Below are 142,697 nucleotides of genomic sequence, written 5' to 3'. Positions count from 1 at the left end.
ATATATACATATGTATATACATATATGTTTGTGGATTAACTTAACACAAGTTTTCTGTGTTTGTGTTGTTGTCAGGCTTCCGCCGCTGAGGATGCAGTGAGGGACATCGCATTCACTGTCATAAGGATTTACATGATCCAAAGAGATTGGGAGCCAGAGGACGTGGGACTTGATCAACTGCATTAAAGTCCTGAACAACGTAGATGGTGTCATCATGGCGTTCATCATGCTTTGGGCTAATTTGTGCCCTTAATCTAAGCTTTCCAGACAACTTCAAGTACATCTTTGAGCTTCTCCAGAAGGTCATAATGAATTTGGATGGGCACAAGCTGAATTCTAAGATACAGGAGCTGAAAATCAAGATGTTTGCACAAGAGGTGAACACCAAGTGACAAAGCCAAAGAATCTTATCAGATCTTTTGGATGTTTTCTACTTTCATCTTCCGCCCAGTCAACGACAATCCATGACCTCATGGATGTTTTCCTGGTTCTGACATTTTGAAAAAATTTACTAAGCTGCACAGAGGCAAGCCAGAGACTGTAAATTACGGAACTTTTACATGTCACTGCAAGCTTGGTTAAGTGTTTACGCACAGAAAGTTTTGCCCAATTCACCTCCACATCCCAACTCGAGTGTGATTACTCTCCAACGTCAACTTGCACGTCCATTTTCCTCGTCTGATTGAATGACTCTCTACTCGAGTTGAAATGGACCCTAACACGGTTCAATACGCTGTAACTTCCATTGACTATGAGTATCCTTGTTATTTATAATCTATAAGTTTTAGTTTGTGGATGTTTTGTGATTTTACTGTTGTAGCCCAAAAGTGGTCCAAGTTGCCTGTTTCTGCACATGATAACACATCATCGGCTATTCTTCAGTGTAAAGGAGTCCTTTTGTACTACCATCTGTACTGGTAGGAAAGAAAACAGCTGTATTTGGAGAGCAGTGCATATCCTCCACCCTCATGGCGTCTTTGTTTGTGGCACCAAGGGATTTGGGATAGCTTGGTATTTATTTTTCACCAGTTGTGGAGCTGTTACAAGACTACTGTTTTAATATTTAAAAACGATGAAAGATGCACTGTATAGATCCTTTTTGAATTTTTGTGCTATCCTTTTCTGATCAGTGTTTTTGTAAAAAAAAACAAATTATATTTAAAAAATTAAATGCAGGCTCTAGAATCATGGCTGGTCAGATTTGTACCATATTTAATGTATTTAAGCATTTTCAATAAAAAACACTTGAACTAGGTTTTGTCTCGTGTCTTAATTGGGGGTCAAATGAAAAAAAGTTTTTTACCTGATTAATTAATTTCCAATGAATTGTACTATATTGAGTTGGACTAACACAAATCTATTTTTAGTCCTCTCTCCTCTGCTTCCCATTGCAACTTGCGCAATCTTGGGATTTTCTTTGATCGCTCCATGTCATTTGACCAACATGTTAAGCAGCTGTCCAGGTCATGTTTCTTCCATCTAAGAAATATCAGTAAACTAAGATCTGTATTATCAACACCTGAATTAGAAATGATCATACACACATTCATCTCTTCACGCATTGACTACTGCAACTCACTTTTCACATCACTCAGTGTATCTGCTTTTAACCGTCTGCAGGTCATCCAAAACGCTGCCGCCAGATTACTCACCAGGACAAACCGACGGTCTCACATCACCCCCGTACTCCGATCTCTCCACTGGCTCCCTGTAGCATCTCGGATACACTTTAAAATTCTCACCATCACTTACAGAGCACTTCGCGGTCAGGCTCCGGCTTATGTAGCTGATCTACTTCGCCCCTATTCACCCGCCCGCACTCTCAGGTCAAACGCTCTAGGTCTTCTGTCAGTCCCACGCACACGATTTAAGAGCCGTGGTGACCGAGCCTTTGAGGCAGTGGCCCCGAGGCTCTGGAATGCTCTGCCTGCAACTCTGCGCCTCGCAGATACTGTGGATACTTTTAAAAGCCAGCTAAAACCCTACCTTTTTAGGCTGGCGTTTGTGTAAAAGTAAACTCATGTCCTAGACCTGCTCTTAAAATATGTTTTACATTTTTATTTTTATTTTATTTTTATTTTATTCTTTAACATTTTTTATTCACTCTGTGTAAATAATTTATTGACCCTAGGGTCACATTGTGTTTTTTATGCTTTTAAATGTCTGCTCTGTTAAGCACTTTGTGATAGTACTGTCTGTGAAAAGCGCTATATAAATAAAATTCATTCATTCATTCAATTTCATTTCATGAATGGTATTTTTTTATTTAGGTTGTATTTGATAAAATTTAGTCGGACTAACTCAATTTAATTATATTGCATGGATGTTTTTAGTTTAAGTTAGGTTTAACTATATTTCCTCGGTGGAAAACCTGCCCACTATTTAATTGAGTTCATCCAATGAATTCTTTTTTTGAGTGCACTTCTACAGACTCTGAGTGACTCTGTATAACTGTGCCTCTTCTCTGCGCAGAGAATAAATACTTCATTCATGAAATCAATTCAATGAATGTGGACTAAACCGGATCACCCGGAGAAAATCCTCACGTTACCTTCACCCACACGACACTGTGTGGGTGAATGTGGACTAAACCGGATCACCCGGAGAAAATCCTCACGTTACCTTCACCCACACGACACTGTGTGGGTGAATGTGGACTAAACCGGATCACCCGGAGAAAATCCTCACGTTACCTTCACCCACACGACACTGTGTGGGTGAAGGTAATGACAATAGTCATATAATAGGTATGACAATACAAATGGTTTCTTCTTTCTTCTTTTCTTTTCTTCATTGAATGTGAAAATTCAGAGACTTCCACATTCAATGAATGTGGACGAAACGATACCTTCACCTACCCAACAGTACCGCACCTGCAGAACTTACAGATGGATCGGCCCACAGAGGAGAAGAAGGTCTTCGTTGTAGGTGCTAAGTGATGTTTTACAGACAAGACGATGTAGGCGTCAAGTGCTGGGTCCTCTTTCTTCAAAAGGAACAGCACCATGCATTTACTGCCCATCTTCTTATGCAGGCCCTTGTAAATGGTCTTCTCGAGGCCCTTGTAAGTTTCTGGAGTGACCTCAAAGTCGACACTCTCGACTTCGGGCCATATCCTTTCTAACAGAGGCTGAACGATGGCCTCGTATTCCTCGGAGGTAAAGCCCATCTTAAGTTTTGCGAATGCCCGTAAAACCAGCTTCTCCAGGAAAATCTTAAATATTTCCCTCTTATCTTCCTGCACAGGAATCGCTGAAGGAGCTCTGTTCTGCTGGTCGACGTCCGGGAACGGTGTTGGTGCAGGTGTTACTGTTGGTGTTGGTGCAGGTGTGACTGTTGGTGTTGGAGTTGGTGTTGGTGCAGGTGTTACTGTTGGTGATAGGGTCAGTGACTCGCCTTTTAAAACTTGTCTCATCATTTTAGCGAGCATGTCAGCCTGAGTGTCCTGCCACCACTCAAACAGTCCAAGGAAGTTCCAAATTTTGTCCCATATCTCATCATACAAGGCAACATATTTAGAGGGGTTGTCAGACTCACTCACAATAGGTAGTCGTGGGTTGTACCCGGGTTCTGTCAAGTGCTTGAGGAGGAATTTACTCAGCTGATATGTGATCAGCATGCGTTCATCCCTTGAAAAACTCCTGGACATGGGAAACACAGAAAGCTCCTGTCCAGCCTGTCCTTCTTTATCATCCAATATCATACTGGATGATATGATTTTCTCTATGTTGCATAGCAAAACAGAGCCGTAATGAACTTTGGAACCTAGATGGAATTTGGTCTTCAGTCGTTCCATCATGCGACTCAGCCACATTTTGGCAAAGCGCTTTGCAATAAAGCTCCTGAGTTTGCTGCATGCATTTTTCTTGGCCGACTCGCTCTTCTGTTCGTCATCTGTCTCCTCCGATTCTTGGAGTTCGTGAAAAAGGTCTTCATCAACCTTTATTTCCATAAAGCTGTCAAGTTGCAACCTCTCAAAATCAGATTGTGACAATTCCTCCAAGAAAGGGTCAATGATCTTATCCACCTCCCTTTTGATTGTTTCCTGAAAAGAATCATCACTGTCTAAAGATTCATTTGGAGACTTCTCAAATGGCAATTCCAGGTTCAGGTCAGTTATCACGAGGTCTTTGGCCAAACCTCCTTTCTGCCTTGGCGGTCGAGATGGGAAGATCCTTTTCTTCTCCGCTGAGAATATTTTTGTCATTTGTAAGGCGTGACAAACCATCGTGTTGAGTGTCCAGCAGGAAGTGAGGTGCACTGGGACACAAGAAAAAAAAGGGTTGGCGAGGATGGACTTGACAGTGAGTAAAAGCTCTTCATTGAACAGTTCTAATAACTGTTCTGAGCTTTCACAGTGCACTTGCCCTGTGATGCCCAGAACCGTTTTAAAAACCTGGATGACTGTGTCACACAGAGCGGTCTCGACTTCATCTTCAGGGTTTGACATATTGTGGAACACAATGGCTTTGGACAAGGCTGCTATAATGTCCAAAAGCAGTTCTGCCATCAGAACATTGGTGGTGTTATCGGATTTCAACAGTGCCCACTGTTTTGGTGTCAACCTAATAAAGAAGGACTCAATCAGTGGCTGAATTATCAATCGGAAATCCGGTGTTGAAAACATGCTTGTGCTTGTTGCTTTATCATTTGATGTGATGCCATCACAGGACGCAATATTTGGCTCAATTGTCCAGTCGTAATCCATTGTTGAAGACATGGTGCTTGCTGTTTTATCAGAGCTGAGGTTCATCAAAGTCTGCTAGTTTAAAACTGACAAGAAGTTTGCTTCAGCAAATATACTACCCTCCTACCCCACAATGCCATGATGTCACAAATTCTGGAACACACATGACGTCATCAAATTCTGGAACACACATGACGTCAAACAAGTTCCGCAGCCAGCAACCGTTGCTAGGCAACCGATTGGCTACAGCTGACGTACTACGATCAAAAGCGATTGTCTTGCGTTGAAAATGATCAGGGTCCGAATTTGTTTTTTGCGGGTAACAGGTAACCCGGAAGTAATACTATTTCAAAATAAAATGACCGTATGCAAGAAATTCTTATTCTGTGATGCAATGCAAGTACATACCAGAGTAACATTAGAAGAAAAATGAATGAATGAATATAAATAAATAAACCTGGGCCGATGGGAGTGGGAGTTAGTTGACTACATGCAGTTTAATATTATTGTATCCATGTACACAGCAAGAATCAACTTTTTGATTAACCGGTGCATTGTTTGTTTGATGTTCACAGAAAATGTTGCTGTTGGCACTGATGTTTGTGTTCCCACTGTGTTGTGCTGCTGATTTAGTGAACGCAGAGTGTAGCCTGTCAGGACACGCAAAGTACGTTTTCACCCTTTCGACCACTAGATGGCAGCATAAGTGTACTTAAACCATCGATTCAGTCATATTGAGCTGTGCCTTTGTTAATTATCTAGGTTACAGATGTATTTAATGCTGATTATTTCAGCTGATATTTGATGTTTGTGGTTAATTTACACGAGTTGTACACATCATGTATTTACTTGTTATATTTGTGTCATTTAAGAACCAAACACTCCGACGTGGAAGAGTGAGCATGTGTTGATTCAGATGACATGTATGAAACACCAGCCTTTGTAAGATCAAGGCAGAAATGGTTAGAGCAAGGTGAGCAGACATTTCTTGAAACTAGAAAAGTCACAAGCCAAATCAAATTATATCCTGCAGTTGAATATTGAAGGGACTGTTACTGATAATAGAGATATTTCAAAGTTTTGTGATAAATATGATTCTATTTTATACAAAACTAAGTTCAATGGGGATGCCTTGACAGCTTTTCTAAATATTTGGACAGTGTAAACTCAATTAGCCAGAAGAGTTAGTGTGATTCACCAATCACTTTAGAAGTTAAAGTTGCCATAAATCATCTAAAAAAAGACTTAAGTCCCTACATTATCAATATCATGGCCCAGCTTTTTACCAGACCAACATTTAATTTAATTTAGAGAGACAATTAATACAATTTAAAATGTGTATTTATAGCTTTCAATGCAAAATGATCAGGTGTGTCGTGGTCAGTTATTCCCTGAGATAATTAGTGTGAGGTGAAAGTATCTTTCCATTCAGCTCACGCAAATATTCAAAATCAGAGTTGATCACCTGCACACTTTAACATCATTTTGTCCACACCTGCAATTTACTCTGTACAAACAGGCTATTTTTATTTTATTCTTTATTAATTAAAGACAATTTTGTGCATGAAGGCAAAAACATATGTGTTCCTAAATACACTTTTGCTTAAATACATAAATTACAAATTGTATGAAATCAGACCAAATAAAAAAAACAAAAAAACGTTCAATTCACACTCAGTCAAGCGAAAACCTGACTATTATTGGTCCATATTCTGTTTTCTAGTCTTCTTTGACTGAATAAACACTGCTCACCCACCAACACACAAAACTACATCTGAAAAGTCCCAAACATTTTATTTCCGTCGTGTCATTTCACCTTAATAATTATACTAAAATCACCAGGCATTTCTTCAACTTTATTTAATGCAGCCTTTTTCAATATACAAGTATCAATAAGCATGATTAAAAGATCACAATGGCTTTATTATGTCTGTGTTAAAGAATTTCCCATATCCTATTATATTAAAATATTTCATATATAGAGTCCGTATTTAAACAGAGGTTTAATAATAAAAAGTGACTTCCCATACAAGGCAATTATAGAATTCAATCAGATCGGGAGTCTCATAAATTATTAGAACATCGGAAACAGAAACGCTGAAATGAACCAAGAGAACAGCGCCGTCGTCACAGAGGTGCTGTGAATGACCAGAGAGAGAAAATAAAGATGACAAAGAGCTTCTGAAGGACAGCTCAGACCAATGACAAACGACTTCCCGCTGCAGAGTCCACACATTCAACGCAGCAAACACCGTCGACAGACGCTTGACACACACAATTATAATGACAGAAATTTGTAAAACGTAAGCACACGTTCCGTCCTTCGGGTACGATATGAAGAGTGTTGTTAGAGCTCAGGCGTCCTGCGAACAAATAGTCCCGGCGACGCTCTATAACAGTCTTTAAGTGCAGGCATACCAACCTTCCCCATGAACCTAGTCTGACGCATACACACGCTTCAAAGACGACCGTGCCTTTTGAACAAAAACACTTCAGTTTGCCTGGACTGTATCTGAACGATACCTTCGTAAGACAGCATTGTTCTATGAGAATAAACACTGATTCATTCAATCATTGACATACATAATCACCCCATCATCATCATAATCATCTTGGATTCGCTCTCCGTCCTCGCACTGTCCGTCGCATCGGTTTGATTTGTGTGACGATAAGAGTTCACGACGGTTCAGCATTTTCTTCAGAGCGATGGTGAGAGACCACAGCTGGAGATGGAGCAAGAGGCATGCTCCTCTGAGAGTCTGACTCGCACTGCTTTCACACAAACACCAAATACATGCACACACACACACACACACACACAAACGAGCGTCCTTGCTTCAGCGCTTCCTCGTCTCCACAGTCCCACTGAAGATTATTTGGAGATTTGCTGTTGGAGGTGGAGCAGGAACTCATAGTATGAAAGGGCCGACTCTGTTCGGTCCTCGATCATGTTCTGCATAAAGGTCGGTTTCAGCTGGCTCTCGTCCCTGGGAGGGTCAAAGGGCAAAGAGAGAGAAGTCGTCAGCTGAAGTTCTTTCATTTCAAAGTGCAGACGAAGGGCATTCAGGCATCGTTTTTTATTTTGAAAATGTAGAAGATCTTCGAATTTTCCCACGAACCTTCATTTTTGTAACTTTGTCGTTTTGTTTTGTTCCAGCAGATCGTCCACCAGGCTCCAGACTATTTTATCACCACTGTCCCAAAAATCATTTAAAGCGCTACGACATCAAGTGTAAAATATTAAATTCTAAATGTTATGCTGACAGCTAGTGTCATAATTCACTCTCTCATATCCATTTGGTTTTGCTGTAAAAACATCTCCCTCAACCAACTATATTCATCTATCAGGACTATCAGCCATCTGGGTTCCGACGGGTTGACTCAGTGGACCAGAAGGTGAGCGTGAGATGACAGTGGAGTACCTGCCAAAGTTAAAGTGTACCAGCAGCTGTCGGCTAGTTTAAATTTCCCCAGCACTCTTTACTCTCTTATACGGGATGTTGCCCACCTGATGACATGCAGGGAGGGGAAGAACGGCCTCTGATCCCTCAGCCACCCGATGAAGGCTCTGGTTCTCTGCGACTCGGCGGTGTCCAGCTCTGGGAGCAGATACTATGAGGAGAGAGAGAGCGGAGGAGGATGCAGTGAGTGAAACTGTAGTTGTACGGTTTGTACCGATGCGAGCGTCCTCAAGACAACTTGGTTGGGAAATCTCCTACCAGGTTGTCGGGCACGGCAGTGTAGCTGGGAACTCCTAAGACTTGTGTGAGGAAGTTGGGGTGGCAGTTCCGTCCGATCCACAGATACATCACCTTTGGGAACATGAAAGACATTTATTAAATGTATGCATGTTATTTATGCACTCTTCTCCAGTGTTGCAGAAAGGTTTATGTCATAGTTAATGTCACGGTCTATCAGTATGGCCAAGGCTTCGTCACAGAGCTTCCACTCTGCACCGACATACAGACACAGGTGCATCTTGACCTTTTCTGAACAAGACGCTGTTATTACCATTCCATCCACAGACTAAAACCCAAAGAGAAGCTTTATCCAAAAGCATCTTTGACAAAAGTAATGAGAGAGAATGTAGCGAATCATCAAAGCCCCCCCCCCCCCCGAGTGACATTCTAAGTTGGATCTTTCCTCAGGATTCAGCCAGGTTTGACACATCAGCCTTGTATTTCTGTAAGCCTGTTACGTTTGCCAAGTTAAAACCCCCCCGGCTTAAAGCTTCTCACCGTTCCAGCATCCATGAGGAACGCTGCCTCCCTGCCGAGCTTCTCCACAGACAGCTGCAGCACTCTGGGCTGAGGGATGGTCCGCTCGTTGATGTTCAAAGCTCCCTGAGGAGGCAGGAAACGGGAGAAAAGAGACGATCGCTCAGTGACAAGGTGACACAGCAAGTACCAGTGGAAAATATTGGGATGACTGGGGTTGTTTTTCTAGCAGTGGGCTTAATATGAACAAACACCTAGCATTAGGCTGTTAAGGACTAAATGCCGGTCCTTAAATCTTTCAGACGTAATTTTTATCCTCCTCACCTCATCGGTGAGATCGTCGACGCGGTACAGAGCAGGGTGGATCATGAGCATGGAGTAGACCAGTGGCTGGTACTTCAGCTGACACATGGCAAACAACCGGTCATCCAGCCTGGTGCTGGTGCCCGTCCTGAAGGCTTTCTGCAGGGGTGCACATGGAGACGCGTGAAACTGGATCAGTAAAGGCTCGACGGAGCAGGAAAGCAAACAGAGAAGACTTCTCCTCCGAGTCTAAAACACATTAAGGTTTATTGTCAGCAGTTGTAAGTGTGTAGCGTCTGTCCGACCTGTTTGAGCAGCGCGAGGATGAAGAGGGGGAAGAGTCTGAGGCAGGCCGGGGCCAGCAGGCCGGGCTGCTGGATGGTCAACACAGACTGCCGGAACGACGTCAGCGAGTCGATGGCAGCGTTGGTCATCGCATCTCTGGCGTCGCCCATACTGGCCGTCGCCGAGCGGTCCACAGCTGGAGGGGGAGAGGGAGAGAGAGCGAGAGAGACAGACATTAGAAAACGTCTCCAAATGAGTCGCCAGTGACTCCTTGTGATCGCCTCTCAATTCATCTGTTGTTTTTAAATCTGTGTGATGCAGCAAAGCACCTCCTGTGCATAGACTCCCAGAAAAATAATAGAAGAAGAAATCAACACTATACAGCCTGTGTCTATTCCTTGGCGTGTTCCAATCAAACCAAATTGGCCAAACACTCGTGACGCATCTCTCTGTGGACTTGTCAACATTTCAGTTGAGTGCAGGATTTAAAAATCTGACTTTGGCAGATACAAGCAGTGGTAACAAACCTAATTGCGTCGAGGTGAGACTTAGAAACATCATTTCAGTGGCGTCTCAATCCATTTAATGGGAGGAGGAGGTCAGGAGGAGTTCACAAAGAAGAATACTGCTTTGTGTACAAACTTGTAAAGTTGCTAAAGTGGGATTCTTTAAAAGTAAGAAGGCACAAACATGTGCCATATTTCTTCATCTGACTGCTCAGTCACCGCAGCTGTCGCCACTCGTCGCCATCTGTCAGTGTTAATAAGAGTGAAGCGGATGAAAACCTGCAATGATTAAAGTATCGAGCAAATCAAAAGTCTATCGACTGAAACAATGAGGAATCATTTCGTCGTGATGCTCTTTAGACAAATCCAAGTTTATTCATATTATACACACAAAAAAATTATCACAGGCATCAAGACAAAAACTTACAAATCTGCATGTTCTACTTTATCTTTTCAGTCCTGCTTGAAGTTACTCTGCGCAGGGAATAAATCAGCTGTAACGTGTTGTAAAATAAATTGTTGTTCAACAAACTGAGGTCCAACAGACAACGTAGTGTGATGTAGAAACTTGAAACCTCCAGTAGAAGACATCTTGTGAACTGTGTTTGCGTATTCATAGATTCTAGACTTTTGAATTAGGGAGAAGGGGAAGATGCAATTTTCAGAATTTGTACATGTCCTAAATGTTTGGAGGTGGATCTTCTAAAGAGGTGTTAGATCGTTTAGTACATACCCATGCAAGCCAGCAGTCCAGTGATAGCCTGAACATCAGCTCCAGCAAAGATGTCCGACAGGGAATTGACCACGGGGAGACACAAGGTGTGGACACGGATCCTCCTCTCTCCTGTAAGACAAAACAAATGTTATTTAAACAAAGAATTCTCACAATGGCTTTGAAAAGAATCAACGTGTGTGTACCTTTGCTGGACGTATAAAGCAGCGCGGCCTGGAAAGAGACGACTTGCATGTCGTCCAGGTTTTCCTCGATGGACATCTGAACCGCAAAGCCAGCGTCTGGGTTCACGTTGGGGAGGGACAACAGATCTGTGGAGCGCACAAAGAAGTTCCCGTGGAACGTGTGGATGGACAGACCTGCAGAGAGACAGAGACAAAGATTAATCAAGCTGGACAGATGGCGCACACACCTTTGTCAACGTTTTTAAATGTTGTTCTTATTAACTATGAACACAAAAAATGAGCCTCAACAACAAGAAAAATGTTGACTGTAAATCAAACTTTAATAAGGGACCGCTCACCCCAGAAATCTAAAATCTATGGTTGAAAGAAAACACAAGAACCGTTTCTCACAACAAGGTCTGTGGATTAACTTGAGTAACCGGGTCATGACTTCTGGAAAGAGACTTTTCAAAAACGAATAAAAGCTAAAAGTGCCTCTCCAGGTCAAAGCTCGAGCTCAAGCTGCAGCTCTGGTTCCAAACGGACCTTTGGTGCAGCGTATCCTCATGACGGCCTCGAAGCCGATCTTCCTGGTTAAGTATCTCTTGAGATCCTTCTGGAAGCACTCCACCTGAGCGGGGTTATGCTGGTGGTGGTAGGAGGGGTAGTAGTAAACGCTCCCTGCCGAGTATCTGGATATGCAGCCTGGAAGAGAGACACAAGAGGGAGAAGATGCCGATCGTCTTATTATTAACAACATGATATTAAAATGCACACACACACACACACACACACACACACACACACACACACACACACACACACACACACACACACACACACACACACACACACACACACACACACACACACACACACACACACACACACACACACAATTATGAAAAACTTGTTTCTGTATCCAGCCTTTGCCGAGGACGTATTTATGCGGTTTTCACCCCGTTTTGTTGCTTTAAAAGCATTTCCCCCTGTTTAATAAGCACACAACATAAAAAAAAAACCCTCATGGCAAATCCAGAATTAGCAATATCAGCTCGCAGTATTCTGTATTGAGCACTAGACGTGTAAAGATAAAAAGTGCCAATAATCCCTTCCTTACCAAGCGATGCCAGGTCGCAGTACTGGGAGCTGAGCAGGAACAGGTCAACCGCCACCTGCTGGCCGGAGCAGTCCAGAGCCAGCTTCTTGTAGAAGTCAGTCGCTGGGGATAAGTGCTGGACGTCCTGAAGGGGAAACAACATAAAATGATCGTTGAAGAGTCAGAAAGACAGATTTGTTCTGAATGCGAGCTTTAAGATTCCACTCTGAAGTAAAAAAAACATTCTTGAGCCGTTCTCTTGCTAATCGGGGACCAACAACACATCACACTGACACGCTACTACTATAATGACCATTGTCAACATTTGTTGTTCTGCTTCATGAATATCCTACTGCGTTATCACCTCCTTTTAAATATCATAATACAGCTCTTTAATCCATCTGTACGATGTCCGACACGCAACTCTCACCTTGGCATTGGCCCGTTGGTTGGGGTCTTCTCTGGACTGCAGCGTCCCCACACCGAGGTTAGGCAGCTGGGTCTGAAAGACGGACATGCGCCCTCCGGTGGGCAACAGCAGCTTGTAGGCTGCCTGCAGAGCTGAACCCAGGGCAGACTGAGTCTCCATGGTCTCCTCGAATAACGTTGGCAGGCTCTTCAGCAGATCCTGCACAAGCTGAAAGACAAACATAGGGAGTGAGTTTCACTTTTGAGACACACGTTATTGATCATATTTCATCTTTTTCTTTCATCGACAAGGAGGCCAGAACCCAGAGTGCGTGGCCACTGTGCAGTAGTTATGAATGTTAAGTCTTACACAAATAAATAAAACACACGACTAAGCTTAAACAAGGTTTTGTAGCTGTAATCAAGGTACATTTTCTTACTTCTTTGCATTCATTGAGGTTTACTAGAAGGCTGTCTGGTGTTGGTAAAAAGATATCTGAGGAACACAAAAGTTTTATTATTTAAACCTGCATAATACAGTCACACTGATATCATGCTAGTGATCACAAGTGCAGCTAAGAGGAGACAATATTTGTGGAGCAGTTAAACGGACATCAATGATTAAAAAGCTCAGAAAATAATCTTGATGATTTTTCTCAAATATCTAACATTTGCTATAATATTTATTAGGAAGTTTGCACACATCGCGTGTCCCGTTGCTGCAGTAATGAGCGTGGGGTCTCACCTTCGATGTCGGACACGATGAGCATCTGAGGCTGAGAAAGTCCCTCCTGGAGGTTGTAGAAGTGGATGGTGCTGTCGAAGGTGACGAAGCCCACCTTTGTCCGAGAGTCTCCAGGAAGCCTGAGACACAGACGCACACTTACAAATGCTGTGCCGCCTTCACCAACATCTCTAATAACTGGAAAATCAAATGCTATACATACGCATCGATGTTGTCCAGCAGTGACTGGCAGAACACACTCAGGTAGCCCGTCTCCACTGCATTGTGGGATACGTCAAGGATGAAGAGGTAAACGGCAGGCTGTGGTGGCCTCAGCTGGGTAAATCAGGACGGACACATGCAGGGAAGGTCAGTAAAGACCCACCATCACAATCAAGATTTCGGTACCCTGCACACGTTACTTGGTGAGTAATTGTCTGATTTAGTTTGTATCCTGGTTAGGGACTAGAATCTAATTGGATGAATAATGAGTCTGCAGGTAAACGTTCAGATCCTGAACGAGACCAATGTCAACGAAGCCGTTGAAACCTACCATGTATTCTGAGGGAGCGATGAACTCGATGGTGGCGTTCTGGACCTCGGGTCTTTTATGTGGCTCTCCGTACGATCTGCTGACTGGGTTGTACATAAACTCCTCCGGAACTACACACAGAGACACGACATCTAGTGAGCTTATATTCTTAAACAGTGTCCTTTTTAATCATAAAAGGAAAGTAAAGGGGGTGAATCATGACTAAAACTATTTACATTTAATGTTCAACAGTCTGAAAGGTGGAAATGTGTATTAGAGCGGCACATGTATGCAAACTGAAATTAAAAAGTATACCTTTATATAATCACCAATACATCCTGATCGTATCTCTTGCATCACCTCTCGACCCCTTTCTTACCGTCATTGACCCGATGGCAAAGGTTGCACTTCCACCTCCTCTGGTCCAGGAAAGAGACGAACGGGTTGATGTAGGTTCTGCATGAGCGACACCTGACGATGGTGCTGGATGTCACCACAGGAAGCTGCTGCAAGGAAATCCAGGGAATAAAAAGCAAACGGTGTGAGAAGTGCCTCCGGGGCAAGTTAAACTCATTTTCCTAAAACGGGCATTTCAATATCGACTTTCTTGTTGCCGTTCACATTCTGCAACGTCTGTGTCCTCAATTAACACAGAAAGAAACATGAATTCATTCAAACAGAGGCACATTTACAGGGTTCCCACGTTTTTGGTCAAACGTAATTGAGAATGCATTTTAGTTTTGGGGGAACGTAATTTTTAGGAGACAGGACTGCACCATTAGACCACCATTACATTTTTCCTCTCGCGCACCCCCTAGAGACAGCTCGCGCGGGGCGCACCCCACTTTGGGAATCCCTGCTCTACAACATGGGATCATCCATTTCTATCTACAGTAAAAGCTGTTCACATGTAAAGGGTTTTTATAAACTCATCTTAATTATGTGCTCAATTGTTTCATTTTATTACTATTTTACACATCATCCAATACAATTTTCCAGGACAACTGTTTCAATTTCCATGTAAGTGTTAACTTTTGCTCAGTTTCCATGACTTTTCCAAACCTGGAAAATGAAAAAATAAATTCCATGTTTTCCATGTACCGTGGGAACCCTGATTTAGTCAAATCCTATTCTGAAGAAAAGAAGATTGTCAGTGTTTAGTCAGTAAATGTCTTCCTTATCTTATGAAAATATAAGGAACACATGTGAGGGTAAGGCTGGAGATGATTTTTAAACTTATTTGGCAAAGAGCACAAACTCATTTCTCCTGGCACCACCTTCCTTCACATGCATGCAATAGAATACAGATTAACACGTCGATGTGCTGCCTGGTATTTAAATGGTTAAAGCAGTGATGATCACCATCACATCTTAAATGGTTTGAGTGCCTTGTGCAAAGACGTCACTGTCTGTGAAGGGAAAAGAGGTACATTACCAAGTTCTCTATTAGAGGACTGATGGTGGATTTTAAAAGGCTGATATTACAAAGTGTTTGGCGCAGGAAGAAGCACATTCATCTTCAGAAACCCATCAAGAGCCGATAGTGTTGAGCTGTATATTCAACAGATAACTTTTGGGGGAGAATTAACTGAAAACGGGTCAGATATGACATGAATAGTACGTGTGCCATTACATGAGGTCTTTAAAAGTCGTTTAGCGCATCACATGCACACGGGTAATTATTTACGTTGAGGTAAATGCACTGACTGATGTGTGCGCACAATGAATATTGAAGTGAAGTGTTACCGAGAGGTCTTTGAAGGGGTGCAGCAGCAAGCCCAGCGGCATCTTGGCTTTATTGAGCAGCGACTGAGTCTGAGGGATGCTGGTCAGCGTACTACGAAAAACCCTGAAGAGACAGAAACAGTCACACAAGAGTTCATGGTACTTGAAGTGCATCTTTCCACAAAATAATTATATTTCAAAAACACATAACATCACAGTAATATCAGTTTAAAAAGGATAATAACTGAAGTGAAAGAGAATAAATATCAACGCGTGCGGTCAACAGTCGTCCGAGGCTTACTCTGGGTTGCAGTTGATCTTCTGCAGGTCCTGTTGGAGGCAGGGTGTCGGGGCGGGGATGGGGATCGGTGGCAGCAGGTTCCTCTCCTGCAGCAGGTTGACCACCCTCAGGGCCTCCGGGGTGCTGGACTGGAGGCTCATGGCTGCCAGGGACGGGCTCAGTTGGGCTGGCCCTGGGCCACCAAGTGGCTGAGAGAAGGGAGAAGAACAAGCTATTCAGTTAATCTATTTATCCAAATCCTACGACAAATCTGTTAGCTAGATATATAGAGATAGAGATATATATACACACACACACACACACACACACACACACGCGCTGATATTCACTGCCTCCAAATCTGAGCCCTTTAAAAGCCAAAGCAGAACAAAGATTTAGTATTTTATCCAACATTTTCTGTCTCGTCATTGCGCAGTTAAAGCACAACCGAAATAAAATTAGATATTAACAAATTGTTCACCGTTATGGGATGACACGGTTGTGCAACATAGAAACAATCAGTCCGATATATCAGCAAAACCACGTGTTTGCAGCATCCCTAAAGTCATTTGCTGGCATACATTTTTAAAAAGTGCGATACAAGTATATCACTGTATGAAGAATCTGTGATACTGTTAATTTAACTGCTCCTCCCTTTGTCAGCTTTGCTTCTACGAATGCTCAGACGTTGTATACATCGATGACAGCGTGACGTTTCCATATAGCATGAACAGACAGAAGGGTTATCATTCCACAGCCATTAAGAATGAGCAAACAAACAGTGAAATGCTCCAACAGTAGTCAGTCAGCACACGGCTGGGACTCACCTGCTGGTATGGCTGAGGTGCTTGAGTGTAAGGCTGCGTGGCGGCCTGGATCGCAGGGTGCATGGCCGGAGCCGGGGTGGTCTGGTACCCCGGAGGGAGGGGGGGGTAGTGGCCCAGGTGCCGACCAGGTGGTCCGGGCTGATGTGGGCCAGCTGTGGAGGAGAAGGGAACAGAAATGAGTTCAGTTTGAGGACCGTTTGTGTGTAGCAGCTATGAAACCATCTAAAGCTAGACTGTACGTGTGACAAGAACCTAAAATGTGGTATAAAATGGCCTTACCCATTTTGTTGTCAACATGATTATAGCGGTTTGGTGCTTGTGGGCCATTACCAGCCACAGTCCCTGTTTAAAAACAAACACAGATGTGATGCGAATAATTCCAGTGACACTTTCCGCTATTTCTATCCCAGGCTGCTGACCACAGGCGATGGATATGGAATAAGAAGATATGATCTACGGTAAGATATTCACATGAGACGGACACAAAAGAGCACTGAAGCCAAAACAACAATATGGGTTGATATCAGACTCACCAGAAACCTGCAGACAAAACCCCGGACGAAAACCGCGAGGAGGACGCTGCCGATGATCCGGAAGATTCTGAAGGGATCAAACTCCTCGGACTCGGACGCGCCGTCCTCGGTCGGCTTCTCGTTGGCCAGCTGACCCCGCAGTTTCATGGCATCGTCAAAACGGGACAGGTACTTCTGGAGGCCTCGGCGCGGGGAGCCGCCGAGGTCGTCCGGCGCCCGCTCCCCTCTCGGCCTCTGTCGGATCCCCCCGGTGTCGTCTTCCAGGGAGCCTCCCGGCGGCTCGCTGCAGCCCAGCAGCGGTGAGCCCCTCCTCTCTGGCGTGGCACCGTGGGAGCGGCTGCCGAGGCCCGAGGCCTCTGGCGGAAAGGGAGACGGCCTCTGGGAGGATGAGGACGACGACCACGGCTCCGTCCGGTCGAGATCGAGGTGGAAGTGGGGTTCTGCTGGACGCAGGAGCGCCCCGGCTGAGGGTGCAGGACAACAGCAGATTCAACGAGAGCTGAAAGTCCATTCATTGTTAAATATTGATTGGTTACATTGAGAACTTGAATGTTATCTGTAGCCATTTGTTCTTTCTTATTTTTATTGATCTTTTATTTAAAAAAAAAATAAGTCAGCTGATGGTGTAACCAAATTGTTTGTTTTGTGGTCTTATTCTTACCAGATCTGATCATATTCTACCCAGATCTGATCATATTCTACCCAGATCTGATCATATTCTACCCAGATCTGATCATATTCTACCCAGATCTGATCATATTCTACCCAGATCTGATCATATTCTACCCAGACGTAGAGATGCGTGTTTTTCACTGGACGGGAAGGTGAAAATTGTAAACTGAAAAGTAACTGCAGCTGTCAGACAAACGTAGTGGAGTAAAAAAGAAAAGTAGCATCAAATATTTGACTCTGATGTGTAGTAGAGTGTGTATAAATGTAAAGCTGCATAAAAATAGAATAAAATCAAGTAAAGTAGCCCTGAATATGGACCATTGGTTGCGTTACGTTACACCAGTGTTCATTCTCAACATGAATACTGAAATGTGCACGATGGTAATGTGCTGACTAGTAGCTCAAAACAACAACAGCAGTAAGACGAGGCGTGTGACAGTCACGACCACGTGTCTCAAGCAGAAGAAAAATACTCTTTTTGAACATCGATGCGGTGTGGAACAGGGATCGGCCATGACGTCATACCGTTGTTTTCAGATTCGTTTTTGGTGAAGCCCACGATCCTGTTCATCCTGTCCTCTGAGTTCATGAGCAGCTTCCTCCTCCGGATCTCTGCCCTCCTCTGCGCCGCCGACAGAGCGCCAGACTCTGCGGACTCCATGTTTGAAATACAATAAACTAGCAATCAACTACAAAGTACATTCACTGAACAAGATAAGAGATTCAACGGCAACAACATAAACCGCAACCCCCTGACCAGGATCACCGAATTACACGGAATGAGTGCGAGCGTTGTTTGAGGACAGAGGACGCACAGTGATGACGTCGCCAACATATCTATAAAAAAAGAAGAAAAAAAACCTCGACGCTGACTTGCAGGAAACATGATGGGTCTTAAGGGCCTTTCTCATTATTATGCGTTCTTGTCTGTATTGACAATATATATACATATATAATACGAAAATAATGATGTGGCCTGCTGTACATGTGTTTGGGATCGTGTTATAAAACGTGTTAAAGGGAACGATCTACGTGGATAACCTGTGGATACGTATAGTAGGTCGAAGTAATCAGCATACTTTTAGGAGAAAGGAAGTTGATTGACTGACTTGTACGAAGGAAATGGATCAATAAAACACGTATTGCTTTTCATCTACGAGCGGCGTCGGTGTGAGATATGTGCAAAAGACAAGAAACACGCGTCAACTAAAGGTTTACTTACAGCTAAAGATTTGGACGCTACATGTGTTAAATGCCATTTCCTACTTGTGTTAAATAAACGTAGTTGAACTGTTATGGAAGTCATCACAATATATAGCACTACATATAAAAAGCAGATAAACAAGTTGAATACAAGTTTGACAACACAGTATATTATTATCATTGTTAGTATATGTTACCATATGTATTGATTGTTTTATAGGCTACGTTACATAGGCTACTACTTACCACATGTACAGCAGGCCACATCATTATTTTCGTTATGTTATTGCCATCACACTACTACTATACAGCTATGTTAATAAATGCACGTTAGAAGAGTGCTCTTTCAGCAACAATTAAGCCATCTGAGGCTACAAAATGGACCGATTGCTTGCAGCGTGATTCAGTTCCGAGAAAGAAAAGAAAATTACGTTCAATATAGGATCACAAAATATTAAAAACGTGGCAGGAAATTGCTGATATTATGAATGTATAACACGTTAATCTCATCACTGCACTCTATTATTAAACAGCCTCCAGTGGACCTTGCTTCAGTTACCATAGTAACACAATCAGTGATACATTTTCAAAATAGTAACACTTCTGACAGTCTGCATCCACCTACAGCTCCAGAGATCAATCTTAGCGGTCACAAGACAGTTAACATGACAGCAACGAAGAAAGGAGAACACATTCATCTTGTTTTTGCTCTTGTCTTGTGAGATTCGGAATTGTTTGAATATTCTAGAGTCAAACTTTCTATATCTCAATGCCAATACAACTGAATAAATTGAATTTGGACCACAGTATTTGACCAACATTATATCTTCTCATCTTGGCCTTTAACTTCTTCTGTTTCACCAGTCAATTCAGGATTTAAGTGTGACAATTAAATCAATGACTCAGGTAAATTAGGCTTAGTGTTTGAAAAGAATGAACCAAACATCTCTCTATATTTTTCAATTGTCATTATTTATTGCTTCATGAACTACACATGCTCACTTTTCTATTACATACAAATAACAAGTAAATACATGATGTATACAACTTGGTTGCAAATTAACCATCAACATCAAATATCTGTCACCCTGCGTCACGCTCTGTCACTCTGCGTCACGCTCCGTCACGCTCCGTGGTTGTTGTCAGGCTTCCGCCGCTGAGGATGCAGTGAGGGACATCGCATTCACTGTCATAAGGATTTACATGATCCAAAGAGATTGGGAGCCAGAGGACGTGGGACTTGATCAACTGCATTAAAGTCCTGAACAACGTAGATGGTGTCATCATGGCGTTCATCATGCTTTGGGCTAATTTGTGCCCTTAATCTAAGCTTTCCAGACAACTTCAAGTACATCTTTGAGCTTCTCCAGAAGGTCATAATGAATTTGGATGGGCACAAGCTGAATTCTAAGATACAGGAGCTGAAAATCAAGATGTTTGCACAAGAGGTGAACACCAAGTGACAAAGCCAAAGAATCTTATCAGATCTTTTGGATGTTTTCTACTTTCATCTTCCGCCCAGTCAACGACAATCCATGACCTCATGGATGTTTTCCTGGTTCTGACATTTTGAAAAAATTGACTAAGCTGCACAGAGGCAAGCCAGAGACTGTAAATTACGTAACTTTTACATGTCACTGCAAGCTTGGTTAAGTGTTTACGCACAGAAAGTTTTGCCCAATTCACCTCCACATCCCAACTCGAGTGTGATTACTCTCCAACGTCAACTTGCACGTCCATTTTCCTCGTCTGATTGAATGACTCTCTACTCGAGTTGAAATGGACCCTAACACGGTTCAATACGCTGTAACTTCCATTGACTATGAGTATCCTTGTTATTTATAATCTATAAATTTTAGTTTGTGGATGTTTTGTGATTTTACTGTTGTAGCCCAAAAGTGGTCCAAGTTGCCTGTTTCTGCACATGATAACACATCATCGGCTATTCTTCAGTGTAAAGGAGTCCTTTTGTACTACCATCTGTACTGGTAGGAAAGAAAACAGCTGTATTTGGAGAGCAGTGCATATCCTCCACCCTCATGGCGTCTTTGTTTGTGGCACCAAGGGATTTGGGATAGCTTGGTATTTATTTTTCACCAGTTGTGGAGCTGTTACAAGACTACTGTTTTAATATTTAAAAACTATGAAAGATGCACTGTATAGATCCTTTTAGAATTTTTTTGCTATCCTTTTCTGATCAGTGTTTTTGTAAAAAAAAACAAATTATATTTAAAAAATGAAACGCAGGCTCTAGAATCATGGCTGGTCAGATTTGTACCATATTTAATGTATTTAAGCATTTTCAATAAAAAACACTTGAACTAGGTTTTGTCTCGTGTCTTAATTGGAGGTCAAATGAAAAAAAGTTTTTTACCTGATTAATTAATTTCCAATGAATTGTACTATATTGAGTTGGACTAACACAAATCAATTTTTAGTCCTCTCTCCTCTGCTTCCCATTGCAACTTGCGCAATCTTGGGATTTCCTTTGATCGCTCCATGTCATTTGACCAACATGTTAAGCAGCTGTCCAGGTCATGTTTCTTCCATCTAAGAAATATCAGTAAACTAAGATCTGTATTATCAACACCTGAATTAGAAATGATCATACACACATTCATCTCTTCACGCATTGACTACTGCAACTCACTTTTCACATCACTCAGTGTATCTGCTCTTAACCGTCTGCAGGTCATCCAAAATGCTGCCGTCTCCGCTCGCTCCCTGTAGCATCTCGGATACACTTTAAAATTCTCACCATCACTTACAGAGCACTTCACGGTCAGGCTCCGGCTTATGTAGCTGATCTACTTCGCCCCTATTCACCCGCCCGCACTCTCAGGTCAAACGCTCTAGGTCTTCTGTCAGTCCCACGCACACGATTTAAGAGCCGTGGTGACCGAGCCTTTGAGGCAGTGGCCCCGAGGCTCTGGAATGCTCTGCCTGCAACTCTGCGCCTCGCAGATACTGTGGATACTTTTAAAAGCCAGCTAAAAACCCACCTGTTTAGGCTGGCGTTTGTGTAAAAGTAAACTCATGTCCTAGACCTGCTCTTAAAATATGTTTTACATTTTTATTTTTATTTTATTTTTATTTTATTCTTTAACATTTTTTATTCACTCTGTGTATGTAATTTATTGCCCCTAGGGTCACATTGTGTTTTTTATGCTTTTAAATGTCTGCTCTGTTAAGCACTTTGTGATAGTACTGTCTGTGAAAAGCGCTATATAAATAAAATTCATTCATTCATTCAATTTCATTTCATGAATGGTATTTTTTTATTTAGGTTGTATTTGATAAAATTGAGTCGGACTAACTCAATTTAATTATATTGCATGGATGTTTTTAGTTTAAGTTAGGTTTAACTATATTTCCTCGGTGGAAAACCTGCCCACTATTTAATTGAGTTCATCCAATGAATTCTTTTTTTGAGTGCACTTCTACAGACTCTGAGTGACTCTGTATAACTGTGCCTCTTCTCTGCGCAGAGAATAAATACTTCATTCATGAAATCAATTCAATGAATGTGGACTAAACCGGATCACCCGGAGAAAATCCTCACGTTACCTTCACCCACACGACACTGTGTGGGTGAATGTGGACTAAACCGGATCACCCGGAGAAAATCCTCACGTTACCTTCACCCACACGACACTGTGTGGGTGAAGGTAATGACAATAGTCATATAATAGGTATGACAATACAAATGGTTTCTTCTTTCTTCTTTTCTTTTCTTCATTGAATGTGAAAATTCAGAGACTTCCACATTCAATGAATGTGGACGAAACGATACCTTCACCTACCCAACAGTACCTGCAGAACTTACAGATGGATCGGCCCACAGAGGAGAAGAAGGTCTTCGTTGTAGGTGTTAAGTGATGTTTTACAGACAAGACGATGTAGGCGTCAAGTGCTGGGTCCTCTTTCTTCAAAAGGAACAGCACCATGCATTTACTGCCCATCTTCTTCTGCAGGCCCTTGTAAATGGTCTTCTCGAGGCCCTTGTAAGTTTCTGGAGTGACCTCAAAGTCGACACTCTCGACTTCGGGCCATATCCTTTCTAACAGAGGCTGAACGATGGCCTCGTATTCCTCGGAGGTAAAGCCCATCTTAAGTTTTGCGAATGCCCGTAAAACCAGCTTCTCCAGGAAAATCTTAAATATTTCCCTCTTATCTTCCTGCACAGGAATCGCTGAAGGAGCTCTGTTCTGCTGGTCGACGTCCGGGAACGGTGTTGGTGCAGGTGTTACTGTTGGTGTTGGTGTTGGTGCAGGTGTGACTGTTGGTGTTGGTGCAGGTGTGACTGTTGGTGTTGGAGTTGGTGTTGGTGCAGGTGTTACTGTTGGTGTTGGAGTTGGTGTTGGTGCAGGTGTTACTGTTGGTGATAGGGTCAGTGACTCGCCTTTTAAAACATGTCTCATCATTTTAGCGAGCATGTCAGCCTGAGTGTCCTGCCACCACTCAAACAGTCCAAGGAAGTTCCAAATTTTGTCCCATATATCATCATACAAGGCAACATATTTAGAGGGGTTGTCAGACTCACTCACAATAGGTAGTCGTGGGTTGTACCCGGGTTCTGTCAAGTGCTTGAGGAGGAATTTACTCAGCTGATATGTGATCAGCATGCGTTCATCCCTTGAAATACTCCTGGACATGGGAAACACAGAAAGCTCCTGTCCAGCCTGTCCTTCTTTATCATCCAATATCATACTGGATGATATGATTTTCTCTATGTTGCATAGCAAAACAGAGCCGTGATCAACTTTGGAACCTAGATGGAATTTGGTCTTCAGTCGTTCCATCATGCGACTCAGCCACATTTTGGCAAAGCGCTTTGCAATAAAGCTCCTGAGTTTGCTGCATGCATTTTTCTTGGCCGACTCGCTCTTCTGTTCGTCATCTGTCTCCTCCGATTCTTGGAGTTCGTGAAAAAGGTCTTCATCAACCTTTATTTCCATAAAGCTGTCAAGTTGCAACCTCTCAAAATCAGATTGTGACAATTCCTCCAAGAAAGGGTCAATGATCTTATCCACCTCCCTTTTGATTGTTTCCTGAAAAGAATCATCACTGTCTAAAGATTCATTTGGAGACTTCTCAAATGGCAATTCCAGGTTCAGGTCAGTTATCACGAGGTCTTTGGCCAAACCTCCTTTCTGCCTTGGCGGTCGAGATGGGAAGATCCTTTTCTTCTCCGCTGAGAATATTTTTGTCATTTGTAAGGCGTGACAAACCATCGTGTTGAGTGTCCAGCAGGAAGTGAGGTGCACTGGGACACAAGAAAAAAAAGGGTTGGCGAGGATGGACTTAACAGTGAGTAAAAGCTCTTCATTGAACAGTTCTAATAACTGTTCTGAGCTTTCACAGTGCACTTGCCCTGTGATGCCCAGAACCGTTTTAAAAACCTGGATGACTGTGTCACACAGAGCGGTCTCGACTTCATCTTCAGGGTTTGACATATTGTGGAACACAATGGCTTTGGACAAGGCTGCTATAATGTCCAAAAGCAGTTCTGCCATCAGAACATTGGTGGTGTTATCGGATTTCAACAGTGCCCACTGTTTTGGTGTCAACCTAATAAAGAAGGACTCAATCAGTGGCTGAATTATCAATCGGAAATCCGGTGTTGAAAACATGCTTGTGCTTGTTGCTTTATCATTTGATGTGATGCCATCACAGGACGCAATATTTGGCTCAATTGTCCAGTCGTAATCCATTGTTGAAGACATGGTGCTTGCTGTTTTATCAGAGCTGAGGTTCATCAAAGTCTGCTAGTTTAAAACTGACAAGAAGTTTGCTTCAGCAAATATACTACCCTCCTACCCCACAATGCCATGATGTCACAAATTCTGGAACACACATGACGTCATCAAATTCTGGCACACACATGACGTCATCAAATTCTGGAACACACATGATGTCAAACAAGTTCCGCAGCCAGCAACCGTTGCTAGGCAACCGATTGGCTACAGCTGACGTACTACGATCAAAAGCGATTGTCTTGCGTTGAAAATGATCAGGGTCCGAATTTGTTTTTTTGCGGGTAACAGGTAACCCGGAAGTAATACTATTTCAAAATAAAATGACCGTATGCAAGAAATTCTTATTCTGTGATGCAATGCAAGTACATACCAGAGTAACATTAGAAGAAAAATGAATGAATGAATATAAATAAATAAACCTGGGCCGATGGGAGTGGGAGTTAGTTGACTACATGCAGTTTAATATTATTGGATCCATGTACACAGCAAGAATCAACTTTTTGATTAACCGGTGCATTGTTTGTTTGATGTTCACAGAAAATGTTGCTGTTGGCACTGATATTTGTGTTCCCACTGTGTTGTGCTGCTGATTTAGTGAACGCAGAGTGTAGCCTGTCAGGACACGCAAAGTAAGTTTTCACCCTTTCGACCACTAGATGGCAGCATAAGTGTACTTAAACCATCGATTCAGTCATATTGACCTGTGCCTTTGTTAATTATCTAGGTTACAGATGTATTTAATGCTGATTATTTCAGCTGATATTTGATGTTTGTGGTTAATTTACACGAGTTGTACACATCATGTATTTACTTGTTATATTTGTGTCATTTAAGAACCAAACACTCCGACGTGGAAGAGTGAGCATGTGTTGATTCAGATGACATGTATGAAACACCAGCCTTTGTAAGATCAAGGCAGAAATGGTTAGAGCAAGGTGAGCAGACATTTCTTGAAACTAGAAAAGTCACAAGCCAAATCAAATTATATCCTGCAGTTGAATATTGAAGGGACTGTTACTGATAATAGAGATATTTCAAAGTTTTGTGATAAATATGATTCTATTTTATACAAAACTAAGTTCAATGGGGATGCCTTGACAGCTTTTTCTAAATATTTGGACAGTGTAAACTCAATTAGCCAGAAGAGTTAGTGTGATTCACCAATCACTTTAGAAGTTAAAGTTGCCATAAATCATCTAAAAAAAGACTTAAGTCCCTACATTATCAATATCATGGCCCAGCTTTTTACCAGACCAACATTTAATTTAATTTAGAGAGACAATTAATACAATTTAAAATGTGTATTTATAGCTTTCAATGCAAAATGATCAGGTGTGTCGTGGTCAGTTATTCCCTGAGATAATTAGTGTGAGGTGAAAGTATCTTTCCATTCAGCTCACTCAAATATTCAAAATCAGAGTTGATCACCTGCACACTTTAACATCATTTTGTCCACACCTGCAATTTACTCTGTACAAACAGGCTATTTTTATTTAATTCTTTATTAATTAAAGACAATTTTGTGCATGAAGGCAAAAACATATGTGTTCCTAAATACACTTTTGCTTAAATACATAAATTACAAATTGTATGAAATCAGACCAAATAAAAAAAACAAAAAACCGTTCAATTCACACTCAGTCAAGAGAAAACCTGACTATTATTGGTCCATATTCTGTTTTCTAGTCTTCTTTGACTGAATAAACACTGCTCACCCACCAACACACAAAACTACATCTGAAAAGTCCCAAACATTTTATTTCCGTCGTGTCATTTCACCTTAATAATTATACTAAAATCACCAGGCATTTCTTCAACTTTATTTAATGCAGCCTTTTTCAATATACAAGTATCAATAAGCATGATTAAAAGATCACAATGGCTTTATTATGTCTGTGTTAAAGAATTTCCCATATCCTATTATATTAAAATATTTCATATATAGAGTCCGTATTTAAACAGAGGTTTAATAATAAAAAGTGACTTCCCATACAAGGCAATTATAGAATTCAATCAGATCGGGAGTCTCATAAATTATTAGAACATCGGAAACAGAAACGCTGAAATGAACCAAGAGAACAGCGCCGTCGTCACAGAGGTGCTGTGAATGACCAGAGAGAGAAAATAAAGATGGCAAAGAGCTTCTGAAGGACAGCTCAGACCAATGACAAACGACTTCCCGCTGCAGAGTCCACACATTCAACGCAGCAAACACCGTCGACAGATGCTTGACACACACAATTATAATGACAGAAATTTGTAAAACGTAAGCACACGTTCCGTCCTTCGGGTACGATATGAAGTGTTGTTAGAGCTCAGGCGTCCTGCGAACAAATAGTCCCGGCGACGCTCTATAACAGTCTTTAAGTGCAGGCATACCAACCTTCCCCATGAACCTAGTCTGACGCATACACACGCATTCAAAGACGACCGTGCCTTTTGAACAAAAACACTTCAGTTTGCCTGGACTGTATCTGAACGATACCTTCGTAAGACAGCATTGTTCTATGAGAATAAACACTGATTCATTCAATCATTGACATACATAATCACCCCATCATCATCATAATCATCTTGGATTCGCTCTCCGTCCTCGCACTGTCCGTCGCATCGGTTTGATTTGTGTGACGATAAGAGTTCACGACGGTTCAGCATTTTCTTCAGAGCGATGGTGAGAGACCACAGCTGGAGATGGAGCAAGAGGCATGCTCCTCTGAGAGTCTGACTCGCACTGCTTTCACACAAACACCAAATACATGCACACACACACACACACACACACACACAAACGAGCGTCCTTGCTTCAGCGCTTCCTCGTCTCCACAGTCCCACTGAAGATTATTTGGAGATTTGCTGTTGGAGGTGGAGCAGGAACTCATAGTATGAAAGGGCCGACTCTGTTCGGTCCTCGATCATGTTCTGCATAAAGGTCGGTTTCAGCTGGCTCTCGTCCCTGGGAGGGTCAAAGGGCAAAGAGAGAGAAGTCGTCAGCTGAAGTTCTTTCATTTCAAAGTGCAGACGAAGGGCATTCAGGCATCGTTTTTTATTTTGAAAATGTAGAAGATCTTCGAATTTTCCCACGAACCTTCATTTTTGTAACTTTGTCGTTTTGTTTTGTTCCAGCAGATCGTCCACCAGGCTCCAGACTATTTTATCACCACTGTCCCAAAAATCATTTAAAGCGCTACGACATCAAGTGTAAAATATTAAATTCTAAATGTTATGCTGACAGCTAGTGTCATAATTCACTCTCTCATATCCATTTGGTTTTGCTGTAAAAACATCTCCCTCAAACAACTATATTCATCTATCAGGACTATCAGCCATCTGGGTTCCGACGGGTTGACTCAGTGGAACAGAAGGTGAGCGTGAGATGACAGTGGAGTACCTGCCAAAGTTAAAGTGTACCAGCAGCTGTCGGCTAGTTTAAATTTCCCCAGCACTCTTTACTCTCTTATACGGGATGTTGCCCACCTGATGACATGCAGGGAGGGGAAGAACGGCCTCTGATCCCTCAGCCACCCGATGAAGGCTCTGGTTCTCTGCGACTCGGCGGTGTCCAGCTCTGGGAGCAGATACTATGAGGAGAGAGAGAGCGGAGGAGGATGCAGTGAGTGAAACTGTAGTTGTACGGTTTGTACCGATGCGACCGTCCTCAAGACAACTTGGTTGGGAAATCTCCTACCAGGTTGTCGGGCACGGCAGTGTAGCTGGGAACTCCTAAGACTTGTGTGAGGAAGTTGGGGTGGCAGTTCCGTCCGATCCACAGATACATCACCTTTGGGAACATGAAAGACATTTATTAAATGTATGCATGTTATTTATGCACTCTTCTCCAGTGTTGCAGAAAGGTTTATGTCATAGTTAATGTCACGGTCTATCAGTATGGCCAAGGCTTCGTCACAGAGCTTCCACTCTGCACCGACATACAGACACAGGTGCATCTTGACCTTTTCTGAACAAGACGCTGTTATTACCATTCCATCCACAGACTAAAACCCAAAGAGAAGCTTTATCCAAAAGCATCTTTGACAAAAGTAATGAGAGAGAATGTAGCGAATCATCAAAGCCCCCCCCCCCCCCCGAGTGACATTCTAAGTTGGATCTTTCCTCAGGATTCAGCCAGGTTTGACACATCAGCCTTGTATTTCTGTAAGCCTGTTACGTTTGCCAAGTTAAAACCCCCCCGGCTTAAAGCTTCTCACCGTTCCAGCATCCATGAGGAACGCTGCCTCCCTGCCGAGCTTCTCCACAGACAGCTGCAGCACTCTGGGCTGAGGGATGGTCCGCTCGTTGATGTTCAAAGCTCCCTGAGGAGGCAGGAAACGGGAGAAAAGAGACGATCGCTCAGTGACAAGGTGACACAGCAAGTACCAGTGGAAAATATTGGGATGACTGGGTTGTTTTTCTAGCAGTGGGCTTAATATGAACAAACACCTAGCATTAGGCTGTTAAGGACTAAATGCCGGTCCTTAAATCTTTCAGACGTAATTTTTATCCTCCTCACCTCATCGGTGAGATCGTCGACGCGGTACAGAGCAGGGTGGATCATGAGCATGGAGTAGACCAGTGGCTGGTACTTCAGCTGACACATGGCAAACAACCGGTCATCCAGCCTGGTGCTGGTGCCCGTCCTGAAGGCTTTCTGCAGGGGTGCACATGGAGACGCGTGAAACTGGATCAGTAAAGGCTCGACGGAGCAGGAAAGCAAACAGAGAAGACTTCTCCTCCGAGTCTAAAACACATTAAGGTTTATTGTCAGCAGTTGTAAGTGTGTAGCGTCTGTCCGACCTGTTTGAGCAGCGCGAGGATGAAGAGGGGGAAGAGTCTGAGGCAGGCCGGGGCCAGCAGGCCGGGCTGCTGGATGGTCAACACAGACTGCCGGAACGACGTCAGCGAGTCGATGGCAGCGTTGGTCATCGCATCTCTGGCGTCGCCCATACTGGCCGTCGCCGAGCGGTCCACAGCTGGAGGGGGAGAGGGAGAGAGAGCGAGAGAGACAGACATTAGAAAACGTCTCCAAATGAGTCGCCAGTGACTCCTTGTGATCGCCTCTCAATTCATCTGTTGTTTTTAAATCTGTGTGATGCAGCAAAGCACCTCCTGTGCATAGACTCCCAGAAAAATAATAGAAGAAGAAATCAACACTATACAGCCTGTGTCTATTCCTTGGCGTGTTCCAATCAAACCAAGTTGGCCAAACACTCGTGACGCATCTCTCTGTGGACTTGTCAACATTTCAGTTGAGTGCAGGATTTAAAAATCTGACTTTGGCAGATACAAGCAGTGGTAACAAACCTAATTGCGTCGAGGTGAGACTTAGAAACATCATTTCAGTGGCGTCTCAATCCATTTAATGGGAGGAGGAGGTCAGGAGGAGTTCACAAAGAAGAATACTGCTTTGTGTACAAACTTGTAAAGTTGCTAAAGTGGGATTCTTTAAAAGTAAGAAGGCACAAACATGTGCCATATTTCTTCATCTGACTGCTCAGTCACCGCAGCTGTCGCCACTCGTCGCCATCTGTCAGTGTTAATAAGAGTGAAGCGGATGAAAACCTGCAATGATTAAAGTATCGAGCAAATCAAAAGTCTATCGACTGAAACAATGAGGAATCATTTCGTCGTGATGCTCTTTAGACAAATCCAAGTTTATTCATATTATACACACAAAAAAATTATCACAGGCATCAAGACAAAAACTTACAAATCTGCATGTTCTACTTTATCTTTTCAGTCCTGCTTGAAGTTACTCTGCGCAGGGAATAAATCAGCTGTAACGTGTTGTAAAATAAATTGTTGTTCAACAAACTGAGGTCCAACAGACAACGTAGTGTGATGTAGAAACTTGAAACCTCCAGTAGAAGACATCTTGTGAACTGTGTTTGCGTATTCATAGATTCTAGACTTTTGAATTAGGGAGAAGGGGAAGATGCAATTTTCAGAATTTGTACATGTCCTAAATGTTTGGAGGTGGATCTTCTAAAGAGGTGTTAGATCGTTTAGTACATACCCATGCAAGCCAGCAGTCCAGTGATAGCCTGAACATCAGCTCCAGCAAAGATGTCCGACAGGGAATTGACCACGGGGAGACACAAGGTGTGGACACGGATCCTCCTCTCTCCTGTAAGACAAAACAAATGTTATTTAAACAAAGAATTCTCACAATGGCTTTGAAAAGAATCAACGTGTGTGTACCTTTGCTGGACGTATAAAGCAGCGCGGCCTGGAAAGAGACGACTTGCATGTCGTCCAGGTTTTCCTCGATGGACATCTGAACCGCAAAGCCAGCGTCTGGGTTCACGTTGGGGAGGGACAACAGATCTGTGGAGCGCACAAAGAAGTTCCCGTGGAACGTGTGGATGGACAGACCTGCAGAGAGACAGAGACAAAGATTAATCAAGCTGGACAGATGGCGCACACACCTTTGTCAACGTTTTTAAATGTTGTTCTTATTAACTATGAACACAAAAAAATGAGCCTCAACAACAAGAAAAATGTTGACTGTAAATCAAACTTTAATAAGGGACCGCTCACCCCAGAAATCTAAAATCTATGGTTGAAAGAAAACACAAGAACCGTTTCTCACAACAAGGTCTGTGGATTAACTTGAGTAACCGGGTCATGACTTCTGGAAAGAGACTTTTCAAATGTATTTCAGAAACGAATAAAAGCTAAAAGTGCCTCTCCAGGTCAAAGCTCGAGCTCAAGCTGCAGCTCTGGTTCCAAACGGACCTTTGGTGCAGCGTATCCTCATGACGGCCTCGAAGCCGATCTTCCTGGTTAAGTATCTCTTGAGATCCTTCTGGAAGCACTCCACCTGAGCGGGGTTATGCTGGTGGTGGTAGGAGGGGTAGTAGTAAACGCTCCCTGCCGAGTATCTGGATATGCAGCCTGGAAGAGAGACACAAGAGGGAGAAGATGCCGATCGTCTTATTATTAACAACATGATATTAAAAAATACACACACACACACACACACACACACCGGTAGTCGTCTGCAAATGCTATTATGAAAAACTTGTTTCTGTATCCAGCCTTTGCCGAGGACGTATTTATGCGTTTTTCACCCCGTTTTGTTGCTTTAAAAGCATTTCCCCCTGTTTAATAAGCACACAACATAAAAAAAAAACCCTCATGGCAAATCCAGAATTAGCAATATCAGCTCGCAGTATTCTGTATTGAGCACTAGACGTGTAAAGATAAAAAGTGCCAATAATCCCTTCCTTACCGAGCGATGCCAGGTCGCAGTACTGGGAGCTGAGCAGGAACAGGTCAACCGCCACCTGCTGGCCGGAGCAGTCCAGAGCCAGCTTCTTGTAGAAGTCAGTCGCTGGGGATAAGTGCTGGACGTCCTGAAGGGGAAACAACATAAAATGATCGTTGAAGAGTCAGAAAGACAGATTTGTTCTGAATGCGAGCTTTAAGATTCCACTCTGAAGTAAAAAAAACATTCTTGAGCCGTTCTCTTGCTAATCGGGGACCAACAACACATCACACTGACACGCTACTACTACAATGACCATTGTCAACGTTTGTTGTTCTGCTTCATGAATATCCTACTGCGTTATCACCTCCTTTTAAATATCATAATACAGCTCTTTAATCCATCTGTACGATGTCCGACACGCAACTCTCACCTTGGCATTGGCCCGTTGGTTGGGGTCTTCTCTGGACTGCAGCGTCCCCACACCGAGGTTAGGCAGCTGGGTCTGAAAGACGGACATGCGCCCTCCGGTGGGCAACAGCAGCTTGTAGGCTGCCTGCAGAGCTGAACCCAGGGCAGACTGAGTCTCCATGGTCTCCTCGAATAACGTTGGCAGGCTCTTCAGCAGATCCTGCACAAGCTGAAAGACAAACATAGGGAGTGAGTTTCACTTTTGAGACACACGTTATTGATCATATTTCATCTTTTTCTTCCATCGACAAGGAGGCCAGAACCCAGAGTGCGTGGCCACTGTGCAGTAGTTATGAATGTTAAGTCTTACACAAATAAATAAAACACACGACTTAAGCTTAAACAAGGTTTTGTAGCTGTAATCAAGGTACATTTTCTTACTTCTTTGCATTCATTGAGGTTTACTAGAAGGCTGTCTGGTGTTGGTAAAAAGATATCTGAGGAACACAAAAGTTTTATTATTTAAACCTGCATAATACAGTCACACTGATATCATGCTAGTGATCACAAGTGCAGCTAAGAGGAGACAATATTTGTGGAGCAGTTAAACGGACATCAATGATTAAAAAGCTCAGAAAATAATCTTGATGATTTTTCTCAAATATCTAACATTTGCTTTTATATTTATTAGGAAGTTTGCACACATCGCGTGTCCCGTTGCTGCAGTAATGAGCGTGGGGTCTCACCTTCGATGTCGGACACGATGAGCATCTGAGGCTGAGAAAGTCCCTCCTGGAGGTTGTAGAAGTGGATGGTGCTGTCGAAGGTGACGAAGCCCACCTTTGTCCGAGAGTCTCCAGGAAGCCTGAGACACAGACGCACACTTACAAATGCTGTGCCGCCTTCACCAACATCTCTAATAACTGGAAAATCAAATGCTATACATACGCATCGATGTTGTCCAGCAGTGACTGGCAGAACACACTCAGGTAGCCCGTCTCCACTGCATTGTGGGATACGTCAAGGATGAAGAGGTAAACGGCAGGCTGTGGTGGCCTCAGCTGGGTAAATCAGGACGGACACATGCAGGGAAGGTCAGTAAAGACCCACCATCACAATCACGATTTCGGTACCCTGCACACGTTACTTGGTGAGTAATTGTCTGATTTAGTTTGTATCCTGGTTAGGGACTAGAATCTAATTGGATGAATAATGAGTCTGCAGGTAAACGTTCAGATCCTGAAAGAGACCAATGTCAACGAAGCCGTTGAAACCTACCATGTATTCTGAGGGAGCGATGAACTCGATGGTGGCGTTCTGGACCTCGGGTCTTTTATGTGGCTCTCCGTACGATCTGCTGACTGGGTTGTACATAAACTCCTCCGGAACTACACACAGAGACACGACATCTAGTGAGCTTATATTCTTAAACAGTGTCCTTTTTAATCATAAAAGGAAAGTAAAGGGGGTGAATCATGACTAAAACTATTTACATTTAATGTTCAACAGTCTGAAAGGTGGAAATGTGTATTAGAGCGGCACATGTATGCAAACTGAAATTAAAAAGTATACCTTTATATAATCACCAATACATCCTGATCGTATCTCTTGCATCACCTCTCGACCCTTTTCTTACCGTCATTGACCCGATGGCAAAGGTTGCACTTCCACCTCCTCTGGTCCAGGAAAGAGACGAACGGGTTGATGTAGGTTCTGCATGAGCGACACCTGACGATGGTGCTGGATGTCACCACAGGAAGCTGCTGCAAGGAAATCCAGGGAATAAAAAGCAAACGGTGTGAGAAGTGCCTCCGGGGCAAGTTAAACTCATTTTCCTAAAACGGGCATTTCAATATCGACTTTCTTGTTGCCGTTCACATTCTGCAACGTCTGTGTCCTCAATTAACACAGAAAGAAACATGAATTCATTCAAACAGAGGCACATTTACAGGGTTCCCACGTTTTTGGTCAAACGTAATTGAGAATGCATTTTAGTTTTGGGTGAACGTCATTTTTAGGAGACAGGACTGCACCATTAGACCACCATTACATTTTTCCTCTCGCGCACCCCCTAGAGACAGCTCGCGCACCCCTGGGGGCGCACCCCACTTTGGGAATCCCTGCTCTACAACATGGGATCATCCATTTCTATCTACAGTAAAAGCTGTTCACATGTAAAGGGTTTTTATAAACTCATCTTAATTATGTGCTCAATTGTTTCATTTTATTACTATTTTACACATCATCCAATACAATTTTCCAGGACAACTGTTTCAATTTCCATGTAAGTGTTAACTTTTGCTCAGTTTCCATGACTTTTCCAAACCTGGAAAATGAAAAAATAAATTCCATGTTTTCCATGTACCGTGGGAACCCTGATTTAGTCAAATCCTATTCTGAAGAAAAGAAGATTGTCAGTGTTTAGTCAGTAAATGTCTTCCTTATCTTATGAAAATATAAGGAACACATGTGAGGGTAAGGCTGGAGATGATTTTTAAACTTATTTGGCAAAGAGCACAAACTCATTTCTCCTGGCACCACCTTCCTTCACATGCATGCAATACAATACAGATTAACACGTCGATGTGCTGCCTGGTATTTAAATGGTTAAAGCAGTGATGATCACCATCACATCTTAAATGGTTTGAGTGCTTTGTGCAAAGACGTCACTGTCTGTGAAGGGAAAAGAGGTACATTACCAAGTTCTCTATTAGAGGACTGATGGTGGATTTTAAAAGGCTGATATTACAAAGTGTTTGGCGCAGGAAGAAGCACATTCATCTTCAGAAACCCATCAAGAGCCGATAGTGTTGAGCTGTATATTCAACAGATAACTTTTGGGGGAGAATTAACTGAAAACGGGTCAGATATGACATGAATAGTACGTGTGCCATTACATGAGGTCTTTAAAAGTCGTTTAGCGCATCACATGCACACGGGTAATTATTTACGTTGAGGTAAATGCACTGACTGATGTGTGCGCACAATGAATATTGAAGTGAAGTGTTACCGAGAGGTCTTTGAAGGGGTGCAGCAGCAAGCCCAGCGGCATCTTGGCTTTATTGAGCAGCGACTGAGTCTGAGGGATGCTGGTCAGCGTACTACGAAAAACCCTGAAGAGACAGAAACAATCACACATGAGTTCATGGTACTTCAAGTGCATCTTTCCACAAAATAATTATATTTCAAAAAACACATAACATCACAGTAATATCAGTTTAAAAAGGATAATAACTGAAGTGAAAGAGAATAAATATCAACGCGTGCGGTCAACAGTCGTCCGAGGCTTACTCTGGGTTGCAGTTGATCTTCTGCAGGTCCTGTTGGAGGCAGGGTGTCGGGGCGGGGATGGGGATCGGTGGCAGCAGGTTCCTCTCCTGCAGCAGGTTGACCACCCTCAGGGCCTCCGGGGTGCTGGACTGGAGGCTCATGGCTGCCAGGGACGGGCTCAGTTGGGCTGGCCCTGGGCCACCAAGTGGCTGAGAGAAGGGAGAAGAACAAGCTATTCAGTTAATCTATTTATCCAAATCCTACGACAAATCTGTTAGCTAGATATATAGAGATAGAGATATATATACACACACACACACACACACACACACACACGCTGATATTCACTGCCTCCAAATCTGAGCCCTTTAAAAGCCAAAGCAGAACAAAGATTTAGTATTTTATCCAACATTTTCTGTCTCGTCATTGCGCAGTTAAAGCACAACCGAAATAAAATTAGATATTAACAAATTGTTCACCGTTATGGGATGACACGGTTGTGCAACATAGAAACAATCAGTCCGATATATCAGCAAAACCACGTGTTTGCAGCATCCCTAAAGTCATTTGCTGGCATACATTTTTAAAAAGTGCGATACAAGTATATCACTGTATGAAGAATCTGTGATACTGTTAATTTAACTGCTCCTCCCTTTGTCAGCTTTGCTTCTACGAATGCTCAGACGTTGTATACATCGATGACAGCGTGACGTTTCCATATAGCATGAACAGACAGAAGGGTTATCATTCCACAGCCATTAAGAATGAGCAAACAAACAGTGAAATGCTCCAACAGTAGTCAGTCAGCACACGGCTGGGACTCACCTGCTGGTATGGCTGAGGTGCTTGAGTGTAAGGCTGCGTGGCGGCCTGGATCGCAGGGTGCATGGCCGGAGCCGGGGTGGTCTGGTACCCCGGAGGGAGGGGGGGGTAGTGGCCCAGGTGCCGACCAGGTGGTCCGGGCTGATGTGGGCCAGCTGTGGAGGAGAAGGGAACAGAAATGAGTTCAGTTTGAGGACCGTTTGTGTGTAGCAGCTATGAAACCATCTAAAGCTAGACTGTACGTGTGACAAGAACCTAAAATGTGGTATAAAATGGCCTTACCCATTTTGTTGTCAACATGATTATAGCGGTTTGGTGCTTGTGGGCCATTACCAGCCACAGTCCCTGTTTAAAAACAAACACAGATGTGATGCGAATAATTCCAGTGACACTTTCCGCTATTTCTATCCCAGGCTGCTGACCACAGGCGATGGATATGGAATAAGAAGATATGATCTACGGTAAGATATTCACATGAGACGGACACAAAAGAGCACTGAAGCCAAAACAACAATATGGGTTGATATCAGACTCACCAGAAACCTGCAGACAAAACCCCGGACGAAAACCGCGAGGAGGACGCTGCCGATGATCCGGAAGATTCTGAAGGGATCAAACTCCTCGGACTCGGACGCGCCGTCCTCGGTCGGCTTCTCGTTGGCCAGCTGACCCCGCAGTTTCATGGCATCGTCAAAACGGGACAGGTACTTCTGGAGGCCTCGGCGCGGGGAGCCGCCGAGGTCGTCCGGCGCCCGCTCCCCTCTCGGCCTCTGTCGGATCCCCCCGGTGTCGTCTTCCAGGGAGCCTCCCGGCGGCTCGCTGCAGCCCAGCAGCGGTGAGCCCCTCCTCTCTGGCGTGGCACCGTGGGAGCGGCTGCCGAGGCCCGAGGCCTCTGGCGGAAAGGGAGACGGCCTCTGGGAGGATGAGGACGACGACCACGGCTCCGTCCGGTCGAGATCGAGGTGGAAGTGGGGTTCTGCTGGACGCAGGAGCGCCCCGGCTGAGGGTGCAGGACAACAGCAGATTCAACGAGAGCTGAAAGTCCATTCATTGTTAAATATTGATTGGTTACATTGAGAACTTGAATGTTATCTGTAGCCATTTGTTCTTTCTTATTTTTATTGATCTTTTATTTAAAAAAAAAATAAGTCAGCTGATGGTGTAACCAAATTGTTTGTTTTGTTTTGTGGTCTTATTCTTACCAGATCTGATCATATTCTACCCAGATCTGATCATATTCTACCCGGATCTGATCATATTCTACCCAGATCTGATCATATTCTACCCAGACGTAGAGATGCGTGTTTTTCACTGGACGGGAAGGTGAAAATTGTAAACTGAAAAGTAACTGCAGCTGTCAGACAAACGTAGTGGAGTAAAAAAGAAAAGTAGCATCAAATATTTGACTCTGATGTGTAGTAGAGTGTGTATAAATGTAAAGCTGCATAAAAATAGAATAAAATCAAGTAAAGTAGCCCTGAATATGGACCATTGGTTGCGTTACGTTACACCAGTGTTCATTCTCAACATGAATACTGAAATGTGCACGATGGTAATGTGCTGACTAGTAGCTCAAAACAACAACAGCAGTAAGACGAGGCGTGTGACAGTCACGACCACGTGTCTCAAGCAGAAGAAAAATACTCTTTTTGAACATCGATGCGGTGTGGAACAGGGATCGGCCATGACGTCATACCGTTGTTTTCAGATTCGTTTTTGGTGAAGCCCACGATCCTGTTCATCCTGTCCTCTGAGTTCATGAGCAGCTTCCTCCTCCGGATCTCTGCCCTCCTCTGCGCCGCCGACAGAGCGCCAGACTCTGCGGACTCCATGTTTGAAATACAATAAACTAGCAATCAACTACAAAGTACATTCACTGAACAAGATAAGAGATTCAACGGCAACAACATAAACCGCAACCCCCTGACCAGGATCACCGAATTACACGGAATGAGTGCGAGCGTTGTTTGAGGACAGAGGACGCACAGTGATGACGTCGCCAACATATCTATAAAAAAAGAAGAAAAAAAACCTCGACGCTGACTTGCAGGAAACATGATGGGTCTTAAGGGCCTTTCTCATTATTATGCGTTCTTGTCTGTATTGACAATATATATACATATATAATACGAAAATAATGATGTGGCCTGCTGTACATGTGTTTGGGATCGTGTTATAAAACGTGTTAAAGGGAACGATCTACGTGGATAACCTGTGGATACGTATAGTAGGTCGAAGTAATCAGCATACTTTTAGGAGAAAGGAAGTTGATTGACTGACTTGTACGAAGGAAATGGATCAATAAAACACGTATTGCTTTTCATCTACGAGCGGCGTCGGTGTGAGATATGTGCAAAAGACAAGAAACACGCGTCAACTAAAGGTTTACTTACTGCTAAAGATTTGGACGCTACATGTGTTAAATGCCATTTCCTACTTGTGTTAAATAAACGTAGTTGAACTGTTATGGAAGTCATCACAATATATAGCACTACATATAAAAAGCAGATAAACAAGTTGAATACAAGTTTGACAACACAGTATATTATTATCATTGTTAGTATATGTTACCATATGTATTGATTGTTTTATAGGCTACGTTACATAGGCTACTACTTACCACATGTACAGCAGGCCACATCATTATTTTCGTTATGTTATTGCCATCACACTACTACTATACAGCTATGTTAATAAATGCACGTTAGAAGAGTGCTCTTTCAGCAACAATTAAGCCATCTGAGGCTACAAAATGGACCGATTGCTTGCAGCGTGATTCAGTTCCGAGAAAGAAAAGAAAATTACGTTCAATATAGGATCACAAAATATTAAAAACGTGGCAGGAAATTGCTGATATTATGAATGTATAACACGTTAATCTCATCACTGCACTCTATTATTAAACAGCCTCCAGTGGACCTTGCTTCAGTTACCATAGTAACACAATCAGTGATACATTTTCAAAATAGTAACACTTCTGACAGTCTGCATCCACCTACAGCTCCAGAGATCAATCTTAGCGGTCACAAGACAGTTAACATGACAGCAACGAAGAAAGGAGAACACATTCATCTTGTTTTTGCGCTTGTCTTGTGAGATTCGGAATTGTTTGAATATTCTAGAGTCAAACTTTCTATATCTCAATGCCAATACAACTGAATAAATTGAATTTGGACCACAGTATTTGACCAACATTATATCTTCTCATCTTGGCCTTTAACTTCTTCTGTTTCACCAGTCAATTCAGGATTTAAGTGTGACAATTAAATCAATGACTCAGGTAAATTAGGCTTAGTGTTTGAAAAGAATGAACCAAACATCTCTCTATATTTTTCAATTGTCATTATTTATTGCTTCATGAACTACACATGCTCACTTTTCTATTACATACAAATAACAAGTAAATACATGATGTATACAACTTGGTTGCAAATTAACCATCAACATCAAATATCTGTCACCCTGCGTCACGCTCTGTCACTCTGCGTCACGCTCCGTCACGTTCCGTGGTTGTTGTCAGGCTTCCGCCGCTGAGGATGCAGTGAGGGACATCGCATTCACTGTCATAAGGATTTACATGATCCAAAGAGATTGGGAGCCAGAGGACGTGGGACTTGATCAACTGCATTAAAGTCCTGAACAACGTAGATGGTGTCATCATGGCGTTCATCATGCTTTGGGCTAATTTGTGCCCTTAATCTAAGCTTTCCAGACAACTTCAAGTACATCTTTGAGCTTCTCCAGAAGGTCATAATGAATTTGGATGGGCACAAGCTGAATTCTAAGATACAGGAGCTGAAAATCAAGATGTTTGCACAAGAGGTGAACACCAAGTGACAAAGCCAAAGAATCTTATCAGATCTTTTGGATGTTTTCTACTTTCATCTTCCGCCCAGTCAACGACAATCCATGACCTCATGGATGTTTTCCTGGTTCTGACATTTTGAAAAAATTGACTAAGCTGCACAGAGGCAAGCCAGAGACTGTAAATTACGGAACTTTTACATGTCACTGCAAGCTTGGTTAAGTGTTTACGCACAGAAAGTTTTGCCCAATTCACCTCCACATCCCAACTCGAGTGTGATTACTCTCCAACGTCAACTTGCACGTCCATTTTCCTCGTCTGATTGAATGACTCTCTACTCGAGTTGAAATGGACCCTAACACGGTTCAATACGCTGTAACTTCCATTGACTATGAGTATCCTTGTTATTTATAATCTATAAATTTTAGTTTGTGGATGTTTTGTGATTTTACTGTTGTAGCCCAAAAGTGGTCCAAGTTGCCTGTTTCTGCACATGATAACACATCATCGGCTATTCTTCAGTGTAAAGGAGTCCTTTTGTACTACCATCTGTACTGGTAGGAAAGAAAACAGCTGTATTTGGAGAGCAGTGCATATCCTCCACCCTCATGGCGTCTTTGTTTGTGGCACCAAGGGATTTGGGATAGCTTGGTATTTATTTTTCACCAGTTGTGGAGCTGTTACAAGACTACTGTTTTAATATTTAAAAACTATGAAAGATGCACTGTATAGATCCTTTTTGAATTTTTTTGCTATCCTTTTCTGATCAGTGTTTTTGTAAAAAAAAACAAATTATATTTAAAAAATGAAATGCAGGCTCTAGAATCATGGCTGGTCAGATTTGTACCATATTTAATGTATTTAAGCATTTTCAATAAAAAACACTTGAACTAGGTTTTGTCTCGTGTCTTAATTGGGGGTCAAATGAAAAAAAGTTTTTTACCTGATTAATTAATTTCCAATGAATTGTACTATATTGAGTTGGACTAACACAAATCTATTTTTAGTCCTCTCTCCTCTGCTTCCCATTGCAACTTGCGCAATCTTGGGATTTTCTTTGATCGCTCCATGTCATTTGACCAACATGTTAAGCAGCTGTCCAGGTCATGTTTCTTCCATCTAAGAAATATCAGTAAACTAAGATCTGTATTATCAACACCTGAATTAGAAATGATCATACACACATTTATCTCTTCACGCATTGACTACTGCAACTCACTTTTCACATCACTCAGTGTATCTGCTCTTAACCGTCTGCAGGTCATCCAAAATGCTGCCGCCAGATTACTCACCAGGACAAATCGACGGTCTCACATCACCCCCGTACTCCGATCTCTCCACTGGCTCCCTGTAGCATCTCGGATACACTTTAAAATTCTCACCATCACTTACAGAGCACTTCGCGGTCAGGCTCCGGCTTATGTAGCTGATCTACTTCGCCCCTATTCACCCGCCCGCACTCTCAGGTCAAACGCTCTAGGTCTTCTGTCAGTCCCACGCACACGATTTAAGAGCCGTGGTGACCGAGCCTTTGAGGCAGTGGCCCCGAGGCTCTGGAATGCTCTGCCTGCAACTCTGCGCCTCGCAGATACTGTGGATACTTTTAAAAGCCAGCTAAAACCCAACCTTTTTAGGCTGGCGTTTGTGTAAAAGTAAACTCATGTCCTAGACCTGCTCTTAAAATATGTTTTACATTTTTATTTTTATTTTATTTTAATTTTATTCTTTAACATTTTTTATTCACTCTGTGTAAATAATTTATTGACCCTAGGGTCACATTGTGTTTTTTATGCTTTTAAATGTCTGCTCTGTTAAGCACTTTGTGATAGTACTGTCTGTGAAAAGCGCTATATAAATAAAATTCATTCATTCATTCAATTTCATTTCATGAATGGTATTTTTTTATTTAGGTTGTATTTGATAAAATTGAGTCGGACTAACTCAATTTAATTATATTGCATGGATGTTTTTAGTTTAAGTTAGGTTTAACTATATTTCCTCGGTGGAAAACCTGCCCACTATTTAATTGAGTTCATCCAATGAATTCTTTTTTTGAGTGCACTTCTACAGACTCTGAGTGACTCTGTATAACTGTGCCTCTTCTCTGCGCAGAGAATAAATACTTCATTCATGAAATCAATTCAATGAATGTGGACTAAACCGGATCACCCGGAGAAAATCCTCACGTTACCTTCACCCACACGACACTGTGTGGGTGAATGTGGACTAAACCGGATCACCCGGAGAAAATCCTCACGTTACCTTCACCCACACGACACTGTGTGGGTGAATGTGGACTAAACCGGATCACCCGGAGAAAATCCTCACGTTACCTTCACCCACACGACACTGTGTGGGTGAAGGTAATGACAATAGTCATATAATAGGTATGACAATACAAATGGTTTCTTCTTTCTTCTTTTCTTTTCTTCATTGAATGTGAAAATTCAGAGACTTCCACATTCAATGAATGTGGACGAAACGATACCTTCACCTACCCAACAGTACCTGCAGAACTTACAGATGGATCGGCCCACAGAGGAGAAGAAGGTCTTCGTTGTAGGTGCTAAGTGATGTTTTACAGACAAGACGATGTAGGCGTCAAGTGCTGGGTCCTCTTTCTTCAAAAGGAACAGCACCATGCATTTACTGCCCATCTTCTTCTGCAGGCCCTTGTAAATGGTCTTCTCGAGGCCCTTGTAAGTTTCTGGAGTGACCTCAAAGTCGACACTCTCGACTTCGGGCCATATCCTTTCTAACAGAGGCTGAACGATGGCCTCGTATTCCTCGGAGGTAAAGCCCATCTTAAGTTTTGCGAATGCCCGTAAAACCAGCTTCTCCAGGAAAATCTTAAATATTTCCCTCTTATCTTCCTGCACAGGAATCGCTGAAGGAGCTCTGTTCTGCTGGTCGACGTCCGGGAACGGTGTTGGTGCAGGTGTTACTGTTGGTGTTGGTGTTGGTGCAGGTGTGACTGTTGGTGTTGGTGCAGGTGTGACTGTTGGTGTTGGAGTTGGTGTTGGTGCAGGTGTTACTGTTGGTGTTGGAGTTGGTGTTGGTGCAGGTGTTACTGTTGGTGATAGGGTCAGTGACTCGCCTTTTAAAACATGTCTCATCATTTTAGCGAGCATGTCAGCCTGAGTGTCCTGCCACCACTCAAACAGTCCAAGGAAGTTCCAAATTTTGTCCCATATCTCATCATACAAGGCAACATATTTAGAGGGGTTGTCAGACTCACTCACAATAGGTAGTCGTGGGTTGTACCCGGGTTCTGTCAAGTGCTTGAGGAGGAATTTACTCAGCTGATATGTGATCAGCATGCGTTCATCCCTTGAAATACTCCTGGACATGGGAAACACAGAAAGCTCCTGTCCAGCCTGTCCTTCTTTATCATCCAATATCATACTGGATGATATGATTTTCTCTATGTTGCATAGCAAAACAGAGCCGTGATCAACTTTGGAACCTAGATGGAATTTGGTCTTCAGTCGTTCCATCATGCGACTCAGCCACATTTTGGCAAAGCGCTTTGCAATAAAGCTCCTGAGTTTGCTGCATGCATTTTTCTTGGCCGACTCGCTCTTCTGTTCGTCATCTGTCTCCTCCGATTCTTGGAGTTCGTGAAAAAGGTCTTCATCAACCTTTATTTCCATAAAGCTGTCAAGTTGCAACCTCTCAAAATCAGATTGTGACAATTCCTCCAAGAAAGGGTCAATGATCTTATCCACCTCCCTTTTGATTGTTTCCTGAAAAGAATCATCACTGTCTAAAGATTCATTTGGAGACTTCTCAAATGGGAATTCCAGGTTCAGGTCAGTTATCACGAGGTCTTTGGCCAAACCTCCTTTCTGCCTTGGCGGTCGAGATGGGAAGATCCTTTTCTTCTCCGCTGAGAATATTTTTGTCATTTGTAAGGCGTGACAAACCATCGTGTTGAGTGTCCAGCAGGAAGTGAGGTGCACTGGGACACAAGAAAAAAAAGGGTTGGCGAGGATGGACTTAACAGTGAGTAAAAGCTCTTCATTGAACAGTTCTAATAACTGTTCTGAGCTTTCACAGTGCACTTGCCCTGTGATGCCCAGAACCGTTTTAAAAACCTGGATGACTGTGTCACACAGAGCGGTCTCGACTTCATCTTCAGGGTTTGACATATTGTGGAACACAATGGCTTTGGACAAGGCTGCTATAATGTCCAAAAGCAGTTCTGCCATCAGAACATTGGTGGTGTTATCGGATTTCAACAGTGCCCACTGTTTTGGTGTCAACCTAATAAAGAAGGACTCAATCAGTGGCTGAATTATCAATCGGAAATCCGGTGTTGAAAACATGCTTGTGCTTGTTGCTTTATCATTTGATGTGATGCCATCACAGGACGCAATATTTGGCTCAATTGTCCAGTCGTAATCCATTGTTGAAGACATGGTGCTTGCTGTTTTATCAGAGCTGAGGTTCATCAAAGTCTGCTAGTTTAAAACTGACAAGAAGTTTGCTTCAGCAAATATACTACCCTCCTACCCCACAATGCCATGATGTCACAAATTCTGGAACACACATGACGTCATCAAATTCTGGCACACACATGACGTCATCAAATTCTGGAACACACATGATGTCAAACAAGTTCCGCAGCCAGCAACCGTTGCTAGGCAACCGATTGGCTACAGCTGACGTACTACGATCAAAAGCGATTGTCTTGCGTTGAAAATGATCAGGGTCCGAATTTGTTTTTTGCGGGTAACAGGTAACCCGGAAGTAATACTATTTCAAAATAAAATGACCGTATGCAAGAAATTCTTATTCTGTGATGCAATGCAAGTACATACCAGAGTAACATTAGAAGAAAAATGAATGAATGAATATAAATAAATAAACCTGGGCCGATGGGAGTGGGAGTTAGTTGACTACATGCAGTTTAATATTATTGGATCCATGTACACAGCAAGAATCAACTTTTTGATTAACCGGTGCATTGTTTGTTTGATGTTCACAGAAAATGTTGCTGTTGGCACTGATATTTGTGTTCCCACTGTGTTGTGCTGCTGATTTAGTGAACGCAGAGTGTAGCCTGTCAGGACACGCAAAGTAAGTTTTCACCCTTTCGACCACTAGATGGCAGCATAAGTGTACTTAAACCATCGATTCAGTCATATTGACCTGTGCCTTTGTTAATTATCTAGGTTACAGATGTATTTAATGCTGATTATTTCAGCTGATATTTGATGTTTGTGGTTAATTTACACGAGTTGTACACATCATGTATTTACTTGTTATATTTGTGTCATTTAAGAACCAAACACTCCGACGTGGAAGAGTGAGCATGTGTTGATTCAGATGACATGTATGAAACACCAGCCTTTGTAAGATCAAGGCAGAAATGGTTAGAGCAAGGTGAGCAGACATTTCTTGAAACTAGAAAAGTCACAAGCCAAATCAAATTATATCCTGCAGTTGAATATTGAAGGGACTGTTACTGATAATAGAGATATTTCAAAGTTTTGTGATAAATATGATTCTATTTTATACAAAACTAAGTTCAATGGGGATGCCTTGACAGCTTTTTCTAAATATTTGGACAGTGTAAACTCAATTAGCCAGAAGAGTTAGTGTGATTCACCAATCACTTTAGAAGTTAAAGTTGCCATAAATCATCTAAAAAAAGACTTAAGTCCCTACATTATCAATATCATGGCCCAGCTTTTTACCAGACCAACATTTAATTTAATTTAGAGAGACAATTAATACAATTTAAAATGTGTATTTATAGCTTTCAATGCAAAATGATCAGGTGTGTCGTGGTCAGTTATTCCCTGAGATAATTAGTGTGAGGTGAAAGTATCTTTCCATTCAGCTCACTCAAATATTCAAAATCAGAGTTGATCACCTGCACACTTTAACATCATTTTGTCCACACCTGCAATTTACTCTGTACAAACAGGCTATTTTTATTTTATTCTTTATTAATTAAAGACAATTTTGTGCATGAAGGCAAAAACATATGTGTTCCTAAATACACTTTTGCTTAAATACATAAATTACAAATTGTATGAAATCAGACCAAATAAAAAAAACAAAAAACCGTTCAATTCACACTCAGTCAAGAGAAAACCTGACTATTATTGGTCCATATTCTGTTTTCTAGTCTTCTTTGACTGAATAAACACTGCTCACCCACCAACACACAAAACTACATCTGAAAAGTCCCAAACATTTTATTTCCGTCGTGTCACTTCACCTTAATAATTATACTAAAATCACCAGGCATTTCTTCAACTTTATTTAATGCAGCCTTTTTCAATATACAAGTATCAATAAGCATGATTAAAAGATCACAATGGCTTTATTATGTCTGTGTTAAAGAATTTCCCATATCCTATTATATTAAAATATTTCATATATAGAGTCCGTATTTAAACAGAGGTTTAATAATAAAAAGTGACTTCCCATACAAGGCAATTATAGAATTCAATCAGATCGGGAGTCTCATAAATTATTAGAACATCGGAAACAGAAACGCTGAAATGAACCAAGAGAACAGCGCCGTCGTCACAGAGGTGCTGTGAATGACCAGAGAGAGAAAATAAAGATGGCAAAGAGCTTCTGAAGGACAGATCAGACCAATGACAAACGACTTCCCGCTGCAGAGTCCACACATTCAACGCAGCAAACACCGTCGACAGACGCTTGACACACACAATTATAATGACAGAAATTTGTAAAACGTAAGCACACGTTCCGTCCTTCGGGTACGATATGAAGAGTGTTGTTAGAGCTCAGGCGTCCTGCGAACAAATAGTCCCGGCGACGCTCTATAACAGTCTTTAAGTGCAGGCATACCAACCTTCCCCATGAACCTAGTCTGACGCATACACACGCTTCAAAGACGACCGTGCCTTTTGAACAAAAACACTTCAGTTTGCCTGGACTGTATCTGAACGATACCTTCGTAAGACAGCATTGTTCTATGAGAATAAACACTGATTCATTCAATCATTGACATACATAATCACCCCATCATCATCATAATCATCTTGGATTCGCTCTCCGTCCTCGCACTGTCCGTCGCATCGGTTTGATTTGTGTGACGATAAGAGTTCACGACGGTTCAGCATTTTCTTCAGAGCGATGGTGAGAGACCACAGCTGGAGATGGAGCAAGAGGCATGCTCCTCTGAGAGTCTGACTCGCACTGCTTTCACACAAACACCAAATACATGCACACACACACACACACACACACACACACACAAACGAGCGTCCTTGCTTCAGCGCTTCCTCGTCTCCACAGTCCCACTGAAGATTATTTGGAGATTTGCTGTTGGAGGTGGAGCAGGAACTCATAGTATGAAAGGGCCGACTCTGTTCGGTCCTCGATCATGTTCTGCATAAAGGTCGGTTTCAGCTGGCTCTCGTCCCTGGGAGGGTCAAAGGGCAAAGAGAGAGAAGTCGTCAGCTGAAGTTCTTTCATTTCAAAGTGCAGACGAAGGGCATTCAGGCATCGTTTTTTATTTTGAAAATGTAGAAGATCTTCGAATTTTCCCACGAACCTTCATTTTTGTAACTTTGTCGTTTTGTTTTGTTCCAGCAGATCGTCCACCAGGCTCCAGACTATTTTATCACCACTGTCCCAAAAATCATTTAAAGCGCTACGACATCAAGTGTAAAATATTAAATTCTAAATGTTATGCTGACAGCTAGTGTCATAATTCACTCTCTCATATCCATTTGGTTTTGCTGTAAAAACATCTCCCTCAAACAACTATATTCATGTATCAGGACTATCAGCCATCTGGGTTCCGACGGGTTGACTCAGTGGAACAGAAGGTGAGCGTGAGATGACAGTGGAGTACCTGCCAAAGTTAAAGTGTACCAGCAGCTGTCGGCTAGTTTAAATTTCCCCAGCACTCTTTACTCTCTTATACGGGATGTTGCCCACCTGATGACATGCAGGGAGGGGAAGAACGGCCTCTGATCCCTCAGCCACCCGATGAAGGCTCTGGTTCTCTGCGACTCGGCGGTGTCCAGCTCTGGGAGCAGATACTATGAGGAGAGAGAGAGCGGAGGAGGATGCAGTGAGTGAAACTGTAGTTGTACGGTTTGTACCGATGCGACCGTCCTCAAGACAACTTGGTTGGGAAATCTCCTACCAGGTTGTCGGGCACGGCAGCGTAGCTGGGAACTCCTAAGACTTGTGTGAGGAAGTTGGGGTGGCAGTTCCGTCCGATCCACAGATACATCACCTTTGGGAACATGAAAGACATTTATTAAATGTATGCATGTTATTTATGCACTCTTCTCCAGTGTTGCAGAAAGGTTTATGTCATAGTTAATGTCACGGTCTATCAGTATGGCCAAGGCTTCGTCACAGAGCTTCCACTCTGCACCGACATACAGACACAGGTGCATCTTGACCTTTTCTGAACAAGACGCTGTTATTACCATTCCATCCACAGACTAAAACACAAAGAGAAGCTTTATCCAAAAGCATCTTTGACAAAAGTAATGAGAGAGAATGTAGCGAATCATCAAAGCCCCCCCCCCCCCCGAGTGACATTCTAAGTTGGATCTTTCCTCAGGATTCAGCCAGGTTTGACACATCAGCCTTGTATTTCTGTAAGCCTGTTACGTTTGCCAAGTTAAAACCCCCCCGGCTTAAAGCTTCTCACCGTTCCAGCATCCATGAGGAACGCTGCCTCCCTGCCGAGCTTCTCCACAGACAGCTGCAGCACTCTGGGCTGAGGGATGGTCCGCTCGTTGATGTTCAAAGCTCCCTGAGGAGGCAGGAAACGGGAGAAAAGAGACGATCGCTCAGTGACAAGGTGACACAGCAAGTACCAGTGGAAAATATTGGGATGACTGGGGTTGTTTTTCTAGCAGTGGGCTTAATATGAACAAACACCTAGCATTAGGCTGTTAAGGACTAAATGCCGGTCCTTAAATCTTTCAGACGTAATTTTTATCCTCCTCACCTCATCGGTGAGATCGTCGACGCGGTACAGAGCAGGGTGGATCATGAGCATGGAGTAGACCAGTGGCTGGTACTTCAGCTGACACATGGCAAACAACCGGTCATCCAGCCTGGTGCTGGTGCCCGTCCTGAAGGCTTTCTGCAGGGGTGCACATGGAGACGCGTGAAACTGGATCAGTAAAGGCTCGACGGAGCAGGAAAGCAAACAGAGAAGACTTCTCCTCCGAGTCTAAAACACATTAAGGTTTATTGTCAGCAGTTGTAAGTGTGTAGCGTCTGTCCGACCTGTTTGAGCAGCGCGAGGATGAAGAGGGGGAAGAGTCTGAGGCAGGCCGGGGCCAGCAGGCCGGGCTGCTGGATGGTCAACACAGACTGCCGGAACGACGTCAGCGAGTCGATGGCAGCGTTGGTCATCGCATCTCTGGCGTCGCCCATACTGGCCGTCGCCGAGCGGTCCACAGCTGGAGGGGGAGAGGGAGAGAGAGCGAGAGAGACAGACATTAGAAAACGTCTCCAAATGAGTCGCCAGTGACTCCTTGTGATCGCCTCTCAATTCATCTGTTGTTTTTAAATCTGTGTGATGCAGCAAAGCACCTCCTGTGCATAGACTCCCAGAAAAATAATAGAAGAAGAAATCAACACTATACAGCCTGTGTCTATTCCTTGGCGTGTTCCAATCAAACCAAGTTGGCCAAACACTCGTGACGCATCTCTCTGTGGACTTGTCAACATTTCAGTTGAGTGCAGGATTTAAAAATCTGACTTTGGCAGATACAAGCAGTGGTAACAAACCTAATTGCGTCGAGGTGAGACTTAGAAACATCATTTCAGTGGCGTCTCAATCCATTTAATGGGAGGAGGAGGTCAGGAGGAGTTCACAAAGAAGAATACTGCTTTGTGTACAAACTTGTAAAGTTGCTAAAGTGGGATTCTTTAAAAGTAAGAAGGCACAAACATGTGCCATATTTCTTCATCTGACTGCTCAGTCACCGCAGCTGTCGCCACTCGTCGCCATCTGTCAGTGTTAATAAGAGTGAAGCGGATGAAAACCTGCAATGATTAAAGTATCGAGCAAATCAAAAGTCTATCGACTGAAACAATGAGGAATCATTTCGTCGTGATGCTCTTTAGACAAATCCAAGTTTATTCATATTATACACACAAAAAAAATTATCACAGGCATCAAGACAAAAACTTACAAATCTGCATGTTCTACTTTATCTTTTCAGTCCTGCTTGAAGTTACTCTGCGCAGGGAATAAATCAGCTGTAACGTGTTGTAAAATAAATTGTTGTTCAACAAACTGAGGTCCAACAGACAACGTAGTGTGATGTAGAAACTTGAAACCTCCAGTAGAAGACATCTTGTGAACTGTGTTTGCGTATTCATAGATTCTAGACTTTTGAATTAGGGAGAAGGGGAAGATGCAATTTTCAGAATTTGTACATGTCCTAAATGTTTGGAGGTGGATCTTCTAAAGAGGTGTTAGATCGTTTAGTACATACCCATGCAAGCCAGCAGTCCAGTGATAGCCTGAACATCAGCTCCAGCAAAGATGTCCGACAGGGAATTGACCACGGGGAGACACAAGGTGTGGACACGGATCCTCCTCTCTCCTGTAAGACAAAACAAATGTTATTTAAACAAAGAATTCTCACAATGGCTTTGAAAAGAATCAACGTGTGTGTACCTTTGCTGGACGTATAAAGCAGCGCGGCCTGGAAAGAGACGACTTGCATGTCGTCCAGGTTTTCCTCGATGGACATCTGAACCGCAAAGCCAGCGTCTGGGTTCACGTTGGGGAGGGACAACAGATCTGTGGAGCGCACAAAGAAGTTCCCGTGGAACGTGTGGATGGACAGACCTGCAGAGAGACAGAGACAAAGATTAATCAAGCTGGACAGATGGCGCACACACCTTTGTCAACGTTTTTAAATGTTGTTCTTATTAACTATGAACACAAAAAATGAGCCTCAACAACAAGAAAAATGTTGACTGTAAATCAAACTTTAATAAGGGACCGCTCACCCCAGAAATCTAAAATCTATGGTTGAAAGAAAACACAAGAACCGTTTCTCACAACAAGGTCTGTGGATTAACTTGAGTAACCGGGTCATGACTTCTGGAAAGAGACTTTTCAAATGTATTTCAGAAACGAATAAAAGCTAAAAGTGCCTCTCCAGGTCAAAGCTCGAGCTCAAGCTGCAGCTCTGGTTCCAAACGGACCTTTGGTGCAGCGTATCCTCATGACGGCCTCGAAGCCGATCTTCCTGGTTAAGTATCTCTTGAGATCCTTCTGGAAGCACTCCACCTGAGCGGGGTTATGCTGGTGGTGGTAGGAGGGGTAGTAGTAAACGCTCCCTGCCGAGTATCTGGATATGCAGCCTGGAAGAGAGACACAAGAGGGAGAAGATGCCGATCGTCTTATTATTAACAACATGATATTAAAAAATACATACATACAGACATACATATACACACATACATATACACACACACATACACCGGTAGTCGTCTGCAAATGCTATTATGAAAAACTTGTTTCTGTATCCAGCCTTTGCCGAGGACGTATTTATGCGTTTTTCACCCCGTTTTGTTGCTTTAAAAGCATTTCCCCCTGTTTAATAAGCACACAACATAAAAAAAAAACCCTCATGGCAAATCCAGAATTAGCAATATCAGCTCGCAGTATTCTGTATTGAGCACTAGACGTGTAAAGATAAAAAGTGCCAATAATCCCTTCCTTACCGAGCGATGCCAGGTCGCAGTACTGGGAGCTGAGCAGGAACAGGTCAACCGCCACCTGCTGGCCGGAGCAGTCCAGAGCCAGCTTCTTGTAGAAGTCAGTCGCTGGGGATAAGTGCTGGACGTCCTGAAGGGGAAACAACATAAAATGATCGTTGAAGAGTCAGAAAGACAGATTTGTTCTGAATGCGAGCTTTAAGATTCCACTCTGAAGTAAAAAAAACATTCTTGAGCCGTTCTCTTGCTAATCGGGGACCAACAACACATCACACTGACACGCTACTACTACAATGACCATTGTCAACGTTTGTTGTTCTGCTTCATGAATATCCTACTGCGTTATCACCTCCTTTTAAATATCATAATACAGCTCTTTAATCCATCTGTACGATGTCCGACACGCAACTCTCACCTTGGCATTGGCCCGTTGGTTGGGGTCTTCTCTGGACTGCAGCGTCCCCACACCGAGGTTAGGCAGCTGGGTCTGAAAGACGGACATGCGCCCTCCGGTGGGCAACAGCAGCTTGTAGGCTGCCTGCAGAGCTGAACCCAGGGCAGACTGAGTCTCCATGGTCTCCTCGAATAACGTTGGCAGGCTCTTCAGCAGATCCTGCACAAGCTGAAAGACAAACATAGGGAGTGAGTTTCACTTTTGAGACACACGTTATTGATCATATTTCATCTTTTTCTTCCATCGACAAGGAGGCCAGAACCCAGAGTGCGTGGCCACTGTGCAGTAGTTATGAATGTTAAGTCTTACACAAATAAATAAAACACACGACTAAGCTTAAACAAGGTTTTGTAGCTGTAATCAAGGTACATTTTCTTACTTCTTTGCATTCATTGAGGTTTACTAGAAGGCTGTCTGGTGTTGGTAAAAAGATATCTGAGGAACACAAAAGTTTTATTATTTAAACCTGCATAATACAGTCACACTGATATCATGCTAGTGATCACAAGTGCAGCTAAGAGGAGACAATATTTGTGGAGCAGTTAAACGGACATCAATGATTAAAAAGCTCAGAAAATAATCTTGATGATTTTTCTCAAATATCTAACATTTGCTTTTATATTTATTAGGAAGTTTGCACACATCGCGTGTCCCGTTGCTGCAGTAATGAGCGTGGGGTCTCACCTTCGATGTCGGACACGATGAGCATCTGAGGCTGAGAAAGTCCCTCCTGGAGGTTGTAGAAGTGGATGGTGCTGTCGAAGGTGACGAAGCCCACCTTTGTCCGAGAGTCTCCAGGAAGCCTGAGACACAGACGCACACTTACAAATGCTGTGCCGCCTTCACCAACATCTCTAATAACTGGAAAATCAAATGCTATACATACGCATCGATGTTGTCCAGCAGTGACTGGCAGAACACACTCAGGTAGCCCGTCTCCACTGCATTGTGGGATACGTCAAGGATGAAGAGGTAAACGGCAGGCTGTGGTGGCCTCAGCTGGGTAAATCAGGACGGACACATGCAGGGAAGGTCAGTAAAGACCCACCATCACAATCAAGATTTCGGTACCCTGCACACGATACTTGGTGAGTAATTGTCTGATTTAGTTTGTATCCTGGTTAGGGACTAGAATCTAATTGGATGAATAATGAGTCTGCAGGTAAACGTTCAGATCCTGAACGAGACCAATGTCAACGAAGCCGTTGAAACCTACCATGTATTCTGAGGGAGCGATGAACTCGATGGTGGCGTTCTGGACCTCGGGTCTTTTATGTGGCTCTCCGTACGATCTGCTGACTGGGTTGTACATAAACTCCTCCGGAACTACACACAGAGACACGACATCTAGTGAGCTTATATTCTTAAACAGTGTCCTTTTTAATCATAAAAGGAAAGTAAAGGGGGTGAATCATGACTAAAACTATTTACATTTAATGTTCAACAGTCTGAAAGGTGGAAATGTGTATTAGAGCGGCACATGTATGCAAACTGAAATTAAAAAGTATACCTTTATATAATCACCAATACATCCTGACCGTATCTCTTGCATCACCTCTCGACCCTTTTCTTACCGTCATTGACCCGATGGCAAAGGTTGCACTTCCACCTCCTCTGGTCCAGGAAAGAGACGAACGGGTTGATGTAGGTTCTGCATGAGCGACACCTGACGATGGTGCTGGATGTCACCACAGGAAGCTGCTGCAAGGAAATCCAGGGAATAAAAAGCAAACGGTGTGAGAAGTGCCTCCGGGGCAAGTTAAACTCATTTTCCTAAAACGGGCATTTCAATATCGACTTTCTTGTTGCCGTTCACATTCTGCAACGTCTGTGTCCTCAATTAACACAGAAAGAAACATGAATTCATTCAAACAGAGGCACATTTACAGGGTTCCCACGTTTTTGGTCAAACGTAATTGAGAATGCATTTTAGTTTTGGGGGAACGTAATTTTTAGGAGACAGGACTGCACCATTAGACCACCATTACATTTTTCCTCTCGCGCACCCCCTAGAGACAGCTCGCGCACCCCTGGGGGCGCACCCCACTTTGGGAATCCCTGCTCTACAACATGGGATCATCCATTTCTATCTACAGTAAAAGCTGTTCACATGTAAAGGGTTTTTATAAACTCATCTTAATTATGTGCTCAATTGTTTCATTTTATTACTATTTTACACATCATCCAATACAATTTTCCAGGACAACTGTTTCAATTTCCATGTAAGTGTTAACTTTTGCTCAGTTTCCATGACTTTTCCAAACCTGGAAAATGAAAAAATAAATTCCATGTTTTCCATGTACCGTGGGAACCCTGATTTAGTCAAATCCTATTCTGAAGAAAAGAAGATTGTCAGTGTTTAGTCAGTAAATGTCTTCCTTATCTTATGAAAATATAAGGAACACATGTGAGGGTAAGGCTGGAGATGATCTTTAAACTTATTTGGCAAAGAGCACAAACTCATTTCTCCTGGCACCACCTTCCTTCACATGCATGCAATAGAATACAGATTAACACGTCGATGTGCTGCCTGGTATTTAAATGGTTAAAGCAGTGATGATCACCATCACATCTTAAATGGTTTGAGTGCCTTGTGCAAAGACGTCACTGTCTGTGAAGGGAAAAGAGGTACATTACCAAGTTCTCTATTAGAGGACTGATGGTGGATTTTAAAAGGCTGATATTACAAAGTGTTTGGCGCAGGAAGAAGCACATTCATCTTCAGAAACCCATCAAGAGCCGATAGTGTTGAGCTGTATATTCAACAGATAACTTTTGGGGGAGAATTAACTGAAAACGGGTCAGATATGACATGAATAGTACGTGTGCCATTACATGAGGTCTTTAAAAGTCGTTTAGCGCATCACATGCACACGGGTAATTATTTACGTTGAGGTAAATGCACTGACTGATGTGTGCGCACAATGAATATTGAAGTGAAGTGTTACCGAGAGGTCTTTGAAGGGGTGCAGCAGCAAGCCCAGCGGCATCTTGGCTTTATTGAGCAGCGACTGAGTCTGAGGGATGCTGGTCAGCGTACTACGAAAAACCCTGAAGAGACAGAAACAGTCACACAAGAGTTCATGGTACTTGAAGTGCATCTTTCCACAAAATAATTATATTTCAAAAACACATAACATCACAGTAATATCAGTTTAAAAAGGATAATAACTGAAGTGAAAGAGAATAAATATCAACGCGTGCGGTCAACAGTCGTCCGAGGCTTACTCTGGGTTGCAGTTGATCTTCTGCAGGTCCTGTTGGAGGCAGGGTGTCGGGGCGGGGATGGGGATCGGTGGCAGCAGGTTCCTCTCCTGCAGCAGGTTGACCACCCTCAGGGCCTCCGGGGTGCTGGACTGGAGGCTCATGGCTGCCAGGGACGGGCTCAGTTGGGCTGGCCCTGGGCCACCAAGTGGCTGAGAGAAGGGAGAAGAACAAGCTATTCAGTTAATCTATTTATCCAAATCCTACGACAAATCTGTTAGCTAGATATATAGAGATAGAGATATATATACACACACACACACACACACACGCGCTGATATTCACTGCCTCCAAATCTGAGCCCTTTAAAAGCCAAAGCAGAACAAAGATTTAGTATTTTATCCAACATTTTCTGTCTCGTCATTGCGCAGTTAAAGCACAACCGAAATAAAATTAGATATTAACAAATTGTTCACCGTTATGGGATGACACGGTTGTGCAACATAGAAACAATCAGTCCGATATATCAGCAAAACCACGTGTTTGCAGCATCCCTAAAGTCATTTGCTGGCATACATTTTTAAAAAGTGCGATACAAGTATATCACTGTATGAAGAATCTGTGATACTGTTAATTTAACTGCTCCTCCCTTTGTCAGCTTTGCTTCTACGAATGCTCAGACGTTGTATACATCGATGACAGCGTGACGTTTCCATATAGCATGAACAGACAGAAGGGTTATCATTCCACAGCCATTAAGAATGAGCAAACAAACAGTGAAATGCTCCAACAGTAGTCAGTCAGCACACGGCTGGGACTCACCTGCTGGTATGGCTGAGGTGCTTGAGTGTAAGGCTGCGTGGCGGCCTGGATCGCAGGGTGCATGGCCGGAGCCGGGGTGGTCTGGTACCCCGGAGGGAGGGGGGGGTAGTGGCCCAGGTGCCGACCAGGTGGTCCGGGCTGATGTGGGCCAGCTGTGGAGGAGAAGGGAACAGAAATGAGTTCAGTTTGAGGACCGTTTGTGTGTAGCAGCTATGAAACCATCTAAAGCTAGACTGTACGTGTGACAAGAACCTAAAATGTGGTATAAAATGGCCTTACCCATTTTGTTGTCAACATGATTATAGCGGTTTGGTGCTTGTGGGCCATTACCAGCCACAGTCCCTGTTTAAAAACAAACACAGATGTGATGCGAATAATTCCAGTGACACTTTCCGCTATTTCTATCCCAGGCTGCTGACCACAGGCGATGGATATGGAATAAGAAGATATGACCTACGGTAAGATATTCACATGAGACGGACACAAAAGAGCACTGAAGCCAAAACAACAATATGGGTTGATATCAGACTCACCAGAAACCTGCAGACAAAACCCCGGACGAAAACCGCGAGGAGGACGCTGCCGATGATCCGGAAGATTCTGAAGGGATCAAACTCCTCGGACTCGGACGCGCCGTCCTCGGTCGGCTTCTCGTTGGCCAGCTGACCCCGCAGTTTCATGGCATCGTCAAAACGGGACAGGTACTTCTGGAGGCCTCGGCGCGGGGAGCCGCCGAGGTCGTCCGGCGCCCGCTCCCCTCTCGGCCTCTGTCGGATCCCCCCGGTGTCGTCTTCCAGGGAGCCTCCCGGCGGCTCGCTGCAGCCCAGCAGCGGTGAGCCCCTCCTCTCTGGCGTGGCACCGTGGGAGCGGCTGCCGAGGCCCGAGGCCTCTGGCGGAAAGGGAGACGGCCTCTGGGAGGATGAGGACGACGACCACGGCTCCGTCCGGTCGAGATCGAGGTGGAAGTGGGGTTCTGCTGGACGCAGGAGCGCCCCGGCTGAGGGTGCAGGACAACAGCAGATTCAACGAGAGCTGAAAGTCCATTCATTGTTAAATATTGATTGGTTACATTGAGAACTTGAATGGACAGATGTTATCTGTAGCCATTTGTTCTTTCTTATTTTTATTGATCTTTTATTTTTTTTAAAAATAAGTCAGCTGATGGTGTAACCAAATTGTTTGTTTTGTTTTGTGGTCTTATTCTTACCAGATCTGATCATATTCTACCCGGATCTGATCATATTCTACCCAGATCTGATCATATTCTACCCAGATCTGATCATATTCTACCCAGATCTGATCATATTCTACCCAGATCTGATCATATTCTACCCAGACGTAGAGATGCGTGTTTTTCACTGGACGGGAAGGTGAAAATTGTAAACTGAAAAGTAACTGCAGCTGTCAGACAAACGTAGTGGAGTAAAAAAGAAAAGTAGCATCAAATATTTGACTCTGATGTGTAGTAGAGTGTGTATAAATGTAAAGCTGCATAAAAATAGAATAAAATCAAGTAAAGTAGCCCTGAATATGGACCATTGGTTGCGTTACGTTACACCAGTGTTCATTCTCAACATGAATACTGAAATGTGCACGATGGTAATGTGCTGACTAGTAGCTCAAAACAACAACAGCAGTAAGACGAGGCGTGTGACAGTCACGACCACGTGTCTCAAGCAGAAGAAAAATACTCTTTTTGAACATCGATGCGGTGTGGAACAGGGATCGGCCATTACGTCATACCGTTGTTTTCAGATTCGTTTTTGGTGAAGCCCACGATCCTGTTCATCCTGTCCTCTGAGTTCATGAGCAGCTTCCTCCTCCGGATCTCTGCCCTCCTCTGCGCCGCCGACAGAGCGCCAGACTCTGCGGACTCCATGTTTGAAATACAATAAACTAGCAATCAACTACAAAGTACATTCACTGAACAAGATAAGAGATTCAACGGCAACAACATAAACCGCAACCCCCTGACCAGGATCACCGAATTACACGGAATGAGTGCGAGCGTTGTTTGAGGACAGAGGACGCACAGTGATGACGTCGCCAACATATCTATAAAAAAAGAAGAAAAAAAACCTCGACGCTGACTTGCAGGAAACATGATGGGTCTTAAGGGCCTTTCTCATTAGTATGCGTTCTTGTCTGTATTGACAATATATATATATATATATATATATATATATATATATATATATATATATAACTAAATATAAATATATTTGTCTGTACTTGTGTTCTCGTGAGGATTATAATAATAATGGTGCAACATCCTTTTCCACGATTATTATCATTCATTTATTTTATTTTATGTAGAATAGTTCAAATTGGAAACAGTAAATACACTTTTTACATGTATTTTACATGTATTGAATAGCTTAGTGACTAGCTCTGAACTCAGTAGATCTTCGCCATTTGTGTTACCATACGTGCTCAAATGTATCTTGCTGTTTGTTTCATGGAAACTTGATATTCTTATTGGTATTGTAGAAATATGCTAACAGTATTTACAGGCATTAAACGTATAAGTATTGTGTGTGTGCTCATTTGCAATAGTGTTGCGTGTGTCATAGAGCAAAGGGTTAGCAAAGTTAAGTAAGTAAATGTGTGTTTCTATGTGTTTAGCATTTTGATGATTAATGGCTTCACAATCGCAATTTTAATCTAATAATCCCACATAATGTGATAGTAATTATAATAAACAAGTAACAAACAGCTGTATTTTGTTTGTTATTCAGGTCAATGCAGAGTTCCTGCTGATCACCACCAAGCCATTTCAATCAAAGTTCATGTCACAGCTGGACCTCTTCTCAGACTCCCTGATACAGGGCTTAAAGAGCAAAGGAGGTGTGAAGGAGAAAAGGTCAAGGATGTCCTGACTATCAATGATTTGGTTAGTACATATGTATACAATATTAGTTTCACTGTATTGGTTAAAAACATTTGATGAATAGTAAATGGCCTGCTTTTATTCTGCTTTCATCCAGAACTTTTAGTGTGATGACATCAACACCAAAAGGGAAGGGCATCTGAGAAGCCTGTCATCTACCTCAATGAAGATCCAGACTCTTTATCAATCTGGTAAGTTTATCGCAATATGTTTCCCATGTAGCGTCAAAGTGTTACCCACATATATATATATATATATATATATATATATATATATATATATATATATATATATATATATATATATATACATATGTATATACATATATGTTTGTGGATTAACTTAACACAAGTTTTCTGTGTTTGTGTTGTTGTCAGGCTTCCGCCGCTGAGGATGCAGTGAGGGACATCGCATTCACTGTCATAAGGATTTACATGATCCAAAGAGATTGGGAGCCAGAGGACGTGGGACTTGATCAACTGCATTAAAGTCCTGAACAACGTAGATGGTGTCATCATGGCGTTCATCATGCTTTGGGCTAATTTGTGCCCTTAATCTAAGCTTTCCAGACAACTTCAAGTACATCTTTGAGCTTCTCCAGAAGGTCATAATGAATTTGGATGGGCACAAGCTGAATTCTAAGATACAGGAGCTGAAAATCAAGATGTTTGCACAAGAGGTGGACACCAAGTGACAAAGCCAAAGAATCTTATCAGATCTTTTGGATGTTTTCTACTTTCATCTTCCGCCCAGTCAACGACAATCCATGACCTCATGGATGTTTTCCTGGTTCTGACATTTTGAAAAAATTGACTAAGCTGCACAGAGGCAAGCCAGAGACTGTAAATTACGGAACTTTTACATGTCACTGCAAGCTTGGTTAAGTGTTTACGCACAGAAAGTTTTGCCCAATTCACCTCCACATCCCAACTCGAGTGTGATTACTCTCCAACGTCAACTTGCACGTCCATTTTCCTCGTCTGATTGAATGACTCTCTACTCGAGTTGAAATGGACCCTAACACGGTTCAATACGCTGTAACTTCCATTGACTATGAGTATCCTTGTTATTTATAATCTATAAGTTTTAGTTTGTGGATGTTTTGTGATTTTACTGTTGTAGCCCAAAAGTGGTCCAAGTTGCCTGTTTCTGCACATGATAACACATCATCGGCTATTCTTCAGTGTAAAGGAGTCCTTTTGTACTACCATCTGTACTGGTAGGAAAGAAAACAGCTGTATTTGGAGAGCAGTGCATATCCTCCACCCTCATGGCGTCTTTGTTTGTGGCACCAAGGGATTTGGGATAGCTTGGTATTTATTTGTCACCAGTTGTGGAGCTGTTACAAGACTACTGTTTTAATATTTAAAAACGATGAAAGATGCACTGTATAGATCCTTTTTGAATTTTTGTTGCTATCCTTTTCTGATCAGTGTTTTTGTAAAAAAAAAAAAAAATTATATTTAAAAAATGAAATGCAGGCTCTAGAATCATGGCTGGTCAGATTTGTACCATATTTAATGTATTTAAGCATTTTCAATAAAAAACACTTGAACTAGGTTTTGTCTCGTGTCTTAATTGGGGGTCAAATGAAAAAAAGTTTTTTACCTGATTAATTAATTTCCAATGAATTGTACTATATTGAGTTGGACTAACACAAATCAATTTTTAGTCCTCTCTCCTCTGCTTCCCATTGCAACTTGCGCAATCTTGGGATTTTCTTTGATCGATCCATGTCATTTGACCAACATGTTAAGCAGCTGTCCAGGTCATGTTTCTTCCATCTAAGAAATATCAGTAAACTAAGATCTGTATTATCAACACCTGAATTAGAAATGATCATACACACATTCATCTCTTCACGCATTGACTACTGCAACTCACTTTTCACATCACTCAGTGTATCTGCTCTTAACCGTCTGCAGGTCATCCAAAATGCTGCCGCCAGATTACTCACCAGGACAAACCGACGGTCTCACATCACCCCCGTACTCCGATCTCTCCACTGGCTCCCTGTAGCATCTCGGATACACTTTAAAATTCTCACCATCACTTACAGAGCACTTCACGGTCAGGCTCCGGCTTATGTAGCTGATCTACTTCGCCCCTATTCACCCGCCCGCACTCTCAGGTCAAACGCTCTAGGTCTTCTGTCAGTCCCACGCACACGATTTAAGAGCCGTGGTGACCGAGCCTTTGAGGCAGTGGCCCCGAGGCTCTGGAATGCTCTGCCTGCAACTCTGCGCCTCGCAGATACTGTGGATACTTTTAAAAGCCAGCTAAAACCCAACCTTTTTAGGCTGGCGTTTGTGTAAAAGTAAACTCATGTCCTAGACCTGCTCTTAAAATATGTTTTACATTTTTATTTTTATTTTATTTTTATTTTATTCTTTAACATTTTTTATTCACTCTGTGTAAATAATTTATTGACCCTAGGGTCACATTGTGTTTTTTATGCTTTTAAATGTCTGCTCTGTTAAGCACTTTGTGATAGTACTGTCTGTGAAAAGCGCTATATAAATAAAATTCATTCATTCATTCAATTTCATTTTTCATATTTTTTTATTTAGGTTGTATTTGATAAAATTGAGTCGGACTAACTCAATTTAATTATATTGCATGGATGTTTTTAGTTTAAGTTAGGTTTAACTATATTTCCTCGGTGGAAAACCTGCCCACTATTTAATTGAGTTCATCCAATGAATTCTTTTTTTGAGTGCACTTCTACAGACTCTGAGTGACTCTGTATAACTGTGCCTCTTCTCTGCGCAGAGAATAAATACTTCATTCATGAAATCAATTCAATGAATGTGGACTAAACCGGATCACCCGGAGAAAATCCTCACGTTACCTTCACCCACACGACACTGTGTGGGTGAATGTGGACTAAACCGGATCACCCGGAGAAAATCCTCACGTTACCTTCACCCACACGACACTGTGTGGGTGAATGTGGACTAAACCGGATCACCCGGAGAAAATCCTCACGTTACCTTCACCCACACGACACTGTGTGGGTGAAGGTAATGACAATAGTCATATAATAGGTATGACAATACAAATGGTTTCTTCTTTCTTCTTTTCTTTTCTTCATTGAATGTGAAAATTCAGAGAATTCCACATTCAATGAATGTGGACGAAACGATACCTTCACCTACCCAACAGTACCGCACCTGCAGAACTTACAGATGGATCGGCCCACAGAGGAGAAGAAGGTCTTCGTTGTAGGTGCTAAGTGATGTTTTACAGACAAGACGATGTAGGCGTCAAGTGCTGGGTCCTCTTTCTTCAAAAGGAACAGCACCATGCATTTACTGCCCATCTTCTTCTGCAGGCCCTTGTAAATGGTCTTCTCGAGGCCCTTGTAAGTTTCTGGAGTGACCTCAAAGTCGACACTCTCGACTTCGGGCCATATCCTTTCTAACAGAGGCTGAACGATGGCCTCGTATTCCTCGGAGGTAAAGCCCATCTTAAGTTTTGCGAATGCCCGTAAAACCAGCTTCTCCAGGAAAATCTTAAATATTTCCCTCTTATCTTCCTGCACAGGAATCGCTGAAGGAGCTCTGTTCTGCTGGTCGACGTCCGGGAACGGTGTTGGTGCAGGTGTTACTGTTGGTGTTGGTGTTGGTGCAGGTGTGACTGTTGGTGTTGGTGCAGGTGTGACTGTTGGTGTTGGAGTTGGTGTTGGTGCAGGTGTTACTGTTGGTGTTGGAGTTGGTGTTGGTGCAGGTGTTACTGTTGGTGATAGGGTCAGTGACTCGCCTTTTAAAACATGTCTCATCATTTTAGCGAGCATGTCAGCCTGAGTGTCCTGCCACCACTCAAACAGTCCAAGGAAGTTCCAAATTTTGTCCCATATCTCATCATACAAGGCAACATATTTAGAGGGGTTGTCAGACTCACTCACAATAGGTAGTCGTGGGTTGTACCCGGGTTCTGTCAAGTGCTTGAGGAGGAATTTACTCAGCTGATATGTGATCAGCATGCGTTCATCCCTTGAAATACTCCTGGACATGGGAAACACAGAAAGCTCCTGTCCAGCCTGTCCTTCTTTATCATCCAATATCATACTGGATGATATGATTTTCTCTATGTTGCATAGCAAAACAGAGCCGTGATCAACTTTGGAACCTAGATGGAATTTGGTCTTCAGTCGTTCCATCATGCGACTCAGCCACATTTTGGCAAAGCGCTTTGCAATAAAGCTCCTGAGTTTGCTGCATGCATTTTTCTTGGCCGACTCGCTCTTCTGTTCGTCATCTGTCTCCTCCGATTCTTGGAGTTCGTGAAAAAGGTCTTCATCAACCTTTATTTCCATAAAGCTGTCAAGTTGCAACCTCTCAAAATCAGATTGTGACAATTCCTCCAAGAAAGGGTCAATGATCTTATCCACCTCCCTTTTGATTGTTTCCTGAAAAGAATCATCACTGTCTAAAGATTCATTTGGAGACTTCTCAAATGGCAATTCCAGGTTCAGGTCAGTTATCACGAGGTCTTTGGCCAAACCTCCTTTCTGCCTTGGCGGTCGAGATGGGAAGATCCTTTTCTTCTCCGCTGAGAATATTTTTGTCATTTGTAAGGCGTGACAAACCATCGTGTTGAGTGTCCAGCAGGAAGTGAGGTGCACTGGGACACAAGAAAAAAAAGGGTTGGCGAGGATGGACTTGACAGTGAGTAAAAGCTCTTCATTGAACAGTTCTAATAACTGTTCTGAGCTTTCACAGTGCACTTGCCCTGTGATGCCCAGAACCGTTTTAAAAACCTGGATGACTGTGTCACACAGAGCGGTCTCGACTTCATCTTCAGGGTTTGACATATTGTGGAACACAATGGCTTTGGACAAGGCTGCTATAATGTCCAAAAGCAGTTCTGCCATCAGAACATTGGTGGTGTTATCGGATTTCAACAGTGCCCACTGTTTTGGTGTCAACCTAATAAAGAAGGACTCAATCAGTGGCTGAATTATCAATCGGAAATCCGGTGTTGAAAACATGCTTGTGCTTGTTGCTTTATCATTTGATGTGATGCCATCACAGGACGCAATATTTGGCTCAATTGTCCAGTTGTAATCCATTGTTGAAGACATGGTGCTTGCTGTTTTATCAGAGCTGAGGTTCATCAAAGTCTGCTAGTTTAAAACTGACAAGAAGTTTGCTTCAGCAAATATACTACCCTCCTACCCCACAATGCCATGATGTCACAAATTCTGGAACACACATGACGTCATCAAATTCTGGCACACACATGACGTCATCAAATTCTGGAACACACATGATGTCAAACAAGTTCCGCAGCCAGCAACCGTTGCTAGGCAACCGATTGGCTACAGCTGACGTACTACGATCAAAAGCGATTGTCTTGCGTTGAAAATGATCAGGGTCCGAATTTGTTTTTTGCGGGTAACAGGTAACCCGGAAGTAATACTATTTCAAAATAAAATGACCGTATGCAAGAAATTCTTATTCTGTGATGCAATGCAAGTACATACCAGAGTAACATTAGAAGAAAAATGAATGAATGAATATAAATAAATAAACCTGGGCCGATGGGAGTGGGAGTTAGTTGACTACATGCAGTTTAATATTATTGGATCCATGTACACAGCAAGAATCAACTTTTTGATTAACCGGTGCATTGTTTGTTTGATGTTCACAGAAAATGTTGCTGTTGGCACTGATATTTGTGTTCCCACTGTGTTGTGCTGCTGATTTAGTGAACGCAGAGTGTAGCCTGTCAGGACACGCAAAGTAAGTTTTCACCCTTTCGACCACTAGATGGCAGCATAAGTGTACTTAAACCATCGATTCAGTCATATTGACCTGTGCCTTTGTTAATTATCTAGGTTACAGATGTATTTAATGCTGATTATTTCAGCTGATATTTGATGTTTGTGGTTAATTTACACGAGTTGTACACATCATGTATTTACTTGTTATATTTGTGTCATTTAAGAACCAAACACTCCGACGTGGAAGAGTGAGCATGTGTTGATTCAGATGACATGTATGAAACACCAGCCTTTGTAAGATCAAGGCAGAAATGGTTAGAGCAAGGTGAGCAGACATTTCTTGAAACTAGAAAAGTCACAAGCCAAATCAAATTATATCCTGCAGTTGAATATTGAAGGGACTGTTACTGATAATAGAGATATTTCAAAGTTTTGTGATAAATATGATTCTATTTTATACAAAACTAAGTTCAATGGGGATGCCTTGACAGCTTTTCTAAATATTTGGACAGTGTAAACTCAATTAGCCAGAAGAGTTAGTGTGATTCACCAATCACTTTAGAAGTTAAAGTTGCCATAAATCATCTAAAAAAAGACTTAAGTCCCTACATTATCAATATCATGGCCCAGCTTTTTACCAGACCAACATTTAATTTAATTTAGAGAGACAATTAATACAATTTAAAATGTGTATTTATAGCTTTCAATGCAAAATGATCAGGTGTGTCGTGGTCAGTTATTCCCTGAGATAATTAGTGTGAGGTGAAAGTATCTTTCCATTCAGCTCACGCAAATATTCAAAATCAGAGTTGATCACCTGCACACTTTAACATCATTTTGTCCACACCTGCAATTTACTCTGTACAAACAGGCTATTTTTATTTTATTCTTTATTAATTAAAGACAATTTTGTGCATGAAGGCAAAAACATATGTGTTCCTAAATACACTTTTGCTTAAATACATAAATTACAAATTGTATGAAATCAGACCAAATAAAAAAAACAAAAAACCATTCAATTCACACTCAGTCAAGAGAAAACCTGACTATTATTGGTCCATATTCTGTTTTCTAGTCTTCTTTGACTGAATAAACACTGCTCACCCACCAACACACAAAACTACATCTGAAAAGTCCCAAACATTTTATTTCCGTCGTGTCATTTCACCTTAATAATTATACTAAAATCACCAGGCATTTCTTCAACTTTATTTAATGCAGCCTTTTTCAATATACAAGTATCAATAAGCATGATTAAAAGATCACAATGGCTTTATTATGTCTGTGTTAAAGAATTTCCCATATCCTATTATATTAAAATATTTCATATATAGAGTCCGTATTTAAACAGAGGTTTAATAATAAAAAGTGACTTCCCATACAAGGCAATTATAGAATTCAATCAGATCGGGAGTCTCATAAATTATTAGAACATCGGAAACAGAAACGCTGAAATGAACCAAGAGAACAGCGCCGTCGTCACAGAGGTGCTGTGAATGACCAGAGAGAGAAAATAAAGATGGCAAAGAGCTTCTGAAGGACAGATCAGACCAATGACAAACGACTTCCCGCTGCAGAGTCCACACATTCAACGCAGCAAACACCGTCGACAGACGCTTGACACACACAATTATAATGACAGAAATTTGTAAAACGTAAGCACACGTTCCGTCCTTCGGGTACGATATGAAGAGTGTTGTTAGAGCTCAGGCGTCCTGCGAACAAATAGTCCCGGCGACGCTCTATAACAGTCTTTAAGTGCAGGCATACCAACCTTCCCCATGAACCTAGTCTGACGCATACACACGCTTCAAAGACGACCGTGCCTTTTGAACAAAAACACTTCAGTTTGCCTGGACTGTATCTGAACGATACCTTCGTAAGACAGCATTGTTCTATGAGAATAAACACTGATTCATTCAATCATTGACATACATAATCACCCCATCATCATCATAATCATCTTGGATTCGCTCTCCGTCCTCGCACTGTCCGTCGCATCGGTTTGATTTGTGTGACGATAAGAGTTCACGACGGTTCAGCATTTTCTTCAGAGCGATGGTGAGAGACCACAGCTGGAGATGGAGCAAGAGGCATGCTCCTCTGAGAGTCTGACTCGCACTGCTTTCACACAAACACCAAATACATGCACACACACACACACACACACACAAACGAGCGTCCTTGCTTCAGCGCTTCCTCGTCTCCACAGTCCCACTGAAGATTATTTGGAGATTTGCTGTTGGAGGTGGAGCAGGAACTCATAGTATGAAAGGGCCGACTCTGTTCGGTCCTCGATCATGTTCTGCATAAAGGTCGGTTTCAGCTGGCTCTCGTCCCTGGGAGGGTCAAAGGGCAAAGAGAGAGAAGTCGTCAGCTGAAGTTCTTTCATTTCAAAGTGCAGACGAAGGGCATTCAGGCATCGTTTTTTATTTTGAAAATGTAGAAGATCTTCGAATTTTCCCACGAACCTTCATTTTTGTAACTTTGTCGTTTTGTTTTGTTCCAGCAGATCGTCCACCAGGCTCCAGACTATTTTATCACCACTGTCCCAAAAATCATTTAAAGCGCTACGACATCAAGTGTAAAATATTAAATTCTAAATGTTATGCTGACAGCTAGTGTCATAATTCACTCTCTCATATCCATTTGGTTTTGCTGTAAAAACATCTCCCTCAAACAACTATATTCATCTATCAGGACTATCAGCCATCTGGGTTCCGACGGGTTGACTCAGTGGAACAGAAGGTGAGCGTGAGATGACAGTGGAGTACCTGCCAAAGTTAAAGTGTACCAGCAGCTGTCGGCTAGTTTAAATTTCCCCAGCACTCTTTACTCTCTTATACGGGATGTTGCCCACCTGATGACATGCAGGGAGGGGAAGAACGGCCTCTGATCCCTCAGCCACCCGATGAAGGCTCTGGTTCTCTGCGACTCGGCGGTGTCCAGCTCTGGGAGCAGATACTATGAGGAGAGAGAGAGCGGAGGAGGATGCAGTGAGTGAAACTGTAGTTGTACGGTTTGTACCGATGCGACCGTCCTCAAGACAACTTGGTTTGGAAATCTCCTACCAGGTTGTCGGGCACGGCAGCGTAGCTGGGAACTCCTAAGACTTGTGTGAGGAAGTTGGGGTGGCAGTTCCGTCCGATCCACAGATACATCACCTTTGGGAACATGAAAGACATTTATTAAATGTATGCATGTTATTTATGCACTCTTCTCCAGTGTTGCAGAAAGGTTTATGTCATAGTTAATGTCACGGTCTATCAGTATGGCCAAGGCTTCGTCACAGAGCTTCCACTCTGCACCGACATACAGACACAGGTGCATCTTGACCTTTTCTGAACAAGACGCTGTTATTACCATTCCATCCACAGACTAAAACCCAAAGAGAAGCTTTATCCAAAAGCATCTTTGACAAAAGTAATGAGAGAGAATGTAGCGAATCATCAAACCCCCCCCCCCCCCCCCCCCCGAGTGGCATTCTAAGTTGGATCTTTCCTCAGGATTCAGCCAGGTTTGACACATCAGCCTTGTATTTCTGTAAGCCTGTTACGTTTGCCAAGTTAAAACCCCCCCGGCTTAAAGCTTCTCACCGTTCCAGCATCCATGAGGAACGCTGCCTCCCTGCCGAGCTTCTCCACAGACAGCTGCAGCACTCTGGGCTGAGGGATGGTCCGCTCGTTGATGTTCAAAGCTCCCTGAGGAGGCAGGAAACGGGAGAGAAGAGACGATCGCTCAGTGACAAGGTGACACAGCAAGTACCAGTGGAAAATATTGGGATGACTGGGGTTGTTTTTCTAGCAGTGGGCTTAATATGAACAAACACCTAGCATTAGGCTGTTAAGGACTAAATGCCGGTCCTTAAATCTTTCAGACGTAATTTTTATCCTCCTCACCTCATCGGTGAGATCGTCGACGCGGTACAGAGCAGGGTGGATCATGAGCATGGAGTAGACCAGTGGCTGGTACTTCAGCTGACACATGGCAAACAACCGGTCATCCAGCCTGGTGCTGGTGCCCGTCCTGAAGGCTTTCTGCAGGGGTGCACATGGAGACGCGTGAAACTGGATCAGTAAAGGCTCGACGGAGCAGGAAAGCAAACAGAGAAGACTTCTCCTCCGAGTCTAAAACACATTAAGGTTTATTGTCAGCAGTTGTAAGTGTGTAGCGTCTGTCCGACCTGTTTGAGCAGCGCGAGGATGAAGAGGGGGAAGAGTCTGAGGCAGGCCGGGGCCAGCAGGCCGGGCTGCTGGATGGTCAACACAGACTGCCGGAACGACGTCAGCGAGTCGATGGCAGCGTTGGTCATCGCATCTCTGGCGTCGCCCATACTGGCCGTCGCCGAGCGGTCCACAGCTGGAGGGGGAGAGGGAGAGAGAGCGAGAGAGACAGACATTAGAAAACGTCTCCAAATGAGTCGCCAGTGACTCCTTGTGATCGCCTCTCAATTCATCTGTTGTTTTTAAATCTGTGTGATGCAGCAAAGCACCTCCTGTGCATAGACTCCCAGAAAAATAATAGAAGAAGAAATCAACACTATACAGCCTGTGTCTATTCCTTGGCGTGTTCCAATCAAACCAAATTGGCCAAACACTCGTGACGCATCTCTCTGTGGACTTGTCAACATTTCAGTTGAGTGCAGGATTTAAAAATCTGACTTTGGCAGATACAAGCAGTGGTAACAAACCTAATTGCGTCGAGGTGAGACTTAGAAACATCATTTCAGTGGCGTCTCAATCCATTTAATGGGAGGAGGAGGTCAGGAGGAGTTCACAAAGAAGAATACTGCTTTGTGTACAAACTTGTAAAGTTGCTAAAGTGGGATTCTTTAAAAGTAAGAAGGCACAAACATGTGCCATATTTCTTCATCTGACTGCTCAGTCACCGCAGCTGTCGCCACTCGTCGCCATCTGTCAGTGTTAATAAGAGTGAAGCGGATGAAAACCTGCAATGATTAAAGTATCGAGCAAATCAAAAGTCTATCGACTGAAACAATGAGGAATCATTTCGTCGTGATGCTCTTTAGACAAATCCAAGTTTATTCATATTATACACACAAAAAAATTATCACAGGCATCAAGACAAAAACTTACAAATCTGCATGTTCTACTTTATCTTTTCAGTCCTGCTTGAAGTTACTCTGCGCAGGGAATAAATCAGCTGTAACGTGTTGTAAAATAAATTGTTGTTCAACAAACTGAGGTCCAACAGACAACGTAGTGTGATGTAGAAACTTGAAACCTCCAGTAGAAGACATCTTGTGAACTGTGTTTGCGTATTCATAGATTCTAGACTTTTGAATTAGGGAGAAGGGGAAGATGCAATTTTCAGAATTTGTACATGTCCTAAATGTTTGGAGGTGGATCTTCTAAAGAGGTGTTAGATCGTTTAGTACATACCCATGCAAGCCAGCAGTCCAGTGATAGCCTGAACATCAGCTCCAGCAAAGATGTCCGACAGGGAATTGACCACGGGGAGACACAAGGTGTGGACACGGATCCTCCTCTCTCCTGTAAGACAAAACAAATGTTATTTAAACAAAGAATTCTCACAATGGCTTTGAAAAGAATCAACGTGTGTGTACCTTTGCTGGACGTATAAAGCAGCGCGGCCTGGAAAGAGACGACTTGCATGTCGTCCAGGTTTTCCTCGATGGACATCTGAACCGCAAAGCCAGCGTCTGGGTTCACGTTGGGGAGGGACAACAGATCTGTGGAGCGCACAAAGAAGTTCCCGTGGAACGTGTGGATGGACAGACCTGCAGAGAGACAGAGACAAAGATTAATCAAGCTGGACAGATGGCGCACACACCTTTGTCAACGTTTTTAAATGTTGTTCTTATTAACTATGAACACAAAAAAATGAGCCTCAACAACAAGAAAAATGTTGACTGTAAATCAAACTTTAATAAGGGACCGCTCACCCCAGAAATCTAAAATCTATGGTTGAAAGAAAACACAAGAACCGTTTCTCACAACAAGGTCTGTGGATTAACTTGAGTAACCGGGTCATGACTTCTGGAAAGAGACTTTTCAAATGTATTTCAGAAACGAATAAAAGCTAAAAGTGCCTCTCCAGGTCAAAGCTCGAGCTCAAGCTGCAGCTCTGGTTCCAAACGGACCTTTGGTGCAGCGTATCCTCATGACGGCCTCGAAGCCGATCTTCCTGGTTAAGTATCTCTTGAGATCCTTCTGGAAGCACTCCACCTGAGCGGGGTTATGCTGGTGGTGGTAGGAGGGGTAGTAGTAAACGCTCCCTGCCGAGTATCTGGATATGCAGCCTGGAAGAGAGACACAAGAGGGAGAAGATGCCGATCGTCTTATTATTAACAACATGATATTAAAAAATACATACATACATACATACATACAGACATACATATACACACATACATATACACACACACACACACCGGTAGTCGTCTGCAAATGCTATTATGAAAAACTTGTTTCTGTATCCAGCCTTTGCCGAGGACGTATTTATGCGTTTTTCACCCCGTTTTGTTGCTTTAAAAGCATTTCCCCCTGTTTAATAAGCACACAACATAAAAAAAAACCCTCATGGCAAATCCAGAATTAGCAATATCAGCTCGCAGTATTCTGTATTGAGCACTAGACGTGTAAAGATAAAAAGTGCCAATAATCCCTTCCTTACCGAGCGATGCCAGGTCGCAGTACTGGGAGCTGAGCAGGAACAGGTCAACCGCCACCTGCTGGCCGGAGCAGTCCAGAGCCAGCTTCTTGTAGAAGTCAGTCGCTGGGGATAAGTGCTGGACGTCCTGAAGGGGAAACAACATAAAATGATCGTTGAAGAGTCAGAAAGACAGATTTGTTCTGAATGCGAGCTTTAAGATTCCACTCTGAAGTAAAAAAAACATTCTTGAGCCGTTCTCTTGCTAATCTGGGACCAACAACACATCACACTGACACGCTACTACTACAATGACCATTGTCAACGTTTGTTGTTCTGCTTCATGAATATCCTACTGCGTTATCACCTCCTTTTAAATATCATAATACAGCTCTTTAATCCATCTGTACGATGTCCGACACGCAACTCTCACCTTGGCATTGGCCCGTTGGTTGGGGTCTTCTCTGGACTGCAGCGTCCCCACACCGAGGTTAGGCAGCTGGGTCTGAAAGACGGACATGCGCCCTCCGGTGGGCAACAGCAGCTTGTAGGCTGCCTGCAGAGCTGAACCCAGGGCAGACTGAGTCTCCATGGTCTCCTCGAATAACGTTGGCAGGCTCTTCAGCAGATCCTGCACAAGCTGAAAGACAAACATAGGGAGTGAGTTTCACTTTTGAGACACACGTTATTGATCATATTTCATCTTTTTCTTCCATCGACAAGGAGGCCAGAACCCAGAGTGCGTGGCCACTGTGCAGTAGTTATGAATGTTAAGTCTTACACAAATAAATAAAACACACGACTTAAGCTTAAACAAGGTTTTGTAGCTGTAATCAAGGTACATTTTCTTACTTCTTTGCATTCATTGAGGTTTACTAGAAGGCTGTCTGGTGTTGGTAAAAAGATATCTGAGGAACACAAAAGTTTTATTATTTAAACCTGCATAATACAGTCACACTGATATCATGCTAGTGATCACAAGTGCAGCTAAGAGGAGACAATATTTGTGGAGCAGTTAAACGGACATCAATGATTAAAAAGCTCAGAAAATAATCTTGATGATTTTTCTCAAATATCTAACATTTGCTATAATATTTATTAGGAAGTTTGCACACATCGCGTGTCCCGTTGCTGCAGTAATGAGCGTGGGGTCTCACCTTCGATGTCGGACACGATGAGCATCTGAGGCTGAGAAAGTCCCTCCTGGAGGTTGTAGAAGTGGATGGTGCTGTCGAAGGTGACGAAGCCCACCTTTGTCCGAGAGTCTCCAGGAAGCCTGAGACACAGACGCACACTTACAAATGCTGTGCCGCCTTCACCAACATCTCTAATAACTGGAAAATCAAATGCTATACATACGCATCGATGTTGTCCAGCAGTGACTGGCAGAACACACTCAGGTAGCCCGTCTCCACTGCATTGTGGGATACGTCAAGGATGAAGAGGTAAACGGCAGGCTGTGGTGGCCTCAGCTGGGTAAATCAGGACGGACACATGCAGGGAAGGTCAGTAAAGACCCACCATCACAATCAAGATTTCGGTACCCTGCACACGTTACTTGGTGAGTAATTGTCTGTTTAGTTTGTATCCTGGTTAGGGACTAGAATCTAATTGGATGAATAATGAGTCTGCAGGTAAACGTTCAGATCCTGAACGAGACCAATGTCAACGAAGCCGTTGAAACCTACCATGTATTCTGAGGGAGCGATGAACTCGATGGTGGCGTTCTGGACCTCGGGTCTTTTATGTGGCTCTCCGTACGATCTGCTGACTGGGTTGTACATAAACTCCTCCGGAACTACACACAGAGACACGACATCTAGTGAGCTTATATTCTTAAACAGTGTCCTTTTTAATCATAAAAGGAAAGTAAAGGGGGTGAATCATGACTAAAACTATTTACATTTAATGTTCAACAGTCTGAGAGGTGGAAATGTGTATTAGAGCGGCACATGTATGCAAACTGAAATTAAAAAGTATACCTTTATATAATCACCAATACATCCTGATCGTATCTCTTGCATCACCTCTCGACCCTTTTCTTACCGTCATTGACCCGATGGCAAAGGTTGCACTTCCACCTCCTCTGGTCCAGGAAAGAGACGAACGGGTTGATGTAGGTTCTGCATGAGCGACACCTGACGATGGTGCTGGATGTCACCACAGGAAGCTGCTGCAAGGAAATCCAGGGAATAAAAAGCAAACGGTGTGAGAAGTGCCTCCGGGGCAAGTTAAACTCATTTTCCTAAAACGGGCATTTCAATATCGACTTTCTTGTTGCCGTTCACATTCTGCAACGTCTGTGTCCTCAATTAACACAGAAAGAAACATGAATTCATTCAAACAGAGGCACATTTACAGGGTTCCCACGTTTTTGGTCAAACGTAATTGAGAATGCATTTTAGTTTTGGGTGAACGTCATTTTTAGGAGACAGGACTGCACCATTAGACCACCATTACATTTTTCCTCTCGCGCACCCCCTAGAGACAGCTCGCGCACCCCACTTTGGGAATCCCTGCTCTACAACATGGGATCATCCATTTCTATCTACAGTAAAAGCTGTTCACATGTAAAGGGTTTTTATAAACTCATCTTAATTATGTGCTCAATTGTTTCATTTTATTACTATTTTACACATCATCCAATACAATTTTCCAGGACAACTGTTTCAATTTCCATGTAAGTGTTAACTTTTGCTCAGTTTCCATGACTTTTCCAAACCTGGAAAATGAAAAAATAAATTCCATGTTTTCCATGTACCGTGGGAACCCTGATTTAGTCAAATCCTATTCTGAAGAAAAGAAGATTGTCAGTGTTTAGTCAGTCAATGTCTTCCTTATCTTATGAAAATATAAGGAACACATGTGAGGGTAAGGCTGGAGATGATTTTTAAACTTATTTGGCAAAGAGCACAAACTCATTTCTCCTGGCACCACCTTCCTTCACATGCATGCAATACAATACAGATTAACACGTCGATGTGCTGCCTGGTATTTAAATGGTTAAAGCAGTGATGATCACCATCACATCTTAAATGGTTTGAGTGCTTTGTGCAAAGACGTCACTGTCTGTGAAGGGAAAAGAGGTACATTACCAAGTTCTCTATTAGAGGACTGATGGTGGATTTTAAAAGGCTGATATTACAAAGTGTTTGGCGCAGGAAGAAGCACATTCATGTTCAGAAACCCATCAAGAGCCGATAGTGTTGAGCTGTATATTCAACAGATAACTTTTGGGGGAGAATTAACTGAAAACGGGTCAGATATGACATGAATAGTACGTGTGCCATTACATGAGGTCTTTAAAAGTCGTTTAGCGCATCACATGCACACGGGTAATTATTTACGTTGAGGTAAATGCACTGACTGATGTGTGCGCACAATGAATATTGAAGTGAAGTGTTACCGAGAGGTCTTTGAAGGGGTGCAGCAGCAAGCCCAGCGGCATCTTGGCTTTATTGAGCAGCGACTGAGTCTGAGGGATGCTGGTCAGCGTACTACGAAAAACCCTGAAGAGACAGAAACAGTCACACAAGAGTTCATGGTACTTGAAGTGCATCTTTCCACAAAATAATTATATTTCAAAAAACACATAACATCACAGTAATATCAGTTTAAAAAGGATAATAACTGAAGTGAAAGAGAATAAATATCAACGCGTGCGGTCAACAGTCGTCCGAGGCTTACTCTGGGTTGCAGTTGATCTTCTGCAGGTCCTGTTGGAGGCAGGGTGTCGGGGCGGGGATGGGGATCGGTGGCAGCAGGTTCCTCTCCTGCAGCAGGTTGACCACCCTCAGGGCCTCCGGGGTGCTGGACTGGAGGCTCATGGCTGCCAGGGACGGGCTCAGTTGGGCTGGCCCTGGGCCACCAAGTGGCTGAGAGAAGGGAGAAGAACAAGCTATTCAGTTAATCTATTTATCCAAATCCTACGACAAATCTGTTAGCTAGATATATAGAGATAGAGATATATATACACACACACACACACACACACACACACACACACACACACACACACACACACACACACACACACACACACACACACACACACACACACACACACACACACACACACACACACACACACACACACACACACACGCGCTGATATTCACTGCCTCCAAATCTGAGCCCTTTAAAAGCCAAAGCAGAACAAAGATTTAGTATTTTATCCAACATTTTCTGTCTCGTCATTGCGCAGTTAAAGCACAACCGAAATAAAATTTGATATTAACAAATTGTTCACCGTTATGGGATGACACGGTTGTGCAACATAGAAACAATCAGTCCGATATATCAGCAAAACCACGTGTTTGCAGCATCCCTAAAGTCATTTGCTGGCATACATTTTTAAAAAGTGCGATACAAGTATATCACTGTATGAAGAATCTGTGATACTGTTAATTTAACTGCTCCTCCCTTTGTCAGCTTTGCTTCTACGAATGCTCAGACGTTGTATACATCGATGACAGCGTGACGTTTCCATATAGCATGAACAGACAGAAGGGTTATCATTCCACAGCCATTAAGAATGAGCAAACAAACAGTGAAATGCTCCAACAGTAGTCAGTCAGCACACGGCTGGGACTCACCTGCTGGTATGGCTGAGGTGCTTGAGTGTAAGGCTGCGTGGCGGCCTGGATCGCAGGGTGCATGGCCGGAGCCGGGGTGGTCTGGTACCCCGGAGGGAGGGGGGGGTAGTGGCCCAGGTGCCGACCAGGTGGTCCGGGCTGATGTGGGCCAGCTGTGGAGGAGAAGGGAACAGAAATGAGTTCAGTTTGAGGACCGTTTGTGTGTAGCAGCTATGAAACCATCTAAAGCTAGACTGTACGTGTGACAAGAACCTAAAATGTGGTATAAAATGGCCTTACCCATTTTGTTGTCAACATGATTATAGCGGTTTGGTGCTTGTGGGCCATTGCCAGCCACAGTCCCTGTTTAAAAACAAACACAGATGTGATGCGAATAATTCCAGTGACACTTTCCGCTATTTCTATCCCAGGCTGCTGACCACAGGCGATGGATATGGAATAAGAAGATATGATCTACGGTAAGATATTCACATGAGACGGACACAAAAGAGCACTGAAGCCAAAACAACAATATGAATGCCGCTGATGGGAAGTGATGAATAACGTTGGTGCTTCTAAGATGCTTTTTCAGAGGTGGGAATGTGTGACGGCTAGAGGCAAGCAGACTACGGATAGGAAACGTGTTACCAGGGATGCACCGGTACTAAGAGAATGCTGTGCTAAAGCCGCACTAACACTCAGCTACATCAGCTCATTTTATGCGTAGCTCTCTAAACAGAATGATGCACCATATTAGCTGATGTTGCAGAGTTTCAATTTAAAAGGAAGAAAAAAACAAATTAGTGCATCCCCAGATACATTGAACGACACAGAGAGGACAGAATGGGCACCGGAGCACGGACACTAATAGCTACTGAAACATTTGGCCACACCTGGACATTCAATATCACCCTCCTGGCAGTCGTGCTCAGTGGGAGGCAGAGTGCTGTTAACGGCACCCCCACACTGAGCTGGCATGTGGAGGAAGGAGGGAAACAACGGAAGTTAAATCAGAATAAAAATTAAAGGGCACACAGTTACAGACAGCATCACCGACAGCGTTCAGATTTGACACAGACCCACAAACATTGTGGTTCAAACACGACATTAACGCCTCACTAGATTTGCCTAATTTGTGGGGGAAAATGTCTCGACTTTGAACTTCAATGTTCCCACAAGCTTGCTAATCAAGTTAAACCAGACCACGCTGTGAAATACTCTACATAAAGTGCTGACGTCGAAGATTTTCATTTGCATAAATGTCTGTTAAGTCACAATAAGGTAACATAATGGGGATTGAGACTATGGCCGGCCGACGAAGGCTCTTGTATTTGCAGTGTTATGAACTCGGTGTCTGTGGTGACATTCCCGAGAAAAATCACAAGCGCCGATCTCTTTGAAGTGACATCCAAAAACACACACCTGCAATTAGCGCTCATCACCATAGGTGGCATCAAAGACAACAAAACAGAGTTCTTTGAGATTGTAATTTTAAGTGACACGTCATGTTATCTCAAGGAAAATAGTTTGTTTTTGTTCTGCACAGTTGATTCAAACGATTTTCAAAATTGAATTGAGAGTCTCGGCTTGCCGAGTTCACACCAGGCCGTTCGCACCTTTGAGACCACACGAAATAAATCAGACATAAAAAAGTTAATGTCTTTGTAGGTCGTCACACCCGAGGACAAAGCACAAATATGCGCAGATTTAAAGAAGAGCTCACCATCCGCCATGGGGGGTGGAGGTGTGGCATTGGCCATTGGGGGTCCAATGGGAGGCGGTGCTGGTTTCATGGTTGGTGGTGGGCCTGTAGGTGGGGGGCCATAGGGAGCTCTGTTTGGTTGGTATGTGTGGGGAACCATGGGAGTCATTGGTGGGGGTGCAGTACCTGGTGGAAAGGAATATACACCATCATCTATAAATGACACACGGTTTACTAAGTACATGGTGTATCACCATGCACAGTTTTACAGCAGTGAAAGAAAAAGTTAAGAGCCAATTATAATGACAAATGATTACTTATCTACAGGGAAGACTATCATGTCAGTGACAAAGGCCATCAATAGTGTAAAGACTGAATTAGATTAGAGATCAGACTGAGAGGAAGCTGCAGGATAACGACTGAAATGATAATCCTCTTTACTTACATTCTGCACCGTCATTTTTTTGCATTTCATATCCGCAGTGTGACATTTTACTGACAAAATACTGTGACTGTTGATACTGGAGCAGATGACACTTTCAGCAGCTCAAATCGAGCCAAAACTGTTCCAGATTATTTTTGGGCTGATGGTGAAATGTGTGACGTTTTAAAGCAAGAAAGCAGTCAACAGAGTATACATCTCCACGAAGAGCTAAAAAATTGCTCCAGCTGGCTGATGCTTTCTTTCACTGTCACCATTGTACTGGGGAGATACGCCCTGATGGTGCTGCTGTGGGAAAGGTCACTAAAATCATGCATACTCTTCTTGTTGGGGGAGTGAATGTGAACAGCCATTTTCAAGCCACTATTACCATAAGACCGAGAGCTATGCGGGGTAACAGAGAGGCCGAGGCGATCATGAGACCTCTGCACAAAAGATCGCTTATTAAAAATTCAAGGTTCATTTACAAAATGTTATAACGAATCATTCAGGCACTGTGGCCACATGTTACACAACCACCTTCATGCTCACATCCCTTAAAACCACTTCCTCCACAGACAACGTTAATGACGTTAGTTTGCATAAAAATGTACTCAAGACTGTGGGGGAAAACCCTTAAAGTCTCACAAAAATAAATCAAATTACTTCCTGAATCTATCAAAAGATACGTGTGCATCCGGCTATTATCCCCAGAAGAAAGCAAATATTTTAGCAACAAAACCTGCACCAGAAACTGAAATAAAAATTTTGATTAGTCTTAAAAAGCCACGTCATGCTGCTACGCAAGAGTCACATCGGACGCGATAAAGATCTGACCTGAACTTTGTACAACTTCTGAGTAATTGAGTCCCTGTGCCTGGGAGGGAGTCAGATGCAGCCAACATGTTCAAAGTATGAACAGAGGACAAGGTCCAGCGCCAACATATCAGCATTCTTGATATCAATATCTGCTGCACGTGTCAGTGAAAGAAGACAATGACGCCGAGACAAGACACTAATAGTGCTACAGAAAGGGTATTAGCGGGGGATAGTGGTGGCTATCTTAAAAGAACAATAGCACACATTCCAGTGGTTAACAAACAGGGACCCTGGAATGAATGGCCTAAAGTTCACTGGTCTGATTCATTGATACTTGGCAGGATGAGTCATCTTTTTATTAATATGACCCAAGGAGTGCCTGCGTCATTGGAGTCTCATTTGCTCCCAACTTCTCTGTGTAGTCTTATAGTTCCTAATTTGCAAATTGTATTGTGCGTATGTATGGATGGTACAGTTCAGACTCTAGTAGAGCCGTTGTGTTCCTACCTGGCTGGGTATATCCGTGCAGAGGGCTTCGGGGCATCCCTGGGCCTGGTGGCTGGGGGACACTATGGGACACATGGGGTGGTGGTGGTGCAGGGCTGTAAGCTGTTGATAACGGTGGTGTCGAGCTTGCAGCTCGGTTCACATGACTCGCCACTGGGCCGCGGTAGGGTGTGTTAATGGCAGCGGGTTGCCCCATCGGTGGGGGAGCTGTGTTGTACTGCCATGCTGGAGCCATGGGCTGTGGCTGCTGGGGGTTTGTGTAGTAGCTAGTAGAAGACAAAGCGGGAGGAGGTGGTGTGGCCTGTGCAGGGGGCAGCCTAGGACCGGGGCTGGCAGACTGAGGAGGGGTATGGGATGGAGGACCTCCCATTAGAGGCCTCGTCAACAGCGACTGGCCTGAAGGAGATGGGTAGGAAGTGAGTGGCGGGCCGGGCTGGTAGGAACAGACTGGGGTAACAGGTTGGTATGGCCCAGAGGGGTAGAGTCCAGGTGGGCCAGGTGGTGGGGGAGCTTTGGCCTGCATTGGATTGTACGTCGGTTGGTGAGTCATGCCGTAGCCGACCCCTGGCAGCTGCTGCGGGGCAACTGGATTCTGTGACGGACCTGGAGAAAAGAAAAATACAGGCATGTTAGAAAATCTATTAAAAAACAAAACACTTCACCCCTTAAAAAAGATGCAGTTCGTAGGATCTGGCTGCATCTAGGGGGTGAGGTTGCAACCAACTGAAACTTCTCCCATGCGCCAAGCGTGTTGGACAACTACAGGGGCTGACGTGAAAAACGTGAATGGCCCCCCCATCTAGAGCCAGTGTTAAGATGTGTCCATTCTGGGCTACTGTAGAAAGATGGCAGTGCAACATGACGGACTCCATGAAGAGGATGAGCCGCTTATTTACAAACTGTTCTCCAGCAACACTGCCACTGTGGGCCTGTTGGACTCCCTCTTGTGTGTAAATGATGGTCTTTCCACCATTGACCAGAGCCATTATGGAACGCTTGTGTTTCATAGCCTCACATTTAAAAAGCTCAAAAGTCAAGTCACTAGCTTCCCGGACAGACAAAGCCATGTCTGAAAACGGCTTTTGTTTGTGATTCAAGTGTCGTAAATCCAAGATAGTCCTTCGGGTTTTAATCTGAAACACAGTTCAAAAAGGCAAAGGTAAAACAGATGGCACTGTACTGGCAGTGACGACACACCAAGTGAAAACCACACACATCCACCAAATGACTAATTGAACTGACAGCCGAGAGTCTAATCTCTTTACCATGATCTGCTCAGTGGCAGCGAGTGTGGGACTCTAAGCTCTAACCTTACTCGACAGAACACAGTAGTGTAAACCACCACAGAGACTTGAGCACAATTAAGAATACTTTGATTGTATCGTGTGCCGATCCCAAAACCAGAATGTAGTATTTGTTTCTCAACTTCCTGAATGTTAAATACCAACACCAAGAACCATGGTAATATTAAAACAGGATCCACTCGTTTTTGAAATAGATGCAAGAACTTAACAGCACAAACCGTTTCAAATGCTTAAATTGCAGCACCAGTGTATAGCTGTTTGCACCTTAAATCGAGGTCATTATGTAATCAGATTCAATACTATCCACTTAGCACTGCACAACTTAACTGGAAGCAGAGCTAAGTGAGTGTCAGAGTGAGAAGGAGTCAGTCACAGCTCTTGTTGCTTCAGGAAAAACCCTTATGTGTAATCAGAACTCTTTGTCGATCACAAATCAACCCACTGAAAGATAACAAAGGAAGTTAATTTAAAATAAATAGCACCATTAGTGAGTTTATGATAAGAATATGCAAGAAATATGAATTAGTCAAGAGAATACAACTACGAGCATACTACGTGAAGCTTATGGCCATACTACGATATCACTGTATACACATCAGCTGTGGAAAATATAGTGCATAGAGGTGGATAGCATCCTTAATTGACCCATCTGATTCAAAGGAGATAACAATACAATTTGGGGGGGGGGGGGGAGGGGAGTAATAAACAATTAGAAAAACCACCTGCACCATTATAAACTGAAGCTGCTATTGCTTCATCTGCACAGTAGAAGAGAGCTCCCTTCACATGAAAACCAGAGAAATATGCGAGTAAACTCAAACTGAAGTAGACAACTGGATGTGTGTGGAGAAACCTCTGCAGCAACAAATCTGGATCATCCCCAATATGCCACATGTACAGTAAAACGTGGATAAACAAAAATGCACAAGCTATCTAGCCTGCTACACATATGTACTGCACAACAGTGAGGGAACAAATACTCCTGTAGATGGGATCATTCACTAGCAGTGTAACTGTACAGGAAAAACCCTTTAATTAAAGAGACAAGTTGGGTGTTTTATTGTGACAGGAACAAGCCAAACTGAGCAGCAAAGTTTTGACAGAGAGAGAAACTGAGCAGCTTGACAGGACAAGTGAAAGGTTGACGGTGTGATCATATTAGAGAGAAGATGTGAAAACCCAACATCTGTCTTTGAAGTTATGATGCCTGTTGACCACTCAGTCTGTCGACCTGTTCTTAACTTGACAAACCACAACTAGCACTAGCATGCCAGGTACAGTTAGTCAGTTAGTCTAGACTAACTACTTGTACCATCTTAAGTCAGTGAGGCAAGACGTAAATATATGTGACAGCTGGCTAACGTTACAGCAAGGCAGTTACGTTAGCCAACCAGTTAGCAATACCCTCAAGATTCAAGAAGTGCTGCTAGTAGTTAGCTTCTTATAGCTCTTGTTAGCTACTTTTCCTTGATCTCACTTTATATGAATGTTACTTACCATTTGCATAAGACTGTCCTGTCCCTGTCCCATTCTGAGAGTTAAACCCCGCAGTTGACATCTTGAAAATAGACACCAGGACCTAATTTAGAGGTGCTTTGGTTGGCGAATAGCTAGCTGCGTCTTTAAGCTAGCTAGCTAACTAGCTATAACGTTCAAACCTGTGGGTCGTGACGATGTGACTCAAAGCGGCGTATATGTTGACGTCTCCTTATTTCTTTAAAAAGTTAATTAGCTGACTAATTGGTAATCACAGGGCCATGGCTATCACCTAAACCCCCGTTCAACTACCAACAGGTGAGTACCGATAGGCCTATTCGGAGTAATCGTGTGAGACACTTCTCCTCTTTCACCGGAAGTTGGGATCACCCAGGATCAACGTAAAACTCGTCGGGCATGCGCAGTATGGACACGTGGCATTTCCGCCTGTGCTCTTGGTTTTTAAGTCGACTGGAAACCAGAGGGGAGAGAACAGAGGGTAAAAATAAAAGTTTTCTTTTTTGTACAATCACCCTTTTTTAGGTAATAATAATTCAAACAGTTATCAGAGTCATTTTCACCAATGGGCGAAGTAACATTAGAGTGCCTAAACGGATCATTTGAATTGCTATAAATTACTTTACAATCTAATTTACTGCAATAACACTGTACAATCTGTACAATCACAAAACGATAACACCGTTACTCTGTTGTTTGTTGTTTGGTTAAATATTTGCACTATTGTTTAGTGAGTTAATTTAGTTGTATTATATTTCATTGTACATACTGTGCATTTTTTATACATAATATTTTACTCTGTTATTCTTATTGTACATTTGATATTTAATATTTGGACTCTATTATTGTATTTACCTGTACCATAATAGCGAAAAAACGGAACACTGAGGCTTACTTCAGTTCCCTGCCGGAAATATGATTGTGAAACACAAACAGGAAGCGGCTGGTCAGAGTTTTTTGGGGAGTTGCTGGACAGCCATTGCAGTGTCGTGGCTCAGTAACAAAACACGAAAAAGGGAGAGGAAGACCTGGCATTTCTCTTTTTTTTTGGACCGGGGAGACCAAATTTACATGATTATAAAAGACTGAACGCTCTCGGTAAATTATTCTACACATAGAAACGGGTAAGTGTTTAAATAAAATAATAATTAATTAAATTAAAATCACTTAATGTGAGCGTTCGGCATCTCTTGCTAGCAAATTATCCCGGCAATGCTAACGATGCTACATCAGCATTGCTAACACCAAGTTGGCTAAACTCGCTTATACATCGAAGAGCTGGGTAAAGTTGACCCGTTGTTTTTACGTATTTCAACAGTCATATTTATTATTTAAAGGGGAAACATTCCAACTGTTTTAAGTACCCGGTGTTAGTACTAATAATAAGTATTACTGTTACAGCTAACGGCTGGATAGCTAACGTAGCCGTGATGCAACGTCGCCTGCTATATGACACGTAGTTAGCTAACGTTAGTGGCTTCCTGCAAGCCAGCCGGCCTCACCCAACCTTTCTAAAGTTAAACTCAACGTATGTGTCTTACTTTGATATGACTTGATATAACACTGACATATTGGTGTGTATATACACATACACAAATGCATATGTGTATAATAATAATAAATGTAACGTTAGCTAGCCTCGCTGCTAGGTTGACAGTGGTTGTGATAGCTGTACTGGTTTGACTTCCCAAAACCACATTAACGTTGGTGTCTTTCACTGTTTTCTGGATTCAAAATGGTCTCGTGACATATTTCTTTGAGTCAGAACATCTGCCTGAAATGTTAAGACACGTTAGATAGGAATTGATTAAAAATATACCTTCTGAAGAAGTAACGGTCTTCTAAAATGTCGCTTATGTTTACACAAGTAATGTGTTTTCAAGTCTGTTATTGTGTGAGGAAACATTTCCTGTTGTTTGAAGGAAGAAGAATTGAGGTGGATAATAATTAAGGCAAACTGTTAATACGTGTAGCTCTGGGGAATTTTGAGTAATTTATATTCCTATTAAGTCATAAACATTCCCCTCCGGATAGATTTAATTCGTAGCAGATGTGTTGTTGATGAAACGTTCAGGGGCATATTATTGTTAAATTCCTTCTCTGCATGTTAAATAGAGTTGAATGTTTCAACCAGAAATTGTTCCATTACCCAACTTTAATGTGGTTGGTCGTGCTTGTTGATTATTTTGTAACTATATAACCTTAAAAAAACAACCAGATCCCTTGAAACAAGTCAAGGCTGCTGCCTTCAGGCAACCTCCTTCATTAAAACTGGCATGTCTTGTACGTGGCCATATTTGGCGGTGGTTGTTCTCAGTTTGTGTCAAACAGTTTCACCTTTACAGCTGCATCTCGCCACACGTGGCAGCATCAGTCTCTTAACACCAGCCCACAGCGTCCTAGCCGGCATGGGACCATATGGGACTGAAGAGGAGCAGCAGCTGACGTGTAGTTCAGCTGTGTGTGCGTGGTCTTCACCTTTGGCTACCTTATACTTTAGCCCTGGAGTTGTTTGCATGTTACGTAACTGGGTGCTAGAGGTCGGCACCGGCTTACTGTCATGCCTCTGTAACTGTCACACAGAAAAGGAGAGGAAAAGAGATTAAGTTGGAGAACTGTGTGTGTGTGTGTGTGTGTGTGAGAGAGAGAGAACACCTCACAAAAGAGAAGAATAATGAGCTTGTGTGAACTACGACAAATGAACAAAACAAGAGTTTAGCTTACACTGAAGCAACAAGCTGTTGTTGTAGTCTGTCACGAAGCAGTTGACTTCAGTTACAGCAGGTCTTATCCCAGATGCATTTAGTTTGGATTGAAATACGATCTGGCTATTTTATCGGCTAAGGCTAGGATTAATTTCTAAGGCCTTTGCAGATGGGTTATGTTGATCAAATCATTAATATTGCCCTTTTGAGGAGCTGTTGGATGGCATATGATCTGTGCTCTGAATCTCCTGTCCTGTTGTCCAGAGACTCTTACTGCATTAAGCTAATCATCAGCTGTAGAAAGTCATCGTTCTTAGCTGCCAATATCTATCTGATAGGACAGACTTCATGAGACTGAGTTCTGTCATTTTTACGAGGTATATCTGTATTCTGTCCATGCTGGGGATGAAGGATACTGTCTTAATGCGGCTGTCCAAATCCCCTACAAAGTTTTCCTTTCACGACAGTTCATTGCTGACGCTTGTTTCTTATTGCTGATACTCGTTTATTAAGCATTGTGTTCATGGGTAGTCACAGGGACTCTGGATAACATCAGTGACAACCTACGTTCAAAAACAAATACAACTTTAGATACTGATGAATTATACGTGGGAAAGTAATGCAAAAAGACACAGAGATTAGACGACTTGTATATTAGGACGTAATCGCACCGTTTTGGTTCGTTATTTGCTCATTTGTTGTGTGATAATGGTGGATGTTAACATATCCCAGCTGTTTTGTTTTTCCTTCTGTGTGCATTCATACCTGCCTTTTTCCCCATTTGTTGTGTTTCAGGATTTAAGAGCTCCGGATATGGCATTCATATTAGATTGGCTATATAGCGGGGTCAATAGCATACTACAGATGTTAGGTAAGTACTGGCGATCGGACACACAATGAGAGGGTTACTGCAAAGAGTTTTGACTGCTTTTGGAATTAAAATGGCGTCGTCGTAGTGTGAACCACTAAGCTGTTGTTAAACATGCTATGTAAAATTGTGACGTAGTTAATATGAGACAAGATTTAGTGTGAGCAGAGACTAATTTAATGTCTACAAACAATTATGATGTGTTCAGTGAAAACTGGGGCTGAGAGTGTTGTGCATGGTGGGCTTTGTTTCTAGAAATCCATCCCTGTTGTGGTAGAAGCAGAGATTCTCTACAAGTGTGTTTATGTTGTGCTCAACATAAAATCTGACAAACAAATACCATGATGGGGAACGTTAGCTAGCTAACAATGTAATTAACACTTGTCTCTACTTATAATGTATCGTGACTGGTTAATGAAATTATGCTCTGTTTTAATATATTTAAAAAAAAAATCACTTTTCATCCTGTTGATTATGGAGATTTAATGCTTTTCTCTGTTTTTATATCATATTAAACTGAATATCTTTGGATTTTGAACTGACAAAACATGACATTTAAAGACATTTCACAATCATTTTACAGAGCAAATGATTAATCCAGAAAATAATCAATATAATGCACATTAATCAATCATGAAAATAATCGTGAATCCCTAGTGGAGTGGCGAGTCTTTGTGCTGTGATCACTGTTAATCAGTTAAAGTGATGCGGCTCCTTTTTAATTTAAGCAACCAGTTTGAGATCACTTTTCCCTCTTGCCAATCATATCGGGTGTGTTCTGCAATCTGAAAAAATACTTCACATCGCCGCTCTCCGTGTGCATAACTCACCAAACCGTTGCGCTGTGCACCATTAGCATCGGGCTTACATGCTGGGCCAATTTCTACTGGACCAACTCGCTTCTCCAAAGTGTGAAACTCGCTTGTTAATTGACAGATGACTTTGTCTGAACACGTACAGCGAGTTTAATTATAATGAGAAACCTGTTACGGGGAGGCGATAATTACAATATGACAACATGGAAATACAAACCCTCCTGATATGTGGACATGAAAAGACACACAAAGGAAATGTCTCTCAGAAACATGACAGGCTTTTTTTTCACCGCCACGTTTTAAAATATGTTTGATGGTATGTGTTGATCTGAAATCTGTTGCATAATCTTATTATGTGTACCAGCTGCTCGTCTCCCCAAATTGCTCTGTACTAGTTTCTGTGTTCGAGCGGCTTCTGCGACGCAGTCGTTCCTGTTCTCCCGGTCGGACAGGTAGCATAGTGCTGCCGTGAGTAATGACGACGTCGTCTAGTAGACCTGACTGAGTCAGAAGTTTCACAAGCCACTGGGAGTCCCTACGCTGACTCAGACAAGTGTTAAAAACACAAAGCCTTGGAAAGTAACGACAAGAAAGTAGAGGAATGACTATTTGCACATTTTCACTTTCATATTCAGTTACCGGTAGTTGGTGCCTCTGTCTGAGAGCAAGAGCTTAGCTTAAGCAAGGGTGGCTTATGTTCTTTATTACATTTAAGTCAAATAAAGATTAGAGATCGGCAAAATCAACAGGTGGAGCACAGAAACTATGTAGGATTGAATATCCAGTGCATGCCTGCGAACAAGTCTTAACGTGACAACTCTTTTGTCAAGTGTCCCCTTTGTGCAAAACCTTCAATAGCAGCTGACTCATCACCTGAGTTCACATGTGATGACATTTTGTATGTTATATAATGAAGCCCATCTAAAATATATCTGGCTTTGTTTCAGGACTGTACAAGAAATCTGGCAAGTTAGTATTTCTTGGCCTGGACAATGCTGGCAAAACAACGCTACTGCACATGCTCAAAGATGACAGATTGGGACAGCATGTGCCAACTTTACATCCAAGTGAGTCGGTGCTACTCTCTCTCTCACACACGTATATCCACACACATGCTCATTCAGTTGTGTGTTGAAAGCCACAATGCCAACAAGATGTAGCCAGATTATTCATAGTCGATTATATTTACTATTTTTAAACAAAGCACTGTTGGTATGAGCTGTAACTATAACCACGTGTAAAGTGTTTGGTTAGATTCATGTATAAATTCACTTGATTTTTCAGGTTTGTTGACATTATTTCTTTCTTCCTGCAGCCTCGGAGGAGCTGACGATTGCTGGCATGACTTTCACCACCTTCGACCTGGGAGGCCACGCACAAGGTGTGTTTGTTGTGCATGCTGTTGTTTTCGGGTTGTGTTGGTCACACGGTGTGTTAGTGAAGCTCCTACAGAACACTGTCAGTGTGGTGGTTTAATGAAATGATTGAGATATTAACAGTTTGCATGCGATTTGTGCAGCTGGTAAAGGATATTCTCTCCTGTCTTGCTTCCATAAGTCCAATACGATATATCACTGTGATGTCGGTCCTCACGTTTGTTTTTGTGTTGGTTCACACAGCCCGCCGAGTGTGGAAAAACTACCTCCCGGCCATCAACGGTATTGTCTTCCTTGTGGATTGTGCAGACCTCGTCAGATTGGCCGAATCAAAAACAGAACTTGATGTGAGTACCGGGTACCTGCGGGGTCACCGCCGCACTGTAGAGCACTCGGTATGCCGCTAGACTATCAATGGCTGCTGTTTACCGCAGCAGCAAGGTTGAGTTGGTATAAAAACTTACAGTAAAAGGGTTTTTCACTGAAGATAAATGCTGCCTACCAAATTAATGTATTACCAATAAGTGATTCAAAGCAGTATTTTAACTGCAGTATTCAAAAATGCCTTTAAGTTAGAAAAATTTGAGCGATTGTTAATATTGTCGCATGTGAAGCGAAAACAAGAGATTTCTATAAAGATGCACTTTGTAGAGTGCAGATCTCCAGCTGGTGTGTCTGCTGTCTTGTGTCATTACTGCTCAGCCTCCTGTCTCGACACCGATGGGCTGTACGGCGTCGTAAAATACGCTTTCAACTTCAAATCAAGTGCCACTGTACGCAGGCTATCAGCTCAAAATCGTTGTAGAAGACTCGTCATACAATCTTGCCAAAAAGCTCAATTAAACTCGGAGGAATAAGGAGGCACACGGTTCAGTCCACTTCTTTCAGTTCTCTGCGACGTACAAAGTGAGATTCCGGTGTGTAGGAACAGTAGAAGTAAATTCAATGCTCACAAAATCACTTCTTAAATCTTCAAACAGTTTGATGTTGTGTCACAAAGTAGAAGTTTTTTTTATTACCACATAGTAATCCTCAGTCTTTCCCACCAGGCATTAATGACGGACGAGACTATCGGAAACGTGCCTATCCTGATCCTGGGCAACAAGATCGACAGACAGGAAGCCGTCAGCGAGGAGAGGCTGAGAGAACTCTTTGGATTGTACGGACAGACGACAGGAAAGGTGAGTAGACGGCACTAAGCGGCCGGGACAAAACCTTCTATCCGTGGACATTTTCATCAACGGCATGAAAAAGAAGTCTTTATGAAGATCCAGCGGTGGACTACGGAGAGATGGGTTCTCACCCTAAAACACTGACTTTGAAAAGGTGTTCACTTTATGGTGTCAAAGCAGAATCAAGTCAAGTGGTGAAGTAAGATACTGCTGACAGCTTCATTTGACAGCTTAAAAAATGATGAAAACATCAAGTTTAAGTTTGTAAAGTGTCGTCTTGCAGGAATTTCTTTCTTCCAAGTTAAACGAGCAAAGTAACGCGAACATTTACATATTTAAAATATTCATTTAAACTCTGAGTGAGCTCTAGATCTTGCAAATAACAACTCTCACTGTTTGGAGTGACAAATACAGGTTGTCTTTGTTTTTATAGCTATAACTTACCGTACATGTTGCTAATTAAAGGAAGTGGATTTGGTGTGACTTTATTGTTCTGCTTTTTTTCTCGTAGGGCACCATTGCCATGAAAGAGCTGAACACAAGACCACTGGAAGTGTTCATGTGCAGTGTGTTGAAGAGGCAGGGCTACGGCGAGGGCTTCCGCTGGCTCTCCCAGTACATCGACTAAAGCAGCCACGCCCCCATAGCACACCGATGCCACCACCGCCACCATCGATCGGGGGTGGGGGGGGGTGCTAAACCCGGCCACTCAAGACCCCCACCGTTGCCACCAGTACCGTCATACTCAGCCCCATGTTTGGTTAGAAACAACTCTGCCTCCACCGTCAGAGAAACCAGTACAACTTGATCCCAATAGACTTTTATTGGTCGAACATTTGGTTCCGCACTTACAGAATCCATACCTGTACGCGCGCACGCACACACACACTCTCTCGTTTCCATCTCTCTGTCTTTTTCTAAGAGAGTAACATAGCATTGGTTCCACAGCAAAAGTTGTTCAAATTCAAACGGATGAGTCTTTTCTATATCGTGTGTCGTTTGCTGCCCTCTCTCTCTCTTCCTCCCTTTCTGCCATCTGTTGAGTGTGATGATAGATGCATTATAACTGTAAATCTGTACATGAATCCATTGGTTTATGCCCCCACCCCCCCTCCCTTCGTCAACTCATTTTGAGCAATGAGAGAGAGCAACATAGTTGTATACATTGCAGTACACTTTTTTTAACAGTAAAGACATTCATTCAACATGGTATTTAATCAACACGTTTTGGTTTGTTCTTTTTTCTTACATCATTTCGTTAAGTTAACTGTGTGGCCGCGTATACAGCCCTCGTTATAGTCGTGTGGCTGTTTCACCCATTTATTAAAATGGACCAGTGCGTTTATCTTAGCGTATCAGAAATTAGATTAATTTCTTTAGGTTACTTAAAAAGTTAAAATACTTCAGTTTCTGACTTCTATCTTGTGGGCACAGTAGCATTGAGTGGATCCAAGCAGGCTGTGTGCTCCCCTTTTTAAAAGAGAAGCATGGGGTGGTAGTATAGCAGGTGGGAGAATCATTTTAATTCAAGGTAACACAGGCTATAACCCGGGCGAAGTTTGAAGAAATCGTGTAGATAGCACATTGGTCAGTTGATGCAAAGAAAACTATTTAAGTAAAAGAAACTTGGGGGTAAATGGCATGATAATAACATGCAGGAAGAGATGACGGGAGGAGGTAACACATGGTCGTAACAGCTAGTAATCGTCGATGTTAGAAGTCCGCTGACAGATATATTTTCCGGTACAGACCTTTGTACAGGTTGAATCTAGTGACCGAGTGTAGATAACGGAGGGCACAGTCCCACAGTGGGAACAGATAGGCCTGAAACACCTCTAAGAAAGGGACCATATATAATATATATGAAATGTACATTAACACCGTACATGGATTTTGTATTTGTAGCTGGTATCCTTTGATCTATGTGCATTACCAGAAACTATTATGCATGCCTTGTTCTTTTGATTTTTAATGATTATTCCAGAGAGTACAACAGGAGGGGAAAAGATGCCAAAATTTGGGAGGAGAGCTGATTGTCGTGTTTTTTTTAGTTTTGTTTTTTTTAACGGAAACGAAATTGCGCGTAATGCTCACTTTTTCTGTCCCTGTCCCCTTTGTGTCTCTTTCATTCCCTCATGACGAGCTGTCCCAACAAGGGTGGGACTTGCTGTTTGCATCATAAAAATGTAATAAATGTTTTCAATGAATAACAGGCTTTAACATCGATCCACAATGCTTTTGTTTTTTGCTTCACTTTTCGTTTGTGAGATTAGCCGTGGAAGAAATATTCGGTTCCTTTTTGCATATTTAAAGGTACCATTACAACTGTATAAAAGAAGTCCGCATTCAAGAAGTAAAAGTACAGAATTATCAGCAAAATGTTCTTGAACCATTAAAAGTAAAACTGCAGAAAAATGCCCCCTGTGACTAATGTGTAATTATACATATCTGACATATTTAAATAGCTGCATCAATACATACGCATTGTTTAACTAATTATTTTACGTAGATTTTGGTAGTTTGTTGAACCCGTCCAGTGGGCCACAAAATGTGACCATTTGAGAGATGATGTGAAGCTCTGCTACACAAATATGTATTCACGTTCAGGACTATTCATTAACTTCGGCTTTTGTTGTGAAATATTTGCAGTGTTTGACCTCTTTAGGCCTCAAATAGTAATCTAACCCTTTGAGAAGTTCGGAGGGAAAAATCATGGAAGGTCCAAAATATATGCTGCTTTTAAGGGGTCGCAAGGCAACCAGACTGGAAGCCCTCTGTGTAATACTTAATGCATTGTATGTTGTGTGATTATTATGTAATCTGAAGCTGGCAAATGTATATGTAGTGGAGGAAGAAGTCAAATATTTCCCATGTGTTGGAATGTGTTGGAGTAGAAGTAAAATGTAGCATAAAATGGAAATAATTACCTCAAAATTGTACACAAGCATGGTACTTGTGAAATGTATTTAACTCTCTTAATCTCAGTTGAAATACAGAGATGAGACAGTTTGTATGTGGAGCCGCCAGAGGAGGTGACTTCCCATCACCGGTGACTTTGCCTTCCGTTTTTGACAAAATGTACGAGGAGGTAAAATAGCATTTCTCTGAAAGCAAAGGTGGCAAACACAAACACACACACACACACACTGCACAACACATTGGAAGCTATTTATAGCAACGGTACACAGGCCATGGAGATGTGTCCTTCACCACCACTGTGAACAATGCTGCCTGCTAGACTCACAAACACACACACGCCCCTGTGTGCCCACGCTCAACAGGGACCTCAATAAGCGTCAAATAATATACAGGCAGACACATGCAATGTACAAACGCAGGCGTGTCATGCACACGCACAGTGACGTGAATATAATGAACACACGCTTGTTTACAAGTAAACACACACACACAGAAAGGCAAGACAGCTGCTATGCATGCACACTGAGAATAAATGTCTCGCTGCCTCTAACTGTGCATTCTTCCTGGAGTACCAACTTGCATAGCTCTCTTCAAGAAATGTCCTGTGAAATAAAGCGTTGCCACAATATTATATAATGTATCATGGCATAGGGCATTGAATTACTGGAACTAATACATGGCTGCTTAAAGTCAATCATTTTTTACTTTAAAACATTTAGCAATCCGTGCTTGATTAGATGACATGTTTTATGCATTTTGACGCAATATAATGTGGAAATTAAATGTATAAAGGTAATGACTCTGGTAAATAAATACAACGTTTTGCTCACTTAGGATACTGATTGAAGAGTTGACGTTACACAGGACAATCCTTTGCAGTTGGAAGATGGAAAGTGTGGCTTCTTGTTTGCAGTTGTCTGTATAAATGCACGGCTAATGTTGTCCTTTGTGCTTCTAGTTTGTGTGTGTATTACACAACATTGTAAGCTGTTAAAGTGTCTGCACCAATGGGCTGAATAGGTAAACGGTTTTGCCTTTATTGCATTTGGGAGTTTAAGTGTTTGCTGGTGGTGAAAAGGCAATTCTTCTTCAAGCCACCAGAGGGCGGTGCAGGAAGGCAGCAGAGTGTCTCCTCAACCATCTCCATCTTTGAAGTCCTTCTGAATCTGTTCCTTTTTGCTGTGACTGATTATTGAAATTGCAAAATAAAAACATTGGTTGTACAAAGCAAAAGTTACACAGGACAGGAAAAAGAAACGAGGAACAGTGATACTCCACATTCATTCGTCTTCAGCTAAAACCTCATACCTCCAAGGTGTTCCACCGCGCGGCGCAGCCTGTCGGTGGTCGTTGAGCTGTTCAATTCCTCCACACTGTTGCAGTATGAACATTAGAGGACTGGCAGGCTGCTACGGTCCGACTGAGCTCTGACTCCAACTCAGCAGGACTCACGTTTACTTTCTCCGTGACTCTGGCAAAGTGCAACACTTGTTTTTTTTAAAACCTTTGGGTAACGAGCGAGGACCATTTGGGGTTCCAGCGAGAAAGTTTAGCGAAGACAGTGTCGCAGAATGCACTTTTCAGAAACGAAAAGGAAAACCTGCCATGGTGACGGGTGACCTTTAATATCTACCTGCCAACGTTAACCCTACTTGGAAGGTAGCAGGTACTAATTTCATGCCATGCCTCCATCTATCCACCTGTCTGTCATTTCACTCAGTCAGCTAATAACGGACTGTTTAAGTACAGATTCAACGTATTCTAGCAGGACCCTTGGACTCTTGTAGGACAAGTCCAGTGGGCCAATATCAACTTCAAACTAACATCTTGATGAGCGGCTCTAAATGAATTATTACTTAATATGAATTATTGTGAAGTGAACTTGACTGATCAAGCAATCACTGCACATCTCATATTCGTACATTGTTGGCCTCTGGGTAAGGAACTAAAACCTGCAAACACGCTGGTCTTTGCTCTCTCCTTTCTTTCATAGCCCTCCACCTCCCCCTCCACCTCCACCTCCCCCTCCACCTCCACCTCCACCTCCACCTCCTTTGACTCCATACGTCAGTTTGTAAGTATTTACAAAAGGGTCTCATACGGGAAGCGCTTCGTCACTTACTGCGGAGCGCCCCGATCAAAAACAAACTATCTTTTGTGTCCACAGGGCCTGGAGTGTTTTCTTTCTTCTCTTTAAAGTCAAGACCTCCGCCGAGTCCAATGTTTGTTGCTTTAAGAGGAACTAGATGGCTTATAATTCATCAGGAACACAGTAAACCCCAGTGGCCTCTTGACGTTTCAGCCTGCTGTACTGTATGGTTTCAACACCTAACCATGTGAAAACAAACCGCTGTGGGCTGGATGTGTTAGTGTGGTTGATACGGATCTCCTGGGAGCAAGGAATGAAAAAGGAGAGTTCAAGTGCATGTGCCATGACTATGAAGGTGTGTGTGTGTGTGTGTGTGTGTGTGTGTGTGTGTGTGTGTGGAGGACAGTATAACAGATTGTAACAGATAGAATTGTTCAAACCCCCCCCGAGCAGAGCCGCCCACCTCCTTCCTCTGTCGTTTGCAGGACGTCCTGAAACTAATGTGGATTTCACGGCTTCACAGTGGTGCATGTCAGTTTATCTAAACAGTTTTCTGCTTTCTATTGATTTTTCAACAATCTGTCAGATTATCTGGCTGCCAGCACAGAAAAGGCTGTTAAATGGATGCCTTGACATTTTGTTTTTTCTTTGCCAGCAACTTGTCACATGGTGGAGGAAACTGCTATCTGCTCGTGTGTCTCTTGGACTATTAAACCGCTACGGAGACAATTTCACTGGGTAATCCAGCGACGAAAAATCCAGCCATGTAATCCTGTTTATTTTAGTTTGACTTGAGGAGAAGTGTTAAAGAGACTACCCGACGTGTAGCATCACAGCTAGTGTGGAAGATGGAATGTTATTCTGTACTGCAGCCTTACTTCAAGGTGTGTGGCGATAACACAGGTGCATTTTTATGTAGAAATGTGCCGACTGCATCTTAAATAAGTGCCGCTTGTAAAAACACCAGACACCGTTGCAGATGCTTGGATAAGTTGGCCTGAATCCCCCGTGGCACACTCGGCTCTGAAACTTCATCCTGCTGTTTCCCAACCACCATCTGAGGACGTGAGGCTGGATGGCAGACACAGGAAACACAAACCTGAAGTTATACAAGAGAAAATTCCATTCCTTTTTTCTCAGGTCCCTGATGTCGAGGTGGGATAACGGTTTGGTCGTATAACAACACAGCAGATAGATGCAGTTAAGCCCTCACAGTTGGCTGGAAAAATAACATTGATCATTGATATGTAACAAAAAACAAATGATTTTCAAAAAGGGCCCCGAGGGAGAAGAGTGAAAATGAGAGCTCTGCGAGGAAAGCCAGCTGCATGAAGTCTCTCCAGGTGCTTTTGCTTTGTGCGGCTACATTGATTTCCATTATTATGAATATGTTCGTTGGTTTGGCTTGTTTCCAAGGTGTGTGTGTGTGTGTGTGAATCAGATAGATGAGAGAGTTGAGGTATATCTGAATCAAATGGAAGGTTTTAGATGAGAAGCATGACACAGCAGTGAGATAGAGGAGGATATTATGAAGGAGAAAGAAGTCAATAAAAGAGAGATCTAAAACACACGAGTAGTTAATAATCACTTCTTGTGTCTCGCTCCGAGGCCCTGAAATAAACCCGCAAGGACAGAGTCGGCATTTACTGTGCCTTCAAGTATCAAAAGTCCCCGTCGTTTAAGATGCTGCAGAGTTAACTAACAGATAATTAAATATACTTACTTTTGATGTCCAGTGATGCAAAAAATCTTTTGGGAAATAAAATACAAAAATACTGAACCACGAAAGAGTCATTGAGGGAAAAAAGCAAACAACTTTTTGTGCATTAAATTAATTTGTGGTCTTGATTTAGCAAAAATCATCAGTTATGCCATTGGTCATTGACTTTGTCTTTTTTTGGTTGTAAAATTCACACTCTCAATATCAGGGGTCTCAAACTCCCGGCCCGCGGGCCGAATTCGGCCCGCCACGTCATTTTATCTTCACCAACGGCATGCTGGTCTACGCCTGGCTGCGGTCTTCTTCTTCTTCTTCGTCCGCCAGCAAAAAAAAATAAAGTAAAAAAAAAAACCTTTTTATTTTTTTTTATTTTTTTAAGTTAGACTAATAATAATAAAAATATCCCCATAGTCGAAATTGAGATAGAAAGTCGAAGTTATGAGATAGAAAGTCATAACTATGATAGAACGTCATAATTCTGAGAGAAGTCTCCGGGTTCCATCCCGGAACCTGGATCGGCCACGAACCCGAAGCATGTCGAAAAGAGTCATAGTATAGCATGTCGAAAAAAGTCATAAAAAAGTCATAGTATAGCATGTCGAAAAAAGTCATAAAAAAGTCATAGTATAGCATGTCGAAAAAAGTCATAAAAAAGTCATCGTATAGCGTGTCGAAAAAAGTCATAAAAAAAGTCATAGTATAGCATGTCGAAAAAAGTCATAAAAAAGTCATAGTATAGCATGTCGAAAAAAGTCATAAAAAAGTCATAGTATAGCATGTCGAAAAAAGTCATAAAAAAGTCATAGTATAGCATGTCGAAAAAAGTCATAAAAAAGTCATCGTATAGCATGTCGAAAAAAGTCATAAAAAAGTCATAGTATAGCATGTCGAAAAAAGTCATAAAAAAGTCATAGTATAGCATGTCGAAAAAAGTCATAAAAAAGTCATAGTATAGCATGTCGAAAAAAGTCATAAAAAAGTCATAGTATAGCATGTCGAAAAAAGTCATAAAAAAGTCATAGTATAGCATGTCGAAAAAAGTCATAAAAAAGTCATAGTATAGCATGTTGAAAAAAGTCATAAAAAAGTCATACTATAGCATGTCGAAAAAAGTCATAAAAAAGTCATCGTATAGCGTGTCGAAAAAAGTCATAAAAAAAGTCATAGTATAGCATGTCGAAAAAAGTCATAAAAAAGTCATAGTATAGCATGTCGAAAAAAGTCATAAAAAAGTCATAGTATAGCATGTCGAAAAAAGTCATAAAAAAGTCATAGTATAGCATGTCGAAAAAAGTCATAAAAAAGTCATCGTATAGCGTGCCGAAAAAAGTCATAAAAAAAGTCATCGTATAGCGTGTCGAAAAAAGTCATAAAAAAGTCATAGTATAGCATGTCGAAAAAAGTCATAAAAAAGTCATAGTATAGCATGTCGAAAAAAGTCATAAAAAAGTCATAGTATAGCATGTCGAAAAAAGTCATAAAAAAAGTCATAGTATAGCAGGTCGAATAAAGTCATAAAAAAGTCATAGTATAGCATGTCGAAAAAAGTCATAAAAAAGTCATAGTATAGCATGTCGGAAAAAGTCATAAAAAAGTCATAGTATAACGTGTCGAAAAAAGTCATAAAAAGTCATAGTATAGCATGTCAAAAAAAGTCATAAAAAAGTCATAGTATAGCATGTCGAAAAAAGTCATAAAAAAGTCATAGTATAACGTGTCGAATAAAGTCATAAAAAAGTCATAGTATAGCATGTCGAAAAAAGTCATAAAAAAGTCATAGTATAACGTGTCGAATAAAGTCATAAAAAAGTCATAGTATAGCATGTCGAAAAAAGTCATAAAAAAGTCATAGTATAACGTGTCGAATAAAGTCATAAAAAAGTCATAGTATAGCATGTCGAAAAAAGTCATAAAAAAGTCATAGTATAGCATGTCGAAAAAAGTCATAAAAGAGTCATAGTATAGCAGGTCGAATAAAGTCATAAAAAAGTCATAGTATAGCATGTCGAAAAAAGTCATAAAAGAGTCATAGTATAGCAGGTCGAATAAAGTCATAAAAAAGTCATAGTATAGCATGTCGAATAAAGTCATAAAAAAGTCATAGTATAACGTGTCGAAAAAAGTCATAAAAAAGTCATAGTATAGCATGTCGAAAAAAGTCATAAAAGAGTCATAGTATAGCAGGTCGAATAAAGTCATAAAAAAGTCATAGTATAGCATGTCGAAAAAAGTCATAAAAGAGTCATAGTATAGCAGGTCGAATAAAGTCATAAAAAAGTCATAGTATAGCATGTCAAAAAAAGTCATAAAAAAGTCATAGTATAGCGTGTCGAAAAAAGTCATAAAAAGTCATCGTATAGCGTGTCGAAAAAAGTCATAAAAAAGTCATAGTATAGCATGTCGAAAAAAGTCATAAAAAAGTCATAGTATAACGTGTCGAAAAAAGTCATAAAAAAGTCATAGTATAACGTGTCGAAAAAAGTCATAAAAAAGTCATAGTATAGCATGTCGAAAAAAGTCATAAAAAAGTCATAGTATAGCATGTCGAAAAAAGTCATAAAAAAGTCATAGTATAGCATGTCGAAAAAAGTCATAAAAAAGTCATAGTATAGCATGTCGAAAAAAGTCATAAAAAAGTCATAGTATAGCATGTCGAAAAAAGTCATAAAAAAGTCATAGTATAGCATGTCGAAAAAAGTCATAAAAAAGTCATAGTATAGCATGTCGAAAAAAGTCATAAAAAAGTCATAGTATAACGTGTCGAAAAAAGTCATAAAAAAGTCATAGTATAGCATGTCGAAAAAAGTCATAAAAAAGTCATAGTATAGCATGTCGAAAAAAGTCATAAAAAAGTCATAGTATAGCATGTCGAAAAAAGTCATAAAAAAGTCATAGTATAGCATGTCGAAAAAAGTCATAAAAAAGTCATAGTATAGCATGTCGAAAAAAGTCATAAAAAAGTCATAGTATAGCATGTCGAAAAAAGTCATAAAAAAGTCATAGTATAACGTGTCGAAAAAAGTCATAAAAAAGTCATAGTATAGCATGTCAAAAAAAGTCATAAAAAAGTCATAGTATAGCTTGTCGAAAAAGTCATAAAAAAGTCATAGTATAGCGTGTCGAAAAAGTCATAAAAAAGTCATAGTATAGCATGTCGAAAAAGTCATAAAAAAGTCATAGTATAGCATGTCGAAAAAAGTCATAAAAAAGTCATAGTACAGCATGTCGAAAAAAGTCATAAAAAAGTCATAGTATAGCATGTCGAAAAAAGTCATAAAAAAGTCATAGTATAGCATGTCGAAAAAAGTCATAAAAAAGTCATAGTACAGCATGTCGAAAAAAGTCATAAAAAAGTCATAGTATAACGTGTCGAAAAAAGTCATAAAAAAGTCATAGTATAGCATGTCGAAAAAAGTCATAAAAAAGTCATAGTATAGCATGTCGTAAAAAAGTCATAAAAAAGTCATAGTATAACGTGTCGAAAAAAGTCATAAAAAAGTCATAGTATAACGTGTCGAAAAAAGTCATAGTATAGCATGTCGAAAAAAGTCATAAAAGAGTCATAGTATAGCAGGTCGAATAAAGTCATAAAAATGTCATAGTATAGCATGTCGAAAAAAGTCATAAAAAAGTCATAGTATAGCATGTCGAAAAAAGTCATAAAAAAGTCATAGTATAGCAGGTCGAATAAAGTCATAAAAAAGTCATAGTATAGCAGGTCGAATAAAGTCATAAAAAAGTCATAGTATAGCATGTCGAAAAAAGTCATAAAAAAGTCATAGTATAACGTGTCGAAAAAAGTCATAAAAAAGTCATAGTATAGCAGGTCGAATAAAGTCATAAAAAAAGTCATAGTATAGCAGGTCGAATAAAGTCATAAAAAAGTCATAGTATAGCAGGTCGAATAAAGTCATAAAAAAGTCATAGTATAGCAGGTCGAATAAAGTCATAAAAAAGTCATAGTATAGCATGTCGAAAAAAGTCATAAAAAAGTCATAGTATAACGTGTCGAAAAAAGTCATAAAAAAGTCATAGTATAGCAGGTCGAATAAAGTCATAAAAAAGTCATAGTATAGCAGGTCGAATAAAGTCATAAAAAAGTCATAGTATAGCAGGTCGAAAAAAGTCATAAAAAAGTCATAGTACAGCATGTCGAAAAAAGTCATAAAAAAGTCATAGTATAGCATGTCGAAAAAAGTCATAAAAAAGTCATAGTATAGCAGGTCGAAAAAAGTCATAAAAAAGTCATAGTACAGCATGTCGAAAAAAGTCATAAAAAAGTCATAGTATAGCATGTCGAAAAAAGTCATAAAAAAGTCATAGTATAGCGTGTCGAAAAAAGTCATAAAAAAGTCATAGTATAGCAGGTCGAAAAAAGTCATAAAAAAGTCATAGTATAGCATGTCGAAAAAAGTCATAAAAAAGTCATAGTATAGCATGTCGAAAAAAGTCATAAAAAAGTCATAGTATAGCATGTCGAAAAAAGTCATAAAAAAGTCATAGTATAGCAGGTCGAAAAAAGTCATAAAAAAGTCATAGTACAGCATGTCGAAAAAAGTCATAAAAAAGTCATAGTATAGCATGTCGAAAAAAGTCATAAAAAAGTCATAGTATAGCGTGTCGAAAAAAGTCATAAAAAAGTCATAGTATAGCAGGTCGAAAAAAGTCATAAAAAAGTCATAGTATAGCATGTCGAAAAAAGTCATAAAAAAGTCATAGTATAGCATGTCGAAAAAAGTCATAAAAAAGTCATAGTATAGCATGTCGAAAAAAGTCATAAAAAAGTCATAGTATAGCGTGTCGAAAAAAGTCATAAAAAAGTCATCGTATAGCATGTCGAAAAAAGTCATAAAAAAGTCATAGTATAGCATGTCGAAAAAAGTCATAAAGTCATAGTATAGCATGTCGAAAAAAGTCATAAAAGAGTCATAGTATAGCAGGTCGAATAAAGTCATAAAAAAGTCATAGTATAGCATGTCGAATAAAGTCATAAAAAAGTCATAGTATAACGTGTCGAAAAAAGTCATAAAAAAGTCATAGTATAGCATGTCGAAAAAAGTCATAAAAGAGTCATAGTATAGCAGGTCGACTAAAGTCATAAAAAAGTCATAGTATAGCATGTCAAAAAAAGTCATAAAAAAGTCATAGTATAGCATGTCGTAAAAAGTCATAAAAAAGTCATAGTATAGCGTGTTGAAAAAGTCATAAAAAAGTCATAGTATAACGTGTCGAAAAAAGTCATAAAAAAGTCATAGTATAACGTGTCGAAAAAAGTCATAAAAAAGTCATAGTATAACGTGTCGAAAAAAGTCATAAAAAAGTCATAGTATAGCATGTCGAAAAAAGTCATAAAAAAGTCATAGTATAGCATGTCGAAAAAAGTCATAAAAAAGTCATAGTATAGCATGTCGAAAAAAGTCATAAAAAAGTCATAGTATAGCATGTCGAAAAAAGTCATAAAAAAGTCATAGTATAGCATGTCGAAAAAAGTCATAAAAAAGTCATAGTATAGCATGTCGAAAAAAGTCATAAAAAAGTCATAGTATAGCATGTCGAAAAAAGTCATAAAAAAGTCATAGTATAGCATGTCGAAAAAAGTCATAAAAAAGTCATAGTATAACGTGTCGAAAAAAGTCATAAAAAAGTCATAGTATAGCATGTCGAAAAAAGTCATAAAAAAGTCATAGTATAGCATGTCGAAAAAAGTCATAAAAAAGTCATAGTATAGCATGTCGAAAAAAGTCATAAAAAAGTCATAGTATAACGTGTCGAATAAAGTCATAAAAAAGTCATAGTATAGCATGTCGAAAAAAGTCATAAAAAAGTCATAGTATAGCATGTCGAAAAAAGTCATAAAAGAGTCATAGTATAGCAGGTCGAATAAAGTCATAAAAAAGTCATAGTATAGCATGTCGAATAAAGTCATAAAAAAGTCATAGTATAACGTGTCGAAAAAGTCATAAAAAAGTCATAGTATAGCATGTCGAAAAAAGTCATAAAAAAGTCATAGTATAGCATGTCGAAAAAAGTCATAAAAAAGTCATAGTATAGCATGTCGAAAAAAGTCATAAAAAAGTCATAGTATAGCATGTCGAAAAAAGTCATAAAAAAGTCATAGTATAGCATGTCGAAAAAAGTCATAAAAAAGTCATAGTATAGCATGTCGAAAAAAGTCATAAAAAAGTCATAGTATAACGTGTCGAAAAAAGTCATAAAAAAGTCATAGTATAGCATGTCAAAAAAAGTCATAAAAAAGTCATAGTATAGCTTGTCGAAAAAGTCATAAAAAAGTCATAGTATAGCGTGTCGAAAAAGTCATAAAAAAGTCATAGTATAGCATGTCGAAAAAGTCATAAAAAAGTCATAGTATAGCATGTCGAAAAAAGTCATAAAAAAGTCATAGTACAGCATGTCGAAAAAAGTCATAAAAAAGTCATAGTATAGCATGTCGAAAAAAGTCATAAAAAAGTCATAGTATAGCATGTCGAAAAAAGTCATAAAAAAGTCATAGTACAGCATGTCGAAAAAAGTCATAAAAAAGTCATAGTATAACGTGTCGAAAAAAGTCATAAAAAAGTCATAGTATAGCATGTCGAAAAAAGTCATAAAAAAGTCATAGTATAGCATGTCGTAAAAAAGTCATAAAAAAGTCACAGTATAACGTGTCGAAAAAAGTCATAAAAAAGTCATAGTATAACGTGTCGAAAAAAGTCATAGTATAGCATGTCGAAAAAAGTCATAAAAGAGTCATAGTATAGCAGGTCGAATAAAGTCATAAAAATGTCATAGTATAGCATGTCGAAAAAAGTCATAAAAAAGTCATAGTATAGCATGTCGAAAAAAGTCATAAAAAAGTCATAGTATAGCAGGTCGAATAAAGTCATAAAAAAGTCATAGTATAGCAGGTCGAATAAAGTCATAAAAAAGTCATAGTATAGCATGTCGAAAAAAGTCATAAAAAAGTCATAGTATAACGTGTCGAAAAAAGTCATAAAAAAGTCATAGTATAGCAGGTCGAATAAAGTCATAAAAAAGTCATAGTATAGCAGGTCGAATAAAGTCATAAAAAAGTCATAGTATAGCAGGTCGAATAAAGTCATAAAAAAGTCATAGTATAGCAGGTCGAATAAAGTCATAAAAAAGTCATAGTATAGCATGTCGAAAAAAGTCATAAAAAAGTCATAGTATAACGTGTCGAAAAAAGTCATAAAAAAGTCATAGTATAGCAGGTCGAATAAAGTCATAAAAAAGTCATAGTATAGCAGGTCGAATAAAGTCATAAAAAAGTCATAGTATAACGTGTCGAAAAAAGTCATAAAAAAGTCATAGTATAGCAGGTCGAATAAAGTCATAAAAAAGTCATAGTATAGCAGGTCGAATAAAGTCATAAAAAAGTCATAGTATAGCAGGTCGAAAAAAGTCATAAAAAAGTCATAGTACAGCATGTCGAAAAAAGTCATAAAAAAGTCATAGTATAGCATGTCGAAAAAAGTCATAAAAAAGTCATAGTATAGCAGGTCGAAAAAAGTCATAAAAAAGTCATAGTATAGCATGTCGAAAAAAGTCATAAAAAAGTCATAGTATAGCGTGTCGAAAAAAGTCATAAAAAAGTCATAGTATAGCAGGTCGAAAAAAGTCATAAAAAAGTCATAGTATAGCATGTCGAAAAAAGTCATAAAAAAGTCATAGTATAGCATGTCGAAAAAAGTCATAAAAAAGTCATAGTATAGCATGTCGAAAAAAGTCATAAAAAAGTCATAGTATAGCGTGTCGAAAAAAGTCATAAAAAAGTCATCGTATAGCATGTCGAAAAAAGTCATAAAAAAGTCATAGTATAGCATGTCGAAAAAAGTCATAAAGTCATAGTATAGCATGTCGAAAAAAGTCATAAAAGAGTCATAGTATAGCAGGTCGAATAAAGTCATAAAAAAGTCATAGTATAGCATGTCGAATAAAGTCATAAAAAAGTCATAGTATAACGTGTCGAAAAAAGTCATAAAAAAGTCATAGTATAGCATGTCGAAAAAAGTCATAAAAGAGTCATAGTATAGCAGGTCGAATAAAGTCATAAAAAAGTCATAGTATAGCATGTCAAAAAAAGTCATAAAAAAGTCATAGTATAGCGTGTCGAAAAAAGTCATAAAAAAGTCATAGTATAGCGTGTTGAAAAAGTCATAAAAAAGTCATAGTATAACGTGTCGAAAAAAGTCATAGTATAGCATGTCGAAAAAAGTCATAAAAAAGTCATAGTATAGCATGTCGAAAAAAGTCATAAAAAAGTCATAGTATAGCATGTCGAAAAAAGTCATAAAAAAGTCATCGTATAGCGTGTCGAAAAAAGTCATAAAAAAAGTCATAGTATAGCATGTCGAAAAAAGTCATAAAAAAGTCATAGTATAGCATGTCGAAAAAAGTCATAAAAAAGTCATAGTATAGCATGTCGAAAAAAGTCATAAAAAAGTCATAGTATAGCATGTCGAAAAAAGTCATAAAAAAGTCATCGTATAGCATGTCGAAAAAAGTCATAAAAAAGTCATAGTATAGCATGTCGAAAAAAGTCATAAAAAAGTCATAGTATAGCATGTCGAAAAAAGTCATAAAAAAGTCATAGTATAGCATGTCGAAAAAAGTCATAAAAAAGTCATAGTATAGCGTGTTGAAAAAGTCATAAAAAAGTCATAGTATAACGTGTCGAAAAAAGTCATAAAAAAGTCATAGTATAACGTGTCGAAAAAAGTCATAAAAAAGTCATAGTATAGCATGTCGAAAAAAGTCATAAAAAAGTCATAGTATAGCATGTCGAAAAAAGTCATAAAAAAGTCATAGTATAGCATGTCGAAAAAAGTCATAAAAAAGTCATAGTATAGCATGTCGAAAAAAGTCATAAAAAAGTCATAGTATAGCATGTCGAAAAAAGTCATAAAAAAGTCATAGTATAGCATGTCGAAAAAAGTCATAAAAAAGTCATAGTATAACGTGTCGAAAAAAGTCATAAAAAAGTCATAGTATAGCATGTCAAAAAAAGTCATAAAAAAGTCATAGTATAGCTTGTCGAAAAAGTCATAAAAAAGTCATAGTATAGCGTGTCGAAAAAGTCATAAAAAAGTCATAGTATAGCATGTCGAAAAAGTCATAAAAAAGTCATAGTATAGCATGTCGAAAAAAGTCATAAAAAAGTCATAGTACAGCATGTCGAAAAAAGTCATAAAAAAGTCATAGTATAGCATGTCGAAAAAAGTCATAAAAAAGTCATAGTATAGCATGTCGAAAAAAGTCATAAAAAAGTCATAGTACAGCATGTCGAAAAAAGTCATAAAAAAGTCATAGTATAACGTGTCGAAAAAAGTCATAAAAAAGTCATAGTATAGCATGTCGAAAAAAGTCATAAAAAAGTCATAGTATAGCATGTCGTAAAAAAGTCATAAAAAAGTCACAGTATAACGTGTCGAAAAAAGTCATAAAAAAGTCATAGTATAACGTGTCGAAAAAAGTCATAGTATAGCATGTCGAAAAAAGTCATAAAAGAGTCATAGTATAGCAGGTCGAATAAAGTCATAAAAATGTCATAGTATAGCATGTCGAAAAAAGTCATAAAAAAGTCATAGTATAGCATGTCGAAAAAAGTCATAAAAAAGTCATAGTATAGCAGGTCGAATAAAGTCATAAAAAAGTCATAGTATAGCAGGTCGAATAAAGTCATAAAAAAGTCATAGTATAGCATGTCGAAAAAAGTCATAAAAAAGTCATAGTATAACGTGTCGAAAAAAGTCATAAAAAAGTCATAGTATAGCAGGTCGAATAAAGTCATAAAAAAGTCATAGTATAGCAGGTCGAATAAAGTCATAAAAAAGTCATAGTATAGCAGGTCGAATAAAGTCATAAAAAAGTCATAGTATAGCAGGTCGAATAAAGTCATAAAAAAGTCATAGTATAGCATGTCGAAAAAAGTCATAAAAAAGTCATAGTATAACGTGTCGAAAAAAGTCATAAAAAAGTCATAGTATAGCAGGTCGAATAAAGTCATAAAAAAGTCATAGTATAGCAGGTCGAATAAAGTCATAAAAAAGTCATAGTATAACGTGTCGAAAAAAGTCATAAAAAAGTCATAGTATAGCAGGTCGAATAAAGTCATAAAAAAGTCATAGTATAGCAGGTCGAATAAAGTCATAAAAAAGTCATAGTATAGCAGGTCGAAAAAAGTCATAAAAAAGTCATAGTACAGCATGTCGAAAAAAGTCATAAAAAAGTCATAGTATAGCATGTCGAAAAAAGTCATAAAAAAGTCATAGTATAGCAGGTCGAAAAAAGTCATAAAAAAGTCATAGTATAGCATGTCGAAAAAAGTCATAAAAAAGTCATAGTATAGCGTGTCGAAAAAAGTCATAAAAAAGTCATAGTATAGCAGGTCGAAAAAAGTCATAAAAAAGTCATAGTATAGCATGTCGAAAAAAGTCATAAAAAAGTCATAGTATAGCATGTCGAAAAAAGTCATAAAAAAGTCATAGTATAGCATGTCGAAAAAAGTCATAAAAAAGTCATAGTATAGCGTGTCGAAAAAAGTCATAAAAAAGTCATCGTATAGCATGTCGAAAAAAGTCATAAAAAAGTCATAGTATAGCATGTCGAAAAAAGTCATAAAGTCATAGTATAGCATGTCGAAAAAAGTCATAAAAGAGTCATAGTATAGCAGGTCGAATAAAGTCATAAAAAAGTCATAGTATAGCATGTCGAATAAAGTCATAAAAAAGTCATAGTATAACGTGTCGAAAAAAGTCATAAAAAAGTCATAGTATAGCATGTCGAAAAAAGTCATAAAAGAGTCATAGTATAGCAGGTCGAATAAAGTCATAAAAAAGTCATAGTATAGCATGTCAAAAAAAGTCATAAAAAAGTCATAGTATAGCGTGTCGAAAAAAGTCATAAAAAAGTCATAGTATAGCGTGTTGAAAAAGTCATAAAAAAGTCATAGTATAACGTGTCGAAAAAAGTCATAGTATAGCATGTCGAAAAAAGTCATAAAAAAGTCATAGTATAGCATGTCGAAAAAAGTCATAAAAAAGTCATAGTATAGCATGTCGAAAAAAGTCATAAAAAAGTCATCGTATAGCGTGTCGAAAAAAGTCATAAAAAAAGTCATAGTATAGCATGTCGAAAAAAGTCATAAAAAAGTCATAGTATAGCATGTCGAAAAAAGTCATAAAAAAGTCATAGTATAGCATGTCGAAAAAAGTCATAAAAAAGTCATAGTATAGCATGTCGAAAAAAGTCATAAAAAAGTCATCGTATAGCATGTCGAAAAAAGTCATAAAAAAGTCATAGTATAGCATGTCGAAAAAAGTCATAAAAAAGTCATAGTATAGCATGTCGAAAAAAGTCATAAAAAAGTCATAGTATAGCATGTCGAAAAAAGTCATAAAAAAGTCATAGTATAGCGTGTTGAAAAAGTCATAAAAAAGTCATAGTATAACGTGTCGAAAAAAGTCATAAAAAAGTCATAGTATAACGTGTCGAAAAAAGTCATAAAAAAGTCATAGTATAGCATGTCGAAAAAAGTCATAAAAAAGTCATAGTATAGCATGTCGAAAAAAGTCATAAAAAAGTCATAGTATAGCATGTCGAAAAAAGTCATAAAAAAGTCATAGTATAGCATGTCGAAAAAAGTCATAAAAAAGTCATAGTATAGCATGTCGAAAAAAGTCATAAAAAAGTCATAGTATAGCATGTCGAAAAAAGTCATAAAAAAGTCATAGTATAACGTGTCGAAAAAAGTCATAAAAAAGTCATAGTATAGCATGTCAAAAAAAGTCATAAAAAAGTCATAGTATAGCTTGTCGAAAAAGTCATAAAAAAGTCATAGTATAGCGTGTCGAAAAAGTCATAAAAAAGTCATAGTATAGCATGTCGAAAAAGTCATAAAAAAGTCATAGTATAGCATGTCGAAAAAAGTCATAAAAAAGTCATAGTACAGCATGTCGAAAAAAGTCATAAAAAAGTCATAGTATAGCATGTCGAAAAAAGTCATAAAAAAGTCATAGTATAGCATGTCGAAAAAAGTCATAAAAAAGTCATAGTACAGCATGTCGAAAAAAGTCATAAAAAAGTCATAGTATAACGTGTCGAAAAAAGTCATAAAAAAGTCATAGTATAGCATGTCGAAAAAAGTCATAAAAAAGTCATAGTATAGCATGTCGTAAAAAAGTCATAAAAAAGTCACAGTATAACGTGTCGAAAAAAGTCATAAAAAAGTCATAGTATAACGTGTCGAAAAAAGTCATAGTATAGCATGTCGAAAAAAGTCATAAAAGAGTCATAGTATAGCAGGTCGAATAAAGTCATAAAAATGTCATAGTATAGCATGTCGAAAAAAGTCATAAAAAAGTCATAGTATAGCATGTCGAAAAAAGTCATAAAAAAGTCATAGTATAGCAGGTCGAATAAAGTCATAAAAAAGTCATAGTATAGCAGGTCGAATAAAGTCATAAAAAAGTCATAGTATAGCATGTCGAAAAAAGTCATAAAAAAGTCATAGTATAACGTGTCGAAAAAAGTCATAAAAAAGTCATAGTATAGCAGGTCGAATAAAGTCATAAAAAAGTCATAGTATAGCAGGTCGAATAAAGTCATAAAAAAGTCATAGTATAGCAGGTCGAATAAAGTCATAAAAAAGTCATAGTATAGCAGGTCGAATAAAGTCATAAAAAAGTCATAGTATAGCATGTCGAAAAAAGTCATAAAAAAGTCATAGTATAACGTGTCGAAAAAAGTCATAAAAAAGTCATAGTATAGCAGGTCGAATAAAGTCATAAAAAAGTCATAGTATAGCAGGTCGAATAAAGTCATAAAAAAGTCATAGTATAACGTGTCGAAAAAAGTCATAAAAAAGTCATAGTATAGCAGGTCGAATAAAGTCATAAAAAAGTCATAGTATAGCAGGTCGAATAAAGTCATAAAAAAGTCATAGTATAGCAGGTCGAAAAAAGTCATAAAAAAGTCATAGTACAGCATGTCGAAAAAAGTCATAAAAAAGTCATAGTATAGCATGTCGAAAAAAGTCATAAAAAAGTCATAGTATAGCAGGTCGAAAAAAGTCATAAAAAAGTCATAGTATAGCATGTCGAAAAAAGTCATAAAAAAGTCATAGTATAGCGTGTCGAAAAAAGTCATAAAAAAGTCATAGTATAGCAGGTCGAAAAAAGTCATAAAAAAGTCATAGTATAGCATGTCGAAAAAAGTCATAAAAAAGTCATAGTATAGCATGTCGAAAAAAGTCATAAAAAAGTCATAGTATAGCATGTCGAAAAAAGTCATAAAAAAGTCATAGTATAGCGTGTCGAAAAAAGTCATAAAAAAGTCATCGTATAGCATGTCGAAAAAAGTCATAAAAAAGTCATAGTATAGCATGTCGAAAAAAGTCATAAAGTCATAGTATAGCATGTCGAAAAAAGTCATAAAAGAGTCATAGTATAGCAGGTCGAATAAAGTCATAAAAAAGTCATAGTATAGCATGTCGAATAAAGTCATAAAAAAGTCATAGTATAACGTGTCGAAAAAAGTCATAAAAAAGTCATAGTATAGCATGTCGAAAAAAGTCATAAACGAGTCATAGTATAGCAGGTCGAATAAAGTCATAAAAAAGTCATAGTATAGCATGTCAAAAAAAGTCATAAAAAAGTCATAGTATAGCGTGTCGAAAAAAGTCATAAAAAGTCATCCTATAGCGTGTCGAAAAAAGTCATAAAAAAGTCATAGTATAGCATGTCGAAAAAAGTCATAAAAAAGTCATAGTATAGCGTGTTGAAAAAGTCATAAAAAAGTCATAGTATAACGTGTCGAAAAAAGTCATAAAAAAGTCATAGTATAACGTGTCGAAAAAAGTCATAAAAAAGTCATAGTATAGCATGTCGAAAAAAGTCATAAAAAAGTCATAGTATAGCATGTCGAAAAAAGTCATAAAAAAGTCATAGTATAGCATGTCGAAAAAAGTCATAAAAAAGTCATAGTATAGCATGTCGAAAAAAGTCATAAAAAAGTCATAGTATAGCATGTCGAAAAAAGTCATAAAAAAGTCATAGTATAGCATGTCGAAAAAAGTCATAAAAAAGTCATAGTATAGCATGTCGAAAAAAGTCATAAAAAAGTCATAGTATAACGTGTCGAAAAAAGTCATAAAAAAGTCATAGTATAGCATGTCGAAAAAAGTCATAAAAAAGTCATAGTATAGCATGTCGAAAAAAGTCATAAAAAAGTCATAGTATAGCATGTCAAAAAAAGTCATAAAAAAGTAATAGTATAGCATGTTTAAAAAAGTCATAAAAAAGTCATAGTATAGCATGTCGTAAAAAAGTCATAAAAAAGTCATAGTATAGCATGTCGAATAAAGTCATAAAAAAGTCATAGTATAGCATGTCGAAAAAAGTCATAAAAAAGTCATAGTATAGCATGTCGAAAAAAGTCATAAAAAAGTCATAGTATAGCATGTCGAAAAAAGTCATAAAAAAGTCATAGTATAACGTGTCGAAAAAAGTCATAAAAAAGTCATCGTATAGCATGTCGAAAAAAGTCATAAAAAAGTCATAGTATAGCATGTCGAAAAAAGTCATAAAAAAGTCATAGTATAGCATGTCGAAAAAAGTCATAAAAAAGTCATAGTATAGCATGTCGAAAAAAGTCATAAAAAAGTCATAGTATAGCATGTCGAAAAAAGTCATAAAAAAGTCATAGTATAACGTGTCGAAAAAAGTCATAAAAAAGTCATAGTATAGCATGTCGAAAAAAGTCATAAAAAAGTCATAGTATAACGTGTCGAAAAAAGTCATAAAAAAGTCATAGTATAGCAGGTCGAATAAAGTCATAAAAAAGTCATAGTATAGCATGTCGAAAAAAGTCATAAAAAAGTCATAGTATAACGTGTCGAATAAAGTCATAAAAAAGTCATAGTATAGCATGTCGAAAAAAGTCATAAAAAAGTCATAGTATAGCATGTCGAAAAAAGTCATAAAAGAGTCATAGTATAGCAGGTCGAATAAAGTCATAAAAAAGTCATAGTATAGCATGTCGAATAAAGTCATAAAAAAGTCATAGTATAACGTGTCGAAAAAAGTCATAAAAAAGTCATAGTATAGCATGTCGAAAAAAGTCATAAAAGAGTCATAGTATAGCAGGTCGAATAAAGTCATAAAAAAGTCATAGTATAGCATGTCGAAAAAAGTCATAAAAGAGTCATAGTATAGCAGGTCGAATAAAGTCATAAAAAAGTCATAGTATAGCATGTCGAATAAAGTCATAAAAAAGTCATAGTATAACGTGTCGAAAAAAGTCATAAAAAAGTCATAGTATAGCATGTCGAAAAAAGTCATAAAAGAGTCATAGTATAGCAGGTCGAATAAAGTCATAAAAAAGTCATAGTATAGCATGTCAAAAAAAGTCATAAAAAAGTCATAGTATAGCGTGTCGAAAAAAGTCATAAAAAGTCATCCTATAGCGTGTCGAAAAAAGTCATAAAAAAGTCATAGTATAGCATGTCGAAAAAAGTCATAAAAAAGTCATAGTATAGCGTGTTGAAAAAGTCATAAAAAAGTCATAGTATGACGTGTCGAAAAAAGTCATAAAAAAGTCATAGTATAACGTGTCGAAAAAAGTCATAAAAAAGTCATAGTATAGCATGTCGAAAAAAGTCATAAAAAAGTCATAGTATAGCATGTCGAAAAAAGTCATAAAAAAGTCATAGTATAGCATGTCGAAAAAAGTCATAAAAAAGTCATAGTATAGCATGTCGAAAAAAGTCATAAAAAAGTCATAGTATAGCATGTCGAAAAAAGTCATAAAAAAGTCATAGTATAGCATGTCGAAAAAAGTCATAAAAAAGTCATAGTATAGCATGTCGAAAAAAGTCATAAAAAAGTCATAGTATAGCATGTCGAAAAAAGTCATAAAAAAGTCATAGTATAACGTGTCGAAAAAAGTCATAAAAAAGTCATAGTATAGCATGTCGAAAAAAGTCATAAAAAAGTCATAGTATAGCATGTCGAAAAAAGTCATAAAAAAGTCATAGTATAGCATGTCAAAAAAAGTCATAAAAAAGTAATAGTATAGCATGTTTAAAAAAGTCATAAAAAAGTCATAGTATAGCATGTCGTAAAAAAGTCATAAAAAAGTCATAGTATAGCATGTCGAATAAAGTCATAAAAAAGTCATAGTATAGCATGTCGAAAAAAGTCATAAAAAAGTCATAGTATAGCGTGTCGAAAAAAGTCATAAAAAAGTCATCGTATAGCATGTCGAAAAAAGTCATAAAAAAGTCATAGTATAGCATGTCGAAAAAAGTCATAAAAAAGTCATAGTATAGCATGTCGAAAAAAGTCATAAAAAAGTCATAGTATAGCATGTCGAAAAAAGTCATAAAAAAGTCATAGTATAGCATGTCGAAAAAAGTCATAAAAAAGTCATAGTATAACGTGTCGAAAAAAGTCATAAAAAAGTCATAGTATAGCATGTCGAAAAAAGTCATAAAAAAGTCATAGTATAACGTGTCGAAAAAAGTCATAAAAAAGTCATAGTATAGCAGGTCGAATAAAGTCATAAAAAAGTCATAGTATAGCATGTCGAAAAAAGTCATAAAAAAGTCATAGTATAACGTGTCGAATAAAGTCATAAAAAAGTCATAGTATAGCATGTCGAAAAAAGTCATAAAAAAGTCATAGTATAGCATGTCGAAAAAAGTCATAAAAGAGTCATAGTATAGCAGGTCGAATAAAGTCATAAAAAAGTCATAGTATAGCATGTCGAATAAAGTCATAAAAAAGTCATAGTATAACGTGTCGAAAAAAGTCATAAAAAAGTCATAGTATAGCATGTCGAAAAAAGTCATAAAAGAGTCATAGTATAGCAGGTCGAATAAAGTCATAAAAAAGTCATAGTATAGCATGTCGAAAAAAGTCATAAAAGAGTCATAGTATAGCAGGTCGAATAAAGTCATAAAAAAGTCATAGTATAGCATGTCAAAAAAAGTCATAAAAAAGTCATAGTATAGCGTGTCGAAAAAAGTCATAAAAAGTCATCGTATAGCGTGTCGAAAAAAGTCATAAAAAAGTCATAGTATAGCATGTCGAAAAAAGTCATAAAAAAGTCATAGTATAGCGTGTCGAAAAAGTCATAAAAAAGTCATAGTATAACGTGTCGAAAAAAGTCATAAAAAAGTCATAGTATAACGTGTCGAAAAAAGTCATAAAAAAGTCATAGTATAGCATGTCGAAAAAAGTCATAAAAAAGTCATAAAAAAGTCATAGTATAGCATGTCGAAAAAAGTCATAAAAAAGTCATAGTATAGCATGTCGAAAAAAGTCATAAAAAAGTCATAGTATAGCATGTCGAAAAAAGTCATAAAAAAGTCATAGTATAGCATGTCGAAAAAAGTCATAAAAAAGTCATAGTATAACGTGTCGAAAAAAGTCATAAAAAAGTCATAGTATAGCATGTCGAAAAAAGTCATAAAAAAGTCATAGTATAACGTGTCGAAAAAAGTCATAAAAAAGTCATAGTATAGCATGTCGAAAAAAGTCATAAAAAAGTCATAGTATAGCATGTCGAAAAAAGTCATAAAAAAGTCATAGTATAGCATGTCAAAAAAAGTCATAAAAAAGTCATAGTATAGCATGTCGAAAAAAGTCATAAAAAAGTCATAGTATAGCATGTCGAAAAAAGTCATAAAAAAGTCATAGTATAGCATGTCGAAAAAAGTCATAAAAAAGTCATAGTATAGCATGTCAAAAAAAGTCATAAAAAAGTCATAGTATAGCATGTCGAAAAAGTCATAAAAAAGTCATAGTATAGCGTGTCGAAAAAGTCATAAAAAAGTCATAGTATAGCATGTCGAAAAAGTCATAAAAAAGTCATAGTATAGCATGTCGAAAAAAGTCATAAAAAAGTCATAGTACAGCATGTCGAAAAAAGTCATAAAAAAGTCATAGTACAGCATGTCGAAAAAAGTCATAAAAAAGTCATAGTATAACGTGTCGAAAAAAGTCATAAAAAAGTCATAGTATAGCATGTCGAAAAAAGTCATAAAAAAGTCATAGTATAGCATGTCGTAAAAAAGTCATAAAAAAGTCATAGTATAACGTGTCGAAAAAAGTCATAAAAAAGTCATAGTATAACGTGTCGAAAAAAGTCATAGTATAGCATGTCGAAAAAAGTCATAAAAGAGTCATAGTATAGCAGGTCGAATAAAGTCATAAAAATGTCATAGTATAGCATGTCGAAAAAAGTCATAAAAAAGTCATAGTATAGCATGTCGAAAAAAGTCATAAAAAAGTCATAGTATAGCAGGTCGAATAAAGTCATAAAAAAGTCATAGTATAACGTGTCGAAAAAAGTCATAAAAAAGTCATAGTATAACGTGTCGAAAAAAGTCATAAAAAAGTCATAGTATAGCAGGTCGAATAAAGTCATAAAAAAGTCATAGTATAGCAGGTCGAATAAAGTCATAAAAAAGTCATAGTATAGCAGGTCGAAAAAAGTCATAAAAAAGTCATAGTACAGCATGTCGAAAAAAGTCATAAAAAAGTCATAGTATAGCATGTCGAAAAAAGTCATAAAAAAGTCATAGTATAGCAGGTCGAAAAAAGTCATAAAAAAGTCATAGTATAGCATGTCGAAAAAAGTCATAAAAAAGTCATAGTATAGCGTGTCGAAAAAAGTCATAAAAAAGTCATAGTATAGCAGGTCGAAAAAAGTCATAAAAAAGTCATAGTATAGCATGTCGAAAAAAGTCATAAAAAAGTCATAGTATAGCATGTCGAAAAAAGTCATAAAAAAGTCATAGTATAGCATGTCGAAAAAAGTCATAAAAAAGTCATAGTATAGCGTGTCGAAAAAAGTCATAAAAAAGTCATCGTATAGCATGTCGAAAAAAGTCATAAAAAAGTCATAGTATAGCATGTCGAAAAAAGTCATAAAGTCATAGTATAGCATGTCGAAAAAAGTCATAAAAGAGTCATAGTATAGCAGGTCGAATAAAGTCATAAAAAAGTCATAGTATAGCATGTCGAAAAAAGTCATAAAAGAGTCATAGTATAGCAGGTCGAATAAAGTCATAAAAAAGTCATAGTATAGCATGTCAAAAAAAGTCATAAAAAAGTCATAGTATAGCATGTCGAAAAAAGTCATAAAAAAGTCATAGTATAGCATGTCGAAAAAAGTCATAAAAAAGTCATAGTATAGCGTGTCGAAAAAAGTCATAAAAAAGTCATAGTATAACGTGTCGAAAAAAGTCATAAAAAAGTCATAGTATAACGTGTCGAAAAAAGTCATAAAAAAGTCATAGTATAGCATGTCGAAAAAAGTCATAAAAAAGTCATAAAAAAGTCATAGTATAGCATGTCGAAAAAAGTCATAAAAAAGTCATAGTATAGCATGTCGAAAAAAGTCATAAAAAAGTCATAGTATAGCATGTCGAAAAAAGTCATAAAAAAGTCATAGTATAGCATGTCGAAAAAAGTCATAAAAAAGTCATAGTATAACGTGTCGAAAAAAGTCATAAAAAAGTCATAGTATAGCATGTCGAAAAAAGTCATAAAAAAGTCATAGTATAACGTGTCGAAAAAAGTCATAAAAAAGTCATAGTATAGCATGTCGAAAAAAGTCATAAAAAAGTCATAGTATAGCATGTCGAAAAAAGTCATAAAAAAGTCATAGTATAGCATGTCAAAAAAAGTCATAAAAAAGTCATAGTATAGCATGTCGAAAAAAGTCATAAAAAAGTCATAGTATAGCATGTCGAAAAAAGTCATAAAAAAGTCATAGTATAGCATGTCGAAAAAAGTCATAAAAAAGTCATAGTATAGCATGTCAAAAAAAGTCATAAAAAAGTCATAGTATAGCATGTCGAAAAAGTCATAAAAAAGTCATAGTATAGCGTGTCGAAAAAGTCATAAAAAAGTCATAGTATAGCATGTCGAAAAAGTCATAAAAAAGTCATAGTATAGCATGTCGAAAAAAGTCATAAAAAAGTCATAGTACAGCATGTCGAAAAAAGTCATAAAAAAGTCATAGTACAGCATGTCGAAAAAAGTCATAAAAAAGTCATAGTATAACGTGTCGAAAAAAGTCATAAAAAAGTCATAGTATAGCATGTCGAAAAAAGTCATAAAAAAGTCATAGTATAGCATGTCGTAAAAAAGTCATAAAAAAGTCATAGTATAACGTGTCGAAAAAAGTCATAAAAAAGTCATAGTATAACGTGTCGAAAAAAGTCATAGTATAGCATGTCGAAAAAAGTCATAAAAGAGTCATAGTATAGCAGGTCGAATAAAGTCATAAAAATGTCATAGTATAGCATGTCGAAAAAAGTCATAAAAAAGTCATAGTATAGCAGGTCGAATAAAGTCATAAAAAAGTCATAGTATAGCATGTCGAAAAAAGTCATAAAAAAGTCATAGTATAACGTGTCGAAAAAAGTCATAAAAATGTCATAGTATAGCATGTCGAAAAAAGTCATAAAAAAGTCATAGTATAGCAGGTCGAATAAAGTCATAAAAAAGTCATAGTATAACGTGTCGAAAAAAGTCATAAAAAAGTCATAGTATAACGTGTCGAAAAAAGTCATAAAAAAGTCATAGTATAGCAGGTCGAATAAAGTCATAAAAAAGTCATAGTATAGCAGGTCGAATAAAGTCATAAAAAAGTCATAGTATAGCAGGTCGAAAAAAGTCATAAAAAAGTCATAGTACAGCATGTCGAAAAAAGTCATAAAAAAGTCATAGTATAGCATGTCGAAAAAAGTCATAAAAAAGTCATAGTATAGCAGGTCGAAAAAAGTCATAAAAAAGTCATAGTATAGCATGTCGAAAAAAGTCATAAAAAAGTCATAGTATAGCGTGTCGAAAAAAGTCATAAAAAAGTCATAGTATAGCAGGTCGAAAAAAGTCATAAAAAAGTCATAGTATAGCATGTCGAAAAAAGTCATAAAAAAGTCATAGTATAGCATGTCGAAAAAAGTCATAAAAAAGTCATAGTATAGCATGTCGAAAAAAGTCATAAAAAAGTCATAGTATAGCGTGTCGAAAAAAGTCATAAAAAAGTCATAGTATAGCATGTCGAAAAAAGTCATAAAAAAGTCATAGTATAGCGTGTCGAAAAAAGTCATAAAAAAGTCATAGTATAGCATGTCGAAAAAAGTCATAAAAGAGTCATAGTATAGCAGGTCGAATAAAGTCATAAAAAAGTCATAGTATAGCATGTCAAAAAAAGTCATAAAAAAGTCATAGTATAGCATGTCGAAAAAAGTCATAAAAAAGTCATAGTATAGCATGTCGAAAAAAGTCATAAAAAAGTCATAGTATAGCGTGTCGAAAAAAGTCATAAAAAAGTCATTGTATAGCATGTCGAAAAAAGTCATAAAAAAGTCATAGTATAGCATGTCGAAAAAAGTCATAAAAAAGTCATAGTATAGCGTGTCGAAAAAAGTCATAAAAAAGTCATCGTATAGCATGTCGAAAAAAGTCATAAAAAAGTCATAGTATAGCATGTCGAAAAAAGTCATAAAGTCATAGTATAGCATGTCGAAAAAAGTCATAAAAGAGTCATAGTATAGCAGGTCGAATAAAGTCATAAAAAAGTCATAGTATAGCATGTCGAAAAAAGTCATAAAAGAGTCATAGTATAGCAGGTCGAATAAAGTCATAAAAAAGTCATAGTATAGCATGTCAAAAAAAGTCATAAAAAAGTCATAGTATAGCATGTCGAAAAAAGTCATAAAAAAGTCATAGTATAGCATGTCGAAAAAAGTCATAAAAAAGTCATAGTATAGCGTGTCGAAAAAAGTCATAAAAAAGTCATTGTATAGCATGTCGAAAAAAGTCATAAAAAAGTCATAGTATAGCATGTCGAAAAAAGTCATAAAGTCATAGTAGCTCGATCTTTGAGTCACTCCACAGATTTTCTCTGGGATTCAAATCTGGGCTTTGGGGCAGCTGAAGGACTTTCACATTCCTGTTGTGAAGCCACTCCGACATCGAGTTGGCAGCTTGCTCGAGTCCTGTTGGAGGAGAAACTTGTTGGCCGCACTCTCAGGCCTTTGGCACACAGAAACTTGCTCTCCTTGAGATTCGCCTGTGTTTGGATTCCCCGTATTGTTGCCATGGACTTCTGGCAAAGTCTCCCCGTCCAAGTCTGAAGCTGCATCATCACGCTTCGAGGTGTGGATGGTGTTACAGAGGCGAGAAGCTCTGCCCAGGTTCCAGCAGACATTTTGCATCAGCCGAAGCGTTTCGAATTATGTTTCATCAGACGACAGAATCTTTTGCGTCATGGCCTTCACGTGTTTAACAAACAACAGGCTGCTGCAGTGAGTTGTTCTGTGAGGAGAGGCTGACTTCAGGATTCATTGTTCTAATATTATTGATGAACATTAGAGTTTTGTCAGAGTGGTCTTGAGGGTCTTGGTCTCCATGATGAAGGTCTTTCTTGGCAGCTCTAGGATCCCAAATATGTCATAAAAATATCATAGCAAAGTTTGCCATACAAAATATATTCATAACAATATAGTATATCGTAAGAAAAGTCACAATATAGAGTGTAAAAGGAAAGAAGAGGACAGCACACCATCTTGATATTTTTATGTTGCCACACAGACATTTCAGACAGGACACCCTTCTTCAGCCTGTATCTGACGGTTTCACTGTATAGTAGTTATAGTAGGTATGTAATGTAAAATGCTGGTGTATAGTATGTCAGAGTATAGTATGTTTTAAAAATAAATGATTTCATAAAAAATCCTATTATAGTACATTTATAAAAAATATCACAAATAAATCATAAAAAAGTCATAGTGTCATACAGTGTCTCTACATTGATTTAAATATTGAGCTGAAACATTTGATCTGAAGAAAAGTCAACCATAATTGACTTATTTTGGCAGTGCTACAAGTCAAATGAGAATATTGACTGTTTCTCTTTGTTCTCCGACAGTGAATTGAATATTTTTAAGGTTTTTTTTAAGGACTGTTGGTCGGACAAAACAAACAATCAGAAGACGTCCCACCGACTTTAGTGGTCCCAACCTCTCCTATAGCGCCACTATTTAACTGAGCGACCTCAGTTAGTTTGTTTGTGTGATGAACAGAGAGGCAGAGAGTTTGGTGTACACAGAAAGCACTGCTTTATTGACTGCACTGGACTGGATTAGTCTGGACTGGATCAGTTGGGATTGGGGCTCCATCGGATGAGGGTGGGAAGTGAGGGAGGGGTCAGAGGTGGGGGAGGGAGGGGCCAGACAGGGGTAGGGGGGGGGGGGGCGGTGTGGGTGGGATCGTAGTGGGATGCAGCCATCATTAAGGCAACACATACAGCATGCAGATACAGTCACAGGAAACATCGTCATCATCATATTGCTTTTCAAAGTCTCGCTTAAAACATCGAAATTGTACAAAAAGGAAGAAAATAGGTTTTTCGCACTAATGAAAAATACATTTTTAGATTTTTCCCTCCTACAAAGAAGATTCTAATACAAGAAAAATAAATATAGCAAAAAAAGCCAAAAAATAATTTAAAATAGCTCTTCTGTTTCATATATGTTCAATAGTTCTCTTTGCTATTCACAAATGGCACAACATTCTTTGAAACAAAGAATACAGAAGGATAAACTCCTGCAACATTCATATTATTGTGTTGAAGAACCGATGCGGGGGGGGGGGGGGACACCACAGTAGAGATTTTAACACCTTTATGAGGACAAATGAGACAGGAGGAGGAGCTCTGCTTTGATTGGACGATGCTGATTTGTACTCAAATAGTGCTAAAGTACGACCAATTTGATCGACGAACATTAATGTTGGATATTATTACGATTTTGTAGGAGTTGCTGCAAAACAAAACTCCACTGAATAGTTGTGTTTTAAACCTGAGGGAGAAAACATGTGAATTGCAGGTCAGCAGAGTTTTTTTGTTTGTTATTGTTGTTGTTTTGTTATTAATGAGTCAGAAACTGCCTGGTCTGCACTGAGGAGCGACACTGAGAAAAAAAGAGGAGCAAATAAGTAAAGGTGGAGACGTGAAGCGGAGCTGAGGCAGAAAATGCCAGAGCAACACAAAGTTAAAGAGAGAGTGACGATGAATACAGAGGAGAGAGAGGGAGAGAGAGAGAGAGAGAGGGAGAGAGAGCGAGAGAGAGAGAATGTTTCAGAGCACATCCAGATGAGTCTTTGTCGAAATCAAAAACGTTCTAACAGCGTTCACCGGAGTGGATGAGGTTTATTATCGATGAGGAAAACCCTCTCTGTGTTCTCTCATGTCAGACGTTAACGCGATCACGCAGTGAAACCGACTGAGCTAACCGACTTATCGAGACCACGAGAGGATGCTACAGGTGCAATGATCCCGCCTTCTCGTCCGGCCGCTCTACTCTCTCTGTCTTGACGTAAAGCTAATGAGAAGAAAAGCTGCAATGTGTCTACAAGGCCTTAAAATTGGCTTTCGCTGCGAGAAATGTAACTGGGAAGAAGCAGGTTTCTCTAATCCCCGACCCTGACTACGGAAACGTGATGTTTAAGAAATCAGCTCACGGGAGAAAGCCACTTCAATGCACGTAAACAAACTTAAATGTTATTCACATGGGTCACAGAGAGCAGGGTGGGGGGGGGAGGGGGACAGATGTTCAACCAGCTGAGCGACCAGATTGTGAAAATACGACGAAGAGATGTTTCTTCACGAAAACACACACACAGACTGAACTTTCCCCACTTTATGTGATCAAAATCAGTTTCCTTCCCTGCATGTAGCGATCAGGCGGTTTATTTGCCTCAGTGGTAGAAGATAAACATTGGTTCTGTGTGTGTGTGTGTGTGTGTGAAAAGAGGAAAAAGAAGACAGATTACAAAAGCAGCGAAGACAAACAGTGAGGAAAGAGATAAAACAACGGGTATCAGGAGAAATAAATAAAGCAGACAGACACAGTGAAGGTGAAACACGGTGCACAGGGCCTCTTAACGAAACACTCCAAAGTTGCTTCTTGATTCCAGTCTAGACGAGATTTTGGAGTTTTGGTCCGAGCTAAATCTACCAAACGTCGCTCTGACCGTCAGTGGGAGCCGGGAGCTCGGGCCAAATGGATCTTCAGTGTGTCTGGGTCGCGTTGATATGTGTGTGAGTCTGAACCTCCCTGAAGCCTGATGGGAGAACCAGATGTGAGGGAGGAACCATTAAAGGGACTCTCGCCATGTTTCCATCCAGGTTTCCAGTTAAATTGCCAAAAATTACATAACAAGGATTTGATTTCAACACTGGATTATTATTGGTCTGAACTCCATGGAAACACATACAACCATAGGTCAGTGAGTACGGATAATAAAATAATAAAAATAAATTTAAAAAACGACATTTCTTTTTTACCTGGCTGACTGTGACATTTAAAGGGACAGTTCACCCCAAAATCAAAAATACATATTTCCCCTCTCACACGTAGTGCTGTTTATTAATCTAGATTATTTGGGTGGGAGTTTTCTAGTTTTAGAGATATCGCCCGTAGAGTTGTCTGCTTTCTCTCCAATGTAATAGGAGCATTTGGCACTGGGGCTTGTGGTGCTCAAAGCGCCAAAAAAAAGAAAACAAAAAATAAACATTTTTAAACCCCAACAGCAACGTCTCTTCCCCGAAATCATGAGCTGGTTACTCAAGATAATCCAACAGCGGTCGTTCTGTTGGAACTATTGTCTTTCCTACTGTCAAAACAATCTAGATTGATGAATAGCACTACAGGTGAGAAGGAGAATACGTAGTTTAGATTTTTTTGGGAAGACCCGTCCCTTTAAAGAATAAAGCTGGTGTTTTATATTGTTGTTATTGTCAACTCAACAAATCCAGTGAAAAGACCAAAAACCAACAATGTGTGAGTCCGTCTTTTCAACGCTCAACACAAGTTAGCCAGAGCCGACGGACGCTATCGCAGCCAGCGTTACCTTCTAACTGACAAACGTTTTCACAACGTTGACATTTTACCCGTCCAAACAAATATCCAAATTCAACACTGGCGATCTATGCAGCGGACAAAGGCTTTGGATGGAACTTGGTCCGGCTCGTTAGTGAGATCGATACTTTGCCGGTTTGGGTCTTTTCATGGGATTTGTTGACAGTAAAAGAAATATAGAACATGGTGTCATTATTCTATAACAATTGTAACGTTGTGTTTGTATTCATATTAATATTATTGTGTACTTTATATTCTTCCAACATTTTGTTCCACGCCTATAAAGCCACATTGAATTGAATTGAACCACAGAGGGTTATATGGAAAGTCACGGTCGTAAAACACTGAATTGTTTTCTGGGCTTGTCAGGCTATGTCATGGAAATTTCACCGGTTCCCGTTCTGCTTTCCTGATTCGATTGTTACAGTCTGTAAAGGAAAACACTTGGATGGAGAGACCTGGCTGCATCGAGATAAACGGAGAGAGAGAGAGAGAGAGAGAGAGAGAGAGAAGAGGAGGCGAGAGGGCAAGGAAAAAGGAAAGGGTGCTGTTTATATTAGCTGCTTGTTAACTTGACTGTGTGGACAGCCTGCAAACAGAACGCAGGGGAAAGAACAAGTTGTACTCTCTGTCTGCGTCTCTGGCTCCGGTTCAGTAAACGTCTCCCTCCTCTCCTCTCTTTCTCTCTATCCATCTCTCTCTCTCTCTCTTTCTCCGGGCCAAAGCAGAGTGCAACGCTTTCTCCTCCTCACACGTACTTCCACAACACGTGCCTGTCATTATTTGTCCTTAAAGCCACACACATCCTTTATTTTCTTCTTTGACATTTTCATTTGTTTTCTTCTTTTCAAGCTTCAAAAGCGATTAAAAAAAGAGCCACGTGCCGGCCTGAGAGGCTGATCAGCGGACAGGAGAGGAGAAGAGAGAGGAGGAGTTGTGGGCAGTAGGGAACACGAGAGGACGGGTGTGTTTTTTGTGTGTTTTATTTTTTTGTGGGGGGGTTGCTGGTGGTGGTGGGGGGAGGAAAAGTGAGGAAGATGTTGGATGGCAGAGACAGAGTAAGGTGCACTTCGTGCAGATTGGAGCTTTAGGTTTGGAGCCGCTCTGGAGGCAGATGTAGCCTCACAGCTGGTGTTGAACCTTAGTGGGTGGAGCCAAAGACCGGTTGTGTCTCAGTGATGCTGGACTGAAGTTCACGAACAAAAATTTGTATATTTCTTAACATGAAAATACACTTTGCTTTGATTTATCGGTTACAGTTGTATAGCCTACCCAAGCAACGATGGAGCATATACTATGCTCTGCTTTTCTGTGGTTTGTATTGCAAAGTGATTATCTTTAAGTTTTTGGACTGTTGGTTGGATAAAACACGGCATTTGAATATGTCTCCTTGGGCACCGAAGAAACAATCTGGTTCGCCTTTGAATTGCCATGAAATTGCTTGTTCTATCCAAACAGCCACTCAAAAGATATTCACTGAAAAACTGGTTGCACTGTTACATTTGAGAAGCTAAAATCATAAAGTCTTTGCTGCTGTTGCTTTAAAAAAAAGAAGACGCCAGACAAAGACTAATATTGGATCATCAAAAATAGTGTCCAATTCATTTTCTGTTGTTCGACTCATCAATGAATCGCTGCAGCTCGAAAAATGACATCTGGTTTGTACGAGTGAGAACAGATTCAAATCTCTGTGGTTCTTCGACTCCACCAATCCAGGCTCGACTTGGCAATCGAGCTCGTTTCCGCCTCCGAGGCGGCTCAGTCTGTACGACTAAACCTCCAACCTGTGCAGTGTGTCTGGGTTTTTAGGATGCTGAGACCTTGAAGCCGTAACGTTGCCGCAACGGAGAGGAGAGCAAAGCGCCAGTAAAAAAACTAAACAGAGTAAGCAGATCATGAGTCAGCTTTCTAAATGTGATAAAAGCCACGGCGGCCAGCTAAAGCGTCACAAAAGAGAAAGAGAGAGAAATAACAGCTTCCAAAGGCTTTTTCAAAATACGGAAAATGAACATGTGTCTGGTAGTAGCAGTTGAACAGTATTATACATTATTGTAAATGTGAATACACTCCAGTGGTAGGTTGGTGGGGGGGTTTGCATGGCTGGCGTAGGACAATAAAGACCAGACAACTGTATCAGAGAACAGGAAGCACGAAGCGCTCATTGGGTCAGTCTGCATTTACAAAAGGATTAAACAGTGACAGCCTCTTGTTCAGTAGAAAGACCGGAATGCTCACTTTGTGGAAAAAAAACAAACAAACCCAACGTGCTGAGGCAGCAAATTAAATTCATCATCACTTAAGGAGTCGATAAGCATTTGCAAATCCTGGCTTTGCTGACCTGAGGACAGCCTCAAACCACTTTCTTATTGGCTGAAGGAGCAACTTATGGAAAGCATTGTGGTGCCCTTCTGGTTCCACAAAACCACCTCAGAGCAACGACCAGTCTTTGCCTTAAAATCCTGGAATTCATTTTTCCCCCCATTCAGTAGATTTTTTTCCCTTTTCGAATGGTTTCGTTGCATTAATCTGTTTGTACAACAGCATTTACGAGCGTTTGGTTGCCTCCCTACTACTAATATTAATCATTAAAAGAAAAGCTTTCAACATGATCTTTGCTCCGCTGAGGGAGTTCTGAGGAACCCAGCCCTGCTGGTGCAGTGATGTCTTTCCAAGGAGTTTTACAACAGTGTCGGTACAGTAAGACAGCAGCTCTGTGGATCACAGGCCAGCTTCCAGTCGCCCGCAGCCATCGGGCTTTTCAGCAGAAGTCTAGGTGGAGAGCGTCACCGTGCGTGGGTGTGTTTTCTGACCCGCCATTACGTGCACGAAGCCCACCGGCTCATTTCTGTGGTGCAAGCATTGATGCCAAACTCCTGGAGTTTTTTTTTGTTTTGCCCTCACGCATGCACCAGCTCACCATTTAGAAAACGGTATAGTTGTACATCTATCCGTGAATTGTGAGCTCCCACGGAAGAACATGACCTCTTCACATCCTCAGCCGACATTTCAGATGAAATTTCAACGCCGTGACTGACATTTCAGATGAAACCCAGGGAAGAGAAGAACAATCTAGTCTGGATATCCGACCTGACAGGAGTTGCAAAATTCTAAAGATCATCAGAGCACATTTCGGGCTGTGAGCCAACACCCACACCAGCGTACCACACAGAGGACAGTGATGCTTTGAAGTTGTATTCTAGTGGATATTGATAGTAAAAAATAAAAAAAGAACCAGCAAAAAGAGTCCAGTCTACAGTATCTATGAAGCGGAAGGAGATGGCACGGAAGCCACACTGTAAATATAGAATAATAACCAGTTTGAGTTTGCCAAGGCTGCACAGTATCAAGGGAAAGAAACTGCAATTTGCCTCACAAGGGACTACAGTGCTGCTCCAAATCGGACGAACCAACAGGAGAGAGTCTTTGAAACAGCGAGTGTGACTCACCTGACCACCTCCACAACTTCTGGAGAGGAAATTCAGCCCCCAAAAAAAAAGCTTTTCGTTTATTTCCCCGCTAGCGCTGTGCAGCCTTAGCATTTGCTACTACATGTTAAAGGGCCGTACATGTGAGGCCTTTTTCTAATACCACTGTCTACAAAGTCAAGCTACTCTGAACATTGAAATATTGAAACCGAGATTACGTGTTTCTGTCTTAGCGACCCGTGAATGGAACAACAACCACCACGGTCGGAGGACCCCGCGGGCCGTAATGACGATACGTCACCAAAAAACACAAACTTTTGTTGCGGTTGTTGTGTGTGTTGCTGCTGCGTCAGTGTTTATGGGGGTTGTACTAACGGTGGCCAACGCAGAAGTCCAAAATCTTCCACCTGTCGTGTCAAAACCATTTCAAAAGAGTTGTTTTTGTTAATCTTCCACGATGGCTACACCTGAAGTAATAATACTGTCCTGCTGATAGAGGGCGTGTCACTTCCTGATGCAGTCAGGACCACGTAGACATAAAAAACAAATCATCTTGTACATTATAACCCTGTTGTAACAGCTCTGGTGTGTGTGTGTGTGTGTGAGAGAGAGAGAGAGAGAGAGAGAGAGAGAGAGAGAGAGAGAGAGAGCTGTATATTGTGTGTTCAGTTCAGCAGCATTTGGCTTTTTCTGAAGGGGGGGGGGTTAATAGTCTGCGTTTAACAACCATCGTCGGCCCATTACTGTGGCGACAGGCTGTTCCTATGTGAAGACCCCCCCACGTGAATGCGGATGTGGGAGAATCCTCGCGGGGGTCGAGCTGTTTGACATCCCTATCGAACATTCTTCATCTTGAAAACCGAGACAGCGGCGTGTGTGTGTTTCTGTGGATAAGATGTAAAATATGCTGCCTTGACACACAGATCCGTTCTTTGGCGTGGTCACTTCAGCAGACAGGTGAGAAGCTGTCCGTACAACAGAGGAAGTAGATTGGACTTGCACCTCTAAGTGTCTGTTCATCAGGCCTGGGTCAAGCAGCCCTTAAAATAAATACCCCACCTGTGATGCTTTTGAGGATGAGAATTTAAAAATAAAAAGAGCTATTATTAACGGACCTGTCCCACTCATCTGGCAACTGAAACCAGTTCAAATAAAGTTGAATTATTGGTTGACACTATTGAACCGAGGGCTGACGGTCATAATGAGAGAAGGAACATGCTCAGTAGTAGTCGTGTAGGAGTTAAAACAGTGGAGCTTGCCAAATAAGGAAGTTTTTAGACGTACACACATCACTATATATATATATATATATATACTGTATACATTATAAAATATGTATATACATATCTATATATATATATATATATATATATATATCTATATCTATTTATATATGTATCTGTTTTACGTCCCTTTTTCGATACATTTTTAAACCTTTGAGTCTTTTTTTAAAGTTTCTTTCTTTAACCCCTGAGAATACCATGGACTGCTTTAACTACAAAATACAACTCTCTGAGAGAAACAACAAAAAGTATTTCTTTTTTTTTTTTTTTCTTAAACAAATTTACAAACAACTCAATTCGAGAACTCAAGAGCGTTCGTTCAGGCCTCTGAAGCTGATTATTACATCGTCGTCATTCGTCTAACAGGAGAACAGGTGCAGCAGAGCCGTCCGTAACGACAGCTTGGCCGCGTCAAACTTTAAAAAACGCCGCGTCACACGTCCAGCGGTCCTCTGAACGAATCAGTGTCGTGCATCTTAGCGCACCGAGCCACTTCGTTTGTAATGTAGATGCTCATGAAAGTTGTCGGTCGAGACTGTGAGTTGGGGGTTGAAAGCTAAAAGAAATCAGTTCATGGACCTTTGTGGGTTGAGGACAGTCTGCTCAAGCCAAAATGTAGACATATCTTTACACATTAAACTTGAATAATTAAGCATTTTTGAAGCACACCACTGACCTGATAACTGACAGATGAAACACAGTCAGCTAGCAGGTTTAAGTTCTATTGTAAGACTGTTGATTTGACTATTATCTTCTCCACGTGTATCTATGGTTTAAGTCGTGACTCTCGAGGAGACGCGGCGTTCTCAGTGTAATGTGGCCAAACCCTGTTCATCGACGGCTCTGGACTGCAGCGCTCTGGTTAGGTGGGTGGGTTGTGGTTGGGGGGGGTTGTGTGGGGGGGGGCACAGAACAGCAAGCAGCTCTTTGCGCTGATAGTACTTTGTGGCTCTGCTTCGCTAACTGCGTGCAGATGCGTCGTTGATTAATGGCAAACGCTGCATTTACATCCTTGTTTCAGGCACTCGACAATTGTTAAGGTGACAAGGAGCCCAATGCCGGCTACACGCGGTAACCCGTCCAACGGGGTTTCCTTTTGGTTTGATTGTTACAAATCCGATTGAGAAACGACTGATTGATCTACTTATTGATTGTTTGGTTGATTGATATAAGGTTGGTGGGGGGGGGGGTGGCAGGTTGCACAGGGGAAGCGACAGAAGGCACAGAGTTTCTACGATGATTCTTCTCCAAAGATTCAGGCTTAAAAAAAACAAAAAAACAAACGTAACTCAGAATTCTACAGAATTTGAAAGCAGCTGACGAAAGTCAGATGAAATATCTCAACAACGGCTGTGATGTGAGCAAAGGGATTTGCTGATAGTAGTATGTGTGTCAGTATGTCTGTGTGTTTGTGTCTCTGTGTGACAATCTGAATGAGCACCAGGGTTGGGCTCAATCTATTTGCTATAAAAAATAAAATTGGAGAAGCTTGAAATCTGTCTTTTTCGGCTGCGAGGATAAATTTGAGAGTAAGGGCGTTAGTTTATATTGTGAGTCGACGTGATGAGAATTGAACCCAACCCTGAATGATCTATTATACACACACGAGTGCTTACGTTACAGCTCTCATGACTAGCTAGTTGTGCTTTTCATGGCTGAATACATGTCATCCCAGGTCGCCCCTTGTACATATTCAGACCAGCTCTGGTGTGAAATTGTCTTTCCACTGAACATATTCAAGAAAACAGGGACTCGTTGGATGCATCTCAGGACATGAGGACCGAGAGCGAAGCAGACCCTGAAACCAGCTTGAACAATAATAATCATAATAATCATAATAATGCCCCGAAGTGTTAGTTCCCAAGTCTGGCAGAAATGGGTACTTCCAACGCCCAGAAAGAAAATGAATCTGAAATACAAAACAAAAGAAGACTATGGGTAATGTTTCTTTCCTATTTGCTGAATGTATCGCATCTTGTGGAAAGCTGGCGAAGAAACTACGGTCCGGTGGAGAAGCTTCACTGTACGACAGGCAAACCGCTACATTCAAATCCCCCCCAACCCCTCTCCCAAAAACAAATCAGGTGAGAGCTGAAGACATTTTCCTCGGGTAAATGTGACAGGGATTTGGTTGAACGACGCCATCCAACCATGTTTTCTGGACTGTTTATTGGGCACAGATGGAGAAACAGTTAGTGAAGTTAGGACCACTGTGTCTCAGTTTATGAGGCCAGCGCCCTCCTTCTCAGCAGGTCCTCGTTCCCAGAATGCAACTGCGGCAAGCAGAGTTTGCGTGCGCCAGAGCGTGTGTCCGGATCACTCTGCTCGCCGTCGGAGAAGTACCCGTCGGTCTCGGACGTGTCCTTTCCCGTGAGCGGCAGGCCCACGGGCTGCAGCCCCCGGACGCGTGCAGCGGCGCCCCTGCCTCTGGATTTGACCTGGCGGGTCAGATGGAGCCGCGGCACCCTGCCGCGAATGAACGCCCCCGTGTCGGGCAACGTGGCCCCGGGGCTGGAGGCCGGACGCGGAGATGAGCTTGCAGTGAAACCGAACGCGTCGTCGTTCCCCGCGTAGACGCTGTCCCACGGGCCGCGGTCCTCCGAGATGTGACAGGAATCCATTTTGGAGATGGGCGGCTGCGGCGGCAGGTCCCTGTCTATGTCAGAGCTCCTTGTCTGGTGGTGATGAAGGCCCCTGGACCTTTCCCCTTTCCGGACCACGTGGCTGGGCTTTTCCTCCACCACGCTTTCCCACTGCTTCGCGGTGGAGGGGCTGCCGGAGGCGGAGGGGCTGCCGGAGGCAGAGGGGGTGCCGGAGGCGGAGGCGGCGGCGGCGGCGGAGGCCGCAGACAGGGGCGTCTGGGGCAAGGCGGGGGCGGTGGGTGGCGGGTGTCCGCAAGCGCGCAGCTTGTTGCCCCCTCGCGGTTTGCGGCCCAGCTGAGGCGTTTTCCAAGCGGACTGCATGGACTTCTCCATCCTTAGGTTCAGCAGACTTTCCTCGCCTTGCAGGAGCTGGATGACAGAAGAGAAGAAGAGAGGCGGTGAGGAAAGGAATTGGAGACGAGAGGATGAGAAGGAAAGCCGATGAGAGTAAATCAGGAGAGAAAGAAAAAAAATTGCTGAATCAGTTCATGTCTCAAGGGGCAATAAATACACGTTTTACTCTCACTGTATATGATGAATCTGGACTCTCGCTCGTTGATCAAATACGATAGTTTATTTGCCTGTTTCTTGGGAGTCTGGTTTGGAAACCTCCCATACTCGACCATAATGTTTTAGAACAAAAACTCCCCACCCAACACCACCGCCCACATTTCCAAACGCTGACATCGTCTAACATTTTACATTGTGCTGTTTGATCTCTTCCTCTTCAGTATTGCAAAAGAAAGGAGTTTATTATGAATGTCAACAACGGGCCGCTGTAATGACGGTTTGTTTGATAAAAGTCATCACTTCAACTTCAGAAATCTGTTTATTTTTTTGCAGATCTTTCTTTTTGCTGATATCAGGTTTTCAGATTAACATCTCGTTCTCTTTTGTTCAAAAAAACAACACAGTGTTCCTGTTTTGTTTCTCGTCCGTGAACACGTCCCCAAACAATGGAGTTATATCATGCATTCTGGTCGGAGGCCCCTGCCAATCAATACACAAACAGAGCACATTCCTGAGGAGAACAGCAGGTCAGCCACAGTGCAGCGCCGCTCTGACCATCGAACTGATCAACCCACAGTGTGAAGTGAGCAAAAGCCCACACAGCTCAAAACTCCACTTCAAGAAAGATCCAATTCAAAAGGCTGGAAATTGGCAAATTTGCACGGAGCTTTCTGCTCAACTGCCGGCAAAAGTTCGCCGGATTAAGTGAAATGACGCATTTTGCATAATCCAGCGAATCCTCGGCGGTAAATGTGTGGCAAGCTTTGGGCATCAGTAACAGGGGAGGAGGAGCCAATGAACATTGATCATTTACACATACCGCCCACATTGCAATGATACAAAGCCGGTGAAAACAAATGATCGCTCCATCTCCAGAAACCTTCACACGCTGAGGTTGAACCTGAATTACAATATGCTGAAAGGTTATGATGGATTATTTTCCCCAATAACACCAAAAATAAACAGCCTACCCCAGTTGTAATAACGTACATCATTAAAAAACGAACTTCTTTTCTTCAGAGTTACTGCAGTGAAAACACATGCTGCTTTTAAACCACAATGCAAATGGTTGAAGTCAAGCTATGGCAAGGAAATAATCATTAAACATCCCCAGATCACTAATTGTCCTCAAAGGGCTTGTTAAATTAGAGCAGCAAGTGGGAGCAACTGAAGAACTGCAGGCGGTCCCTGTGGACTAAAGCGGTAGTGTTTCCGGGAACCAGACTCCCTTTAGAAAAACTAAAATTTTACTGCAGCAGGGTCTGACAGTCGCCCCCGTGCGGTCCTGGTTCTGGTTCTCCCGTTGCCTCCCTCCCCTCCAGCGGGCTCAGCGATACGGCCTGGGTCTCCAGCAGCGTGGCGCCGGTGTTGGCTCCCAGCGAGGAGATGCTGATGCCGGCTGCAGAGCTCTCCTCCTCCTGCAGGTCAAAGGCTGCAGCAGAGCCGGATCTGCGTCTGTCCTCGGCAGACTGGTCACTGCCGGAGGCCCCGCTTGAGTCAGAGTTTCTGGTGGACCTCCATCGACCTTATCCATCCATTACTATTAGTTTGCTTATATAAGTTATATAGAGGATTAAATTGAGACTGTTTCATAACCAGTTAAAAGTTCCTTGTAGTAACTTTAAACACCTAAAACTGAAACACTACTGCGCTGGCTGTTGACATAGACCACAGTGTCACAGTAATTATCATTGAAACACTTACTTCTGTGGACAGTTTGCCAATGAGCTTTAATGTCAGCCGGATCAATGAACCTTGATTGAAAAGCAGGAGAGCTCACTCGCGTCCTCTTTCATCCTCTCACAGGAAAACTGCACATTTCAACAACTAACTTCTGCTGGCAGTCAATGGAAACGTCAAACTAATATTCATGTCCTCACAGAAATGCCATTTATTTGGTAGAAACTGACGTTTGGGGGAGAGCTCCACCAGCCATAAATGCAAGCCAGACTTTAAATTACATTTTAGATATGTATTATCTAGATATTTGAGATATTGTCCGGGGGGAATAACTGATTTTACAGCAAGTTGACAGCATATCTGACCCGTCTTCAGCCTATTTTCTCCTCACAAAAGTTTAACCTCCTAACCAGCCTAATGTAATCGTCCTCCTTCAACCTCGTTTGATGATCCTTTTCATATTTTATCCTATTTTAGTCGTATTGAATAAGAGAAATTCTACATCTGAAGGCCTACCTGGTCGGAGAGCAGGCTGCCGCTCTTGTCCCGATGCTGGGCGCCCAGAGCCCACTGGCTCAGCATGTCGTCAGCAGTGATCTGAACCGTCTGGGCGAGCCAGCTGTCGAACAAAGAGTTGTCCAGCGGGAAAGACTTTGACAAACCTGAGGGGAAGGGGGGGGGGGGGGGAACATGAGCAGGGAGAAAAGGGAGGATGCACGGAGGGAGAGATGGATGATATCAGGACAGAGGGAGCGAGGGGAGAGAAGTGATGGGAAATAATTGGTAGGGAGGAAGGAAGGGAAGAAAGAGGGAGAGGAGGGGGAGAAAGACAAAGTAGACAAGGTGAAGGGTACTGCACTTTTTTCAAAAAAAAAAAAAAAAAAAAGACAGAAAATGTCGAGTTGATGGCTGCCAGAGTAAGTCGCAAAGTAAAAAGCACGAAAAGAGCAACGGCAACACAAAACCTTAAATTCCAGCATTCTGTAAAACACGGTTAAATGTTACACTTCCATTCAAATAGTGAAGAGCGGCCTTGGACTACTTTTCCTGAGCTGGCAATGAAAGAAGTCGTTTGATCCACAAGAACACATGAACAAAAGACAAAGACTCAAGTTCTATGACTCTTCCGTCGTTTAACATTCAAAGCACGGACTAAAGACGACGCGTCTGATCCCACAGACGGCGAGGACGACGTGATGCTAACAAAGTTCCACGTGATCGCAGAACCTCGGCAGCCAAGTGCTTACAGCGCATGTCATTAAACCAAGATGTCCCGAGTTTGATTCCAGCCGTTTGGATATTTGTTGCATGTCATACCCCCCCCCCTCTCTCCCCTGCATTTCTACAGTCCTCTGTCAAAGGAATCAACTAAAAAGACATCTCAGCGTATTCTAGATGTGCCATGATGCAAAGGAATTTGAGTTGGCGTAACACAACATTTGAAGTAAACTGTGATATTCTGGTTAGATTATATTAATCATACCAACGTCTCAAAATGAATATCATGAAAACTGCAATGTAACATCTTTAAATTGACGTTGATCTCTGACTAAATAGGAACAGAGAGCCGATTGTCTGTCAGGAAGACAAAAACAACAACTTGACACAGTGACATTTACAGTATGCAACGATAAACTCCAAATCCAAACAAGACGTTTCTGTTGCTTCATCAATAATGAACATATAAACCCATTTCTCAGAATAAATCCTGTTTCCTGTCTCCTTCCCAACACTGTTGTGTGTATAATTAGGAGATTTTCATGGCTCCTCTTCCATCATTGTGGGCTGTGACAATGCTGCCAAAGCACTGCGTGTCTGTCTGTCTTCACACAAACTCGCACATTCACACAATGCGGCGTCGACCGCGAGGCTTCAGGAGAACAGAGGAAGGAGGTTGGGATCCATTATAGCTCGTGCACATCTTCTCTCCTGCTCCAACAATTGTGGGTGCCCACATGTTGGCTTTCATTCCTCACATCTTCAGATCCTCTAACAGAGCTGGAGCGAGGGGTGGGTCGATGGCATTTAAATTCATCAGAATCCAGTTTCAAATGCACATTTTGGAGGTTTTTCTGAAACCCTGTCAAATGAATTCAAAAAAAGTTAAAACATTTTGTAGGATAAATTACAAGTTTGACATTTAGCTAAATTGCCGCCTGAATGTTTTTCAGACAAGAGTTGAGCCAAAAAACAGATGAGGCAATTTGTAAAATAAAAACACAAAGTGTTAGTTGTGCAGCTGCTTCACTTTCTGCTTCTTCTTCTTATTATTTAGTGGTTATTTGCTGTTAGTAAACCAGCTCAGAGGTGCATTCACGGTCTCTCTCAAACTCATTATGATCCACTCCGGTGTTAAGTGCTGGTCCGGTCCGGTGTTTGGTTTGATATCAAACCAGTTTAAAATATATTACACCGGCCCAACCCTACTCCTTAAATCAAGCGTGTAGACAAAGAACAATCTCAGCTATTTCCTCTATTTGTGTCCGAGAAAAACAGCTTTTAACGACTTCAGACCAGATCACAAACAGAACTGAGTGCTGAGGCGAAACCAAAATGATCTTTTCCTGACAATACACTCCAGAACAACAACCATTAACCTGGGAGTCTGTCTCATCCACTTTGGGGATTAACTGTCTCCTAGAAACCCATAGGACCATACAAATATAAGCAGAGCTGCCGATAAAGTTGACGAGAAAATTATGGAAAAAAATAGCCTCTCTCTCCTTTTTCTCCATCTTTCCAGCCTCCCTGTACATCTTCAGAGCCTATAATGATCTGCCAGCAGGACGGCAGGAGGTGCTGTTAGGGTGGCTTTAACACCAGCTATACTCCACACACACACACACACACACACACACACACACACACACACACACACACACACACCGAGCAGGTCGTTTCCATGACGCAGCATGTCTCTGCAGGAGTCGAGAGATCTCCGAGGGAGGGAATAGGTGACGGAGGGGGAGAAAAAAGAGCCAGTGAAGAAGTGTGAGGTAGACAGGAGGGGATGATGGAGGAGAGGAAAGGAGGGAAACCTAAAACATGGCACTCTTCAGTCTTGTAAGATATGCTTAAATTCTCACATAATTTATGTTTTTACTACGCTTTACAACTGGGAAACTATAGACACAAGGCCAAGAGCCCAGAGCCATGCTAGCAGCTAGCATTAGCACGCCAACAGGCTGCACTTACATCAAGCTGATTTTAACTTCGTACCAGACTGAGAAGTAATAAATATCATTTCTAGATTCTGCTTCCTGTTGTGCATTCAGAGACGTTTCTGCTGGAGCGGCATGTCCGCCAGCTGAGCCCCGTTAATCAGCGCGAGCGACGAGAGAATCTAAATCCTTCGTTACAATCCGGTTTGCCGCCTCTTTCACGTCAATCTGGATGGATCTGACGACCCGCATCCCTGTTGTCCACATGCCTGCTCAACAGAACTTTGCTCTTCGATCCAAAACATCAGTTCATGTTATGGATTGGGATTCGAAGCTTTGATTGAGGTCTTTGAATGAAGCTTTGTATAAAATGTATTTCCAGAGGAAGCCTACTGTATCTTTTAAATTAAACATGCGACACTGACTCCTCCTTACTCAGCTACAGCTAACATGTTGAATCAATGGGCTCGAGTAAGCTAATGCTATGTATAAAAGGGTCTAGGTCCATTACAGCCACGTAAAGCCCTCGTTCAAGGCTTTGTTGCAGGACAATGACAGTTTGGGGACACGGCTACAAAAAGCCTCAGGGTGGCTTTACAGAACAGCTGATGTTGTAGCAATGATTCGCTAGCCAGCGCTACTAAAGCAGTGCAGGGTAAGGAATGCACGAGCAGCAGGACAGAGCCAAGACCAGGCCTGTGCATATGAGAGAGAGAGAGAGAGAGAGAGAGAGAGAGAGAGAGTGGGAGAGAGAGAGAGAGAGAGAGAGAGAGAGAGAGAGAGAGAGAGAGAGAGAGAGAGAGAGTGTTGCTAGGTCTGACTACAGTCTGATGATTGTTCTCGGGTGCCAACCGTCTGCCTGGAAACTCAACCAGAGAGACGGAGATAGAAACAGAGAAACTGAAGCAGAGTAAAGGTGGATGAGGAGCAACAGAGCGATCCGAAGACCCATCAGAGCGACGGAGGGGAGATAAGCAGTGCAGCAGGCAGAAAAAGAGTGACCTAAATACCTGAATAAAGGGGCAGAATCACAGTCTGACACAATAATGATCAACCAGAATACAAATCGCAGCATGAATCAACAGAAATGAACCTGTTACAGCTGCTCTATCACAAAAGGGACGTTTTCCTTTCTTCTACCTGTCTCCCACCATCATTTGTCAGTCATTTGGCCCGATTATCTTCTGCCGACTGAATGAAATGTTACATTTTTTCTTCAAAATCCGCCCTAATACTACCAAGTTAAAAAGCTATTGTGATGCAACCTTTTCTATTTTTGAACCTGTTGTGTTTGATTCAGAACGAACGCAGACGAGATGCTATACTGCACCCAAATTCAACAATAACACAGAGACAAATCCAACATGCTGCACACGAAGTTACCTATTTCCTGAACAACAACAACAACAACCTGGACGCTCTGCAGCCAAGACTTTCAGTGCTTTGAGTGAGGGGCACTTTTTACACTTGTTACCGTTGCTAAGGACTCAAGGCACTTCAGCTTTTACTGTCAACATCAGGCAGACAAGCTGAAGAAAGGGAGTCCCAACAAATTGGCAGATTACTACCTTTGATGCAACATATCTCTACAAATGCATCAAATCTCACTGAACCGTGTAAGAGGAAATTCAGACTGTCATTTTAAAGTGTATTTTGTAAATGTTGACTCACCGTCGCGGCCGAGTTTGGCTCGCGGTCAGGGATCTACTTGAACTGAATCATATCTACCCCTTAGTGTTTATTGTATTCATTACCAACATACATATGCACATTACTGTGACTATTTGTCGATTACTTTTGAATCTATTCTTTCATGTCACAATGCCAGACTAATCAGTCCACTCGAACCCGTTGAATCGGACAGAGAAGGTCATTCTGCTGTGAAAGCCCTGTGTTGCATAAAGACAATAAATAATCAACGAAAACTTGAATTATTTACATTTGATTTACACAATGGCTACTTTAAAAAAGGTTGTTCGCCAGGTCTAAAGTTCGCCAGGTAATTATTTGTGGAAGTTTTCCACTAAATGTAAATTGCAGCGTGTAACAAACATGCAGATTGGATCTGTGGAAACAGAACTTTGTTATGCAGCATCGTTTTTAAGGGTGAAACTCCTCAGGGCCTGTGAGGGTGACACCAGCAAGATAAAAAACAAATGAAATCTCCCTTTTTCCAAATCATAGCAGCATATGGGTGCCACTAATACACGTTGGGGATAAGGGACAGTGCATCTGAGAGGGAGTTCTGGTACACGTCTGTCTTCTTGAGCCCAGGACACTAAGAGGAAGACAAAAACCCTGAGAGTCAGGACCAGAGCTGACGGAGAACAGATGGCCTGACGCACAAACACACCGAGACTGTGAGATGTGAACACATACGGCACGCAAAAGCAAACACACAGACGACACGCAGCGACAGGAACGATATATATACACAGTACACATAGCATGCATGTGCACACACACACACACATGCAGACAAATGATGCAGCAAAAATGACACCGCACACCACACACACGCACACACACACACACACACACACACACGCAGGGATTGTTTGTCATGGTAACACAATGTGAGAGATGAGCTCACAGCATCTATTCAACATCAAGTTGCAATCATTATCCCTCATCAGTCAGACGGAAAGACAGACGGAGAAAGGGAGGAAAAAAAGACGGAAAGATAAGCAGAGAGAGAGAGAGGGGGAGTGTTATAAAAGAGCCAGAGATAGAGAGAGAGAGTAATACTGAAAGAGATGAATAGAAAAGAAGAGGGAGATGATATCAGAACAGGAAGCAAAGGAGGAAGAGGCAAACTGCTCTGCTTTCCTGCGTGATCGCGTCTTCGTTCATTGATCATGTTCATGGGAATGTACTGTACAGAGCTCCTCTGGTTAAATAAGCCAATGAGAGACAGTCCTGCGTCATCACTCACTCTGACTCTGTGCGGGTGAAAAGCTCAAAAACATGTCTGACACTGACATCAGATTACGAACAGTCAAATTGTTTATGTTTGACCATTTCTCCAAAGAAATGAAAGAATTGAGTATTTTCTTCAGTGTATTACAGTACTCCCTCTAAACCTCATTCAGACCATCACAATGCACTGAAACTCTCTATCAAACTGATTAAAAGGACATTTTTCAACCATGATTCCTGTTGGCGATGCACTATCTTCCTGAGAACCATGAGGGGAAGTCGCAACACAGTAAACGCTGCTGAATGATAAGCAGCTCACACAACATCAAGGATGAAACTGGGCTGAATTAGAGTCTGTAGTGAAAGTGGAGGTTACAGTCGCGGCGTTAACATCATTGAAACGACTTTATTTTGAAGGTGAATTGAAGAGTAAGAAGATAAACTCAACAGAGTAAAATCTGACTCCAGGACTTCACGTTCATGCAGGAGATTCAAACTGACAAAAGCTTCTTAAAAAAGAATTAAAAAGCCTGCAGCTGACACACAAAGGCAACATTCCAAACTGAATCTTTGCGGATGTATGGATGGATTTTATGCTCCAGAAATGTTAATAGTGAGGTTAAGCTTGGCTGTATATAATTCCAACTACATGGGAAAAAAAAACCCCACACACAAAGTCAGAGCCTGTTTTGTTATCGACAGAGCAGCTCTGGGTTTCATCCTTTGATGACAGCGTGAAGTCTTTGTTGGGCGGCTTCTTTTGTGGCTCTGAGCAACATTCTGTCGTGTTCGTTTTCCGAGATAACAGGAAGCAACCGAGCTCCTCGCGTGTTGCTTTAGTGCTGCTGTCAGCGTGCTAACATGTATTCCTAATGCTTTCCATGTGTCTTATTTGTTGCATGAGACGTGTCTGTTCTGCAGGTCGACATTATCAGACAAAGCTGTATTTTGTCATTCAGCTGCAGGACTGTGACGACTTGACCTCCGACCCGTTGGGGACCTATTCAGTAATGAATTGTGATCAACATCATCTGTCATGTCGATGAGCTGCTTTTACTCGTGCACATGAAAGGGAGGACGCATGACAACAAAGAGCAGAGATCGTCTTCATTTAGGCTCTCGGATATTATTCATGTGCAGTAGCTTTATACAGAACTGCAGAAATATTCATAACTTATTAGATCTGGATATGTATAAACAAGGTTTATGCAAGACTACAAATCCACCCACCTGGTGTCCTACATACAGGAGCTATTCACAGCTGAGGAGCTGGCTTTTAGAGGGAGCCTGAAGATATGGAGGACTTTGTTTTCCACTTTACTCGCCCACGCAAACATGCTGTGTGTCACAAGTTGAGTGTTTCTTTCCCTTTCTTGTTTGCATGCTATTTCCTTTATTTTCTCACGCAATAACAACAACTTTAGTTTTTGTCTTAAACTTGAAAGTTTCATCAGCAACACTTTACAGTAGAATGCATAGGCACTGTACAAACATTAAATAAATGGTTTATAACCAACTATAATGTAGTTGTAAGAAGATATCCGTGTTTCGTGTTGTATTTGTCGACAATAGCTACTCACGTGGACGGCCATAAGCTTAAACAGATAATGAATGATAATGTCACTTTCAGTTCATTTTGCTTTTCGATAGCCCGACACCCGTTTAACGACAACTAACCTTTTTATGTCTTAGGAAAAGAAACCCCACACGACATGAAATACAAGAGGCGCTTTCCTGTGAATGAGCTTTGGCCACACACTTCAAAGCGCCCTTCATTTCCAGCTGAAATGTTAATGCCTTGCGTTGTAAATGTCAGACCTCTCATCGTATTTTTCTGTTGGCTTCGCTGAAGTTTATTGCCGCATTTTGATGATGCCATCGTTAAGGGTGCTCCGATCGATCAGCCGAAAATTAGATTAGAAAAGACTTGGTGGTTAAACGATTAACTGCTGTAATAATAAAATGTGAAATGTGTAAATTTAATTCAGCAACACTTGTGAATATAGAAGCATATAACCATATTTTATTGCGTAATAAACCATTTATTTGATGCTTAAAATTAGGGCTTATGAACGCTAACTAGAGAGACATCAAATCTCAATTACTGTCACAATAAATATGACAATTTTTAGTTTCACGATTTGGAGAAAAAAGATGCTATTTAAAGGAGAAAACCCCAATATTTTCAGTGCAAAGTCTGTTTTTCGTTGAGCCTGTATTTCCCCCCTTAAAGCACAACCCTTTATTTCGAGCCTGCCTCAATGAATGCAGATGGAGAGGTGAATAGATGGACACGAACAGAGGGGAAGATATTCAATTTAAAATCTGAACCTCAAGTCGCTGTGGACACAAGTGTCAGCCAAATGCACCGTAAATTGTTATGAACAAATATCCAAGTACGTTAAAATCTGCGCGCCCAATTTCCATTTAATAACCGTCTTCAGACGCGTCATGTGTCGCGGTAATGATCGGTTGGCGGGGGGGAATGGATCGCCTGCCAGCAGGACGGACAACCATCATCATCCATTCCCGTCTCACTTGTGATGAGGATTTGCAGTGACAGGCCTCTCGCCGTTGCTCTGACGGAGTCTGTCTCCCAGGTGCTCATTAATGACAAAGATTAACACCGACGGAGCTTCTTTCTCTCTCGCACACACACACACACACACACACAATATATATATATACCTAGCTCTTTTAGCAGGGAGCCGTTCTCTTGCTTCAATCGCTCCTTTTTCTTCTCAGGACTACTCTTCCTCCTCTCCTTCCCTTTATCCTTCGCTCCATTCTGTTTGCTCTTTTCTCCCTTCTGGCTTTTTTCTGCAGGGAGACACAGGAGACTGATTTTATTTAATCCAAACGTCACTGAGCCTGAGGAACTTCCTCACTTCAGATGGAATTTGAGTGAAACGGAAGCAGACAGAGAATATCAAAGTTGGAGAAATATCGTGCAGGAAAACTTCCTACATGTTGACATGTAGGAAATTATTTTATTTCCTACAACACGGGTGAATGAAACAGACCTGAATCAAATTAAAATTTTGCAATATGGTAAAAAGTGTGGATGAACACATCGTTAATTATAGAGATTTAGAAGGAGAAATACAGAAGGAATAATAGAAAAATCTGGAAAAAAGTCTCTGGTGAACTTGAATATAAAGGTACAGTGTGCAGCATTTAGGGAGACTCATTTGCAGAAATTAAATATATAACATTAATCAGTATGTTTTTGTGTGTATAGTCACCTGAAATTAAGAATCGTCCCGTTTTTTGCTACCTTAGAATCAGCCGTTTATATCTTAATAAGGAGCTTGTTTTCTTCATGGAGCTGACCGCCATTTTTCTACAGTAGCCCAGAATGGACAAAATCAAACGCTAACTCTAGATAGGGCCATATGCGCATTGTTGCCACATCCTACATACTGCACCTTTAAGGCCTGCGGAAGTATTTCCCACACATTAAAGATCGATTGCGTTGGATTCTGTCTAAACCTCCCAGAACTTACTCTTCGTGTTTTCAATCACACAACTTGACGTCTGAGTGAGAACGGTTTCACAGGACGTCATCGTAGCCCAGCACACAGTAATTCTCTGTAATTCGGTGTCATTGGCCGAATGTGACTCACCTCCTGATGAGGTGTGTGGATGCAGCCGCAGTTCATCTCCAGTGACACATTTAGCCTTCTGCTCTACCCAGATAAAACCAAAAAGGACCCGGCTTGCATGTTAATGCTTTGTTCTTTAAAAGGACGTTTAGTATTCTAGTTAAAGGTTGAGGGTAAGGCTGACGGATTCAAGACCCATGTGGCCAGGGGCGGACTGGGGGAAAAAAGTGGCCCGGGAGTTTACTGTCAGACCGGCCCACTCAATGCATCGCACGTATCGATGTCAGTGGCCTACTTGGAAAAATACCCATACACTTAACATTATTTTTGATGATTACAAAGAAATTACATCATATATGGTTTTTTTTATAACATTTGGATCCACCAATTTGCCTGGATGGACACATTGAATAAAATAATACTCCAAGGTAGTAGTTTGCTCGATGAATATGCTGAACTTTGGGCTAGTATCAGATGGTTATACGTATAACTACAGAGCCTTAAGGAATGAATGTCAGCAGAGAAAGACCACACAATAAAGAAACTGGAATCAGAGGGTAGAATTAGTTTGAACTATATTGAAATGAACAGAACATACGATGGGGTGTGAACATCAGTGGTATCAGTAGTGTTGCATGCTGGGTGTGTGATTGTGTGTGTGTGTGTAGGGGTGTTGAAGGTGCATAACAAAACAATAAGTTAAGTAACAGAACCTAAACTAACTCTGCCAGCCCAGGTGCATTATAGTCACATAGTAATAAAAAACAATATCAGTATACTCATGTGTTATTATTACTTCACGAGTAGTTTTTGCAGCAGCTCACTCTTTTCTGCAACACCGTCTATGATTTTCTCACTGTCCAGCAGCTGCAAAACATCTGTCTGAGTAGCCATCAACATAAAAGCCTCCAGGTGCTGTTGAGAGCTGGTTAACTTAAACATTATTTGACATAAATTATTAGAAATGATAAGATTGCCCTCTTTACAACTACCACCATGGATAGCTTGCTCATCGATTGTAAGCAAGTAACTACGGCTAACATGTTAAATTAGATAATCTCGATGATGCGAACAGCGCCAGCTTGCTTATTTGACCAGATCATAACGGTCTCAATTTTGGACATTTATCATTTATCTAGCTAACGTTAGCTAGGCTAGCTTGTAGCCGAACACTACCTCATCTGTGAAAAGCAAGCTAACATTGGCCAAGTCAATGCCACAACTTACCATCAACACTGTCACCAGTCGGTGGTTTCCCAAATAAGTCAGAGATTTTTAAATATTTTGATGCACCTTCCTCCAGATATCTCTTCTTTTTCTCCCTGAGCTTTTCAGCTCCACCTTTAAAGGATTTACGTTTTGGTACCGGTGCCATGCTGCTAGCTCGCACTCAAAACGGCTTGTCTCTGAGCGAGTGACGCAAG

At 40.9% G+C, this 142,697-nt stretch overlaps 7 protein-coding genes across 9 annotated transcripts in view; 1 reads left to right on the top strand and 6 right to left on the bottom strand.

The window, feature by feature from the left end:
* Positions 1 to 6,402: 6,402 nt before the first annotated feature.
* LOC306787932 (protein transport protein Sec24A-like) lies at positions 6,403 to 17,089 on the bottom strand. The gene is made up of 21 exons (XM_079283258.1): positions 17,024 to 17,089; positions 16,770 to 16,832; positions 16,491 to 16,642; positions 15,685 to 15,872; positions 15,405 to 15,507; positions 14,038 to 14,164; positions 13,680 to 13,789; positions 13,350 to 13,462; positions 13,148 to 13,266; positions 12,843 to 12,898; positions 12,425 to 12,631; positions 12,016 to 12,139; positions 11,442 to 11,600; positions 10,917 to 11,090; positions 10,732 to 10,842; positions 9,513 to 9,688; positions 9,229 to 9,366; positions 8,926 to 9,030; positions 8,407 to 8,499; positions 8,196 to 8,299; positions 6,403 to 7,674 (listed from the first exon to the last, which is right to left on the bottom strand). Exons 2-21 carry the CDS (start codon positions 16,771 to 16,773, stop codon positions 7,560 to 7,562), a joined length of 2,478 nt encoding a protein of 825 aa, XP_079139384.1. The 5' UTR covers positions 16,774 to 16,832; positions 17,024 to 17,089; the 3' UTR covers positions 6,403 to 7,559.
* Positions 17,090 to 26,287: 9,198 nt separating this feature from the next.
* LOC306788500 (protein transport protein Sec24A-like) lies at positions 26,288 to 36,966 on the bottom strand. The gene is made up of 21 exons (XM_079284049.1): positions 36,901 to 36,966; positions 36,647 to 36,709; positions 36,368 to 36,519; positions 35,564 to 35,751; positions 35,283 to 35,385; positions 33,909 to 34,035; positions 33,551 to 33,660; positions 33,221 to 33,333; positions 33,019 to 33,137; positions 32,714 to 32,769; positions 32,295 to 32,501; positions 31,886 to 32,009; positions 31,390 to 31,548; positions 30,853 to 31,026; positions 30,668 to 30,778; positions 29,449 to 29,624; positions 29,165 to 29,302; positions 28,863 to 28,967; positions 28,343 to 28,435; positions 28,132 to 28,235; positions 26,288 to 27,610 (listed from the first exon to the last, which is right to left on the bottom strand). Exons 2-21 carry the CDS (start codon positions 36,648 to 36,650, stop codon positions 27,496 to 27,498), a joined length of 2,478 nt encoding a protein of 825 aa, XP_079140175.1. The 5' UTR covers positions 36,651 to 36,709; positions 36,901 to 36,966; the 3' UTR covers positions 26,288 to 27,495.
* A 9,462-nt stretch (positions 36,967 to 46,428) lies between these two features.
* Positions 46,429 to 56,954, bottom strand: LOC306788299 (protein transport protein Sec24A-like). The gene is made up of 21 exons (XM_079283767.1): positions 56,889 to 56,954; positions 56,635 to 56,697; positions 56,356 to 56,507; positions 55,558 to 55,745; positions 55,278 to 55,380; positions 53,904 to 54,030; positions 53,546 to 53,655; positions 53,216 to 53,328; positions 53,014 to 53,132; positions 52,709 to 52,764; positions 52,291 to 52,497; positions 51,882 to 52,005; positions 51,360 to 51,518; positions 50,824 to 50,997; positions 50,639 to 50,749; positions 49,419 to 49,594; positions 49,135 to 49,272; positions 48,832 to 48,936; positions 48,313 to 48,405; positions 48,102 to 48,205; positions 46,429 to 47,580 (listed from the first exon to the last, which is right to left on the bottom strand). Exons 2-21 carry the CDS (start codon positions 56,636 to 56,638, stop codon positions 47,466 to 47,468), a joined length of 2,478 nt encoding a protein of 825 aa, XP_079139893.1. The 5' UTR covers positions 56,639 to 56,697; positions 56,889 to 56,954; the 3' UTR covers positions 46,429 to 47,465.
* LOC306788300 (uncharacterized protein) lies at positions 56,914 to 58,365 on the bottom strand. Its single transcript, XM_079283768.1, has 2 exons — positions 58,099 to 58,365; positions 56,914 to 57,387 (listed from the first exon to the last, which is right to left on the bottom strand). Exons 1-2 carry the CDS (start codon positions 58,232 to 58,234, stop codon positions 57,032 to 57,034), a joined length of 492 nt encoding a protein of 163 aa, XP_079139894.1. The 5' UTR covers positions 58,235 to 58,365; the 3' UTR covers positions 56,914 to 57,031.
* A 7,803-nt stretch (positions 58,366 to 66,168) lies between these two features.
* Positions 66,169 to 82,769, bottom strand: LOC306788298 (protein transport protein Sec24A-like). Of its 3 annotated transcripts, none has more exons than XM_079283764.1 (24): positions 82,431 to 82,769; positions 79,630 to 80,232; positions 77,904 to 78,068; positions 77,074 to 77,151; positions 76,481 to 76,543; positions 76,202 to 76,353; positions 75,294 to 75,481; positions 75,013 to 75,115; positions 73,653 to 73,779; positions 73,295 to 73,404; positions 72,966 to 73,078; positions 72,764 to 72,882; positions 72,459 to 72,514; positions 72,040 to 72,246; positions 71,631 to 71,754; positions 71,098 to 71,256; positions 70,561 to 70,734; positions 70,376 to 70,486; positions 69,157 to 69,332; positions 68,873 to 69,010; positions 68,570 to 68,674; positions 68,045 to 68,137; positions 67,834 to 67,937; positions 66,169 to 67,312 (listed from the first exon to the last, which is right to left on the bottom strand). In XM_079283764.1, the coding sequence occupies exons 1-24, from the start codon at positions 82,489 to 82,491 to the stop codon at positions 67,198 to 67,200; spliced, it is 3,444 nt and encodes a 1,147-aa protein (XP_079139890.1). In that variant the 5' UTR covers positions 82,492 to 82,769; the 3' UTR covers positions 66,169 to 67,197. The 3 variants fall into 3 exon arrangements, with proteins under 3 accessions (XP_079139890.1, XP_079139891.1, XP_079139892.1); XM_079283765.1 differs by having other exon boundaries at positions 73,653 to 73,776; XM_079283766.1 differs by lacking the exon at positions 77,074 to 77,151.
* A 628-nt stretch (positions 82,770 to 83,397) lies between these two features.
* On the top strand, positions 83,398 to 91,780 carry sar1b (secretion associated, Ras related GTPase 1B). Its single transcript, XM_079282942.1, has 7 exons — positions 83,398 to 83,551; positions 85,928 to 86,003; positions 87,763 to 87,882; positions 88,131 to 88,196; positions 88,435 to 88,538; positions 89,241 to 89,372; positions 89,875 to 91,780. Exons 2-7 carry the CDS (start codon positions 85,946 to 85,948, stop codon positions 89,989 to 89,991), a joined length of 597 nt encoding a protein of 198 aa, XP_079139068.1. The 5' UTR covers positions 83,398 to 83,551; positions 85,928 to 85,945; the 3' UTR covers positions 89,992 to 91,780.
* Positions 91,781 to 128,957: 37,177 nt separating this feature from the next.
* The window catches only part of jade2 (jade family PHD finger 2), a gene marked incomplete at its 5' end in the record, with an annotated part of 117,238 nt that continues 103,498 nt past the window's right edge, over positions 128,958 to 142,697 (bottom strand). Inside the window, 3 exons of the mRNA XM_079283303.1 lie at positions 128,958 to 129,767; positions 132,105 to 132,250; positions 140,357 to 140,488. Coding sequence (XP_079139429.1) covers positions 128,979 to 129,767; positions 132,105 to 132,250; positions 140,357 to 140,488 — 1,067 coding nt within the window. The 3' untranslated portion in view covers positions 128,958 to 128,978. The remainder of the gene's footprint in view (positions 129,768 to 132,104; positions 132,251 to 140,356; positions 140,489 to 142,697) is intronic.

The sequence above is a fragment of the Melanostigma gelatinosum genome (genome assembly GCF_949748355.1).
Source record: "Melanostigma gelatinosum genome assembly, chromosome: 14".
Lineage (NCBI taxonomy): Eukaryota > Metazoa > Chordata > Actinopteri > Perciformes > Zoarcidae > Melanostigma > Melanostigma gelatinosum.
This window is presented reverse-complemented; position numbering and strand designations above follow the sequence as displayed.

What these genes read in the sequence shown, in the direction of transcription:
- LOC306788500 (XM_079284049.1), bottom strand. An exon ending in TTGCCATCGGGTCAATGACG is followed by an intron (nt 33,661 to 33,908) that starts GTAAGAAAAGGG and finishes CTCTGTGTGTAG; the next exon opens with TTCCGGAGGAGTTTATGTAC. An exon ending in TCCTCATGGATGCTGGAACG is followed by an intron (nt 28,436 to 28,862) that starts GTGAGAAGCTTT and finishes ATGTTCCCAAAG; the next exon opens with GTGATGTATCTGTGGATCGG.
- LOC306788300 (XM_079283768.1), bottom strand. Translation starts at nt 58,234, where the DNA reads ATGGAGTCCGCAGAGTCTGGCGCTCTGTCGGCGGCGCAGAGGAGGGCA. An exon ending in AAACGAATCTGAAAACAACG is followed by an intron (nt 57,388 to 58,098) that starts GTATGACGTAAT and finishes ATGGACTTTCAG; the next exon opens with CTCTCGTTGAATCTGCTGTT.
- LOC306788298 (XM_079283764.1), bottom strand. Translation starts at nt 82,491, where the DNA reads ATGTCAACTGCGGGGTTTAACTCTCAGAATGGGACAGGGACAGGACAG. An exon ending in TCCACCCCCCATGGCGGATG is followed by an intron (nt 77,152 to 77,903) that starts GTGAGCTCTTCT and finishes TCCACATGCCAG; the next exon opens with CTCAGTGTGGGGGTGCCGTT. An exon ending in CACCTCAGCCATACCAGCAG is followed by an intron (nt 75,482 to 76,201) that starts GTGAGTCCCAGC and finishes CCCTTCTCTCAG; the next exon opens with CCACTTGGTGGCCCAGGGCC.
- sar1b (XM_079282942.1), top strand. Translation starts at nt 85,946, where the DNA reads ATGGCATTCATATTAGATTGGCTATATAGCGGGGTCAATAGCATACTA. An exon ending in TGTGCCAACTTTACATCCAA is followed by an intron (nt 87,883 to 88,130) that starts GTGAGTCGGTGC and finishes TTCTTCCTGCAG; the next exon opens with CCTCGGAGGAGCTGACGATT. An exon ending in CCTGGGAGGCCACGCACAAG is followed by an intron (nt 88,197 to 88,434) that starts GTGTGTTTGTTG and finishes TGGTTCACACAG; the next exon opens with CCCGCCGAGTGTGGAAAAAC.
- LOC306787932 (XM_079283258.1), bottom strand. An exon ending in CTGCGACCTGGCATCGCTTG is followed by an intron (nt 11,601 to 12,015) that starts GTAAGGAAGGGA and finishes TCTCTCTTCCAG; the next exon opens with GCTGCATATCCAGATACTCG. An exon ending in CCCTCCCTGCATGTCATCAG is followed by an intron (nt 7,675 to 8,195) that starts GTGGGCAACATC and finishes TGACCCTCCCAG; the next exon opens with GGACGAGAGCCAGCTGAAAC.
- LOC306788299 (XM_079283767.1), bottom strand. An exon ending in TTGCCATCGGGTCAATGACG is followed by an intron (nt 53,656 to 53,903) that starts GTAAGAAAAGGG and finishes CTCTGTGTGTAG; the next exon opens with TTCCGGAGGAGTTTATGTAC. An exon ending in TCGCTCCCTCAGAATACATG is followed by an intron (nt 53,329 to 53,545) that starts GTAGGTTTCAAC and finishes TGATTTACCCAG; the next exon opens with CTGAGGCCACCACAGCCTGC.